Here is a 144,179-nt window from a genome sequence, read left to right on the forward strand (position 1 = left end):
GATGAAACTGCTGGGTTTCATGAGGCATCGAGGAAATATAAAGTTGAGTATCATCAGCATAACAGTGAAAGCTAATTCCGTGTCGCTTTATTATATCTCCTAGAGGTAGCATGTATAATGCGAAGAGCAGGGGTCCCAAGACTGAGCCCTGTGGTACACCGTACTGGACTTGTGATTTGCGGGACACCTCATTGTTTATTGCTACAAATTGAAAACGGTCGGATAAATAAGACTTAAACCATTTCAATGCTATTCCGTTAATGCCGACGTAATTTTCGAGTCTATGTAGAAGTATGCTGTGGTCAATGGTGTCAAATGCAGCACTGAGGTCTAGCAGCACCAATAACGAAATACAGCCACGGTCAGACGCTAAAAGCAGATCATTTGTAACTCTGATCAAAGCAGTCTCTGTACTGTGACATGCTCGAAATCCAGACTGGAATTCATCATTAATGTCATTCCTTTGGAGGAAGGAGCATAATTGAGTTGAAACTACTTTTTCCAGAACTTTAGATATAAAAGGTAAATTCGATATAGGCCTGTAATTCCCTAGTTCTTTGGGGTCGAGTTTGGTTTTTTTTAAAAGAGGCCTTATAACAGCCACCTTAAATGCTTTAGGCACATGTCCTAATGTCAGAGATGAGTTAATAATACTAAGAAGAGGATCTATAATTTCGGGGAGCATTTCTTTCAGTAGTTTTGTAGGTATAGGGTCTAGCATGCATGTTGATGATTTAGATGATTTAATGATTTTAGACAGTTCATCGTGATCTACTGTAGAAAATAATTGCAATTTCTCCTTAGGGGTGCTGTAGTTAGTTTGTTCAGCGGATTTCACTACAGGTTGCATTGTTATAATTTTTTCTCTTATATCTTGGATTTTACTTGTGAAGTAGTTCATAAATTCATCACTGTTATGCTGATAATCAGAATCTGACGTCGATGACGACTTATTTTTTGTTAATTTAGCCACGGTGTTAAATAAGAACCTAGGGTTGTGATGGTTTTCCTCTATTAGTGTTGAAAAGTAGGCGGATCTAGACGTTTTTATTGCATTCCTGTAATTTCGAGTACTATCCTTCCATGCTATACGAAATACCTCTAAATTCGTTTTCTTAAAGTTGCGCTCCATTTTACGGGATGCTTTTTTTAGAGTCTGAGTGTGTTCATTATACCACGGTGTTGGGCTGCTATTTTTAATTTTCTTTAAACGCAGAGGAGCAACTGTGTCTAATATTTCCGAGAAAGTAGAGTTAAAATTTTCAATAGTAGTGTCAAAATCGTCAACGTTATTACTCATGCTGGATATTTTAGACAATTCAGGCAGATTATCGAGAAACGCATCTTTGGTAGTTGAAGTAATCGTTCTACCATATTTGTAACAAGGAGTTTGATTTGCAGCCGTAGGCCATTGAAGCAAACATAATATCAGATAATGATCCGAAATATCTTCACTCTGCTGAACGATTTTAACATCGTCCACATTTATACCATAAGAAAGTATTAAATCTAAAGTATGATTACGAAGGTGAGTGGGTCCTGACACATGTTGACTAACGCCCATGGAGTTAAGAGTGTCTTTGAAAGCCAGTCCCAAGGCATCTGTATCATTGTCTACATGGATATTAAAGTCACCGACGACAAGGACTCTATCTGCGGCCAGTACTAGTTCTGATAAGAACCCACCAAAATCTTTAATAAAATCTGTGTGGTGCCCTGGAGGCCTATATACAATAGCTAGAATAAATTTTAAAAATGTTTTGTCCTTAGTATTAGGTGTCGATACGTGAAGTACCATGACTTCGAAAGAACTGTACTTAAAATTAGACTTCTGAGAGGTAATAAAAGAATTCTTGTAAAGTGCAGCGACACCTCCCCCTCTACCTTTTAGACGAGGCTCGTGTTTATAGTAATAATCATGGGGAACGGATTCATTTAGAGTAATAAAATCATCTGGCTTTAGCCATGTTTCTGTCAAACAAAGCATGTCTATTTTATGATCGGTTATCAAATCGTTAACAAAAAGTGCTTTATTTGAGAGAGATCTAATATTAAGCAATCCGAGTCGTAACAGCTGATTATCTGTATTTTGTTCATGTTTGATTTGTTTAACGTTTATTAAATTACTTTCAAGAGGTTTACGCAATATCTTATGTTTGCTAATCCGGGGGACAGACACAGTCTCTATTTTATGTTGTTTGTAAGAAGGGATTATTACATGTTGTATATTTTGTGTATTCTGTAACGCGAGACGGCAAGCAGACAGTTGGTTAAGCCATTCTGTCTCCTTCCTGACCTGGGCCCTAGGTAGTCAGACTTTAGCATTATTAAGACTGTGTGCCAAATTTCTAGAGAGGAGGGAAACCCCATCCCAGGAGGGATGGAGACCATCTCGTTTCAACAGGTCAGGTCTGCCCTCAAAACTCTTCCAGTTATTTATAAAATCTATATTATTCTGCAGGCACCACTCAGACAACCAGCCATTTAGTGATGATAATCTGCTATAAATCTCATCACCACGGTAAGCAGTAAGGGGGCCAGAGAATATTACAGTGTCTGACATCGTTTTTGCGAGCTCACACACCTCTTTAATATTATCTTTAGTGATCTCCGATTGACGGAGTCTAACATCATTTGTGCCGACATGAATAACAATCTTACTGTATTTACGATTAGCCTTAGCCAGCACATTTAAGTTTGACTTGATGTCAGGCGCTCTGGCTCCCGGTAAACATTTGACTATTGTGGCTGGTGTCTCTATGTTAACGTTCCGGACAATAGAATCACCGATCACTAGGGCACTTTCAGCAGGTTTCTCAGTCGGTGCGTCACTGAGCGGGGCAAACCTGTTCGAGACTTTAATCGGAACGGTTGAGTGATGTTTTGTCCTGCGACTATGCCGTCTCACCGTCACAAAGTTTCCCAGCTGCAGGGGATTTTCAACCGGAACCGAGCTGTGTGCGCTAACATTGCTCGCATCCGAAGTGTTTTCTACGGTTCTTACACTCTTACTATCCTCAAATAAAGATTGGATGCGAGACTCTAATTCTAAAATCTTCTCCGTCAGCCTAACTACTTCCCTGCATTTATCACATGTAAAACCCTCGCCGCTGACAGAGAAGGCTAAACTAAACATATGACATGAGGTGCAAGTAACAACAATAGGAATAGAAGCCATAACTCACCGGGTATGAAGTGCAATCCTAACTTACCAAGGTTGCTTGATGAGTCTTAGTATATACGCTTAAAAAGAGAAACAGTTAGCACACAAGACAAATAGGGGGAGATGATATTCCACAATGTAAACAGAAGGCAAGCTAACACGCTAATATGCTAGCGGCGTTACGTTTCAATGAATATAGGTTTAAAATATAAAGTTATAAATAATTCGGCAACGACAGTGATATGTAACGATAGTAAAATACACTAATAATAAGACCAAGAACAAATGTGAGGTGAAGCAAGTGTCAGAGGATACAAACTAGCCGCCGGCAGCGATGCAATCAGGAACCGGAAACCGTCTATATAAAGTTATATTAGAACAGCTCTAATAATCATCCATCCATCCATTTTGTACCGCTTATCCGGGGCAGGGTCGCGGGGGCAGCAGTCTAAGCAGGGATGCCCAGACTTCACTCTTCCTAGACAATTCCTCCAGCTTTTCCGGGGGGACACCGAGGTGTTCCCAGGCCAGCCGGAAGACATAGTCCCTCCACCTTCCCGGGAAGATGTCCAGGGGGCATCCGAAAAAGATGCCCGAGCCACCTCAGCTGACCCCTCTCGATGTGGAGGAGCAGCGGATCTTCTCTGAGCTCCTCCCGAGTTCTCACCCTATCTCTAAGGGATCGCCCAGCCACCCTGCGGAGAAAGCTCATTTCGGCCGCCTGTATCCGGGATCTTGTCCTTTCGGTCATGACCCACAGCTCATGATCATAGGTGAGAGTAGGAACGTAGATTGACCAGTAAATCGAGAGCTTCGCCTTGCGGCTCAGCTCCTTCTTCACCACGACAGACCGGTTACAGCGACCGCATTACTGCAGAAGCTGCACCGATCCGTCTGTCAATCTCCCGTTCCATCCTTCCCTCACTCATGAACAAGACCCCCAGATACTTGAACTCCTCCACTTGAGGCAGGGACTCTCCACCCACCTGAAGTGGGCAAGCCACCCTTTTCCGACTGAGAACCCGCTTCACACTCGGCTGCAAACCGTCCGAGTGCATGCTGAAGGTCCTGGTCTGATGGGGCCAGCACGACGACATCATCCGCAAAGGGCAGAGATGAAATCGTGTGGTCCCCAAACCCGACGCCCTCCGGCCCCTGGCTGCGCCTAGAAATTCTGTCCATAAAAATTATGAACAGAACCGTTGACAAAGGGCAGCCCTGCCGGAGTCCAACATGCACCGGGAACAAGTCTGGCTTACTGCCGGCAATGCGAACCAAGCTCCTGCTCCGGTCGTACAGGGACCGGTTAGCCCTGAGCAAAGGGTCCCGAATCCCATACTCCCAGAGCACCCTCCACAAGATGCCATGAGGGACACAGTCGAATGCCTTCACCAAATCCACAAAACACATGTGGATTGGTTGGGCAAACTCCCATGCACCCTCCAGCACCCTGGAGAGGGTATAGAACTGGTCCAGTGTTCCACGACCGGGATGAAAACCACACTGTTCCTCCTGAATCCGAGGTTCTACCATCGGCCGGATTCTCCTCTCCAGTACCCTGGCATAGACTTTCCCGGTGGTGGTCCCTCTTTTCAAGGGGGACCGGAGGGTGTGCTCAAACTATCGGGATCACACTTCTAAGCCTCCCCGGGAATGTCTAATAGTCATCCGTTTTAAAAATGTATTATTTGCTAAGAGATTTTAAAAAGTTTATCTGCAGTAACTGCAGACTATCAGACATCCCACTTTTTAAAAAAAAACATATTTTTCCTGAAATCTTTGTTGACATTCTTTATGTCTGCTGCTTTTGATGGAAAGGAATACAAGTAGTTTCTCTAAAGCAAGACTTCTGTTCCTGAGACTGTGAGCTGAGGGAAGAGTCTGATCCTCAACAGGGCTCATAAATGTTTCACTCATATTCACAATGTTCCTGGCTCGTGTAAGGAAGGCAATATCTGAAAAAATCTGAACCTTATGCATCTGAAATAATTCACTTTAGTTACTCAGGAACATGGTACTCCAAGGTCTTTTATTAGAATTTAAGGTAATAACAATTTTTTTTACTTTAATTCTAAATATAAGTAACATTAGTTATTATTGATTTAATAGTTTAACGAGGATTACATTTTCAGTAACTTTTGGTATTTTTATACTGATGAGTAAAGAATTTGAACCTATTAACAAATAATTTTTTAACATGTGCACATCATAGTATCCATTGTGAATCTTTGTCAAGTTGATGTTTTGCGAACCGACAAATACAAATTTTACAGAAACCTACCTATACACTAGGTATACTGCACTAAGCTATTTGTAGGCTGATAGATGTAAAAGGCTTTTGTCAATTTCAAAACATTTAAACACAGATTTTTTGCAATTACTCTTGGTGATGTTAATGGTGCAGAAATGACATAGCTGTTGTTCTCAACCCTAAACCCTTCAAACATAAAGCTGCCTTTTGTAGCATCACTATCAATGTAATGGAATAGCTTATGAACTTTCTCATAATCACATTGGCCAGAAACTGATTGGGACACGAGTGCACAACGCAGTCTGCACAGACGAAGACTTTCAATTATTTTTAGCGGCAGCTTTTTCCAAGCACTGCACAATATCGCAGTGACCTCAGAAGTAATTTTGCTGGAACTAACAAGCAGAAAGAACGAGGAGGACACTCCTTACTTCAGTTAAAACAGCTTTGATGAAGGACCACTGTCCAACAGCACTCATTGTCATTAACCTGACAACAGATAGAAGTGGTAAATGGAAAGATTGATTTACCACATTTTTGTCTAGAGCAAACTGTTAATTTCATGCAATCTAACCCCACTGCAACAATGGCAATTCTATTTATCTTTATCTTTATTTTGCAGAAATAACAATTTCAGCTGATGCTGGCTGGATTAGCTAACAATTGAGCATGCATTACCAGTGAAATCAAAATGAACGTCCAATGAACAATTAAAGCTTTGGAAGAGATACCGAATTTCTACAGCCAAATAAATAATTGAGCAAAGTTCTGTGTGTCTGTATAAACATAATGAGTTTGCACTTTGTAAAGTGGGCAATGAAAAAGAAAAGAGAGGGAGAAATGTGACAAAGTCTAGACAAGACTGGGCATTCACAGCCAAGGTTGTGACAAATAGGCTGGTTTCAGAAAGTTACTGCTCATTGGGTTTGTCGGGTTTGGGGACCACACGATTTCATCTCTGCTCTTTGCGGATGATGTCGTCGTGCTGGCCCAATCAGACCAGGACCTTCAGCATGCACTGGGACGGTTTGCAGCCGAGTGTGAAGCGGCTGGGATGAGAATTAGCAACTCCAAATGTTCTCCAAATGCCATGGTTCTCAGTTGGAAAAGGGTGGCTTGCTCACTTCAGGTGGGTGGAGAGTTCCTGCCTTAAGTGGAGGAGTTCAAGTATCTGGGGGTCTTGTTCACGAGTGAGGGAAGGATGGAACGGGAGATTGACAGACGGATCGGTACCGGTCTGTCGTGGTGAAGAAGGAGCTAAGCCGCAAGGCGAAGCTCTCGATTTACCGGTCAATCTACGTTCCTACTCTTACCTATGGTCATGAGCTGTGGGTCATGACCGAAAGGACAAGATCCCGGATACAGGAGGCTGGAATGAGCTTTCTCCGCAGAGTGGATGGGCGATCCCTTAGAGATAGGGTGAGAAGATCGGTCATTCGGAGAGACCAGAGTAGATCCGCTGCTCCTCCACATCGAGAGGGGCCAGCTGAGGTGGCTCGGGCATCTTTTCCGGATGCCCCCTGGACGCCTTCCCGGGAAGGTGTTCCGGGCATGTCCCACCGGGTGGAGACCCCGGGGAAGACCTAGGACACATGTCTCCCGGCTGGCCTGGAAAAAAACGCCTCGGTGTCCTCCCGGAAGAGCTGGAGATAGTGTCTAGGGAGAGGGAAGTCTGGGCATCCAAAGAAAATGGATGGATGGATTGATGGATGGATATTGCTTATTGGTGATGGGAAGTCCAATTCATTTTCAGTGAAACAAGACTGTTCAATTCAATGAACGATTCAAAAAACCTATTTCGTCTGTTACTATATGCATTTCTTTTCATACAACTCAAGTGACATGGTTGAACGGTTTATATACAGTTATTATCTAAATAAACATATTGGTAATTATTGCCTTTTCATTGTGTTTGAGATCATTTTCATTGCTGACATGACAGCCTCCAGCCTACAGACACAGGACACAGCCTACACAGAATTTGTATTCTGAGCCCCAGCACCACACATCATATCTTATTTCCACATAAGTTAAATATAACAATGTTGTAGATATGAAAAGTTTATTAAATTAAATGAAAGTATGGATTTATAACTGTGTACAAATAATGATATACTGTACACACAATAAATATTGTTATTCAGTGAGTGAATAACAAGTTCCACACACCAGCACCTTCAGTAAAAGAAATGTGGAAACGGGTTAAAAAAATTGTCAAGATCATTAATCAGTGATCAGCTCCAGAACCAAATCAGTTCTATTTGTTAATGAATCATACAGACTGGTTTTATCGACAACATTGCCCAGTTCACTGAAATGAACTAAATTAAAAAAATCAGGATCAGGGCAACAATTGAAAGGGTAACAAACAATGCAACAGTTCCATCTAGTGTTTGGTTTCAAAACCATCAAGAACAGAAAGACAGAAACAAACATGCATAATGAGTACCACCATATTTAGCTTGAAACGTATCTTACAGTAGATCTTATAGTCAATCAAAATCATACTTTTACTTATAATCTTATCATTTTGCTATTGCAATTTATTGTAGGTGTAATTGGAAATCACACATTTATTAGACATGTAAGTTGTTATATAGCCTACCATAAAGTCGGCTACTAAGTATGAAAGAATTAGGAATTTAGAAGGCAATGGTGGTGCTTGGCACCATTACGTTTTTAATGCCTTTGCTTATGTTCAGGTTAACAACATTCAAGTAGCACACATTCAAGAGCTTTTAAACCCTTAATATTAATTGCACATTTGCCATGTCTTGTTTCTAGGTGACAGGCTAGTGTGGACTACACAACTCGAGGCAATTGGAAGTCAGAGGCCCTGTGGCATTTGCCCAATTGGCCTGTGGCCTTAACTCTGACAAATGTTTAAATGTAAATGATATAGTGTCAGACTATAATTTTTATTTTATTATCTTAGAAGTGTTCCTGCTATAAGAGTTTCTCTATAACATAAACTGAAAAAGTCAGACTAAATTTTGAGAACATTCTTTGTCTTTCTAAAAGTTGCTAAAAGCAGAAACAGCCAATGTAGATTATATTTAGATTTAATTATATCTATAATGAATTTAATGATAATATATTTATAAGTTAATAGTTACATCTGATTAATTTGGTTTGTATTAAATTATTTTAAGAATTAAGAATTTATTTTAAAGTGGCAATGCATCTGAATTTCTGAGGTACTTTGGGCTAAATCAACGTGTGTAGTCCTTGAATTCTGGGGATGTTGAAATGTAGAGTATTAAATATATTAAACAAATATTTTTTATTAATTTTACTTCGATGGAATTTGTGTAAAAGTAAAATAAGATACAATTTTTTTTATTTTTTAACCTTGTATTTTAGTATTTTTAATGCTTTTATCCGTGTTGATAGTGACGACGTATTATTATTTCTTTGGAGTCTTTTGTTTTGACGGCGACGTGACCAGGAAGTGCTTCACTTACACTGCCAACACCACACTCGAGCTGTTAGCAATCGGTGTTGTTGCTTTTTTATACTGCGGTGAAGGTATCAAACTATATGAGTTTACCACGTGAACAATTTAGAGATAATGTGCTATTTAGCACAGACTTAGTTCAGAGAAAAGGATTATGACCAACTTTACCAGATGTGTTGATTTGCGTGTTTATTCGGGTGCTGATCGTGATGGTTTTAGCAGTTGCTTAGCGTGACGTGTTGTGTGATTGAAGTTAAGCAACATCATTCAGATTATCGATCAGGTCAATGTTCCAAAAGGCCGAAACCTCTTTCATATAAGATATTTGGTGGAACTCCGATTTTGCGCTTATGAAGGGGATAGATACAAATGTACTGCGCTCTAGCTAACAGTTAACTGGCTAATACGTTACAACCCACGTAAGAAGGAACTGTTGACATAAAATATTGACGGGGTTTGTTGCTAAACGTTTTGAAGTGGCCCAAAGCTGTAGGATCTGTAGTGGTTTAGCAGCTCTGACTGGTGATCGGGTGAAATGGATGACTTCAGCTCCATCAGTCTTCTGTCTCTGGCCATGCTGGTTGGCTGTTATGTGGCTGGAACCATTCCCCTTGCTGTCAACTTCTCTGAGGTAAGCTGGTCTCTGGAATGATGAGTTTATTAAGAAGATTTGGGGGGAAAACTTCTGCTTATTGACATTTATTGGGGGGGTTAGATATAGATGGTTTGGGGGGTTGATTATGTTTGGAACTTAACCTTACAGAAACCTAGATCACTAAGTGCAGAATTGAGCACTGTGGGCTGAAGTTGAACAAAAGTCTTAATGTTGAATGTAATGACAAACATTACAGTTTTTACCGTAGACATACGCTGTTTAATTATGCTACCATGCACAATAGTCTAGTTTCAGATGATGCATATACATGAAAGAATGTAAAGCCAATTTCTTTTTATTTTATTTTTAGGAGAAGCTCAAGTTGGTGACTGTTTTGGGAGCAGGACTATTATGTGGCACTGCATTAGCTGTCATTATTCCAGAAGGAGTTCATGCACTGTATGAGGAAATGCTTGAAGGTGAGCTTTAGCATGACACTCCAATTCACTCATGTGTTTTACTCTTGAAATCATAGTCCAAAACACATTGACTGCTGGGGTTGCTACCCATAATCGCCAGTCTATGCGTGGACATTCTAAATGTGTTGTGTGACTGCAGTGTTGTGATGTGTTTCATGTAAGGTTTGAATGGATTAAAAAGCTGTGCTCTTTTTGTTATGATGTAGGTGGGCACCATCATGGCCCCGGTAAGGTGGAGGCGGAGGTGTCTGATCCAAAGGTTGCGGAAGGAGTCGTAGGACCCAGTGGTGAACATGGCCATGGTCACGATCAGCTACACGCATATATTGGCGTCTCTCTTGTGCTGGGCTTTGTCTTTATGTTGTTGGTGGATCAGATTGGCAGTTCGCATATGCACAGCAGTAGCGGTGATGGTAGGTTTGCTTGTCCTTTAGCTCGCTGTAACATACTGTATGTTATACTACTTGCTAGTTAGCTCACTTACCCATAATTGTGCTTAAATCTATTCTCTGTTAGATCCAGAGGCAGCAAGGGCTGCTAGCTCTAAGGTCACGACCACGCTTGGTTTGGTCGTCCATGCTGCAGGTAAAAATGAACCTTCAGTTGCATTGATAACATGTTTTACTTGTGTAATGTTGCATTCATGTGGAATGATGGCAGGACAGGGCGTCAGATTGTTTTAAATTAAATTTGTCATGTTAAATATCCTGTGTTACATTAGAGAAGAGATAAACATATCTGATTCCTTCTCTGGCTATAGCCGATGGCGTTGCACTTGGAGCTGCTGCATCCACGTCTCAGACAAGCGTTCAGCTCATTGTGTTTGTGGCCATTATGTTACATAAGGTACAGTAATTCTAAATCAGTTTTGCCCCAAATATCCTGTTAAATTATTGTTTAAGCAAGTGTTTATTTTGAAAAACATTTCTGATGCTGCATCAGCTAACAGATTATTTATTTTGTATTTGTGTCTAAATACCAGTTAAGTTATAAACATTCTTTTTTTTGCATTTGTGTGTTTTTTTTTAAGGCCCCTGCTGCATTTGGACTCGTCTCTTTCCTCATGCATGCAGGCTTAGAAAGGAACCGAATCCGGAAGCATCTGTTAGTTTTTGCTCTGGCAGCTCCTGTGTTGGCTATGCTTACATATGTAGGACTCAGTCAGGTATGGTATTTTTTTAAATCATGGTATGAATATTTAGACCATCAGTCTAATTAAGTTTTTTTTTTTATTTGGGCATTTGTAAAGTTTTACCTTTGATTTAATACAGTGGTTCTCAAGCCCTGTGCCATAGCTCTGTGCATTTTAATGTTTACCCCTTTTTGACATATCTATTTCAAATCATGAGCTCATTAGCAGAGATATTTGAACTGAATGAGTAAGGAAAGGGAGACAAAATCTTTAGTGCTGTGGGTCCCCAGGACCAGATTTCGGTAATAGTATTTTAAAGCCATAAAGCAATCACTAAATATTCAGATTTAGATTATAAAAAAGATATAAGTTTTAAGGGTTAATTTTTTAATATTAATACAATTTACCCAAAGGGTTATTTTGTTCCACTTTTCCTGAATAATATATGTTTTTTTAGAATATACAGTATATATATTTTCACATCTAATCCAAATCCCTTATTTTTCATACATTTTCCAAATACGTTAAAGCTATTGCGCTTTTTAGAAAGAAAAAAAACGCTTGCAGCGTTGTGGTTACAAATACCAGCTGGCAATGTTCAAAGATAGCATTTGTGCACAAAGGTAGCTCAGAGAGACATGCTTCATAGGCAGCGTAACGGAGGCTATTTGTATTATAAACAGAGAGCATCTTTGCAAGAAAACAATCACATATTTAAAAACGACAATATTAAAGGGGTCAAATGACATGGCTAAAACGATCATTATAGTTTGTTTGAGATGTAATGTAATGTGTATACACGTTTTAAGGTTAGAAAATGCTGTATTTTACACATATCGTGCTTGTTTGTATCTCCTCTTTGCCCTACCTCTCTAAAAGGTGCAATTTTTTTACAAAGCTCATCACTCTGAAAAGCGAGGTGTGCTATTATTGGCCAGTTGGTTAGTGCGTAGTGATTGGTCGAATACAGAGTTTGTGTGAGATAGAAACAAGCTCGCATTACAGAAGGGAATGGTAATATAATAAATAACGCAAGTGCGTTGGCCCTTCTTGATCAACCAGTGTTACACCACATCTCATCACAACTTCGCAAAGAAAATAAATCCCATTTTAAACACGACATTTGTTACCTCTAGTTGGAACATTATTACAGATTATTAAGACTTATGTTGTCTTTCTTCACGTTGCCCGCGTTAGTCTGTAGCAAAGTCTTGTACAATTTTCACAACGAAACACACAGCGTCTCCAACGACCTGGTTTATATGCTCATTAGGCTAGTGAGGTTTTAAGTTTGAGTTTGACTTTTAATTTCTAATTGTTTTTTTAGACACCCTGGCATTTACTGAGACTTAGTAATGGAATGCGTTAATATTTAAAGTCCTAGTGCTTTGTGCTAGATTTATCCATGATCTAATGCTTTACTTTTTTTCTTCCTCCTTACAGAGCAGTAAAGAGGCACTGTCAGATGTGAACGCTACTGGTGTGGCCATGCTGTTCTCTGCCGGCACCTTCCTGTACGTGGCTACGGTGCACGTCCTCCCGGAGGTGGGAGGAATGGGCGGCCACAGCCACTCGCCTGGAGGAAATGGTGGGAAAGGACTGAACAAAGTGGAGGTCGTTGCTCTAGTTCTAGGCTGTCTGATACCTCTAGTGCTCTCCATTGGCCACCAGCACTAGTGTTCTTAAAGCAGCTTCGAAGTTAAAAACATACCTGAAAGAGTGGGATTGAACAGCATTGGCCAAACATGAACCTCATAAACCGGTTTGAATTATGTCTCTGTCAGTGTGTTCGAGTTGACAACTGAATTGAATATTAAGCATTTGAGTCAGGGGCAGGAGTTGGGATGCATCTATTGACTCCCAGAACTGGTTGCACTGGTCCCCTCGCAAAGCACTGTGTGCTGACCTCTTCAAATAAATCATGAATTGTGTGTCCAACTCTATTTTTTCTCTTTAGTGGTGCTGGTCTTAGAAATGTAAAGGATATGTATAGGGTTGTCATCTAGGCATTATATTTGATGTTCTTTCATTTTTATTTGGAAAATGTACATTCATCTTTTAATACAAGAACTAATACCTGAGTTGCCATTTGCAGTAATGAAAAGGTCAACGTTTTATACTTTCCAAATATGGTAATGACATTTGCCCTGCAAGACTGTAAATAACTGCTCCACCTGTACATTTATTGCACATATCTTCTGTGTTGATTTGTCTTATTAAAACAATGATCAAATTACAAGCTGTTAAACACCACACAACTATTGTTAATCTTACAAAGAGATTATTTTCTTTTTTCAATATTTTCTTTGCCTGTTCTATGATTTTTTTCAAATGAGACATTGACAGAATAACATTTTCTTGCTACGAAATATGCTTTTATATTGCTGGTCTTAAATGTGGACACTGAATGATTGTTTTTCCACAACTTTTTACTACCATAATTGTTAATGGGTTACTCATGGAGGTGTATTGATAAATATTGGACAAACGTGACATCTATTTTTGGTGGAAGAAACTTTGATATTGAAATCTTTGAAAGGACTTTTATTTTGTTGTCATTTCTTCTGAGGGACCACTGAAGGATCAACTTTTCCAGGAGTTTAAACGGTTGCTTTTGACTGTCCTTTTTCAAAACTTAAAATGTTATTGTCCAAAGTCTGATCTGGGTTGAGAGTTAAGTGCATGCACAGTATTTTATTTGACTTATGCCATTACTGAAACCTGATTGGTTGAGTTATCTTTGAAAACGATCTCATTGGTCTGTCAGATGTTTTGTACTGTGATGCCTGCTCACATCAGAGCCTGTGTACTGTAAATATGTATTCTCTGTATAAATGAAAAACAAATTCTTAAGACAAAAATGAAAGCTCCTCAACAATCTTGACATCTTGTTTGAAGTTCTGTAGTAGTTTTTAGTCTCACTTTAGTTTATATCTAACTTACTCCATAAACTAATGACGTTGTTTCCATTTTATTGGTTAATTACTTTTTCTTTGTTGTCTTAACTGATCTTAAGTCAAGGATGAGAAGATAACATTGTGGATCTGGTCTTATAGATAGTTTTACATTGGTTATCATGAGCTTGATGTTCATGGAGTTGATGCGTCCTTTATTAAAGGTTAAAAACACAAAATAAAGTGTTATGAGGCTTTTGAGGCAAACCTAGACACCAGTAATGCTCATGGGGCTGTATAAGTGGTGGGTGGTGAAGATGTAAATACTTTGTTTTATAGAGCCCTAATATTTCTGGACAGTGTCAACCTCAAACATGTAATATTAAAGATACACTGATGACGAGAGACTTTATGCTGACTTAAAATCAATAAGTGAATTGTCTCTTTGGAATCAAATGATGTCACTGACATATACTGTACATAACAGTTCGGTGAAATTTCGGTGCCATATTGTTTAAAACAGGAAGATTTTAACGATGATGGAATAAGAGACTAAATGTGTGGGTCATTCTACATAAACAAACACACACACACACACAATCTATAAATTACTGTTTGGTTTCATTTTAACAGGTGTGTCTGTAAGAGAACAGCACTACACCATTCTTTTATTATGATGCTACGGAAGCAGGGAGAAGAAAGTAGATGTGAAAACGCTACACACACAAGTACAGAACAACAGATAGCTTCGAATTTCACAGTGCTTTTTCTAAACAAAATTGAGCAGTCCCTGCTCTCTTCATAGGGCAGAGTTCTTGAAATAAACTCTAGGAAGGATGTATTAGGGCATGTGTTTGGAACCATCTTTGTGAATGGATTCAGACCACAAGTCCACCAGTCACTTGTTGCAAAAAAAAAAAAAAAAACATTGTTCAAAGTTGTCTGATTGTGTCCCATTTCAAAGGTATTCATCTTCTAATTGTTTGGTTAAATTTATCATTTCACATCATTCAAACTACATTATATATATATACATTATATACATTTTTGTTCTGCGGGAAAAAAGTGACATGGGTTTGAAATGGCAAGGGGGTGAGTAAATTATGACATAATTGTTATTTTGGGTGTACTATCGCTTCAAGACAGGTTCTCAACAGGGGGGCTGTGGCAGTAACAGTTTTTTTCAAACACATTTCTTGAAATTGTGGCTCCTTTTCTATGAACTCTAAACACAAATCCCTAACTTCTCATCCAATTCCCTCTATAATCCTATTTTTTCATATCGTAAAGTGTGTACTGTAAGTATACTGTATGTTTATAGTAAGTACTGTAGTATAAACCCATGTAATTCTAGCATGCACAATTACCAGTGCTCCTATAGATCCTGATTGGTGTGTTATCAGTTTTGCCACTGAATGTTTACTGATGGATAAATGTGTGCTATTTGATTTACATCTTGACACTTCAGTTTACTATATTATGCGTTTGTGTTTTCTGAATGAGAACATGGTTAAAACTTTGCAAAATGAGGACTTATTTGTGTGGGGTTTGTAAGTTGGTGTATTCTTCTGAGAATGAGTTTATAGTTGAGAAAATGGTCATGAATTGTGTGTTAGAAGTAGAAAATTTTGAGTGTTTGTTAAAAATGGTTAAATACAATACGCGGGCCTTGGCATCAAAACGTTTGAGAACTTCTGGTTTAAGAGGATCCAGCAGACTTGTATGCCTTACAACGTTATAATTGACTTCCAATAAAATAGTTTGTCATTAGAAACCCCAACATGTAGTACTAATATTAACCTAAAGAGGCCCCCATTTTCTTTTTAGATGACTAACTGCTGTAGACACAGGTCAACCGAACTGAAATATGAAAATAATACAGAAACACTAGCCTATTTCGCTTGTAGATTGGTGATTCTCACAAAATCCTGGTTTCAAGATGTCAAACATTATTTTCTTAAAAACATATTTATTTTCAACGCTAATCTCATTACCATAAGATTTAAAAACTGTAAATCCAAAAGTATGTTTTGCCAAAAAAGAGATGCCAAGTTTTTATTAATCTTACATCATTAGACAGTAATGAATTATATTTGAATAGGAAGTTATACATGTAACAATTTTAGAATGTAGAAAACTAGACTACCCGCATTGGTAATGAGAATCGAAAAGTTGTGTACAGAGCGTGACAAGAAAATATGATGTTTTTAGAGAAATATAAAGTAATCTGTCAACCTGGTAGCCATTTGAAAGGTACTGGTAAATGTCTTAATTCAAATAATATCAAGCTGTAACCGGAGTTAGGAAACAAAGGAATCTAATGGCGAGTACCTTGGAGCATCCTAAGTGTTGGATGCCTTGTTCAGGGCACATTAAGGAAAGATTACATTTAAAATAAAATACAAAATCAGAAAACAAGGTAAAATCGAAAAGCACAACAACAAATCTGAAAACTAAAGTCAGATCACACAACAAATCTAAAACCTATTTTGTTTATGCTGTTATTTAGCACATTTTGAGATGTGCATATCCCCTGAGGTACATTGTTAGATGAAGCATAATACATAGATAAGCAATGTATTTTGAATTTATTTAAATGAAGTTAATATTTACAAGTTACCTGAAATTATGTGACAACATTTTACATAGTTAGTTAGCCAACAGCTAACAATAAGACGAAATGATCTAGTTTAATGCAAGTCTCCAAACCATCACCACGGCAGACCCAGCAAATAAAAGCAAAGAGGAAAGAGAGAGAGAGTAATCGGACACGAGTCCGAACACATATCAATATCTGATGGACTTACACTCTGTGGTGCGAGCTGCATGACGCAACGGGTAGCAAAACTGATCGATACCTAAGCCTTCCTGCTACTGTATTTGAAAGTCTTATATGTATTTTCTTTTTACTGTCCTGTACTTTTGAGCTTATTAGTTATTAGGCTGTGCTCAGGTTGTTTATTGGCGCACTAGTCCCGCTACTTGTTCACAATTCATAACCGTAAGGTATACTAGAGATGATGTGATGTTGATCGTGCCTCGTCACAAATTGTGTACAATGCTTGTAAACCACAATAAATATTTTATGGTCAAAAGTTGCTGATTCCTTAGTTCATGCACGTAGACTAATATTATCGGTATCTATAGTAACTATACTATGTAGCTAGCTAACAACCAGCTGCTACCTCAGAATCTAGTTTGATCTATTAGTATAGCCCAGTAGTATACCCCACGTAAGCCAAAAGAGGGTTTTAGTACGTACACTGTTTATGAAGTGACATGATACAACAGCGGTTTCTGCTCAGTCAACAAATTCACGTGTATTGGATTGCCCACGGTGAAGCTTCTACAGCTACAGTATTTATGACACTGATAACAGACAATTGCCCTTTCAACCACATGAGGGATCCATTAGCAAAATTTATCTTGTGTTGCTTTAGAAAAATACTGAAGTTTTACTTTAGTGCAAATTACATAAAAAAATACATAAAAGTGCTCTCTTTTTATGTAAAGACGAGGTCTAGATTCACATATCCAGAAAGATTAGACGTCATGAGCAATGTGATTTAAATAAATGAATAGCTTTTAAAATATTGCATTGAAATCTTTCAGATAAAAAAAAGAAACACTATTACATAGCCTCTTAACCCTCTCCAATCCCTCCCTCCCTTTCTGATTTTATTTCCACATTGCTGGATACCAGCTGATGCCTCTATTGGCAGATGCATCATTCCACATCGTTGAACTACTGGAGGATACGCTCACATGCTTTGTTTGATAGCATCGATGTATCTGGGGGATTACTGGAGCGTTTATATGCTCTTATTTTAACTTTATTGACATTTCACCACATCTCTTCGTCCCCCATTTCCTGTCAGAGTGTCTGCTATGTTTTCCTCGTCCAAACCCTCGCTACTCTCATCCCGGACCTCCATGGAGCAAGCTGACTCAGACGCTCTGGACATCAGCACTAAAGTGCAACTGCATGGGGTTCTGTGGAAGAGACCTTTCGGGAGGCCCTCAGCAAAGTGGGCCCGCAGGTAATTTTGTGCCTGAATATTGTACAGTACAATTAAACAGTAGGAATTATTGGAATATTGTTTTTTGGGGGATAAATTAGTTATAGCATTTAGTATGGATTTAAAACCAGATCTTTTTTTTAAACATAAACATTCAACATATATTTTAGTATGGTTTTCGAAAATAGTGTTAAAAGTCTTTGTTACCAAAACTGATGACAGAAAGTTTGGTTGCATGAGTGAATGCTGATAGTGATTTGTGATGTCAAATTGTCAAACAAATGTATGGACTGATATCACATTTTCATTAAAAAAGTCATTGTCAAATTAGGAAAATAATTTCAGAATTATATAAAAACGTTTTGCATTTCACTGTACCTAATGTTTGTATATTGACAACATAGAGCAAGTAAGTATTAAGTCTTAAAGAACATTACATTTTATGATTTTATTGCTGTTTCTGCTACACAGGGAAATGTATGTGTTAAATTTAGAACAGTATATTTTGTGTGTTGCTTTATGTTGTAATGCACTTTAAAAGCTTTTATAGCTTTGGCAATATCCAGGAACCCATCATTATATACAGCTTACCGAACAGAGATGCATTAAAGGTGCCTGTAAGAATAAGTTAGATCAGAGTTAGTTAGATCTATGAGAATGTTCTGTACTGTTGGTGAGTTTAGGACACGCAAGATCAATTTATAGATGGCACACAGTTAAATCAGTTTTATCAAATCAGTACTGTGCTATTATAGGAACATTTACTTTTATTTAGATTATTTAGAAAGAGGATCACAAATTATCAGTAATGGGTTTAAGATAAACTTTGTGATCGCAGTATACTTGTTATCTGTTGTGGTTGGTTTTGGCTTTGTGCAATATTATAAATAGGTTTCTGTGTCTGTAACAGATTTTTCATCATCAAGGATAGCTTTCTGCTATATTATGCAGAAAATGAGAAAAAAAACTTTGAGACAAATCATTGCATCAACATTCACCCCAAGGTACATACACACTCACGCACGCACACTCACTTGCACACCCACACACACACACACACAAACACACACACACACACACACCATTTACATTGTTTACATTGCACAAGAACAAATTGATTTTGTATTTCTATTGCCTATGTACACAATTCTGTTAAGTGCATATGGAACTAAGTAAATTGGCTCAATACAACATCATGTATAAATCATTTATGTATAAATATTTCATTACATTTTTTTAAAAATGTTTAACTCAAAAAGTAAATTGTGAATGAACAAACAAATGTCAAATGGCAATTCTGTATCATTACTGAAATTGTCTTGCAATATGGTATGTCCTCAACCATTTTTGACTGTTTTCTGAATATGAATGTTTGCCAGATAATTTTATTTATTTACGTTAAAATTGAAAATGTTACATTTGTTGTTGAATTGATTTTGTATTATATTTATATTTTATATTTATATTAATTTAAAATGTTTTTAAAATGTTTACATTATTACTTTGTTAAAATAAACCAGGGTATCCATATAGTCTACCATAGATAGACAGGGAACGTTTAATATACATACAATTTACATATCTACATAGAAATATGTTAATAATTTTACGTTTAAATCTCCTGATAAGGGCGTTATCCCATTAGCTGGATGTGTCGTTGAGCCAAAAGAAGATCAAGGCATGCCGTTTGCCCTGGTTATCAACCATGAGGACTTTACTGTAAGATATTATTTTTCTATATTATTTGATGTAATTGCACTGTTATAGCAATACGCACCCTTTTTGTATCATCTGAATCTTCATAAGGAATTATACTTCAATGTTGACAAACAAACTCAAAGATTTCTTTCTGCTTATACTGTTCAGGGAAACATTGTTTTGGCTTCTGAATCGGAGTCAGAACAGAGTCAGTGGGTGGAGATGCTGCAGGAGTCCGGAAAAGTGTGAGTGATGCCACCCTGTCTCCAACTATACCATTGTGTATGTTTAATACACATTAAAGACATATTTGAGGCTATTAATGTGTGTCACGAACTGCTCCGAGACTCGAGGGTTGAAGATCCAAATACAGCTTTAATCCACAAAACAGTACAGGCAATGGTCAGGAAAGGAAGAAAACAGGCATAAACGATATAACAGGCAGTGGTCGGGGCAGGCAGCAGAGGTTCAGAAACGATAATCAAATCCAATGACAAACACAATAACCAAACAAGGAATGTGACATAAACATGACTTCTCAATGATTGAAAGAACAGACTATGTAGACATGAGCAACAAGGTGAGTGTGATCAAAATAATGAGTCCAGCCCAAGGGTTATGGGATATGTAATATGCAGTGCAGTCCGAGTGATGAGAGGAGTGCCCTCTAGTGGATTTGATAGGGCACTACAGCTGGTGACTGTGACAATGTGAGATTGTGGCCTAGGATTAGTATCGCACCATTCTTATTGTGGTGTGGTTTGCTTATTGAATCCTCCTAAGCACTTGGAAGAATGCTCAGCTTGGGGAGGCTATGATCGAGAGTCTGGAAGCTCAGGGCCTACAACTGGCCAAGGAAAAGCAAGAATACTTGGGTAAACATGACAGCACAATACTGATTCATATAAATGCAACTTTTTAATAATGCTAATATTATCTATATTATTTATTTGTTCGTTTTCGCTAGATAAACTCATGGAGGAGACTGAGGAACTATGCTTGGAGAGAGAACAGAAGGCGGTTAGTTATTTTATTTATGCTAAACTTGCTCCCAAAAATGTTTATGGGTTCAGTTTGGTGGAATAATAATAACAATACATATTTTAATAGCACCAGTGTAGCTGTGTAAATTCAAGCTGTGTAAAATGTACTGTGTAAATTCATGTTCTGTGTCTGAAAGCACATGGCCATTGTTTTCTATGTGCAATCCATTTTGTGAATGTGTGTCTATAGGAGCTTGAAAGACTGAATCAGCTGCTGGAGGACGAAAAGCAGAAGTTTGAGGAAGTTATTCAAGAACTGAGATCAGAACAAGAACAGATTAAAGTGTAAACGCTCTCATTCAATTAATAATTTTTATTTGTTTGTTTCCTTTGTTTTTTGTAATACATTACAGCATAATAGATGTATTTAATAAAGTGTATTTGAATGCAAAATTGTATTAGCTAGGTCTATAATCTATGTATTCATATAGGCTGCATCTGAACTTTGCTATTGCTCTGTTGGTAGGGATCTGGATGGTACAGCTCAGTGTCTAAAGGGAGTAGAATCTGAGAAAGAGGAGCTTAATAGCCTCACCACACTTCTGCAAAAATCTTTAGAGGTATTAAGGATAATTCAAACAATTAATATTCTAATATCTAGTCGTATTTAGACTAGTTTTAGATCTATGTAGTATGTTTTAAATTAGATAGATCAATTAATAATTATATAAGGTAAAATAAAGCCCAAACAGGAAAATCAGTCTACAAAGTGGTCTTGGATCATCCCGTAGGGATTTATTTTGCAATGACTAGCAGACTCTATATTAACCCGCTTATTGCATGGGTGCTTACCAAGTAAACAAACAAACAAATAAAAAATGGACATGAAATATTGATTTGAGTTTAAATTATTTTATTCGCTCACTTGTAGTGGCTGCTGCAATAAACAGTACATATATATATATATATATACACAAGCAAGGATAATGTACTTCGGAAATATTGATTTCCTGAATGAGGTTTCAATGATACAGTTTAATAATAATATTTATAATAAGTTTTATTTATTAATAATATTTATAATAAATTTATAGAGTTTTGATTTCTATAAAATTAAACAGACACTGGACTTCAATTGCCACTATATCTCTTGAAATTCTGATTGGCCTGAGTCAGACTGTCTTTTCAGGAGCTGTCCCAAGAGAAAGCGCGGACTCTTGAGCTGTTGAGGGAAAGGGAGCAGGATGGGAAAAAAGCGGGAACTGATCATCAGACCTCCTTAGACTCCCAGTATCCAGACGTACAGCTTCAGGTGAACCTGCAGCATATCGAGGAGCAGATGAGGAACCTGCTTAAAGAAAAGGTACAGGCAGAAGAAAGGTGAGAATTTTTTTTTTACTAATGATGTTTTCTATATTTAGAAGATCTTTTTTCTATCAGAGCATTTGTTTTGCACACAGAACTGGTCATTTGTAAAGGCATTGTCTGGCCTGAGAGATGAGTTAATGGAGTGTTGAGACCACGGCAATGGAAATGTACATTGATCCCTGAATAAGCCAGTCTATTGATCAGAAACAGTCGTGACACAAAAGACAAAGATTGGATGACCATTGGATATAAATGACCTCAAATGTAGAAAATGCGTAAATGGTTGCTATGCTGTAAGGACCATTACACAAGAGTCAAATGAAGTCGCAATTAATTCATAAATAAACAGTTTCATAAGATGACACATATTTTTATCCCAGTTTTATGTTGTTCACAGTATAAAAAAAAGTTGCACTGTTTATAAAATGTATTGAATATTTGAAGGATTTATGGCCCAGATCCACCAAGGAGCTTTTACGCATGCAGCTAAGAAAGCCAAGCCTAAGAAAAAAAATTATGTCAGCATTATACAGTATATAGCATTATAAACATTTATCACTGCATTTCGTGTACAAACATTGTGTAGACCTCTTCGGATGACCTATACAACGCTGATTCAACTCTGGTCCTGTTTCATTTACAAAAATGTTTAAACAAAATGCAGCCAACAGTGTATTTTAAGGGATTTAAAATATTATACAAATATGTTTAAGATTTAATAATAAGAATTAAAAATGGAAATAACAGTGCGTCCGGACCAGTGTTTACATCTCGCAATAGTCTATAATAGTATAAAAATATATTGGATATTGTTAAATAATTTTCCAAACATTTCTCAAACTTTTATGAAAAAACAATTAAATGAGCCTCTGGACAGCATCTCTGCCATAGTTTACACAAAAATGAAATTTCTTTGATCATTACATTGTCTTGATCGTTACCCAAGTCGTAACCACATGCCATTCAATATGTACAGTATATATTTTCCTTTCTTCAGCTGAACACAAAGGTTCTTTATATTTACTCATTTCAAAATCACTTTATGTGCATAAAATGTCAAAGCTCCAGCATAAAAAAACAGTGGGTGTGCGGAATAAAAAGATTAATATGTCAAGCTCATATTAAATAGAAATCGAGCAAATCTGAGCACTGTTAAATACATAAATATTGGTTTTCTTGATTTGTTATTAGTTTGACATAATTTTCGTTTTGGAGTAAACTGTTCCTTTAAAGCGGCAGTCCGTAGGATTGGCCTCTTTGTCGCCATCTCAGTTTGTAATTGAACGTAAGTGACAAATCGCCTGTCACTCGTAGCATCCACGCGCTGGCTAGCAGCCCGATCCCCCTTCGTTCTGTGTATGAATGTGACGAAATGATGTACAGACGAAAGACACCAAATTAGGATCTCCGGGAAAGACGACCCGATGGCAAATTACAAACCGTTATTTCAAGCTTTTCGTGGCGAATCACGCATGGATAGTGACTTAGTTTTAAACACTGTTCTTTCATGTACTTGCTCAATAATTGATTTTAGCATTTTTTTACTCAAAACAACTTACAGACTGCCGCTTTAATGTCCTGCTAGTGTTAATGAGATGTCTCTGTCGCCCTCTGCAGGCTGAAAGAGAAGGAGCGGAGAGCCAATGTTTTGCAGCAGGAAACAGAATTTTATTCTTCTCAAGCTCACACACTCCAGCAATCCCTCATACAGCTCACAGCAGACAAACAGCACACTGAGGAGGAGCTGAAGGTGAGAACTAATGTGCCTTGAAATGGAAGGACACTATAGACAATAAAAAGCCAGAGTAAATACAGTTAGACACAAGCTGCTTGATTTGCTGTGCAGAGGCACTGGCTGTAAATTCAGTCGGGGAACATTGTTCAGTGAGTATGAAGAGCAAAAAATAACACTATAGAGTTTAAAGATGTCAATTTACTGTTTTTTGTAAGTGTTTCACCTTTTTCAGTAGATTGTCTGAGGAAGAAGTTATAACCAAAATGACATTCGCGTCCATAAATAAAGGAAGAGATTTTGAGTAATATTCATAGTCTTTTTATGTTTTTTACACCAGTCCGTAGTATCCATGGTTGTTAATTATGCGTTTTTATGTGGACAGAGAAGAAACTCTGTGTCTCAGAGCAGCCGTTCAATGGATACCTTTCATCATTATGTTGCCTTTCGGTGATAATAAACAATTGAATTGAAATTCTTTAACTGATTATTTGTCGCTCTCCTGATTTAGAATGAATCTCTTCCACGTCAGAACTTCATCATAATCTACATGATATGTTGTTAGTCTAAATGTGTCCTTTTTGTGTTTGTCAGGCTGAAATGGAATCTCGCGTGGAACTGGAGTGTAGGCTGAAATTGGCAGAGGAGGCCCTGCGAGATCTAGAACACGGTCTAAACGCAGTAGAACGCACCAGTGAGAGAGATGAAAGAATGAGAGGGGATGTCAGCCATCTCCGCAGTGAGTTTAATCAACATGTACACCAAATTCTCCACATATGTAAAATGACCTGTTTCAATATTGACACAGTATTAGTTAAAGAGTCAAATGTTCTGAATTTGAAAAGGAAATGATTGTAATAGTTTTGTACAGAGACATATACGCAAGCTTAAACTACTGTAGGGGCTTGACTGAACTGGTTTGTGAAAAGAAATCAGCTAAAAAAGACTTTTCTTGCAAAGAAACCCATTAATAATGTAAACAAGCATCGCAGAATACTTCTTATTAAATTGATTTGAAGAGAATGCTTATACATTGTTCGAATCTTTGTGCTGTAAAATGGCTACTTCAAAGTGTTTTTAACATATTTTAGTCCCTACAGAATTTGCATATTTTCATTTGTGTTATTTCACATTTTAATGACTAATCTTTTATTAATGATCTATTTATTGTTCATTATTATAATTAATGATCTATTATTATTAATTACTGTATCACCTGGCCTCTTATATTCCAATCTTAATGTATAATACAGGTGGGTTACAAATGACCCACCAATTGTTAGGGGTTGAGCTAAAATGTTTTGCTTTGTGCTCCCAGAGTTCTTTGAGGAATGCATCTGTGCTGCAGAGATCGAGGCCAAGTTACCAGCTATCATGAAGAATGCAGTGTATTTGCACAAAGCGGCTGCTCGCCGCATCAAAAGCTGCCGCATACAGAAACGGGCTTCCAGGCAGCACTGGTGTAAGTGTTTTATGGACGTGCACACGTCCACACATTATATTGTAACAGCACTATTGGGAATCTAGTTAATATAACTTTCACATTGAGTTGACACATGCAACGGTTGAAAGGTATTCTAGGAAACCATTACCTGCCGCAACAATCCACTTTGCTCTATATTCAAAGTCAAATTCAATTTCTTAAGCTAAATGAACTCACTTCACCGCCATTCTTTATATGCTCTTTTTTTCCCTGTGTGCAGTGAGGCACTCTCAATCATTTGCCTCCTCTCATGGTGAGGTTCATGGTCTTGAGGAGCTGGGAGAAACCACTCAACGTCTGACTTCAGACAGCTGTTTGAGACAGCGGGCCAATAAGATCATCACCCGACAGAAGACCGTTCAGGCTGATGACTAAGAATAAGAAAAAAAACATGAGGAAGGATTTTCTCATCCTGCCCTATTTAGTTTGATATGAAAATGTCACCTTTGGGACTATTGTACTTTTAAATTGATAAAACTGTAATTTGATATAACTAGACAGAAATAATATATTAAAATTATTAAAATAATATTCTGAAATATTTCACCAAAGTGTGCTATTAACAAGAGCATGAGTCAATAAAATGTATAACACACAGGTCCTGTGAAGTAAAATAAGGCTTAAATAGAATCTTACATTTATACAAATAAGGTGTTGAAAGTGAAGTCTATTTACAAATAAATTACAGTGTTATTTCTCAATGTGATTTATTCCGCCATCTTCAAATTTCACCCTTGCAAGGCCTTTTTACCAAGTTGCTTTTTGCTATCAGAAAACATTTGAATGGTGATGATAATAAACCAAACTAAAATACATAAACCATAATATAAAATCTTTGATAAAACTTTTACACTCCAACTTAGAATGCTACATCATCATGGCATGGCTGGCAGAGTTTACAGCTAAAATCATTGTGCAGACATTTTGCATAAGGCTGTAGAGCATACAGGTGATCTTAATCTTCTATCCCTTGATCAATCATTGTATTATAAACCTGTAGTTTAATATTTCTTAGTCATTGGTAAATGTAAAAAGTTTTGTAAATGTTATGATTCATGCATGAACCTTATAAGGTTCCACTACAACCTTGAGATAATGAGTAATAAAATCTTCACAAATAGGGAGGACTTGTTGAGCATCACTGTTTCATTCTCATTTTTAAAAAGCCCGCAAATTTATTCAGTGATACAGAAATGTACATGGCATGACTTATTTGGGCCTTTAATGCTCTCAAAAAGGGCATTGATATGTTTATTTGGATATGCTGGAGGTAAAATTGCTTCAGTGTTATTAACACCATTACGTCATGCGTAGCTGTGTCATTGCCACAAGGAAATAAGGGCCTGTGATCAAAGTGAAATGTCATTTGCAGTCTATGAGGGGTTATTTAACTGAATCGGCCCTCAGATGTCAACACCACCTTCGTCACTGCCAAACCTGCATTATAAGAAACAAACAAAAAGAATCAGATACAAGTTAATTATTTAATAGAACATCAAATAAAAACGATTAAACAGGCTTATTTGGTAATACATGATAACGGTAAAATTACACCATAACTTAGTTTCATAATAATCAGACAAAGAGAGGATTTTATATAAAAATATTTCTATAGTTTATATATTATATTATGTATTTTTCTTAATCTATTACAGGTAATTGCTGATCTCTTTTCACAACAGAAATGTTGTAAAGTAATAATGGCAAAAATTGCTATTAATGAAATATAGTTTTGTTAGGGTCTGAACTGCTGTATGGAAAAATCCGCGTGGCAGATGGCAGGCCTGACAGGCATCACTGTGGCCTAAACTCTCATAGGAATTATCTGGGAGGTGTGTCCGAAACTGCCTGCATTGCTTTTCTCACAGATCTCGATGTGTGCTCTCCTCCAATACTGTTCTCTAGATATGTACCAGGATGATATTGCTCTTTTAGCTACATGGGAACTTGCTTATATCCACTTTCAATCACACTAGGTATTGGGTGCATTCACACTTGGCTTTAAATGGAGTTTATTTAACTAAATTCAGGAGTAGCATGATAGCATGGCCGCCCCTCACCTCTGCACCATGACAGTCTAGCAGCATACCTCCTCCACCCCATCACCTCACTCTCTACTTGTATCTATCCCAGTTTGAAGAGGGTATTACGCTGGCTTCGGGCCAAAATTTGGAGCTCGGCGCCTTCCCCTCGCACAGCACGCAAAATATGCTTTATCTGACCTGATTACATGTTAATGCGAACTAGTGAATGTTTAATCTAACAAAGTCCATTTTTTACATTTTAAAATATAAAATAACTACATATATTTTCAAGATGATGACTCAATGCCAACAACTTGATAAGGTTATGTGACAAGAAGGTAGCATACTAAGGTTTAAAATGTTGTCACATAGTGCCTTACTTGCTTAGTACGTGTTTTACTCATATACGGTGTATACTGTGCAATATTCAGTGTGTAGTAAGCAACATTCCACTCCTATCATATTCATATATTTATGTGCAATTCTCAAAATAAAGTTGTTATGAGAAAATTGTAAAGTAAAAAGCAAATGAACACACCTGAAGGAATGCAGGGGATGTCAGTGTGATTTTTCGTGAACTGATGGTTCTGATGCTGATCAAAGACTCCTGTGCTTTATCAGCTGTACTGACATCATTTGTTGACATGTCCTTATTCTAGGGTGTAACGCTTGTTCAGCATTTTACTAGAGTCTGGCTTAGACACTTGTCAAGTCAGGGCTCACCCTACTGCAGCCTACAATAAAAAAGAAGATTCAGGAGAACAGGAGTCTCCCACAAACAATTTATTCTTATTAAAGAACCCTGTCCCCTCTGCTTCTTCTTCACTGCCACTATAGAGAGCTTTTACTGTTGCCATAGTGCCAAGCTTGCTTGTAAACAATGAACTCTTTATATTCTCTACAGTTCTCAATGCAACACACTTGCCAAGTTACGAAAACAATCATGCCCAACATAAGACCATTCACACATAAGCAGAAAGGTCTTCATATAACATTTAAATGATAAATATACAAACATTTAAATGAGATGATGAAAATGATCCAGCATCAGGATTAAAGGAATAAATATATGAATCTCTGTACAACACATGAGGGCATGACCATCTTGTAATAGTCTAGGGATGAGGCAAGCAGGTAGGCTCAAGCACAGCTTATTTCTAAACATTTGTGCACGAAAAGAGTGAAAGTTGCACTGCTAAAGTTCTCACTTCTCAATTAAGTTTGCGTTTAACTGTGCCTCCAGGGCCATCTTGTCAAAGGTGCGCATATTTGTCTCTTCGCGAACGCGATCCCGCACGTGGAAAGAGGCGCGTGCCACCGACCGGGCACTTTCCAACACCGCTCGCTTCTCTCTGAAAATCTGTTCGCTTTTTTCCAGTTTGCGCTCGATAGACTGCAGCAATTCGAGACGCCTCTGTTTTTCCTCCTCCTCTACACGCAGACGGTTAACCCTTTGAAGTCGTTCCTTCTCTTGCCTGCTCTGCACTGCGCGTTGGGCCTTCTCCCGTGCCCGCTCTTCGGCTATTTGTGCAGCTTGTTGTGCTCGTTTTTCAGCTTCTTTCGCTTTCGCCTCTGTCTGCTCCTTCTGCTGCTGTTCACGTGACTCGGCGGCCCGCCTTGCTTTCTGGATCTGCTTCTCTTCTCGCTTAGCTTTCTCCTTTAACTCTTGCCCACGCCGTTCCTGTATCTGTTCATAGTTCTCCTGGGACCTGTTCAGCTTCTTTTCCGCAATTCTCCTTGCTTCCTCTCGCTCGTCTGCTTCACGTCGTGCAATCTCTTGAATGAGAGCTGCGTGTCGTCTCTTTTCAGCGCGGTTGAGTCCGAGACGCTCCTCTTGGATTTGGTGCTCTCGCTCCTGACGCTTCAGCTCAGCAATGGTCAGTTTCTCCTTCAGGAGAAGTTTCTCCTGCTCTACCGTAGCAGATCTCTCCTCCTCCAGAGCTTTGAGGTTCTGCTCCTGCAGTGCCTTCTTGTGTTTTTCCTCACGAGCGCCCTGTTGCAGCTTCTGCAACCTGCTACGCTCTTGTTGCTCGGCCAGCTCTCGCCAACGTTCCTCACTTTCCGCCACTTGACGAAGTTTTGCCTCCGTGGCCTCTCGCTCCTGCTGGTTGAGCCAGCGCTGCCGGGTAGAGACTTGCGACTGCCATGCTCTTTGACACTGCTGAACAGCTCTCTGTTTCTCCCGGTCTTCACGTTCTCGTCGTAGCTCCTCTAGTCGCCGCTCGCTGTCCCATTGCAGATGTGCTACATAGCGCGTCTGGCTCATTATGTCCTCCTCTTGGTACTTGGCTAGCATTAATGCAGCAATCTTTCGGTCACGTTCGGGAACAGCTTTGAGTCCCCTGCGTTTGACCTCCTTTACAATGCGTTCCACTTTTTGAGTTGTCTGTAAAGAGTGACTAAGGTCTCCTAAGCTCAGACTGCGACCCATCAGGGAGTTAAAGGTGGCTAAAGTGCGGGCACGAGGGCTTGATGTCTTAGCCAGGTGATCTCTTGTCCCATCCCAGCTATAGGATGAGGAAGCAGATTCTGAAGAGGTACATGTGGTAGTTGTGGTGTTAGTTGTTGAAGCAGTAGAGGAGCAACACTTTTCTCGTCTCCTTTGCAAAGACTCTAGAGAGTGGCTCCTGCATCTAACCCTTGATTTGGAAAGAATGTGTCCGTTGTGCTGTGCAAATGGACTGGTGATGCCATTGGCAAGACTTTGGATAGCAGATTTTGACACTACTGGAGCAAGTGAAGTCGCTGTTCTTGGAAAAGAGGAGGGTTTAGATATTGATCTGGGGAAAGTATTTGCAGATTTTGTAGGAGTACTGGAGAGTCTCTTGGGGCCCTTACCTGCTGGACCAGACTGAACTGACCTGTGGATTACGGAAGCCTTTGCTCCTTGAGGTTTTTTATCAGATTCAGTTTCGAGGGACTTGGATTTTTTCGCAGAGGTTACTTTAGCAATATTAGCAATGTTTACTGTACTGGGTTTTGAGACAGGAGGACAGCTGGATGTGGACACTTTTGTTAACTGTCCTGGTTCTTGTGTTGTGCTTTTAGATATAACGGTTTTCTTTTTGGGTACACCAGTGCAAGCAGATGGCTTTTGGGGGGCTGGGTTAGAAGTTGTTAAACTGTTATTGTTCTGCTCAGACAATCCAGCATTTACAGTTTCCTTTGACTTCTCTGAACCCAGTGGACTACTATTATTATTGTTGATAGCAGCCTGCAGAATTCGTCTCTTCTCGTCTCTGATAATCCTCTCTCTCTCTTCCCTGCACTGTCGAAGTTTAGCGTGTCTATCTCTCTCGTATATCTCAAACATTCCTGTGGCGACACGCATGCTGCGGCCTGGTGCCTCTCGGGCAAAATCCGACAGTGGACGTGGCAGAAGTTCCACAGGTTTCACTCCACAACGTGCGCATGCCTCAAGTGAGCGAGGGCTTGTTAGTACATACCGACTGCCTTCTGCTGCTGGAGTATCAAAATTATAAAGATCCAGATGCAGTTTTTGCTCTTCTGGTTGAGTGTGTTGTTGCGGACATAGGTCCTGAGAGCTTGGTACAGGCTCAGTATTGACCTCTGTCTGTGGGCAGGGATCCAGACAAACATCTTTCTCGCTGTCATCACCTGTATCAGGTAGTGGAGGGGCTTCAGAGGCTGTAGCAGGGGTTTCAAACCCGGGTCCTCTGAATTTACTCTTGTCATCAGGTTCCAGTGGGTCCACCATGGTTTGCTGTATACAGAAGAGAGAGAGAATGAATACTGCAGTGCTTCAATGACACTGCTGGATGACCCTCGAACAGAGTTTCAAAACTGGAACACAGAGATTATTGTGTTCTGTTTAGAGATCAAAGATTAAGAGTGCAATATGAGGTATTATGCTACAAAGCTTGCACAAGCATGCATATTTTTACGCTCTGCTTTAATATGTGATGATGTTTCCGTGCTTCAGGCTAGTATACATATGATTACACATCTCATGTGCACGCTGGACATCAGTAAATCTATCTATCTATCTATCTATCTATCTATCTATCTATCTATCTATCTATCTATCTATCCCTGTCTGAAAATGCAGTTAACAGAAGGTCTTTCATAATGTCATTTATATTTTTACCGTGTTAAATCCAGCCTGTATTACACTGTATAATGCTGCATGTAAACATAAGCTGTACATTACTCTACATAAAATACAAATAGATCTCAAACTAAATGTATTTATTCATTTTAAATATATATACTAAATAATTATAGGCTTACACAAATGAGTTGATTATTGCAAGGACTGTAAACCGACATAACATGTATACATTTCTAGGCCCCAAAAAGACATATGTTGTTCTTACGTTATAGAAACGTCACACACAGGTATAACTCACCCAAACAGCACAAGCACAAGTCACGTCCACAGAAGATGCTTTGATTTAAGGTAAAGTATGCGTTATACTAACACACCCTGTGCAATAATATCTGATTACACGAATGCGCTATAAATCAGCTAGCCCCTGCAACGCAGTGCAAGATGATGTTTGCCAAAGATCTTACGTCTACAGAAAAGATGCTCACCACTATCGAGTCACGTGCATTCAGAACCGACCAGGTCACCGATAATTCATTTTTTTCCTCATCAAATGTGTTGTAGATTTTGTGCTCGGTTCGCTTTCTGTCAGTTTCCACCTGCTGTCTGACACTCGCATCCGTGGCCGTCAAGCATCCACGCTCCGCCTCCGTGTGACAAGCTGCTCTCTAAGAATATCGCACATATTCATCCCTTTGTCCCCTTGTTATGACTCTTGTCTACAGCCTATTATTTCACATTTCATATCTAAATATATTTCATGTTTGCATTTCTCTTTTCCTCTTTCCACTCGCTTTTTAGTGTGTTTAAATCGCGAAAACAATTATAGGCTTTGAATTATTTGAAGATGTGTGCATTATGGCAGATCTGAACCGAAAAACCGGGAAAAAGTATGAATAATAATAACAGAAACAACAAGAAAAATGTAAATTATTTTATATTTTCAAGTGGAGTGAATATTTTGACAGCGTCAATCTGTTTACTATCGTAGTAAATACAAGCATACACTAGGGGGCGCCAAATGCATACAGATGGGACTAAGCAGAATGATGCAGCCTAGTGTCCTGAAAGAAACACTTAAATCAAGAATTACTTAAATCAAACATCGATGTAAAGCATAAATCCTTACTCTTATGTTCTTATGTTCACGCAAGTGATATAAATATCTTATATTAAAAATCTTCCTCTGAGTATTAATTTTACTCTGTGTATAAGTATCATGAAGTCTGATTCTTTTCTTTATTTATATAAGCTAATGCAAAAAAAAGATTCAAATGATTAGATATTATATTATAAACAATTAATAACTGACACCCTGCCTGCGCAAACCCAGCTTAATATTTTTTAGATGTCAAGTTTGATATAAAAACATTCTGTAAAAATAAGATCTTGATATCTTTTATTTTGATGGACTAGAGGCGTGTCAAACATTTAAATAATTCTGAAATGAATGCTTGAAATCAAACTTGCTTGTTATCTCATAATAAGATTTTGAGACTTTATAGCCTGGTTTTCACAGGTATGGTCATAATTAAGAATAATTAATGTCAAATTGCTTTAATTTGTCTACAGAAAATATGCATTATTATAAATAAAAAAGAAAGGGACATCAGGTCTCACATACCTTGTTACAAGCAGATACAGTACATATAAACTCTAATAGAAACCTATACATGTGTGTATTTTATACAGTTAATTACCTTATATCCCCCCCTCAGAGCAGCGCTTAGGGGCATTTATTATATTTTTAGTCTTTATATTTCTGTTCTGTCTAATCAAACATCCATTATATAAAATAAAGCATTTTCAGACACTTAGCATTGTAAATGCAAAATATGCCAAAAAAAGGTCATTTGCCAGGCAGTTGTTGCATTGCAACCATACATACTCCAAACATAGGCCTAAACATATTCCTGTGGCATCAAGGCAGCCAGACAAGTCTTCTGAGAAAATGGGATAAGATAACTGGATGAATCAGATGGTGGTGGTTGTGGTGGCGGCGGCGATAGTGACCCAGTAAACTTTTGAGCCAGTGCAATAACAGTGTGAGTAATTAACCCCGTTCATGGATTCTATCAAAAGCCTGTGACATCAAGTAGTGAAGTGACTCTGTTGTCATTGGAGGGCATGGGGTTCAAAATTGGGGTGTATGGGAGTGGGAGATGTAGTCACAGCACAGTTCATCAGTGCAGTGGGATGCCCCAAAAATTCTTAGGGTGGGGGTCAAGAGAGTTTTCTTGGTGATGTTATGGAACACTGAAGCTGGTTGGAGTTTGTTGATTAGGACAACACATATGGAAAAGTTTCCATGCCCTAATCAAGACACAAGAGTTCTTTTTTAAAGTTAGATTTTAATTGTCATCTGGATTCCATTTCAGTTGTGAAAACTATTAATGGATTGAATGACATCTTCATTAACCATGATATCCAGGTTCCTGCTAAATGACAGTGGGATGCAAAAACCTGATATAGTATAAATGGCACGTATTTGTAAAATCCTTGAGGTTACTTGATTCACAATGGCGCAGTAATCAACAAGTAATGAATTGTAAGTTTACATTTGAAATTTTAGAAGTGGTATCAAGTGTTGACAAGCACACTTAATATCCAAGTCTGCAGCTTTCTATCTGGGAACCCTCATTTAAGAATAATCTTGCTCTGACATTTTACTGTATATATCAGATGTTTCTTCCTTTGATTTGATAGCATATTGATTAGATTAATTATACTCCAGCAAATTAATTTCTACACAAGAATACAATCTGGATTGAAGGCCCAGACATCTTGACAATAAAATCTATTTTAATTGTATTTTTGAGTGTTTCATTTTTTATACTGATTTCTTACATTTATTTTACAGTATAAGGTAGGCGGCGGCCTATACTGTATTTTCACTTAAATGGATAGTTCACCCATTATTTACTCATCCTCTAGTTGTTCAAAATATGTATACATTTCTTTGTTCTGATGAACACAGATAAATATATTTGGAAGAATGTTTGTAACCAAGCAGTTCGTGGACCCCATTGACTACCATAGTAGGAAAAATGACTTTGAAAAGGGTATTTTGAAAAATGTAGGATATTTCTGGGTCACTTTTGACTACCATTATCATTTTTCTTAATATGGTAGTCAATGGGGTCGAAAAACTGTTTGGTTACCAGCATTCGTCCAAATATTTTTCTTTGTGTTCAGCCAAACAAAGTAATTGATACAGGTTTAGAACAACTAGAGAGTGAGTAATTCATGACAGAATTTTCATTTTTTTTAAGCCAACATAGGGACCTGCTCCATTCAATTCCATTCCATTTTCTACCGCTTATCCAAACTACCTCGGGTCACGGGGAGCCTGCGCCTATCTCAGGAGTCATCGGGCATCAAGGCAGGATACACCCTGGATGGAGTGCCAACCCATCGCAGGGAGGGACCTGCTCATCAGAAGGAATTTTTTAATAGAGAACAAAATAGGTGGATGTAATCCAAAAATAAAGAATGTTTATGTAATAATAAGAAATATAAAAATATGAAAATAAGAGATATAAGCTAAATTAAATTTTGCTAAGAAGGAAAAAGAAAATGTTATTCTCCACTCTCCCGGGATAAATAAAAAAAATATTCTCAATTTTAAACATTTATTCCTTACACTACTTAAAAAAAGTCAATGAAAAGTGGTAGAATGATCATAATAATGTTATAAATGCATAACTGTCATAAAATATGTCTAAATTTCCCTTTTTAACATTGAATCTTATTTGATGTTGAAATGTACAAATGTGACCTGGCCACGAAATTCGTCCCTTGACATATTTCTTGAGACACTGTGTGAAAAGGACAGACTCCAGCCGGCTTTAGGACCAAGCATTTGCAGGGCAGGCCTGTCCTTCCAAAGACCGGGACCTCTGAATGCCCCCAGTTCACATTTCTAGCTTGGTTTCGCCAACAGAAAGGGACACGCTTTGCTGACATTTTGACAACTTTGCGCTCTCGACCCCTTGCTCTTCCCCCCTCCATCAGGCTGGCACTGAGGGAATGAATCCCCCCTTACCGTTGGGATGAAGTTCCCTGGGACCAAGCTGTTAATTCAATCAGTAGGGTGGTATGCTCAATTAGGCACTCATAAGGACCCAGTAAGGGTCTGAGGCCACAGCAGAGGGCAGGCAGCCCTGCCCCTGAGACCCATTAATTGTTGATGACAGTGTGTAAACACTTGGGTGAATAGGCAGTGCAGGTGTTGGACACACCATGTTTTGGACACTGTCTCAATAGTTTTTTCACACCCCACTTTCTTTGGAATTTTCTTTTTTTTTTCTATTTTTGACAAGTGGATTGAATGATATGTCTGAGTGAATGATAGGTTCATCTGTTAATGTTGTATGTGTAAAAAATGCATCTTTCAGGAAACACCCGTAAGAATGTGTAAAAGCTGAAACAGGCCAATAACTGGACCATCGGAGTCATCCAGATACGGGAGCTTGTGAAAACTGCTGCCAGTACATGTATAAGACACGGAATTCAACAAATGAAATCCAGATGAGGGACTTTAAAGCAAAAGGGCTTTCCATCTGACCTTGCATTTCTTGTTTGAAGTCCCCTCTCCGTCCATATTCCTTCTGTCTTTTCCTTATTCTTCTCCGATAAGGTCAAAAGGGTGCCTTTAAGAAATATGGACGAAGACAACAGACACTGTTCACATCTGTAATGTATAATTTATGAATCCACAAACACAGCCCGTTTTAAACTAATAAGGCAGTAAAGAACGCTCTAAAATATGCGGAGTTATTTTCAACCCATGGTTGGGTCAAAAAACGACGAACCCAACCATGAGGTTAAAATAACCCCGGAAATTTTCATATTTGACCCCACAATGGATTGAAACAGCCCAGCAGTTTGGGTTTAAACAACCCAACATAGGCTCATGGGTTGAAAATAACCCAGCATTTTTAGACTGAATCATAAGAATAGACACAGACACTCGAATAGCAAAGTAAATAAATATTTAAGAAAAGATTACATATTTTTCTCTCCAAAACATTTATAAGATTAGTTGCAGACATATTTTTTTTTGCATCATGCCATCTCCTTAAACAAACCCTTGTTATCTGTCTCCAAACAGGTTTTAGAAAAGAGCTCAACAATGCTTCAAACTGACAACAAAATCTGGAAGAAGTTTATTTTGGAACAGAATAAATTGTATACTGTAGCTCTCACTCAACTAACTTTAGGTCATTTTTTTACTAGACAACAATGGAGACTTGCATGAAACATAAATAAAATTCAACAGACTCTGAGCAACAGGGTTTGTCTCTGGCCAGACATTATCTGGAAATACACTTACACATTTACTCTGAAGAGAATGTTACACACTTTATTACACACATTTCACATATTAATTAAACGTCTGGTTAGAAAATGTGCAGAAGATGGCAATTTCTGTCGAGGCCAAGTAAAGAACCGGCCTTGGGACATTAATCTCAGTACTGAAGTTGAACATTCCACTTTTCTAAAAGCTGTTGAAACCACAATAAAGCTCAGTCCAGATGTCTAATTACAAAACCTGTAAATGGGTTTAACAGCAGTAAGAGCCACACAATTTAAAGTACAAAGGTATTAAGGACACTTAACATGAAGTGGGCCTGTCATGGTTATCTAAGACATCATAATAATACATGGGTGGGGGAGTAGACCTCTCTTCTGTACTGATGTGTTGATTAACGCCATGAAATGTGCAAAGCCTGGCAATAATTGTGTTTTGAGTCGGCAGGGTGTCCGTTGGTCTGGGCTGGTTTGTCTTGTCTACAGACACCTGCTAATTTTCTGTTGGCTTTGCTTGCTATAAACAGACAATGAAACGCTATTGAGGATCTGTCGAAGGGTCGGTGTGATAATTGGGCAGCACAACCCTTTTCAGCTTGTTTGCCCCCTATCTCTCTGGCCCTTGTCAAACATTTGTTTCAAGTCCAGCCAAATGACAACAGCCATCTATGTTGGTCACATTTCTCCAACAACAAATTTTCACACACCAGAAACAGTCTTTGTTTTGGGCACGGTTAAAGGAGAGGGCAGGAGGAAAGTGGACACAAAGTGAACTCGTTAACATTCCATTAGACACTCCTTTGCCTGTCCCCTCCCCCAGAAAAACTTAACACAGTCCCGACCGGGCAAGGACCAGCTGGCACAGCTGGGCCCCCGGGGATAGATCCAACAAAAAATCTGACTACCGATTTAGACACATCCCACATAGCCATATCTGATAGCATTGGAGGCAGTAGAGTCAAAACGGAGTCTTTTAATCTTATACAGAAGAATACAATGACCTGCTTCCTTGAGGTTGTTATTGCTTCACATTTTTTCCTTAAAATTGGATTGTATTGAGTTGGTGAGAGTAAAGTTCCAACCATACTTATACACAGCTGCCTGATCTTAGATTTTGTTGGCCCTCGTTCAGTTCCTGCAGATAAATCTAAATATACCCATTATGAGCCTCATCTCTTAAACATACATCATGAAAAAAATGAGCGATGACGTGCAGCTAATACACATTTCAAATGAATAGAATACAATCACTTTATTGTCACTTAACCATACACAAGTGTGGGCTTTTTTGGGCAGCAGTCATGACAATGATGAGACAAATATCAGTTTATAATAGACACTCATATACAAAACAATATATATGCAATGCTTTTGTATTTTTCTATATCTAGCTATACAAATGCAAAGTGTTTAATATAAATGTATGGTAGACTTACTCTTAAAGTCAACTTTTCCTGAAAATCCACCATGAAGATAGTTCACCCAAAAATTTAAATTATGTCATCAGCCTCTTGTCGTTTCAAACCTTTATTATGACTTTCGTTATGCAGAACACAAATGATGATATTTTGAAGAAATTAGTAACCGAACAGCGCTGCACCCATTCACTTCTATTGTATGGACACATAACAGATAAACATATCTTTTTTGTGTGTTCTGTGGAAGAAAGAAAGTCAAACAGGTTGTAAATGACAAAAGGGTGAGTAAATGATGACAGAATTACAATTTTTGGGAGAACTGTTCCTTTAAAGTCTTAACTACAAATAAACGCTACATAGCTGTATTGTAAAACATCATCAGCTGTTAACTGGGTTACAATAATAAAACTATGGATTTGGCCAAAACGAAATAATCAAGTACACAAATACACATACAAGTCTGTTTTCATACAAAACTGACATACTCCAATAAATACAAAAAGGGAAGCAGGTAATAAAACTGCATAAGAGAGCCTCAAACTAATCCAGAGGGCTCGTAGAGCTTTGTGCGTCATTAGATTTGCCGGTAACCAAACCGATGATCTATCCGCGGACTTTTGCACCCCCACCCCGTTAAATTGTCATTGGACTGTTGAAATGTCAATCTCACCGAATAATCCCGCCTCCTATGGTTTTAAACGCTTCCCAACGTGTACGCCACTATTCAACCTGTAGCTGAAAAAGGACCGTACGTCCCTCGCTGTGGAAAGAGTGTATCACTATCTTGAATGAGTCCTCCTAGGCACTATGAAAACGAAAACTTTTTTACACATGTAAAGGAAACCCCACTAAGGACGAATACATTTGAGAACAAACTTTTGGAATTTCTTGCAAACTTGGGACCCTGCCTGTCATAAAGTTTTATTATACTGTTCTTAAATTTCACGAACAGACAGAATGTACTCCCAAAATCTGGTCCTTTTTGTGCTGTCATATTCCCTCACCTTGCTGCTGATGATGATGTGCGTCTCGCCAGCCTCAGCGCAGAAGTCGAATGGTCCGAGGGTAAGTCCGCGCGTAACTCCGCTCTACACCGCATGACCAGCTGCGCACATTTGCGCATTTTGAAAGCGCACTTTGATAGTTTAGCTGCGTTATTTAAAGTTGTCCGTTCTTATCTTGGTATTAAAACCTTGAAACCATGTTCCTAGTATTGCTAAACCAGGCATCAATTTTGACGTTGTGCAATATCAATGATGCCAACAGTGTTATCAGGTGAAGATCACTGTTTCCATACAATGTCGTAAAATTAAATGAAACTCCGGTAAATTACTTTTCTATCGTTAATATCTTTCCGTGATTGTCATGTTTTGTTTATCCCTCTGTACTAAATTTTTTATATGTTTGTATAGAATGCATCTTTAAGGTGCCATATAGGGTACAGAACAGTGAGGTGCAATCAAAGTTACCACAGTTTATTGCATTGCATCCTAAATATTATTGCAATCCAAGTAATTTTACTCAATAAATTATGAAAAATAAGATAAACATTGAAAGCATAATAACCCACTGGCAATTTCACAGCATCTTTTAGTGATTCAGCTGAATAGTTGGGTTTTGCTTGCTGAGGCACATTGTGCTGCAGGATTGTCAGCGAGACTTGAGTACACCCATTGACCTTTTGTCATAAAGGTCCTTTGCTTCCTGTGCACCCCTCTGAGCCCAGAGAAAAGAAGACCATTGCCTCTCCAATGCAGCATTTCATACGATTTCAACAAAGAGCGTGTGGAGTATTTCTTTCTGCAGCTGAATAAGTTTGCAGACAATGTTGAATAGTACTGCTTTAAGATGTGTTTTAAATTGATCACTCACACAAAAACGTAAGCCTTTGTTTTAGCATCTGTAAGTGTGATGATTTGTGAAAGGGTGATGAGCTGTTCCCTTTTTTTAATTTCACGTGGGCCTTATCAGATTAGTAAGATTAATGACAAATAAATGAGCTCGTACAAACAGCCAAACACTTGCCAAGATGTAAGAAAACCTTTCCCAGAAAAGCTTTCTTTTCTGCCCTCAGGTATTTGAGCAATTCTGATGGTTGTCAAGATAGCAACAATAGAATAAAATGTCCATTCAAAGCATCACTCAGACCGTTGAGATTCACTAAAGATATGGGATTTGGGAAAAAATGAGAGAGATAGTAACTGAGAAATTTGTGAATGCTTTGTCATAGTTGTGTTCGGCTGGTGAGTAAGGTTAATAATCAGTTATCTGTGTGATTCTGTGATCTCGAATACAATATCTCAGAAACACGCGATCTGAAGAATACAATATCAACCTTTAAGGAGTTTAAAAATGTTTCCAGTTATGGAGAAGAAATATCTCTCTTTATAATTTTCAAGTATGAAGTAGTTCATTTATTAACTTGATTAATTTGATGGTTACTTGACACCGGCTGCTAAGAAATACGGGAAAGCAATGAGTTTGGTCCTATTCCAGCTTTTTATCTCATTTTCTTTTACTTGTATTCTTTTACTTTCTCTTACCATTTCAAGCTTTAATCTCTTGTGATATAATCTATTTACCTGTGTTCTATTGGCAAGGGTTATGCTGCGTGAAATGTAATAGTATCCACTGGACCATTTTTTATCACCTCCATCTAATAATTACAGGAGGTTAGAAAGGTTGTGTTAAAAAAGCTATTAAAAATCTCAAGTTAAATACTTCAATGGAGTTATACACCCTATAGTGGGTCATTTGTAAAAGCTTATCTCTGTACGTAGTCAGCTCCAAGAACCAAATGCTTCATGAGGATTATGGATGCTGAAAGATATTCTTTTGCCAATAATGAGAATCAAGGTCTTTTTTGAAAGCCAACTGGGTGACTGCATTTATTAAAAGTATAAAGAATTCAAAGGAAAGAAAATCTGAAAGGAAAAATAGAAGTGTCTCTTGACTCCAGAGATATTTCACATTTCTCTTTCCACATTTAACACAAATTTAGCACACTGTTCCATGGACAGAAATTTAAAGCTGTTCTACCAGGCCAGTTCTGATATCCCACAGATTTGGAAGATAATATTTGTTTAGGATTCAATCCAATTCAATGTACCAACTTGTCAGCAAGCATTGTTTGTGTGTTCTTTAAAAGAACTGGATAAAACTGGAAAGAGAAAGGAACTTTCTCTGTTAATAGTCTAATAAACAAGATTGTAGTGTTACTATGACATCATCTTAGCTTTAAAGCTTTACTCTGATATGTGTCATTACTTCTATGGCTTGAACAGGTGACTATTTTTAGAGCTTAGTATACAATAATGTAAAAATGTGATCTACTTTGAGTCAATCTTAGAAGCTTTTTTGTATTTTAAATAAGAAATACTATCAAACATCTATGTTAACACTAATTCATATTCCTGAATCATTAAACAAGCAATAACCGTGGTAGTCTGACAAGGTCCTTAGGACAGATAATGAGCAAATTAAAAGCATGTCAACACATTTTTCATCATATTTTGCTTTTGCTCTGTATTAAATTAGAGGCTCTAAATGAATAGCATAATACAGACGTACACTATTTCAAATGGCAGAGTAAGACACATCTGAAAAACCTATCATTCAAAAAAGAAATGCTTCAGATGATTGTTTTTGGCCCTAGAGCTAAGAAATTTGACCCTGCAGCAAATGTTCTTTTTAATTGCTTAATAAGATTGCAATTGTTGTACAATGATGAGAATCTGTATAAATCCATACATTGATATTATTTCAACGTACTGTACTATACTTAACATCTGATATTACAGTGTTTTACTGTATCTCTATTACTGTTTAACCCTGCTCTCTGGATATTTATTGTGTGTGGCATTAAAAACATATTTGTTAACTACAGTTATATACCAGAAAGTAACACCATCAGTTTCTTATTGAGGTGCATTAAAGCGTAAACTTGCTCACCCACTCATGACTGCAAATGTTCACATTGCTTGATAACCATGCAGTCTATAGGCTAATGAACTATTATTTAGTTTTGCTCATTGAATTCTTCGTAGTAAATTATTAATTCCTCTTTTATTCAAACAATTTGTTTTTTTTTCTTCATTTTGCTACGATATTATACTGGTGAATAGGAACAGCCACGACTGGTTGTCGTTATTTCTTTAATATAGGCTGACTGTTTCATACGTGGCAGATTTGTGAGCTATTTGCACGTGGAAAAACTTTAACCTCTGACAAGAGTTCTTATATTTTACAGCTTTTTCTCCATTATTTGGGTCCTCTATCATGATCCACACAAGCCCTGCTTAGAACACTTCATTATGTCTTTTCCTTTGAAGTTTGGACTTAATAAAGTGTGAACTTTTTTCAACATGACAAAGCCAAATCTGTTTTCATTCAGTAGCAGAATTAAAAGAGATGATTAGGAATTCCCCAAACATTTACTCATCAGAAATAGCTGTCGTAATGAGCGAATGCTTTCAAGACTGATTCAGTGCTAGCCCAGGTCTGTCAAGTGTTTCATTACACTATTAATAATTCATGTATTGGTCATTTACATATTTGAATCTGACCTTCCACTCTAAATGTTGTGGTTCTGTTCTACGGTCAAGCTGTCTGGCAAATGTAAAACCAATGCAGTGTGAGTGACCGAGAAATTCACTGGGTACTTGAATGGTGGGCAAGGGATGTGAGCCATAAAACATACCTAGTTGAAGGCATCACCACAACCTCATAAAGCTGTGTAAAGAACACAGTGAGATGATTCCATGCCAAGTATGCATTCTCCCAACTCTGCAGATGGGAGCCAAGCTCCCTGCACCCCTCCTCTCTGCTTTTTTTTATTAGAGCAGCGGCCCACATCACACCCAAAACTGCAGGTGTCAGTGAGCTGTGTTTTAATGGCTGAAGGTGATAGATAGAGTGAATTTATGTGCGGGTCACAAATGAAAGTCTTTATGTCTTTATATTTAGTATGAGATCGCAGAGAAATTCAGATCATTGGTCTGAAAAGCCGTTAAGACAGACAAGCACAGAGTATGTGAGCGGTTTAGAATCAGTGTTGTGCAGGATGCAGAGTAGTCTGTAGGAGAAAGTTTTCAGTGCTTCCTCAAGGATCATTCCAGGTTTCTCTCGCTAGTTACCTGAAATCAGAAAATGGAAAACCCAGAGTGGATCTCAATGCAGATTAATCGTTGTTGCTTCACTCCGCTCACATACGCAATTCTACTAGTCCTTAGTTGCTTGGTTAAAGGAAAGCTTAATGCTGTACCCTATTTTTATTGGCAGGCAAGAAATATGAGCTAATTGGCCAATCTTGAGGTGTGAATTACTTGCTCAATGATGTCTATCATTAGCTGCTGCCAAACTACAACTGTGGTGACATGTGATATTGCTTAAATTAATGTGGCTGTTACAAGTCATTAGGAACAAATTGACACAAGCCCGGTGTGTCAAATAGTGAGCAGAACTAATTGGCTTCTGCAGCTTCTAGTCCATGTGTGTATGTCTCAACTAGACTAGTACTTGTTCTGCAACATTCAGTTATCATAAGCAATGTTTAATTTATTTGCAGTAGCATTGTTTTGATTATTTTTCTAAAATAATACAAAGGTGTGTCTTGTTTAGAGGCCATCAACATCTAAAACTTGTGGAAAACTCAGGATGTGGTGCTTTCTCACCATCTCCCATTGCTCACACTCATGAGTTATATTTGGGGAAGACCAAGAGCCGCTTCTCCAGAAATTCGGCCCGTATTAAAATGTGCCCATCTTTGTGCCCTCTGTGCTTGCTTGTGTATCCAGTGTCCAAGCTCAAAATGTGTAAACCAATGAACAAGTGACATTTTTAGTCATAAGACTAAACGTTTTTTAAGTGTTTTAAGTGTAAACAGCCAAGTGACCCTACCCAAATGACCGTTTGGAAACCACTTACTGGGAGAGCTGAGTCGAAAATGTAGTACCAATGGATGTACCGCCCACCATATATGACAAATGTTCCCAACGAGTATTGTTTTTGTCATCTCTGATCCCACCATTTTTCAAAACAAAGTTACGCCACTGCAAGGCAGACACCAGACCTGGCTACGAGCTGGAGGTGACACTGAATAAGAAAGATGGTGAGTGTGAGACAGAGATGGATAGTGAAATAAAGAGCGAAATTTGTGGGTGAGAGAGATAGAAGGAGAAGTAGACAGAACAAGTTGGAAGACAGACTCGGGGCTGTTCTCCTTGTGTGGGCCAATACAGTCAGGCACAGCTGGGATTTGGATAAGGAAGGTTTTCTGATGGGGGAATGTGTTCGGGGTCAGTGCTGAGGCATCTCACTGTGGAGAGATAGCAGCGGCTCTCAGCGTTTAATGATATGGGTTACTCTTAGAAAATACAGCAGATGACCAGCCTTCCAGAGGCTTCAATTACATCCCGATAAAAGTAGTGTCTCTTTATCCTCACCGGACAGCCGGGATTCATCAGCTGAAAATCATGCTATATTGACTATTGAATGGGGATGTTCTCTTCTCTGAATGTTTTGTTGACTACAGAACTTATTGCGCTACTACACTGGACTAACAACATTGCCATTTATTTAGTCTGTGCATGGTTTTGTTTGTTACTACAAGCTCAGGAGAAAATAATCAAAAGCATTTGTTCAACAAGCTGAAGTTAATGGACATCATTGTATAGGTGGACCACATAGAACAAAGTTTACTTTAATGTTCAGTTTAAAAAAACACAGACCTATTGTTTGTAGGTTTGTCTTTAAGATAGTTTATCATTTTTTAATAAACCAGGGATTTGTTGGTGCAGACTACTGTATATAATTAAGTGTTAAAATGGTTAATGGTTAACAATAAAAATGATAGCTAAACAAGAATTTTCCATGATGGTGATTTTAGATGTACTCAGTGTTCAAGGCCTCCTAAGACCTTCTATAGACCAATACCAGACACATTGATACCTAAACCAATACCAATCCCACATGGGAAGCTGGAAATAGTGTACATTTGGAAGATGTTGTCTGTATTATGATGCCAATAGTGGCCTTTTATGACCACCTAAGTTGTGGTTTCCTTTTAGATTTTTTTTGTGGGTGGTCAAACAATCACTGAAGTTCACAGAAAAAGTATTTATTGTTCCGCAGCCAAGTTGTATCTTTAGAAGGACAAAGCAGATGTGCAATTAATCTGCATTTAATTACTTAGTTATGATTTCATTAATGTGACAGGTGTTACTGTATCATTTGTTTCAGAAATCTATATGAAGCATGAACAACAATGTTCTCATATTCTGTGTAATGAAAATTCCATACTTTGATCTACTGTAAAACACTGTTTTAAGACTGAATTTTTTAGCTAAAAAGTACCATTGTGTAATATTTGAGGAAGTATTTAAGAAACTTAAAGATAACTTGCATAATGCTATATAACTACTGTAGTGGGGCATATATATATATATATCGATAGAGGTCATGCCTCCAATCCTAAACCTAACGCCACTGTCGCAAGAACAAATCATATTAAAAATGTACAGTAATATGAATTATGAATTCCTATGAGATTGTGTAGATTGCGGAAATGTATTTGTTACTGGTTTGTTTAGTAGTAGATACGGGGATTTGGAACTCTGGAAATTATTAATGCAAATATGACACAGCTGAAAATCTATTTTATGCACATTTTTAGGTTCACCGGCCTTATAAGATGAAAATCTGCAAATTTCTGTTTGAAACTGAGTTCTAATTTGAAACAGAATTCTCACTTACTTGTCAAACCTTTTTGAGAGGTGCCAGATGTACTCGGCTAGCTAATTGCATAGCAGCCTATCAGAAGTCAGCTTTTGCCCGTTATTTTTTGTTAGTGTTCCTCCTAAAGGTAATGAGTGCTTCACACGTTACAGAGAATAGTTCTGGCATTGCCTGTGAATACCACACACATACGCACACGTGTTACGTCTGCCAAGAACACAAATCCATCTGCGCAAAGAGATTTCTCTTATATCTTTAGCTCTTCCAGAAATGTTCTATTGTGAAGAAGGCTAAACTTAAGAGTAAGAGTATACTCATTCTCCAAATAGAAAGCTAAGAAGAAACATTTGTAGAAAACCTCAAATTGAAAATGGAGAAACATTTCTGGGGTCACTTTTGATCAGAACAATATGCTTGACATATCGTTTAATCAAGTAGGACCATTTCAAATCATTTACACAGAGAGTTTAGAAAACTTTTGTAAGAGAACTGGTGGTTTTTGAGGATTGTTGACTAAATTAATTTCGGGAAGATTTGGCTTGTGTGCTGGTAGAGAAACGTAATAATATTCAATTATCTATAGTGTTTAAGAATAGGACAGACTGTATAACAGTTACTATACACACATATACTAACTCACATCAGTATAAAATACATTTAGTGTAAGGTGATGTATTGGTCCATGTCAGTGAGGTGTGGCGCTAACCTTTTAAAATCTTGTTTGTTACATCTACTACATTATCACTGAGAGATGTTTGTGCCTGTGAGATAACCCAGAGATAGAGGAGTAATAGAGATTAGTGTGTTAGTGGCTTTCTGTGATTCCCAATTTTTTCTCAGATACCATTATCTCCTAGAGCCACAGGAGGGAGATCGTAATAGGGTTGTCATGTCATTGAAAAGTCCTCCTATGTACTGCAAAAGCTCAAATGGTATAAGTGAGATTGTAAGGATAAGTGTTGGCTCAACAGTTCACTAAAAAAAAAACAAACAAACACATTATGTGTCATCATAATTCACCCTGATGTAGTTTCAAACTTGTATTTTGTCCTCACCGAACTAAAGGTTTGAGATTGCATAAACGACCTGGCTGCTCTTTTTCACGAACATCATTATACATGAAAACCAGTTGTGGTCATTAATACACCATCATGTGATAAAGTATATGTACTATGTTTATGCTGAATTTAATGCCATTTTTGGACGATACCATTCAAAAGCCGCTGTGACAAGCTGTTGCGTGGAAGAAATAATTTTTTTAGAAATACACAGATACTGTATATAGGTCAATAATCAGTATAGGTCAATAAATGCAATAAGAGCAGCCAATAGTTTAAAAACAGCCGTCAGGAACGATATATCCTGTCAATCAAAAGAGTACAAATAAATGCCATTAATTTGTGCTTTTCAGAGAAAATTGTAAGAAACATCATCAGTTTGATGTTCAATATTAATAGTCAATATATAAATTAGTAACATTCAGAAAGTTAAGAAATATTGATTTAAATTTCAGAATCTGCATCGGCAAATATCACTCTAAATAATCGGCTATCGGTGGAGGAATTTTCAAATAATATGACAGATTGTTTATATGCACTAACTCTTGATGAAGGTTATATGTCCTTCATCTTATATTAAAGAAATTTAAAGCAAATTTCAGTATAACATAATCAGTTAAGATTTCTTGTAAACAAAATGAATTATAATACTCCTGAGAGGTTCTCACCTTGCTTGTCTGTGGAAGCTGGCCCCTTGCTGCTGCATTCCTTTTCAATATACTGTAAATGTTTATCATCTGACACTAAATGTGCCTAATGTATACTGTATGTATATATGAATAATTATAAATATACTACCTACCTGTACAAGTATATACCCTTTTTAAGCTAAACCATGTGTGAACCTGTTTAAAAGAAAATGTCAGTACAGTTTTAACACAGGTAAAGGTTAAAATCAACAAGTTTGCTGCACGTAGGACATCTTCAGTGTGATCTATTGCTACATTGTCAAATATTAAGCATGGAATGATCATGCCCTTTATTGACAAGAGAACCTGACCACAGTTGTTAAACACACAGTCAAACCTATAAATGCATTACACAATGCTACACAGAAGTCAGTCACATTCTATACTGAAGAAATGAAGAAACAGAAACTAATATTGTCCAAAAGTTTTAGGATTTATGTACTTTTAAAATGACACAGCTTTTCATCAGACAATAACAAAGCATCAGGTCACGTCTGAAGTAACATTTGGTCCCATTTGACTAATAGCCTAACAACTGAGCTTAAGAGACTTAATTCTAAAGTTTGTCATGTGTGTTTAATGAGAAATGTTCAGTTTGTTCAGATGGGTCACATTAAAATGGAAAATGTACCCCGTGTTCCTGCTGTGCTATGAGCTGCACTGCGTGATAGGCCAGCAGCTATCTGCATGTTTATTCTGACATCATGCACCATCATTTCTGGGTCCAAATGCTCTATCAGAAGTCAAAAGCAACCAGCAAGCGATAATTATACTTATGGTGTGAGGGAAAACTATACCAAAAAAACTAGATTGTAACCATTATCCCCAAAAGGAAATCCCAGATAGGCCAATATAGAGTGACCCCTCAACAATCCTGAACTGGTTTCTCTTTTCGTTCTTGTACCACTCATGCTGGCCTTGTGTATGTCAAGGTTTGAGAAAATTGAATGTGAATACTGTTAATACAGTGGTTTAAAGGGAATTGGATATCAGACAAGTATATGATGTGGCGTGGAAACAAAATATTTAGTTGTCTGCTGGGTGATTTTGAATCTTTCAAAAAATATTCTTAAAGATGTACTGTATATCCATTTTGGTTATAAAATGTAAATTTGCGCCAAATTTTATGTAAATGGCTGCAAAAAGTGTTTCATATTGTCTTTTTGGATCAATATTAAATATGTATTTCCACATATCTCTGGCTTGAATAGATCCTTCTCTTTTCTCGCATTTATTCTGTCTTTTTATGTCATTTTAAATATATCTTCTCTAAGGCTGTATTGGATTTGACCTAATTCTCGCAGGCACGTAATTCATTGGAATAGCATGTGCTATTTGGAATAGCATGTGCTCTTTAGATGTTTAATTTAACACCAGCGCATCTTGATTTTTCCTACTATCAAACCTGTGAAACTCATTGGGTTACTCTTTAGATGTTTAATTTATGACACTGTCATTATGGTATAAGTCAGGCTATTCTGTCAAGTGCTTCATGGCTTATTATGTTGACGTGCCTACCTTGCTCATTCAAAATCTACTTTGTATGCACGTGTTTGCAGTGGCTTATAGGGGACAGGGAGAGCCACTGTGCCACTGTCTGCTCCAAGACCCACGGCAAACCTGTGTGTGGTTCAGACGGACGCAGTTATGATACCAGCTGTGACCTGCAGAGGGCGAAATGCAAGGACCGCACTCTTAGCCTTGCCCACAGGGGGAGATGCAAAGGTTAGTAAAACTCAGCCATGTTTGATTGGTTTTAATAACAGGCATCAATTTATATGAGAAAATGTCAAATGAATACTATGAAACGGATAGTTCTGATCATGGATCTTGATTGGTCTTATACAGTTTAACTAAATTGTTGAGAGAAACCCAGAGTAAAAATTAAATATTATTAAGGAAAATCAAGCTTTTTTATGTTATACCTGCTTATGTGGGTAATTCATTGTTAAGTATTAGCATAATGGCACTGGTAAAATGAGATATAGCTACAATTAAAAAATGTGTTGATTTGTATAATTGTCGTCTTGTTATTGTTATAACTTCAGGTAAAAACTCTGTCAGAATAGATCAACCTCCCATCCTCCCCGCACCTACACTTGCTTCAGAGGGCAAAGGGGTGGAATTGAAAGGTATGGTCTACTCTACAGTATACGTTTGTAGAGAGTAAAAACACATACAGAATTCACAAAACACAAAAGCAGGGAACTTTGCACACGTGTGTTCATTTCTGTTCCATGTAAAACTAAATTGCACAAAATACCAAGATAAAATTTTAGAACTGGACTTTTCTTTATGTTTAATTGTTTTGATTGCGAAAAGATTAATTGTGTGGTTGAATGGGAATTGGTTGTTCTTTCAGAGGCATAGCAAGTTTTGATAAGCCATTTCAAGATTTCACTGTAAATGAATTGATGAAGCATGCAAGAAAAATCACCAAAAAGGGTATTAAAGTGATTAAAATAAAAATGCTGTCGTCATTTACTCTATTGTCATTTCATACCAGGAAGACATCTTCCACAGAACACAAAAGAACATACAGTACATTGAAAAATGTTGTTAACATGGACCCCATTCACTTACATTGGTTTTGTGTCTATGCAATAGAAGTGAATAGGGTCCAGTTCTGTTCGCTTACCAACTCTCTTCAAAATATCTTCTTTATGTTCTGCGGAAGAAAGAAACTCATAATAGTTTGAAATGACAAGAGGCTGATGACAGAATTTTTTTTTTTTATAGAACTTTTACTTTCAATAAAGCACATGACAGCTTCTACCTCACACTGTGCACCATTTTTAAGTTAAAAAAGAACCATCACACACATTTCCAATTCCGTTGCTCAAGGGGTTCTGGGCAGTAACTGAAAAAGCATGTAAAGAGCACCAGATTTAGTAAACAATCCAGTCACCTTTATATACAATAAGTATAAGAACAATACTAGTTAGAACACAAAATGATTTGAAACACAAAAATGTGCATATTTTGAACAGGCTGTATTAGTTGGTATTGTAAAGGTGGCTAAACCCAAATCAGTTCAGCAGAACACAATGTGTGTGTGTGTTGGTCTAGAAGAATACAATCCCCAGAGAGAACATCTAAGGAAACACATAATGCCCACTGGTATGCATGTAAGTTTTTGCAGACCATGTTCAAACACTGCTTGAGATGCCAAACCCTCAACCAAAAGACAGATTGACTGGCCTGAAGTCAAGGTCAGTCCGCTTCAGTTTCTCAAAGCGTCGGTTAAAGGTGCCAGGTGATGTTGTTGTCATCTTTGTTTTTAGGAAAAACAGTAATTAGGATCTACTAACAAACTTTCCCTATATTTAAACTTGCTTAGCACTTAATAGAAACCTCTGGCAAATGACTGTGATTTACCAAGAATGACGTTAATATTTATAAAAGGCCAGCTAACCAAATAAGTAAAACAAGGTGTAATGGAAAGTTAGGCTTCTGTGTTTTGACTTGGAAAAAAGGAAAAGGTCAGATTAAGATTTAAAGGGATAGTTCACACACAAACGCATTGCCAGAAATTTCTTCTGCTGGAGACAAAAGAAGATATTTTTAAAGCATGTCTATACTGATGTTTTATCAATTGACCCTTCGCAAAACCCCGCCCCACTTCGTTCCTGTTACTGTGCCAGACAAGCTTTCGGTAACACAATTTGTGCACTGCTTGGATGGGGAAATAGGGAAGAATTTCTGGAAAATGACACATTGATTTCAGACAGAAAGGTCTGCAATTTGCATTCGAGGGATACATTCAGGGTTTGAGATAACTGTAACATTAACTATACCTATATTTGCGTCCACAACAGCAGATGATAATGTTACGTTAATTCTTTATTCTCACAATGCAGTAGGCTGCTAACGTTGCTGTCACACAAATAGATGTATAACTAACATAAATGTGGTGTATTAATCGTTTAAGTATAAGTCCAGTGTAGAAAAGAAAAACGGTCCATCAGTGTATTAATCTTAATCGTGTTTTAAATACAACAAACACAGTACAGCTGTTGATTTACGACTTCTTTGCTGAAAACGTATTTCCTTTAAAATGTCACTGCAAATGCTGCTCTCTGAAGGCTGAAGGTGCGCTCATCATATCATAGGGATGTAAAGCACATCTTGCCGGCTTGCTCACACGTGTAATATGAAAGCAATATATCAATAAGTATTATATCAGTCTAAAACACAACTTCCCGAACGCTTCCAACTGTAATTTGTACATTAATGATTCGAACAATATCGTGTCTCGAATATGTATTGGTACAACTGTAGAATCATTTTTAAAAGTTATAACTTTGTTATCGTTTTAGTGTGAATGTCCATTTAGACGTGGTATCTCTCTGTTTATTATTACAATAATTTAAAAGCTTATTTTTCATATTAATCCCCAAATCTCTACTAGTACGCCAGCGTGTCAGACCGTTTTTTTTGTCGGACAAAATGCCGGTCAGTTACGGGGGTACATAATACGGCGATATGATTCGTCAGATCACCTGTCAATCAAACTGCTTGCGAAGGGTGAATTGGGGTCATTTTTACCACAATCCTTTCTTAGAAAAAAGTGTTTTTGCAGACCTTACAAGAAAGAACTTTTGAATTTGAAATGGATATGTGAATGAATAATGACAGACGTGTGTGGGGAGCGCTTAACCCCTTAAATTAAAGTTTTAGTTTTGATTATTTCATAAATATCTTGCACTGCACTGGTGGACTAACTATAGCCCCGTTTTATTGGGTCCAGATCAGTCACGGTCTTTACAAGCATAGTGGGTGTTTGTAATTTCTGCATTGGCTCAGAGCCATTCTTATGTGTCTGAATGCTGATATTAATATATTTTAAAGTCGGAATGCAAGTCATTCTATAATTATTTTGTGAATTCAATTTAAAAGTGCTGATGTTGCACGCCAGTCAAACCCCGAAGTCCAACTTAGTGTTGTGTATTTGCCTAGAATGACTAAATACTCTTTGTTTATTTATCTACAATGATTTGCTTACATGTTGGAACATGACATCTTCCTAGCCAGCAATGCAATTTGAAAACATAGTTTTGATCTAAACAAGCTGTTTCTAGAAGTTTTCACAATACGACAATTCATCTGGCATGTCTCCCTCACCTATATTTCTTAAAGACCTCTACATTGCCTTGAATGTGAATATTGTTGATGTATTTTCCACTGATACAGGTCATATAGGTCCAGAACAAGGCAAAATAGTATGAGAGCACAATTTAAAAAAACTTCAGATGCGAGGGGAAATTTCTGTGAGTGATTTACTAACATGGCGCACATAAAAAACACAGGTGCAATATCTCATTCCCATAATTACCAACACAATCTAGTATGAACACCGCCAATTACCACGGATTTAAGACCGCTGCAAATACCAATAAAATGACAAGAGCAACTTTAGTAAATCGTGTTGCGTGATTTAATTTAAATACTCTTATCCAATAAAGTTTGTGTATGAAGAGGATACTCCTACATAAGCGATAAGGTCAGTCTCAAAAACAGCTGTGTCCACGCATTTTCAGCGCTAATTTACACTGTGTGTCTTTAGTTAATACCGGCAATCTGGTTTTTTTTACGTCAAAATAGCCATTTGAACTGCAGAAAGCTTTTATTAATTCAGACCCAGAGTGGCCATTCTTCTTTTTACAAAAGCCGATAACCAAATAATACATTTTCCAAATACAGATTTTTATACTATATGTATATATATATATATAATTATTATTTCGGGAGGACTTTAACATTTATTTATCTTATTACTACACACTCTTTTTTGGTTGTGCATGCCAAATAACTGTATTTACCATATTATGCTTTAGAATTATACAATATGAGCAATTGTACTGATGTAGTAGAATATCCAGGTAACTGAAAAAAGACTGATAATAAAAGGTTGGAACTTATTGTGTTAAGATCCCATGGAAGTTCCCAGTAATGATTACAATTACATTTGCTGTATGTTTTAATCCAAAGCAAAAAATTAAACATATGACATTAGCAGTAATGTATCTAATGGATAGTCCATCTATGTACAAAACTAAACATCTTCTCAAACTGAAATGATGTGCATACTTCAAATATGTATGAGTTGTTTTTTATGTCCAACAGAAACAGGCCAATCCAAATGTCGACTGGAAAGGAGCCAGGCTTTGGAGCAGGCTAAGAGGCCACAGGAATCTATTTTTATTCCACAATGCAATGATGATGGAACGTTTGCACAGGTTAGAGTCAGAGTGGGACCACTGAGTTTTATACGTTGAAGCACTATTCACATTACTTACATTAGTGAATCCTACATAGCATTGCTTGGTGGACAAATTACCTATCCAAAATCTTCCCCAGACCTGAATCCAAAAAGCATTACATGCCTGTGTTTCTCATCAGTATGGTCACAGGGAATTTGAATGGAAAGTGTACATTTGTAGACTACAGCCTTTCATTTCACCTGGTTGCTACAGTGGACATCCAGTCAAGGTTTTTGAAGAGGATTAGATTACCCATAAATTGTATTTCTATCATAATTAATTCACACTCATGTCGGTTTAAATTTATGTGACTTTCTTACTTCCATGAGCGCAAGCATTTTAAATACGTATTCTGGTCACTGTTTGTCATGCAATTACAATGAATGGATACTAAATCAAAAAGTTCAAAATGAGCAAACAATCAAAATGCAAACATTTATATAAAGTTTCGTAAAGTGTTATAATGTCTAGTTAAGTTAACTCATGTTTCTGGTTGCAATGTAGCACAATGTAAACAGAATATAGAACACAGTCATGGACTGTTTGATTTTGTCGCTTCTATGAAAGCCTGAGGCCCTATTTATTGCAATTCAACAGAAAACACTGACCAGCACAGTCTTCATAACATAACCGTTTGGAAAAATATAGGTGGTGAGTAAATAATGACACTCACATTCATCCTTTAATGCTTCATCATTTACGAGAGCCATTTTTCACTCCGGATAACTGTAGTCCCTCAGCACAACTGCTGGGGCGTTTCGTGAGGGTCATCCAGGAGATACGAGAACAGTTACAGGAATTTCCTCTCACCTCTATCCGTCTGTATCTCCTCCAGGTCCAATGTCACACACTCACAGGGTACTGCTGGTGCGTGACAACAGATGGCAAGCCAGTCAGCGGTTCTTCTGTCCAGAACAAAACGCCAGTGTGTTCAGGTACTGTATGTTTGCTGATAACATCTGTAGACTGTTTGCTTGGATTATTGCTTTGTGTTTAGGTTGTGCTGAAAAGCAGAACCCCCAAACCTTCAGGCTGTACTCAGGTGCCTTGCTCAAGAAGTTGTGTCTGTAGTTCATCACTTTCAAAGCTATTAGACTTTGTTTGATTCACATTGTGCTCTTTGTTTTGATGGAGTCAACGTGATGTTAAACTCTATCCACTGCTCTGTTTAGTTTACTTCTACTGTGTTTGTGCATGGAGCCGAAAGGTGATGGATTGTGTCCTGAAGGACTTACTCCGACTCTGAAAGTTCATCCATTTTTCTCTACTCTTTGTCTGCTTTACTCTCTTCCTGTCTTTTTCCAGATTCACACTCAATCAATCTTTTATCTTCATCCGTTGGAGTCTCTATGGCTTTTCCCTCTTCTCCATTATTGCTTTTGCTCTTCTCTCTCTTTCTCGTATCACAGTGGTTTTCAGTGGAAGGTTGGAACGAGGGAGCTGTTCTCTCCATGAATGAATGGGAACACTTTGCACTAATAGCCCTGGTTATTCTGTTGGAGATAACAAGACAGTCTCCTGCCAGATTTGGATTACATTTTGATTGGAGCACCTGGTTCTAGTCTTCTAGATTTTTTTCATGTGTCTTGACATTTTATGATTACATGGCATCACTTGCTTACTTAACCTTGATGCTAAATTTCTACAATCTTTCAGTTTATCTGTAGCAAATTGCAGAGACTCCCGTGGAACTTTTGTTTTTGCCTGTTTCAGTATAAATCACTGTCATTTTATTTCTTCATGAATATAAACTATGCATATTTTAGCCTAAAGCTGCTGTAGAATCAATAAGCTGCTACAGATGGAACTTCGAAAGTAATTCCACTGGCAATTTCCACAAACTTTTTGCAAACACACCCTCATCTCCCTTTGTTAAGCAGACAGTCCCACCCCTAACTCACACCAGTGGTTGAACAACTGTCTAAGGCCGCTCAAATAAACAGAGCAATGTTTTATAGCACCACATGTGAAAGAGCTAGCCATACTACTGTTACATCTGTATTCACAGTATGCATTTGGGTATTTTTTGACATTTTTACAAATGTAAAGTACACATTAAGTCACACTAAATGCAATGCACTCGACATGACCTTCGTTTTCAGCATGTCGAATGAAGCTGCAATAACTATTACTTAATATTTCTAACATCTTTTTATGAACTCATACATCAACATCTCCTCTTTACACTGGCTGGGTTCAGCCTATATTTTTGTCCCAAGCTCCATGAATTCTAGCGGAGGCATAATTTGAACATATTTTTCCATTTAAAGTCAATAAACTGTATTTGCGGCTCTGTGTGCTATTTCTCTATTCTGTCAGCAAATAAGGCTGGGATAGGAGAGATGTGTTTTTACATCAATATAAATATTACACCCATTACCTTATAAGCATAGGTTGACTACTGTGTAACACTGCCTGTATACTGCTCTTTTTCTCTCTTGTTGTCTTGATTCCATCATTTCATTATTTTTTCTTGCATAAGTAAAAGAATCACATTGAAGTGCCCACAATGATGTTCAATGTTATAACATCGTTTATACACCAGACAAGTGTGTGACATTTAAAAACCATCCCATATAATACGTTTCATGCGTATTCACATGACGGGCCAGTCCTGTCCCAGAAGTGAATGCCATGAATCACCACATCACAAATGTCTCACACACGTTTGCAGGAAACTTCCGTGAATTTATGGGAACTCAAGCTGGGACGAGTGGATTATCAGGTAGTACATTCCATTTCAAATAGACTTTTTGTTCACAGTTCTGCCCCTCTCCAGCATTTTAATTGGTAACTTTATAATCTTGCATTTATGCATGCCTTTAATCCAGAATATTTGCACGTACTTGAAACAATGTGATTGTGAATTATTTGTGTATGACTACTTTAGCAACCCTCATATCAATATTCAGTGTCTGTTTTGTGTCCGTGTGCAAGGATACTTGATATTGGAGATCTTTTATGCAGAGTTTAGAAAATTTATCGAGCAGTCTGCATAGGGAAAACAGTCATGCACTGGCCATTAGGACCAAACCCCCCCAAATTGAATCACGACAGACAAAGGGGACCCCCCAAAACAAATGCTCTTGTGAAGTTGTCTGGGGCCCTAAAAATTAAGTTAAAGAACAAATGACTGTTATGTTGGTCCTATTGTATCTTATAATCCTCTGAAGCTCCCACTCTGCAGGCCAATACTTCTATGGAGAAGAGAGCATGGGTTTGGTCACCAACAAACAGAACGTGCTGAGGGATTTGATTAATTTTTGTTATGATAAAACAATGTTACTCTAAACTCTACAGAAAGACAGATCTCCAGTAGAAGGGCTGAACATCAATATAAACAAATGCACGAAGCACATCAAATTGACATAATGAACTTATTTTGGGGGGATTAAAGCATTTTTTCATCATTGATTTCAGGGTGCTCTGTTGGTTTTGGTTTGGTATAAACACTGGGGACAATATTAATTTATTTTTATGCAAATGAGGATTTTAGAGTTACTGCATTTTTTTCCGGTGTATGTGATTTTCCAAACTGCATGCTTTGTTTTACAAGGACCATATTTGTACAGATTTCAACCTGCTCTACAGAAGTACTGCACTGTGAAGCAGTTTCTGTACTGTGCAGTAGAAGTTGTGTAAACATTTTGTTCTCTCTTTTTAAAGGGTCAGTAACCGATAAGCCACCAGGACCTCCTAGTTCTGGCAGAAAAGGTGAGTTGGGTTTCATGGAAATGTGTGTGTGTGTGTGAGAGAGAGATTTTCTAGATATACTGAAATACACAGTTTAGAGATGCTAAACCCCCAAACTTTTTTGCAATTATATTTTTGTCAGATAAAATGGGTTTTAGCAGAACGTCAACTTGTACCTTGACATATTCATTGGTCTGACCCAACTCAGTGTCAAGTTTTTACTTTAAACTTAGCACCGTACAGAATGAAAACCTAGTCTAGATGTGTGGTTTTATAGCCAGCGATAATTTCAAAGACTGATCTCTACCAATGCCGCACTGGTCTCTATTACAGCAGTGAAATCTCAAACAGCTAATATAGATGTTAACCGTAGTAATGGCAGGTAGCTACTTTTAAAGCCTCTAGCTCAGGAAAGCCAGATTGTCATTTACAAGTCTCAAGGGTGGTGTATTGGTAAAGGTTGCAGTGGGAAGGCGTAACTGGGAATGTGGGTTGATATTTTAGGGTCCTCAGTATGGAGAGTGCATGTGGTTTGGCTTTGGTTCTGTTTTTTCCAGATCTTGTTTCAGTTCTGCTGCACTGGGCTGCACTCAAGACACACACAACAGATGTTTGTATGACCAGCAGGTGGATGGTGCTCATATGTTACTGTATGCTTGCTCTCAGAACTATATAGCCTAACATCATAGGGTTCAATAAGTAAAAGTGCCATTCATGTATCCTCACGGTAATATTTATAATAGGCAAAAACACATAAACCTCTCAAGACAGATGTTTATGCGTGTCAATCATGCTCAAATAGTAACGGCAGACCTCAAGGGAGTGCATACTCCCAAGCACCAGAAAGAGGGAAAATGTGACGCAGCCAGTGTTTTGCACGTGTTTTTACACGCGACATGTAAACAGCCTGAACATTTATATGATAAAAAGTTGTCAAACATTAAACATTTAGCTACTTACATTGTGCTGGCTCTTTCACAGTTAAAGCGGACCTTAACCTCGGCTTCTGTCCACAGCAATTCCCTCCATCCTTCTGTTTGGCCAATTAGATTGATATTGATGACCTCATTCAGATTCCATATAAATGAAACTTAATTCCGTTTCTGCACAGCAAGGTAAACAAAGTAATGTTGTACATTTTAATAATAATAATGTAAATTATTATGGCCCGGTTTCACAGACAAGGCTAAAAGTTAGTCCCAGACTAAAATGAATGTGTGACATGTCTTAACTGAATATAACTTGCCCATAAATATATTCAAATATTTCAGTGCCATTGTTTTGTCTTAAGATGCACACCAGTAATGTTTTCTTCTAAGGCATTTTTATAAAAGGGCATTAATATCTTAATTCAACTAAGGGATAGTCCTGGCTTAAGCTAAACCTGACAACTAATTGGGACAATAAAGACCTCTCTACTACCCTTAACCTCACCATACACTTTTTTATAAACACCTGTTAGCCATTTTCAAATATTGCATCATTTTGTTGCAAATAAATGCCTGTATGATCTAATATGTGATTTGGATGTAGTTCGGGAAAAAGTGGATTAATTTACATTTATGCATTTGACCGATGCTTTTATCCAAAGCGACTTAAATTGTATTATACTATACATTTGTTTCTAAGTATGTAAAATCCATAGGATCGAACCCATCACCAACGCCATGCTCTCTCAACTGAGAAACAGGAAAGCTTTTAAACCTACATTAATTTGTACCGTCAGATCTACTTGTCACGCGTCTTACTCATTATGCCACATAAGCTGTTGTGTTTACACTCTACATTTTTTACGGAGAACGACCCACTCACGTTTGACCATGGGTAGATGCGCAAAAGATGAAAAAGGTAAACGGCCCCTAAGTGATTCATACACGTTAAAGCAATAAAACATTCGGGGCTTTCAGTAGTGGACAGTTAAAGATTACAAAGATGACAATTGAGATCATATCTGAGCTCAGATACATAATTCCATTCCTTGACCTGGCTTCCACTGATAGTAGTATTATAGCTTCCCCCCTCCACTGCTAGGGCTACAGTTACCCGATGAGGGCCACAAAGAAATCAGCCAGAATGCAATAGATCATAAGAAGGTAAGTAAAGTAGGAAGCTTGAGATTTCTCGATAATCGTGACATTCTTTAATTGACTTTAATACATGTAAAATTAAATGCATCTTTATCTAAACACCAGAATTAAATACAGCATTAAACCTTATTTACAGTATAGTATGTGTGTTTGTTTTGTGTTTGTGTTTATTTTATCTGAATGAGTGAACACTGTCAATTATCTCTGTGTTTTTCAAAACTGTGCTTTCTCTCTTGTAGCCCTCTATTGTCAGCCACTTTATTTTCTGTGCTATTGGCCGGGCCATGTGCAAATCCCAAAAATTCAACAGTTGTGGAGAGTAGATTGTATTAACCTCAATAATGGTAGTCTCTTTCCGTTTCTTTCTCACCCTCAATCCAGACGATGGCTCCAAGCCCACTCCCACTATGGAGACACATGTTGTGCCAGAAGGTGAGGGTAAGTCTGCACCTTTTGCAAAAAAGCAACACCACAGTATTAAACATATTATGGCTCTCGACTGTGACAAAGGTAAAATTACAATGTTATATTGTGTTTTGATCACAGAGATTACAGCCCCCACATTATGGATAAAGCAACTGGTTTATAAAGAACCCAGGCAAAACAGTACCAACAGTAAAAAACCAGGTGAGGATCAATCTGGCTGTCTATAAGATTCTGGTCATGTTTCTTTTTCATCTATCAATGTAACTATGCCAAGCAAATTGCTTAAACACCGCTTTGATATTTTTCAAATTTTTGTAAAAAAATACACGATTGCCAAAATACACATAAACACATACATTTAGATGCTTTTTATGTGTTGACACATGGAAGTGTTTAGGGTAATATACACATTTGTACAGAATATTTAAGAGCATCGCAGCGTCCAGGTTTTTGCATTCCAGTGCCACTCGATTGTGCAACAGTTCTGCTCCAGTTTTAGACTTAATATTCAGCACGTCCAAGAAGAGAAACCTTAAACCGATAGAGTTATGGCGCCCCTCTTTCTTTATTCTCCTCCGTGTAATTTGTTTAGCTTTTTGTGTCTCCTTTACAATTTCCTTGAAATGAGTCGAGTACCCTCTGAGCATGATCAGTCAGCTCTGCATAGCTCTGTGTCCCGGTGTGTACTTATTGCCAGTGTGGCTTATAATTTATTGGAATTACAATTCATTAAAAATAAATTACAACTTGAACAAAGGAGGGGTTATAAAGTATACTGCGAGTCTTATTGTAACAGTACAGAGCTACCATATGCTTTGTCCCATTATCATCTGCTGTGCATCAACAATGTGCTCCATACATTCGCAGTGAAAAACAAGGGGACTGGAGTGGGTTTTTTGTTTTTTTGAAGAAATCAGCACCCCCAAATCCGAGGCCAGCGTTCTCAGTTGGAAAAGGGTGGCTTGCCCACTACAGGAGATTGACAGATGGATTGGTGCAGCTTCTGCAGTATTACGGTCGCTGTACCGATCTGTCGTGGTGAAGAAGACCGGCCAGCTGAGGTGGCTTGGGCATCTTTTCCGGATGCCCCCTCGACGCCTTCCCGGGAAGGTGTTCCGGGCATGTTCCAACGGGAGGAGACCCCGGGGAAGACCTAGGACACGCTGGAGGGACTATGTCTCCCGGCTGGCATGGGAACGCCTCTGTGTCCCCCCGGAAGAGCTGGAATAAGTCTTTAGGGAGATGGAAGTCTGGGCATCCCTGCCTAGACTGCTGCCCCCGCGACCCGGCCCAGGATGAAGCGGAAGAAGATGGAGGGATGAAGAAGAGTGTCGGCACTAGGCTACTTTTTCTAGACCTTATTCAGCCTTCTGCGATGTTGATTTCAAAACTAGGCTGGGAGAGATAGAACTCCAGAGTGCTGCATTACACCGCATTGATCTGTACCGGGATGCCGGCTGTTCAGCATAATTTCACTAATAATAACAGAGAAATAAGTAAAACGTGGACTATTTAAATAAGAAGGGTCTTGTCACCTGGTTTTGAGATAGGAGTAGTACATTTTGTATATAAAATCCGATTTGGGCTGACTTTCGATGGTTTAACTTGTATCACATGTATTTAAAACACTAATCTAGTGTTACGACAGGCTATTTTTGCTCTCCAGCAAGTTTTTTCAAGAGGAGTAATTCCTAAATAAAAGCACTTTGTACATGACTTTGAGGTTTCAACCGGGTTCGATTTTTTAACTCTGTACATACACAACACAAGCTATCGCATTCATAGCTCGTTATCAGCATACCTTACAACACTCCCGGTTCTCCCGTCGTTTCTCCCAGTAAACTCCCGGAACGTGGGTGCGAACAGGCAGACGCTCTTCGGAGCTCTCCCCTTGGACACAGAGAAATAGAGAACAGATGGTGACTCCCCTAAATGCGATTGCACAGACAGAGACTCCCGGGAATGCGAGCGTGAAGTCTATCGGATTCTGGTACCCAAATGTTGACAGGTATGAAAAGGTAATGAGAAACGTTTTCAGGAACACTCTTGTATTCTTTGCAATCTATGCAAATTGGAGCCTACTTAGGCGATTTCATAAAGTACTGTAGGAAGATAATCATGTTATAACAATAGAATGTAATGCAGCGCACCAGCCTTCCATCCCTCTCAGCCGCGTTTTGAAATCAACATGGAGGCAGGCTGAATAAGGTCTATACTGCCCATGCGCTCATTTGTGTGGCCAATAGGTTAAATCTTGAAGAAAGCCAAATTTATATCCTTTCAGTGCCAGTAGCGAACTGTGACATTTGAGCCTTGGCCCTCTGCGCACGCGAAACCAAATCCCCCCCCACACACTTACCACAGTACAGTTAGGTATTTTACCTTACTGTTCTCTCCTATAGAAGTGCGCATACATCATTATACCATTATATTACACTTACCAAATGATATATTTACAATGCTACTCCGGACTTGGAATGCAACAAGCCGAACAGCACAGCAAGAGAGTTATCGGCAAAATAACATGCAATACAAATCATTATTACACATGCTGGAAGCATTATGCTCGGCGTGCACTTCATCAGAATAATGAAGCTGGTTGCACACTCACAAAAAACAAAGTATGATTATAATAAATCTCAAAATTAAACTGGTACAGTGAACAAAACGTATGTAACTGACCGTAGTAGAATAAAAAAAGTCTGGTAAAATGTCACTGTTTTGCACACTAACAGTAAATATGCAAAATATGTTAAATTTAAGATTTAAGACTAAAAATCACTTTTCTCAAATAAAGCTAAGCAACATAATCAAATGTGCACATCAGCAACCAGAATGAATTGAGGCACGGCATTCTAATAAAACATAAATAACAATTTAATGATCAAGTTACTTGATAACAAATCTTGCGTCTGTTGTTTTTACTGAACAACGTTTATCATTTTCTCTTTTTTCCGAGACTTGATAATAAAGTTCATCCACATGCTGTTTTGAATGACGTTTTCTGCATTTCTTCTGCTTCTGTTTTATGGCATTTGGCATACCAACTTCTGGTGCTTCTTCCGCTTTACAAGACTGCTGGTGACCAACCCCCTGATGTTGGAAAGTTAGCAAAAAACAAAGCGTGCCTGTTAAGAAAGATGATATAATTGGTCAGTTTAACTGTCACTCAAAATTAATCTCTCTCAATGATTTATTATTGTACTGCCAGCAGTAGCCTCATTGAAGGCCCCCAACGTAAGCATGCGTTCAACTGCTCCGTGATCTTGAATTAGTTTGTGAGACATGGAATCTTTTTTATATTTTTAAGATAGTTTAGGTCATCACAGAGATCCTAGAGGGCACTGAGGGTCCGCTAATGCTCAGTGCATTGTGTGGTGGGCTACGCATCAGTAAGACGTTTCAAACATGAAACCAGCTGGCACAGTTCTTGTATAAACCTTGAATATGCTCATGTGAGTGTAAATGATGTGTGACTATGGTAATAGGGCAAATGCAAAAACCTTCCGCTAAAATCTCTGCCAGCTCTGTTGATGGGGTTTCACTTCAGGATGCACATAGGATTAAGATCAGCAACGTGATTCTAATTATTCAAACATTTCTACAATTCTAATTATTCAAACACTAAACACATTGTTACTACTGATTTTAGCAGAAGTACGTCACCGTCCTGTGTGCATATACCCTATTTTGGTAATTCGTTTAATGTATTCTTAATGAGACTGAACAACCACAATTAGAAAGCAACATTTTAGTTTCCCCTTTATATTTACATGGGGTGGTAGCAGTGTTAAGTATTTGGACCAGATATGGTCGGCTATTTAGTAATCCTAATAAAAGCTGCTAAAATTTCAGGGATTTTTTATAATAATCATAAAAAGAGATCTCACAGTGTTACATGTTAGAAGCCTAACCAATACGTTTAATCGTAAAGAAAAGCTAGGGGTAAAGGGTTTTCTACAATATAAAAGTAGTCAGTGGTATCCCCAGAATGTCTCTGTAAAGTGTCAGCTCAAAATACACCACATATCTTTCGTTACAATATGTTGAACATGGCCATATGTGGCTGCAATGGAAAACGCGCTGTTTTTGTGTGTGTCTCTTTAAATGCAAATGACCTTCGGCTCCCCTCCCCATATGCAAAATATGAAATAGATTGCTCAAACATGCAAGCGATCAATACAAGCAATATAGCGGAAAGCGCAATAACGTTTGTTAAGCCTTCCCCAAGCAAAACCATACACTAACTGCAATAAAAATCACCTTAATGCCTTGCTCATGAATACGAATGAAATGTAAAAGACGAAAACATAGCTAGAACAACATATGCTGACCATTTGCTGTATGAAATGTTGATCGTTAATGATTAATCATGTGCATACATAATACTAACAGACATAAACACGGATATAGGCATAAACATGCATTCAGAGTACTTGTATATGACAGACATGTATGTAAAGATCAGCAACCAGGTGTTATTTCTTTGTGTGTAGTAATTTCTGCGTAAACTCATTGTATTACAAATGCGTACTCTGTTTCTATAGGTATTATTGCACTTAGGACATACAAGAAAACACTAAACTCTCCAAGAACGTCACTGCTATAACTTTCTTTCGTTGTAATGAATAAGCTTTAAAGAAATTATGTCGGTCACAAGTCTTCTGAAACGCGATGCGTTTTACCACTAACGTTATGACACAATACCTGTCTTTGGACCATGTCTCAGGTTTAGCCTCGACTGTGTAAACAACAGCCGGTAACATGTTAAACACATTACATTTACATTTAGTCATTTGGCAGACGCTTTTATCCAAAGCGACTTACAGTGCACATATTACAGGGACAATCCCCCTGGAGCAACATGGAGTAAAGTGTCTTGCTCAAGGACACACTGGTGGTGGCTGCTGGGATCGAACCATAAACCTTTGATTTACCAGTTCAGTGGTTTAACCCACTAGACCACCATCTTCACAATACCTAAACACATACATAAAAAAACTTTTAAAAATCGATGTGTAAAACTTACTTATTCCAGAGATGAACCTTGATTGTGAACAGCTTGTACTGATCCACTCATATTTTTTAAAGCTCCCGACCTAGGGGTCGCATCGACTGGCGGATAGCGTCATTCGAATGCATCGGCGTAAACCTTTCCAACGAGTCCCGTCTCGTTTCTCTAGGTCTTTTCGGACCGGAAGTACAGACTGGTGAATGTGGGTTTGTCGATCCGAAAAAGGTAAATTCTTCCCGAACGCGAAGTCATCTTCGTCCTGCCTGGGACTTTCGATCGTTTATAACAGCGGCCCGCGAGGTTGCAGCCGGACGAACCCTCACTTGTCAGAAAGGTCTCCTTCTGGCCTCCTTTTATGTTACATTTTACATCCAACAACAGCACACATTTGTTGTTTCTTAGACATTTTTGTCACTGGCTAGTGGCTACATCTGCTCTTGACTGAAAATGGCTGACAGCATGTCTCTGTTGGAAGGAGGACCAAAGTGCTCATAAGGTGGAGTCTGTGAGCGTTTATGGGCAGGCATAAATCAATGTGACATCAGATTGTTAGGGGATACCCAACAGCCTGTTTTGTTTCACTGTTGTGGTTTAAAGGAGATTGGAAAATGAAGAATAGATGGATTTGTATAAATACAGAGTGTTTCTGCACACACGCTGGCGACTCAATTTCTGAAGATATCGATTTTCTAGATAAACATTTAAAATTGCATTTTTGGGGATTGCGGCCCTTTAAAAAAACCAATCAGAAATAAATTTACAGTTTATTTTAAATTTAATCTTCCAACCAGGATTAGGTGTGTATGTTTCGTATGTATATGTTGTCATGAGGACATCTACCACTTGGCAAAATCAGGTCTAGCTTGTAATTTAGCTTTAGGAGAACACATTTCTCCTTAAATCGCACCCTTCTCTTCTGGCTCATCATGTAGACTACTCATCTATTATTTTATGTACACAAAATGCATAGATCTAGGACAGAATTGATTATCCAACAGCTGAAAACAATTAGTAGGATAGCAAAAGAAGACAGACCAAAAGATAGAAAGAGAGAGTGAGAGAGAGAGGAAAAGAAAGAAATAGTAAGTGAACGATAGAGCAGAATGCTGTGTTTACAGGAGGCTGATAAGTCTGAGCACTTCAGAGTTTCAAGCTATTTTGTTTGGCCAGATCTTGGCGCAATGAGAAGCATGACGCTCTGATTTAAACCCAGATAGCAAGGAAATCAGCACAGTTTACCTAGATCATACCACGCATAAACTAATCAATACCAGCCTGTAAACACTGAGAGGCAGGCCACTGCAAAGCATTCTGGGTAACAAAAGAGCTCTCACCTCAGCTGTACTCTTAATTATGTCTGTTTGTTTAAACACCACTTGTGCAACTCACTCGTCCTTGGAACTAAATAGAGAGAACGCATCAAATTGACTCAACAGAGAGAGAGGAGCCTAGGATTACAATTTATGATCTTTCAAAATGAATGCATAAAAAAGGATTAGGATTAAAGGCAATGTGTCACCGTCCATCCTTTTCATTTCTATTTTATAGTGTTAGGGAGAAAGAGAGACACAAAAAAAGATTTTCTTTTGAGAATCCCGGCTGCTTGGCGCCAGAGTACCCTCACTACAATAAACACTGTTAAATAATTTAGATATGAAGCAACCTTGACGGGAAGCGCGGGAGTCATGGACTGTGCCATGAATACTTGCGAGTGGATCGTGAGCTTGTGGAAAAGAAGACATATTAATGCTTCTATAGCCTGTAACTCCCCCCACTCGTGCTGTCTTTGCAGTCAGGTCCCACTTAAAACACTCCGGGCCTTGTTCCCGATCACGCCAACGCTGTCAGTCCCCTTACCAGAACTGTTTGTAATAGAGACAAAGCAAAAACAGCCGGATTTGGTTACACTGAGCAAGGTTATAGCTCATGCTTTTCATTTGGAGTTTCAGACAAACTCTTTGACTGGGCAGAGCTGTTCTCTCTCGCCACTGTCTCACACCCCACAACATCTCCTGTCTCAATAACCCACCTCCTTTGGCTGAATTTTTTTTTGTTAGAAATTATTTTGGAAACTGATTTGGAAACTGTTAGATATATTTTTTTTATCTAGCAAAAGTAGGGAACAGGCTGGAATAGTGGCCTTGTGATTGGCACAAATGCACAGGCCCATTAAGCTGTGGGCGCATGCAGGCATCGGAAATTCAAAACAAGGATACCTTTTTATTATGTTATTTATAACAACATTGCTAAAAGAGTTTGAGCGAGGCATTAATAATCTTTTATCAATTGACAATTCTAACAATATATGAAGTAGGCTGCTTATGGATCTGTGTAGTCTATTCTTTAGGTTTTGGCAATGCGGTTATTAAAGTTGTATATTTAAAAAGGTTACAGGATAAAGCTTCACCTGTTGATGCAGCATGATGTTCAGCAAGCTGATTAAAAAAGGGCATGAATCAGGAGTGCTAAAGAGCTATTCAGCACCCTGCTAGCTGGATTAGCCTCAACATGTGGTGCTGTTATACTTGGCCTGACTCACTACAAGTGAGCAATGTGCTAAATGGATTTCAACATAAATAGAGATTTATGAGACAAGGCGTTAAAACATTTAAAAGACCATTGCTCAAATGTCCAAGTGTTAATACATACAAGAAGGCTGAAATCATAGGATGGGAGACCCTTCAGTGAAGGGGAGAAGACACCTTTCGAAAGTATGTCTGTACTTTTAATGGGTTTAAATATACACTTACACTTTTTTTGTGATATAGTTTGGCAGCTTATTGGGCTTTTGAGAAGCAGGTTTAGCTCAGTCTTATTACTGTAAATAATGGCCATTTACAAAACACTTAAGCCCGGTTTCACAGTCAAGGCTTGAGGCTATAGTGCTAGATTAAAACGAATGCTTCTAGCTGTCTAAACTGAAAGTAATTTACCTTGACATATCTTCAAAATGTCAGAGTCATTGTTTTGTCTCAAGATGCACACCAGTAATATTTTATTCTACTAAGAATGTTTTTAAAAAGTGACTTAAATATCCTAATTTAACTAAGGCATTGTCCGGGCTTAAATTTAGCATTGTCTGTGAAACCCTTAGCTTTCTTGTACTTAGTTGGGAATTCAGACACTAGCAATGCTAATATCACTAGCATTTGAATTCCCAGGAATGCACATAAACTCATCAAAAATATGTCAAGTTTAACACTAAAGAATGCTGGGTTATTTTTAACCCAGCGTTTGGTCAAAGTGCCGAACCCAACCATTGGGTTAAACTAACCCCAAAATGTCTGCATTTGACCCAGCAATAGATTAAAACAACCCAGCATTTTGGTTACTCAGAAGAGGTTAATGTATATCCCAATGATTGGGTTTGTCCCTTTTTGACCCAATGCCGGGTTGAAAATAACCCAGCATTTTCTTGAGTGCACACTAACTGAAAAGTATTCATAAATAATGAAGTCTTTGGGCCAAAGCATTGTACAGGAATAAACATTAAACTATCACCTAAGTGCTGTTTACTTGGAGCAAAATCAAAGCAGAGGAATTACAGCTGTAATGAATAACTAAAAATGTATCCACTTCAGCTTAAATTACAAAATCAAAGTAAAGTAAGTATTTCAACAAATATTTTAAGTTGAGCATCTCCATAATAAACTGTGCCATGTCTTTGAAATATTTCTGATTGTGTTTCTTGTGGCTTTAGAGAAGATACCTTCTTGCGACCAGGAGAGGCAGAGTGCTCTGGACGATGTTCGGCAGAACCCACGGGAGGCCATCTTTATCCCTGACTGTGGCCTGCAAGGCCTCTACAAACCTGTCCAGTGCCACCAGTCCACTGGTTACTGCTGGTGTGTGCTGGTAGACACAGGACGACCCATTCCTGGAACCTCTGCAAGGTTAGCCTGAGAAAAGGGTTTTCTTATCATCAATTTGATATTTCTATCAGTAGCAATGCTTATAATTCCTGAGTGAGAGCATTTATTAAATGTGCTGTACCTGGATTATATTCACAACATATTTATGGACGAAATGGCATGCCCTAAACATCTCTAAATGTTAAAATATGGAAATGATTAGAAATACAATCCATTGTGACTGATTCGTTTAGTTGTGGAATGTGTTATGACAATCAGCTTTCTCTCCAAACCTCGACGTCTCTATTTTTCCATGAGCAAGGCTGTCAGAGCCGAGTTTTGTTTAAAAAGGACTTTAAACTGAAAGCGTGACATGTCTTGATACATTCTTTCCCGTATGAGCTCTGATTTATTTTCCACTTCAAGAGATGTGCTGTGTATGTGTAAATCACTGTCCTTTGCCAGTTTTGCCCTGGAAATGTTGAGACGACTTAGGCAACTAGTTCCTGCCATGTTCTTGCTGCAAGAAGTCTGCAATTTGAATTCAGGCACTGAGCCAATCTGTCTCTCCTCAATGCTGGGGATGACCATATGTTGTCATTGTCCTAGTGTGAGTCTACTTTTACAAATGTGAAGTGCTTATCTTATGTGATATTTGCCATGAAAACCTGATGAAACATTAAAGCATTTCTCTAACTTCAAAGTGCAGAAACTCTGCAGAAGTGGTTTGCAGGTTTTAATTGACAGCTAGGACAAATCAAAATTGGCAAACTTCTTTAAGAGAAGTTTGTTTATTGTCTGACTTGGTTTTCTTATCTGACTGCTCATTTGTGATAAGATTAAAAAAATCTTGTTTATAAAGCAATATTCTTGTAAACTGAAACAGGAGGTTTTTGTGGAAAATGTGATGTTGATGAAAATGATATGTTGGTTGTTCCATCTCTGTTCTTCAGATATAAGAAACCAGAATGTGACAGTGCAGCTCGTTCTCGAGTCTCAGAGATTGAGGATCCTTTCAGAGACAGAGATCTGACAGGTAAGCACGATGGTTATCTACTGTAAGACTAGCGCTCTCTCTTGATCACAATGTCACTCATACACTAAAGATGTGCTTATAAACATCTGTGTTTATATATACACAATAAAAAAATCATCCTGATACGGTGTGCACTGTTAGAATACATAATACTGTCTTAAAGGCCTACCAACATTTGTATTTCAAACGCTAAAGTCCTCAAAACCCTTGTACCTTAATAAATAAATAAAATGTGCACCATATGAAATATCTGTAATTTTTGATCAACATGGACAGTATGTTTCCTTGAACAAAATATTTTGTTACGTTTCACATGTCTTGATTATACTTACAAAAACAACATCATGGATTTTCTATGCTTTTGTACTCGATAACAATGTTTGACAAATAGTTACAAGAACAAGAACATGAATATACAGTGCCACATGTAATCATTTAAAGATGGTTTTCCCTAGAAATATTAGGCTTTCGCAAGGTTTACAGACCCTTTGGCTGCTTTCTGTTTCTTGATTCTTTCCTCTGCGTTCAGAATTACATTGTAACTCCTTTTTAATTTCCCATCTGGCAAGTTTACAGAGTAAAACATGGCTTCTTACTGTGCAACAGATGTGTGGGCTAGTTTACAACGGCGTGGACCACTGGGGAGGACAGCAGTGGGGGGGGAGAGAGGTGCTGTCAATGTCCGGGGGGAGTTTAGTGAAGTTATTTTTATGTACTCTACATGAGTGCGATCTGGCACCAAAACAAACGATCTCGGCATGATTCTTAAAACATGAGAAGGGCTAAAACATGGAACTTTTGGAAGGATGCAACTCCACAGGCCAAATTACACTAAACACCTGCAACATTACCATGCTAGTACTAACAAACTAACTCAAAATTGATTCACGAGAACTTTCCAAATACTATAGTTTTTGGAACTATAGTAGATGTGTACTCGGCACATCTGCTGAGTACAGTAAGGGAAGATTGAGGCTATATCTTAAACCATATGTTCTAATTTAACACGGGCTAAAAAGCACTGAGCCGGCATGTCATCACACTTGTCCAGACCTTACAGATAGCTACTAATTAGAGTCACCTGGTGAGCTATAACAGCTAACCTCCCAAACAGTCCTGTATGGGATTCAATGAGGAGCCGTATTTTTTGAACACTATTCTTAACCAAATTTGTAAGAATAATCATGAGCTTTGATCACAATTATAAGTCATATATTCTCCACCACCCTTTTTTAAACAAATATCAAACAAAAATTGGTTACATTTAATTGATTATGATCAATTATAAAAATTATAATTAAACTTTTGGAAAAATCTCTTAGCATTACGAGCAGGTAGCAAGAATCTGCATGTTTTGGGACTCCGGATTATGAACTACAAACAACGCCACGTGTAAAGCCTGAACAAAACATCAGTTTCTAACTCTTAAAGCACCTTTGTTTAAAGGATTTATGATACTCTCTGCATCCAATAATACGATTAAGTATGATACTTGCATGTCTTGCCCATCAAAAGAAAAAAAGTGTCCCGATGCAGTTTGTTGAGGCTCCAGTTGATCTTGGCTGGAAGTGATCAGAGAGAACCAGTTTAATGCAGAGGATCTGTATCTGGAAAGACGAGCCGCAGTCTGGCACAAATTAAGGGGTCTAGGTGAAGCCTTCTTCTAGTCCATCCTTTAGAGATAGTTCTTCCCTTGTAGAGGTGGCAAGCACAGAACCCGAACAAAAAGAAAAACAAAACGCAAGAAGAGAGAGGAGAGAAAGAACCAACGCAATAATGGAAGAGACTGTGGTCTTAGTTTTGATAAAAATAATATGAAAAGAGTTACCTAAACAAACATTAACATCAGGGAAATCACAAATGCGCCTCATAGACACCAAACATGATCTAGCCTGCATATCATCTTGGTTAAACGAGTTACTACAAATCGAATAATTCTAGTAGTTTACACACATTCATTCAAACTACTTTGGATTAATGTTTAAGACGGAAAAAAAAAAGAACATATATACATCGAAAGGTTATAAATGAATACATGTAAATTTCTATATAGATGTATTTAGGATTGTATGACTGTACCCAAAGTGAGTAAAGAGAGTTCATCTCCATACATTCCATTCAGTCGTAACATACTCTTATCTTGATGGTTTGTGTCACGGTTCTGCCTATCTTGTCTGGCTAATTCTTGGTCTTGAGGCAGAACCAAAACAGAATTCCCTGTTTCATGTGGGGAGAGAGATTTTGGACCTTTTGGGCTTCCATACTCTCCCCGAGTCTCGTCTGTGTTTCCCGCCATTTCGTGTCATTAGCTTCCCCTTAGTGTTTCATCGGTTTCACCTGTCCCCTATTAATTATCCTGTCATTGTCTCCCTTTAAGAGTCCTCTTGTTTCATTGTCTTGTGCGGTTCATTGCTTGTACTTGTGCTCTGTTCCTGTATACCGTGATCTTACCTTGTTCCTGTTTCCCGTGTCAAAGTGAGTGTTAGTTTAGTGTTCTGTTCCTAGTGCTTGTCTTCTTAGTTTTAGTTTAGTAAGTCAGCGTCCTTGTTTTTTGTCAAAGTATATTTATCCCTGTATTGTTTTCCCCCATCGTGGGTTTTGTTTTGCTTGTTTGTTTAGTTTAGTGTTTATTGTTAATAAATATATTTGTCAAGTCTTCATCCGCCTTGCCTCTGCCTGCACTTGGGTTCTCTGCCATGCCTATCGAGAAGATTCATGACAGAATGAACCGCCCCAACAGAACCCAGCAGGCAACCGCGGACGATTCCTTGCGGTCCCACCAGGCCCGACTCCTGTTGGGTTTTAAGCAGGGGGATCGCGGGATCAGGCAGTTCGCTCGGGAGTTCCTGGCTGCAGCTAGGGAGACTGAGTTCGGTGAGGCAGAGCTCAAGGTTATTTTTAACTGCTGCCTCACCGAGCCTCTCCGGCGGTCTGAGATGAGGATGTTGAGCTCCCTGTGGATGGGCGACATGATCAGGTATGTGGTCAACCGGGATGATCCCTGGCCATTAGTGCCAGACTGGGTGTCCACCCCCGTGGCTACCGTCCCGGAGGACCGCGCCCTGGCCGCCCTTACCCTGGGGAGCTCGGCACCCTCATCCGCAGCACCTCCTGCGGTCACTCTACCGTCGGCCAGTCCCACTGGCCGGCGGAGGAGAAAGAAGCTACCCAGTCCGGAGCTACCCAGTCCGGAGCTACCCAGTCCGGAGCTACCCAGTCCGGAGCTACCCAGTCCGGAGCTACCCAGTCCGGAGCTACCCAGTCCGGAGCTACCCAGTCCGGAGCTACCCAGTCCGGAGCTACCCAGTCCGGAGCTACCCAGTCCGGAGCTACCCAGTCCGGAGCTACCCAGTCCGGAGCTACCCAGTCCGGAGCTACCCAGTCCGGAGCTACCCAGTCCGGAGCTACCCAGTCCGGAGCTACCCAGTCCGGAGCTACCCAGTCCGGAGCTACCCAGTCCGGAGCTACCCAGTCCGGAGCTACCCAGTCCGGAGCTACCCAGTCCGGAGCTACCCAGTCCGGAGCTACCCAGTCCGGAGCTACCCAGTCCGGAGCTACCCAGTCCGGAGCTACCCAGTCCGGAGCTACCCAGTCCGGAGCTACCCAGTCCGGAGCTACCCAGTCCGGAGCTACCCAGTCCGGAGCTACCCAGTCCGGAGCTACCCAGTCCGGAGCTACCCAGTCCGGAGCTACCCAGTCCGGAGCTACCCAGTCCGGAGCTACCCAGTCCGGAGCTACCCAGTCCGGAGCTACCCAGTCCGGAGCTACCCAGTCCGGCGCTACCCAGTCCGGAGCTACCCAGTCCGGCGCTACCCAGTCCGGAGCTACCCAGTCCGGAGCTACCCAGTCCGGAGCTACCCAGTCCGTGCCTGGGTGCTACCCAGTCCGGTGCTACCCAGTCCGGTGCTACCCAGTCCGGTGCTACCCAGTCCGGTGCTACCCAGTCCGGTGCTACCCAGTCCGGTGCTACCCAGTCCGGTGCTACCCAGTCCGGTGCTACCCAGTCCGGTGCTACCCAGTCCGGTGCTACCCAGTCCGGTGCTACCCAGTCCGGTGCTACCCAGTCCGGTGCTACCCAGTCCGGTGCTACCCAGTCCGGTGCTACCCAGTCCGGTGCTACCCAGTCCGGTGCTACCCAGTCCGGTGCTACCCAGTCCGGTGCTACCCAGTCCGGTGCTACCCAGTCCGGTGCTACCCAGTCCCAAATATTTTTTGGGGGGGCGCCGTGGGGAGGCGACTGTCCGAGCGGCCGTTCCGGCCGCGGATCCGTTCCAGGAGCCGGAACCAGGCCCGTTCCAGGAGCCGGGACCAGGCCCGTTCCAGGAGCCGGGACCAGGCCCGTTCCAGGAGCCGGAACCAAGCCCGTTCCAGGAGCCGGAACCAAGCCCGTTCCAGGAGCCGGAACCAAGCCCGTTCCAGGAGCCGGAACCAAGCCCGTTCCAGGAGCCGGAACTAAGCCCGTTCCAGGAGCCGGAACTAAGCCCGTTCCAGGAGCCGGAACTAAGCCCGTTCCAGGAGCCGGAACCTAGCCCGTTCCAGGAGCCGGAACCAAGCCCGCCGTCAGGTCCGGCCGCCCAGCCGCCGTCAAGTCCGGCCGCCCAGCCGCCGTCAAGTCCGGCCGCCCAGCCGCCGTCAAGTCCGGCCGCCCAGCCGCCGTCAAGTCCGGCCGCCCAGCCGCCGTCAAGTCCGGCCGCCCAGCCGCCGTCAAGTCCGGCCGCCCAGCCGCCGTCAAGTCCGGCCGCCCAGCCGCCGTCAAGTCCGGCCGCCCAGCCGCCGTCAAGTCCGGCCGCCCAGCCGCCGTCAAGTCCGGCCGCCCAGCCGCCGTCAAGTCCGGCCGCCCAGCCGCCGTCAAGTCCGGCCGCCCAGCCGCCGTCAAGTCCGGCTGCCCAGCCGCCGTCAAGTCCGGCTGCCCAGCCGCCGTCAAGTCCGGCTGCCCAGCCGCCGTCAAGTCCGGCTGCCCAGCCGCCGTCAAGTCCGGCTGCCCAGCCGCCGTCAAGTCCGGCTGCCCAGCCGCCGTCAAGTCCGGCTGCCCAGCCGCCGTCAAGTCCGGCTGCCCAGCCGCCGTCAAGTCCGGCTGCCCAGCCGCCGTCAAGTCCGGCTGCCCAGCCGCCGTCAAGTCCGGCTGCCCAGCCGCCGTCAAGTCCGGCTGCCCAGCCGCCGTCAAGTCCGGCTGCCCAGCCGCCGTCAAGTCCGGCTGCCCAGCCGCCGTCAAGTCCGGCTGCCCAGCCGCCGTCAAGTCCGGCTGCCCAGCCGCCGTCAAGTCCGGCTGCCCAGCCGCCGTCAAGTCCGGCTGCCCAGCCGCCGTCAAGTCCGGATGCCCAGCCGCCGTCAAGTCCGGCTGCCCAGCCGCCGTCAAGTCCGGCTGCCCAGCCGCCGTCAAGTCCGGCTGCCCAGCCGCCGTCAAGTCCGGCTGCCCAGCCGCCGTCAAGTCCGGCTGCCCAGCCGCCGTCAAGTCCGGCTGCCCAGCCGCCGTCAAGTCCGGCTGCCCAGCCGCCGTCAAGTCCGGCTGCCCAGCCGCCGTCAAGTCCGGCTGCCCAGCCGCCGTCAAGTCCGGCTGCCCAGCCGCCGTCAAGTCCGGCTGCCCAGCCGCCGTCAAGTCCGGCTGCCCAGCCGCCGTCAAGTCCGGCTGCCCAGCCGCCGTCAAGTCCGGCTGCCCAGCCGCCGTCAAGTCCGGCTGCCCAGCCGCCGTCAAGTCCGGCTGCCCAGCCGCCGTCCAACCCTGTCAGGCTGATCTTCAGACCCTGTCAGACTCCAGTCCTGCAGGGGACTAGGACGGTTCCCACCAGGACTACCCCTGTCAAGCCTCCTGGGGCTCCGCGCCCTGGCGCGTCCCCAAGGGCTGGAACTTTCCCACCCAGCCCTCCCCCTTTTGGACTTCCCATGTCTTCTTGTTTGCCCCCACCCCCCCTCCCCTGTTTGTTATTTTTATTAAGTCACCCTAATCCCCTATTGATTCTTGCCTGTCTGCCACTGATTTTGTTTTCCATGTTTTGTTTAGTCTTGTCTATGTCTCAGTCTGTCTTGTCCTGTGAGTCTCCTTGAGGAGCGTCAGGATGTCGCTCCTTAAGGCGGGGGTTCTGTCACGGTTCTGCCTATCTTGTCTGGCTAATTCTTGGTCTTGAGGCAGAACCAAAACAGAATTCCCTGTTTCATGTGGGGAGAGAGATTTTGGACCTTTTGGGCTTCCATACTCTCCCCGAGTCTCGTCTGTGTTTCCCGCCATTTCGTGTCATTAGCTTCCCCTTAGTGTTTCATCTGTTTCACCTGTCCCCTATTAATTATCCTGTCATTGTCTCCCTTTAAGAGTCCTCTTGTTTCATTGTCTTGTGCGGTTCATTGCTTGTACTTGTGCTCTGTTCCTGTATACCGTGATCTTACCTTGTTCCTGTTTCCCGTGTCAAAGTGAGTGTTAGTTTAGTGTTCTGTTCCTAGTGCTTGTCTTCTTAGTTTTAGTTTAGTAAGTCAGCGTCCTTGTTTTTTGTCAACGTATATTTATCCCTGTATTGTTTTCCCCCATCGTGGGTTTTGTTTTGCTTGTTTGTTTAGTTTAGTGTTTATTGTTAATAAATATATTTGTCAAGTCTTCATCCGCCTTGCCTCTGCCTGCACTTGGGTTCTCTGCCATGCCTATCGAGAAGATTCATGACAGGTTTGTGTGGGTTGCTATGGTCACCAGAGATCTGGGGCCTCATGTATCAACGCTGCGTACGCACAAAAACGTTGCGTACGGCAGCTTTCATGCTAACTGTCGGATGTACTAACAGTGAAATTAACGTGAGAATGTTCATTTACAGTTTTGTCCGTACAAAATGTTGTAGTATGAATTCAACGCAAGTCTTTGTACATGAGACCCCTGGTCCTTCGCCTAGGTGTTGGTTGCCGATTGGGGGTAGACCCCTGGTGACTAGCTTGCTGGTTGTGTGAGGGGTGTTGTCGTTATATTTAAGAAATATAACTAGTTATTGTGTGTCTGATTGGTCTCAGGCACTAGAGCTCTTAGCCACCCAAATAAGCGTGACAGAGACAAAAAAGAGGGGGCTTGGGAGCCCGGTTATAGAGAACCAAACTAAACGCAAGTGAAAAGTAAACTCAGATTACTTTATTACATTCTCCTGTTTAAAGTTGGCCTTAAAGAGACACAATTAAGGCAGGAACACTTGCTTAAGTTGAGCGTGCCATTACAGCCACGCATCTGGGACAGTTCAAACACTGCTACCCAAGGTGTTCCTCAATGTGTCATAAAAGTTAATAGGGCTACGGTGGTCTGCAAAAGCGCCTCATCACCTAACAACTCGAAACTTTTGGCTACCAAACATTTACAGGTACACAAAAGCATAGATTGAGCTGGTGAAGTTTTAAAATGTATGACAATTCACCTCTCTACTCTCTTCTTCTATGATATGAAAACTGAGCTCAGATTAACAAATAAAATGAATCATGAGAAAACAGAAGTTAGCGCTTCTTAATGCTCCAATTGATAGGCATACAAACGTGCAACAGTAGACTGTGTTGTGTTTGGTCTTTAAAATATGACAATAGTGAACCCAGTCCAAACTCAAGCAGAAAACAATAAACAAAAAATAAGCTCAAATTGCATGTGGCCATACCTATTTTATCAGCTGATAGAACATTAGAATACTGTACAAATTGGTACTTCTAGGTTGCTGTGAGTAGCGGTCAAATATAGATCCAACCTTTGATAACAAGATTTTTAAGTATTTTATAATGTTTGGATTAATGAAAGACTAATATGACTGGAGCAAAATATATTTTATCGTTTTTTTTGGTAAAAGATTAAGGCCAATATGAAATGTTTTGACCCCTTAAAGAGATAGTTCACCCAAAAACGAAAATGCTGTCATCATTTGCCTGCCCACTTGTTATTTCAAACCTGTATGACTTTCTTTCTTCTGCAGAACACAATAGATGATATTTTGACGAATGTTGATTACCATACAATGGCGGTACCTATTCACTTATTGTACGGACACAACACCAATGCAAGTGAATGGATACCGGTGTTTTTTGGCTTCCAACAGTCTTTAAAATATAGGAATGTTTTCTGTGGTTATGTAGAAATGTGTTTAAATGTTTCAGGGTGTCCAGAGGGAAAGAAAGTGGAATTCATAACCAGTTTGTTGGATGCCCTTACTACTGACATGGTACATGCTATCAACTCACCAGCCCCCTCTGGTGGTGGGAGGTAAGAGTCTTAAAAAATTCACAAATGTTTCATTCAGTTAGACGAGATAAAATGTAAACTGCAAGTCTTGAAAATACACCAGCACTGATAACAAGCGAGAAAGCCATGACAACCTTTGGATTTCATTGATTACACAATTTTATTAAATTTGACAATATAGTGATTTTTATTTTAGTCATTATTTATTTTAACAAAATTGAATTAGCTAAAGCAAGTCTAGCTCAGTATCTCTAAACAAGAAGGAATGTATCTCCTGCAGGATGGTTGAGCCTAACCCTAGCCACACACTGGAGGAACGGGTGGTTCATTGGTATTTTGCCCAGCTGGATAACAATCGCAGTCACGACATCAACAAGAAGGAGATGAAACCCTTTAAACGCTATGTGAAGAAAAAAGCCAAACCCAAACGATGTGCCCGCAAGTTTACAGACTACTGCGACCTCAACAAGGACAAGACTATCTCTCTTCAAGAACTCAAAGGCTGCCTAGGAGTCAATAAAGAGGGTGTGCAATTTTGCTGAATATTTTATTATGTAATGACAGAGATGAGCGATTAGATTTGATACTGAGAGTAGGAACTAGAGAGGCTTTTTTGTTCTGAGGTTGTAGAATTTAGCCAACTATGACATTGTAAGGGAAGTTACTTCATTTCCCTTGGCGCTTCCTGACTTAGTGAATGCACAATATACACAGTGTTCCTATAAACTTCCTACCAGTTTGATATGGTGAAAAAGGGTTGATATCAAGCAATTGTTTTCCAATCATAAGATCTTTACAAAAAACAAAAACGTTTTGAACAAAAAGTATTTGTAAGCATAGAAATTATCCAAACCAAGAACAATGAAAAGCAGTTTTTTGCACGTTCCTGTAAAGAAAAACAAATTCAGCAATGCAGTTTAAAAGAAGCTGAAAAGCACACAAACAGAAATCATAAATCTTCATGACCTGCTAAAATTGACCACATTTTTATGTTTGAAGTCCCAGAACAAAAAATGCTACGATACACAGTATAACTCAAATGTAACTAATACATTTTAATGTTGCTTTTAATTAAAAGTAGACAAAACCAGTAGACACAATTATCAAAGCTCCATAGCTCAATCTTTGATCTTCTGTACGACAGTGTCAACATGCACTTTAACAAAATCAATATGTGTTTTCTCTGGTTTTACACAAAAGCAATCTGTCTGAGGTCAGTCTGATCCTAAACTAAAAAAGAGGAGGAGTAATTAAGTATTAACCTGATATCTATATGGCAGTTTACACTATCAAATCATGTTTTATGACTTTGACCCTAAATAAAACATGACACACCCAAAAAAAAGTGATTGAATGCAGTTAATCCAGATTGTACTTGATGGTAAAGAAATCTGATGGAAAACAACTGGAAAGATACTTTTAGGTCCCTTTTTGGCTTCTGAGAAGTGACTGTATAACATGAGTCAAAAATTGGACCAGTGACATCTTTGTTAGAGTTGATAGTGCCTTAGTGCTGGAAAACATCAGCGGTTGAACCATTGACAGGAGAGGAACTTGTCTGGAAAAACATGTTAGTCAGATGCCTCCCTCAGTGTGTGTTCCATTGTTAATCTATGTCTCTCGTGTGTGTTTTTTCTGCAGGTAGTACTACAAGCAGCAGCAGTCAGGGTGCAAGGCAAGGGACCAATTTGTTCAGTAAGGCCTGACTAATTGCTTTCGCACTAACATTTGCCTCAGCAGCTGCAGAGATCAGTTATATAATATATTAACAATACGAATATAGTGCAAGCGGTGTAATGTAGTCCCTTTCACAATGGAGATGACGCCAACCACAGCACGGTTGCTACATCTTGAAGGCCACCCACGGCGTGTGCATGCATGTATTCATTGTGAGCTAGATTCAATAGATGATTACTTTAATCATAGGTTTTCACGGCCGACGTGGTGCTCTGTGTAACTGAGTCAGAGGTGAGCTATTCTCAGACAATAATCAGGCAAAAAATAAAGACATTGGATAAACAGAAAGTGACATCATGATGGAAAGGATTTCTGAGAAACATACTCTAGGGCCTGTCAAACTATCGTAAACTTCATCAGGCCTGCTAAATTCATCTGGAGCGAAGAACATCTGTTGGTATTCCTATTCACATTAATTTCAGTTGAGTACACTGGGAGTAGATGTATCACAATTCGTCTATCTTTGCTTGTGGGTACTCACATCCACATGCAATTTTTTAAGCCAACCTCCTAATACGTAAATGTATTTACTATTAGGGGCTAACTGGATTATGCTAACCAGCCAAACGTTGACCCCTTGATTGTGAATCATTTTGTCCACAAATGACCCGGCTTGCAGCCCACGTTTCACTTGATCCTATAGTTAAAATACCACTGCATCCTACCATAATATGCTCATATAATTCTGCCACTCCATCACAGACTGAAAGACTTTGTTACTTACTTATTACAAGAAGACATCCCGTCTAATAGCTTATGTTGGACAAAACTTCCAGGTTAAAAGTTATTCACTTCTCCTTGCACACATCATTTGTTCTGGTTTATAGATAAGCAATGACAAGTGCATTAGTGAGTCTGTAAAATGTTTCCAACCCCATAAATCTAGTAGAAGAATATACGGTTTCCAAAATATCCACCAGAAGTCACAACCCTTTCTCTTTTCCATTTTATTGCGAATATAATGGCAAAAATATAGTCTTGTCATAAGATCATTGTATATTACAGGGTTATGAGTAGGAAAGTGTGGTTTTTATATTAATCCTGATGTGTTTCTGCGTGTTACTGGTTTGTGGCGCTCTAAAGTGGAATTTGGGGGAAGAAATTATTTATCTGAATGCTGTAATTCAGTGTGTCCAGACCCACCTGTTTCTCTTTGCTAAATTACAGTGTGAGGCTTAATTCATCGGGCTCCTGTGTGTAGACGTGCACAAGTCATGCGCAGCTTTATAATTGAGTTGAATAAGACTTTGTGGCACAATTTACCTCACATTTGATTAGTGGTAGTCTTTAGCGATATTTTCTTTAGCTCCACAGAACAAAAATGCACTTATTTAGAACTATGACTGTTTATTTAAAATGATGATGGCAACCGTAATAGCACTGAGACCGAGACTGTCTCACTTGTGTTTTTTTAACCGTCTGAGAGACAGAGACACAGAGCAGAAAGCAAGGACGCTCTGTCTCATACCATGATGACAACTCATTCCTTTGCTCCTCTGCGCTCGCCCTCTGACTTTAGTCTGTTTTTCCCAGCCATAATGTTTTGCTCGTAGTTAGGTGTTTAGCGTTTGATGACAGGCTTGCTAGCCTAGCGCTCTCCTTTGTTTCTCGCCAGCTAGCTCTCCTACCAGTGGGAATCCCTTGTTATTAGTCGCATAGCTGCTGTTTACCCTGGCTTGTGGGCTCTGGTAGCCTAGCAGAGACGCACCGAGGGCCCGTCGAGGGCTGAGCTCATGTGTTTACCCTGGCTCTGCCCACTTCAACCTAAAAACAGTGGCCGGGAGTGGGCAAAACGGCAGGCCCAGTGGATCGTGACTAGTACTGCCAAGATAAACAACTGGTTCGTTTGGAGAGCTGAGGGGGCTTCTCCTGCCCAGAGCCAACGAGTTTGCTTTTCGACACCCCCTCCTGTATACACACTTGAGGGTTGATGGATTGCTCCAAGCTTCTCCTAAAAGACAGTTTTATGTCTTGTCGTGCTGTGTGTCAGGATTTGGGACTACAGACTGCCAAAATATCTAAGATGAGGGCCAGTGGATATTTTCTTGATTTGGCTATAGTTTGTAAAATATGAATGTATGACCAATGGATTCACATGTATGCATTAATAAAGAGATTTGGCTGCATCACACTGGATCCGTACTCCTTATATGCAGTAACTAATGCAGTACATTTATTTATGTGCACATTAAAGTACATTATCTTTTTATTAGTTACAATACCCCAAAAAATCATGGAATTTGTTTTGAATCATATTTCAAATAGTAATGCCTGTGCTTTGGGTGGAAGAGTTTAAACTCATTTTGCTCAACGATGCCATGGCATATAAAATGCCCTTGGCCATGGGTTTCTAGTACATTTCAACATTTGCTGTTAATCTGTTTAGAGTAAAAAATGTTCAGAGTCATAGAAAGACATTCCTACATTAGTTTTCGAAACATTGTACTTGTCTGTCGATAATATGCTGTGCAATCTTCCTAAATATGCTTATATTAACCTTGAAATGTGCACTTTTCGTAAGAAATGCATTGCTGCTGGGTGAAGTTGCATTCGCAACATGTTAAGCAGATTAGTAGCAAGTAAGTGACAAGTAGAACACTAAGTAGTAGACACACACATTGAGGGCATGTGAAGCTCTATATTTTGTTATTGCACTTCAGAAACGTTGCATTGGTCAATCCCAGGTGCACAAACTGTGAAGTATTGTGAAAAAATTTGTCATTCCACATGACTAATGAAACCCCCGGTTAAATAGGCATTCTTTTCATTGTATGTAAGACAATCTGAACCGAATTCACCAATTATGAGCCTTTAATGCTTAGCTTTTATGTCTTTGTTGAAAATTAAAAGAGCTCTTAAAACAGAGGTCGACCATTCTTCTAGGCTAATTGTTTAAGAGCTAATATCACTATATGGGCCCCACCTGCTTTGCACATTTTAAAGGATTCTGCTGGTGGTTCGTAATATTTAATATGGTACATTCTCTCATTAATTCAGCATTATTTGAGCTAGTTTAAATTAAACCAGCAAACTTATTTTACTGCTAAAAGTTAAAAATTAACAGACAAACAAAGAAATAAGGACGCTGGAGAAGATTAAGTTAGGTGAAAACATATTTTTCAGTTTGCTTACATGAATGCTGACAACAGATTTTGTCTCGCTTTCAACTCTTGTTACATGTGTAAGAAAGAGGCTTTGTGTGTAATTAGCCTTGCGGAAAAAAACAGCTTTTAAATGTTTGGCTGGGAAAATGTTGCAGACACACTGATTTGTTGCATCTTGGTCATTTGAGATAATTACAGATGACATCATGGTGATGTTTTCTATGGAGTATGTAAAAATGGAAGCAAGATTCTTGATGTCTTGGTTGGGAAATTTGGCACTGCCTAGGAGAAAATTGCTCTCTCTTTTCTGAAGCCCTTTATATTCAAGCAGAAGTCTGTAGGTGAATTCACATAATACTATATAGCATTCACATGTAATTTCCCGTTTTATAAGTTTCTACATTTTTGTAAGAAGTTTTTCTGGATAGTTGTATCTGTAGTGCCATATACAGTACTAATAGATAACATAACACTTTTTTTAAAATATCACTTATGATTGCTTATAAAGTATATTTTGTTTTAAGCCATTGGTTCTCAGGTGGTGGGTTTTATTCTCAGTTATTTCCAATAGGGTCATTCGCTGCTTGTGAATGATAAAATGAATGCAATACATATATACATGAACTATATGGTTGCAGATAAACAGTCTAATAAACATTAAATGCAATTTAAATGCTTCCCATATTGTTTGTTTTCTTGGTAGAAGCTTGATTGTGTAAAATGCCCCTTATTTTCCAATGTTAAATTATGCATCGTAAACAAACATTTCAGGCAAACTGCTAAGAGGATAAATAAAATAGCCTCAGTACACAGTTTTTGCCCACTGTGGTACTATTATTGTGCTGATATTATAAAAATGTCTATGAGCCATATCTGCCAAACATTATTAGAAACCCTCTTTGTAAGTGGTATACAGAAGAAGCCATGCTGAATCTAATGTAAATTTGTTGAATCAGCATCAATGATACCTCATTGCACACCTTTTCTGCAACCGGGCACTAGCTTACCATTTCAGGTCTCCGGTCTACCACCTAATCAGAGATCTGCAGTCAGGTAAGCCTGCTCTCAGACAAACTGGATCTGGTTTCCTCTGCCTTTATCAGATGAGGGGGACAGGGGTGAGCAGGGAGATGCATAATGTTCTAAATGGCACAGTCATTTTATCGCTTTACCCCTCTGAAAGAGTAGAGGCCAAAGTGGACCCTTTTTCTGGTGCCTGTTAATTACCGAAGGGAATTGAGCTTTTTAGGAGAATGGGTGCTCAGACACTGAGAGCTAAAAGAACTTGTCCCGTGAGGGGACAAACAAGGCAAACTCTCAAATTCGCTCCAAAACTTTCTCTGCACGACTGAGAATGACCACATGACTATATGGCTCTGTCTTATAACAGAGCCTGTTTCAACAAATTTATAATGTGTCTGTTTCTACAATGTGTCCAGTTAAGCCAACTGGAAATGATGTACTACAATTAAGTAGTTAGCGAAGCTACAAGTTTCTAATAGAAAGTAACTTACCACAATAAAACCAATGGGGTATATGCAAACGGGGTGATGATGTACTTCCTCCAAAATCTCAGCCAGTTTTGTCACATCTGGTGCATGGAGTGTTTCACACAGTCGCTTCAAGATGCACCTACAATTACGGTCAACGACTTGAGTCTAATATCCAAACATTATGTCATACATCAACAAGAAAAAAGAAGAAGGGTTTCACACTATACAGTACGGTTCAAGCTACATCCAGAAATCTGAAAATAAACAAATTATGCTTTGTAATTACTAAGCTTGATTACAGAGAAATTTGAAAGTTTTTTAAGTTTTTTGGATGATGCTTGTATGATGTATTAACACCTGGAGATCAATCACGACATATCCAACTTCAGGGTCAAATTCTTATTCTACGTTTGTTTGCAAGAACACAACAACTAACAATTAATGGTAGCAGTGCAATCTACATGCATGAGGAATAACATACATAAGTAAAAGTTTTCTTAGTAAACATATCGTTATCATTTGATGAAAAATAACCTCAGCGCTATAGAGAGCGAAAACGGCTTTATTGGCTGAGATTTAAGCTGAAGTATATCATTGCCCCATGTGCATATACCCCATTAAGAGAGTGTGTGACCAAACTATTTTACAAGGTGACTAATTCGTAAGAACCATACAAAAACACTAAATTATTAAAATAAACAATGCCAAATCCCCTCCCCTAACCCCACCTCTAAGCCTAATATCCCTAGCATGAAAGCAAACGGTACTTAAATGTTTGAATTAGATGGTACGAATTCATAAAAATTAGCCACCTCGTAAATTGTTACGAATTTGTGTGAGACTGCGTTGTTGTGACAACATATAACTCATAATATAACAAAAATTCTAAATTAAGTTGCAAAAGCAGCACCATTTACAGCTGAAACTATTGCATTTATGGTAGTCGGAGAAGTAGCTTCTTCCCAACACTGGTTTCAAGCTTGTATGAGTAGTAAAATCAGCTTGTCTAATAAAACAAGACCTTTGGACTGAACATCCACCTGCATCCCCACCCCCGACATGCCTGCTATTGACCTCACACAGATACACACACATATGATGGACTCTCCAGGGCCTAAACCCCTTCTGTCTGTCAGGCCCTTCCCCCATTGGGTAGAAGAAGGGTTCTTCACTGGAACTCTCCTACTCCCTTCCACAGCAGCCATCTGCAAGCAATCTGTCTGCTTTACCCATCTCCCCAGTTCCTCAGCTTCTCCCTGATTGATTGCCCCAAAAGGAGTCTTACAGCTCAACCTGTAGACACTGGATGTGCCTGTACCCCTCCCATCATGTTTCAATTACATGGCACATCAGTCAGTCACAGCTTATTATACATGTCATAAACTAAAATGTCTTATGCACAATGATAGTAATGTTATGAAAGCAAGCATCATTCTGCACAGGAGCAATTTGCATAAAGCAGCAATGATTTGTGGGATAACGTCAAACGTCCCAACCTCAAAGGGAAAATGGATCAAAAGTATGAATAGAGGTTGAACAATACAGAAAAGAATTACACATCATCCGTAGGGGATGGATCTGCTTTCCACATGAATTTCAAAAGAGAGACCAAACACGCTCTCTCAACCGCAAAATTTACATTTACATACTCGCACAGGCAACATATTTTAAATGAATCCACTGCATCTTGGGAGCTGACATTAAACATATAATACTGAATGTGCTTTGTGTTTTGTACATCTGGAGGAGCTTTGCTTTCAGACGAAGCCTATTATCCCACACATCCACCACGTAAATTTCGCTTTGACCAACACGCTGTTTGTCCCCTATATCTCTTCCTATTATCTCATGTGTGTGATTTACTCTGAGACAAGATCTACGAAGCATGTACGTTTGCATATTTGTACGTGTGCATGCATGTTGCAGATATCCGCAATAATGCTGCAGTCTTGTCACGCTATTGCTGTGTGTATTGGTACATCTGTTGGCCAGCTAACTTTGCGAAGATACCTTGCCAAGCATCTCACCAATCCTGTCTGTTCTCCAGTAGGTCGTCTGGTTTGAAGACAGAAAGTTCCAGAAGATGAGGAAGTTGTGCAATGTACTGTGGGAAGGCATCTGTTCACTGCTGGAGGAGTACCACAAAGGATTCGGCTAAATAATTGCGAGGTTCCTGAAGAAAAGGCAAACAATGATAAATGATAACAAGGAGCCAAAATATTTGCACTTTCTCTTCCCATTGTTAGACATTTTACTATGTCCTTGTTTGTGTTTCATTAAATGTTTTATTAATATGACAAAAATGTATGACAGAGCACAGACTAAGTGTGAATGATTCACTGCTACCATCCACATCATGCTCACCGCCAACTCAGTCAGTATTATATAGTTGTGTTTAATGAGACTTTTTAAATGAGAAATTAAAAAAATCCAAGCTTAAAAAACGAATTTCAAATCAATCAAACACTCCTTCAGTTGATATTTGGTTGTCCAGAAATGCGGTTTTGCAGTTGTTTTTGTAAATGTCCACTCAACCAGTTTGTTTACCCTTCTGTTAACCTCGGCAACGGAACTAATGGAGCATTGATTGTGAACAAGAATTGGAGCGAAATCGTTTCTGTCAACAAACATTAGCTACGGTCTCCCAGACCTGCACCTCAGGACACTAGTAATATTTACCGAACCATCGCCTTAGAATGAGCAGTGAGTTCCACATGATTCATTCAGAAGTCAGAGGTCAAAAACACTATCACCAAAAAGTAGTTTTGTAAATGTTACACAACACTTCGCTAAGCTAAGCTTCACTTCATGAAATGAATTATTCAGTGGGTACATCTTGCGTGAGCAATTACTGCTTTTTACAATCCTTTAATGAAATCCTATTATTTCCTAAGAGATTAATTTATGATCAATATCTCTCTTCTGCATAAAAAGTTTATAGCATTCAAGTCATGTAGCTATCTCATTTACTGTATGCTAATCAGAAAGTGTCATAGTTCAATCGTAATACAGCACAGTACTTCTTAACGGTGTGATGAACTTGGCTTGTTTATTGTTTTATACTGTAGGAGGTCGACTTATGATGTTCGCGTGGTTTTTAAACTCAAAAATCGAATTTATTCAAAATCAATAAGTAATAGTCTATTTTCTACCCGGGTTTTGAGGCCGGATTGACAAACGATTGGTGTGAATGGGCGTTCCGCCATGAAGACTTGGAAGTAAACGCCCACTGTTATAATTGGATAGCAGTTTGCGTTGTAAACTTAGTTGGAGCCTTCTGTGAATTTGTTTAGAGACGTAATGTTAGGTTACACATTTGCCCTATTCGCATGGGATTAGTATTATCTTGGGACCTTGTGTGATTTAAATTACCTTCCCACATCTGTATTTCATGTGGCGTATTCGCACAGGATAAATGAAGCCTGTGATTTTACTAAAATTTACTGACTTATTTCCTGGATGTGATGGCAAGGCTTTGCGTGTAGTTCGTATAGCTTATAATTGTATGGTGTTTAACGATTCACACAGGATTAAGATCATAGACAACCTCTGCAAGTATTATAAATGACTAAAAATCCACAGGTAACTCTCATCCCGTGCGAATAGGGCCCAGGGCATATCCAGCGATCTCTAACAAAGCATTATTGACGCAATCTTAATGTACTCAGATGAATGTACAAGATTCCTTTGTCATTCCTATCTAATCCAATATTGATGGCACTGCTTTTTAATTTTAGTCTCTCTGCAAATCCCTCGTCGACCTATGCCTTGTTCACAAAGGAATCTGCGGTAATGTTTTACCCACGTGAGGTGGAACCTCTTTAAAAACAAACTTCAACCATGCATTACTAATGTCGGAATCCGAAGGGAGGTTATGCAGCGACTGTGTTCTTCCATAACCAGGCACTGACTCCACAATATTATGCTTGCTCGCTCTTTCTGGTTCCACGCACTTGTGTTACTAAAGGAACTTTCATGCCCGAACCAGAGGGCGGGCTAGAGATGTTGTGGTTGATATTGTTCTGTGGAGGGGTGTTCTACCCATCAATGACATCATAGATAGGTGCATTCCAGGACCTGGCGTTTGTTGAGCCTGGTGTCAATAACAATTATCATATCAGTAACAAGGACGTTTTCAGTTCTGACACTTACAGGATGTTTGATGGATACGATTCCCTCTTATATAACAAAAGCTCGGGTTAAAATTGATGTCTTAATTAATCGCCCCTTTAAAGAACCTGGTATACCAATACCATGGGATATACCTGTAAATATTGAAATAATTTGGACCACCTTACATGGAAAATACTGTGGTATTGCAATACATCTGATAGGATCACTAGCATCACAGTAGCTTGTGTGAGGGTAGGCCTTCATTTTGAGGCTCAGGTCCTGAAACAAACATACTTGCTAACAGCTTTTTTATATTTCTTAAGGTATGTTGCATACCTTTACACTTCACTTGGTTTTTCGTCTCATTTGAAAATCTTAGCTGGAATATCTGATTTTTTTTCACTGATATTTATGCTGGAAGAGCAAAATAAAAAAAGACATGAAACAACATTGAATGTTAAGACAGTGACCCATTCAGTGAGTTATGGAAAGAATTTTCACTCATCCAATATTAAATATAGATACATATATTTACTCTGAATGTTAACGACATTATCTTTCTGCTTTAGGAAGGATGTGGTTTGTTTGTCTTCATTTGTGGTCATTTGTTTGTTTGTCATCATGTTTGTGAATGTGTGCGTACATTTTTTTTTTGCTTATGGACATACTTTGAAGTCATTATTTTGGCTCAAAAAGTAAAGTGTCAAGTTGTAAATATTTATCATCATACTGTGTGTGCTTTTGGGCTGTTCACAAAGTCTTAAACTCTTTTAGCGTCAACATCAATTAGAATATATTTTAGAGTAAAGTTTCTAAGTAGCCTGTTTTATCATAAAATTGCTGTTTGTGAAGTCTGTTAATCACAATGTAAAAATTACAACCATTGACCCATACACATATAAAAAGATCTTAACTGTGTCATCTTGATTTTATAAGACATTCATTAAATGTGAAATTCTGTTTAGTGGACAACAGAGGGTGTTTATTTCTTTGTCTTTTTTAATGTCATGTGCATTCTTTGCTTGGAGAAACAAGTGATTACAGTAAAATTTCACCTGGAGTACAGACAATGTCATTTACAAACAATTGCACCAGATTGCATTTTACAGCTATAAAGGATGTGTTGTTTTATGATAATTTTTTTGCATACTTTGCTGTAGCATACATTTATGACACAATGATCAACTACAACAAATTTTAAATCACACACATGCCTCCAAGATCTGAACCACCATTAAATATTTGAATGGACTGAATGCTCTAATAAAAAGTCCTTTGTGATGACTTGGTACATTTTAACCATTAAGTTATTTGTGGTCAAAGGTCATGAGAAAACATCTGACGCTTGAAATAACCCTTTTATCTTTTTTATCTTCAGGATTTTCGCTCTCAATTCCCACTATATCTGATATGTAATACCATAAAAAGTAAATGTAGCAAATGAAATTGAATGGTTTACATCTAGCAATAATTCAAACATGGTATGTAAGCAATTGTTTTGAGACATGAGAAGTAAACACACACTTGTTCACAGCTGCCGCCTATTTTCTCTTTACACCCACCTGAAGCTCAGGTCTGTGTGCCCCCTGAAGTGCTTCCAGACCTTTACTGGGACCTCATCATGTTTTAAACGGTTCAAATTGTTTGGCCAAGCTGAAATGGCGGTAATCACAGCCAATCAAATGAGAGAACCAATCTGGATTTAGGCACAGATTACAGTTAATATCACAGATAGACAGAAGGTGCCTCAAAAGAGAAGCGATTAAGCCTTGAATTGACCGAAACTAATTCCATTCAAACATGGCCTTTCCGGCAGCAGTAAAGTCAGTGCCACATGTTCGGAATGTACAGAACGACAATGAAAGCGAGAATTTATATAAAAGAGGCAACTTCCTTTTACCAGGTGCACAGCTAATCAGATGTCTAGCGATACATATCGACCAAGGAAAACAGCCTTTATCCAAAGGGAACGTGTGACCATTTTTGAAATCCAACAGAGCATTAAGGTATCAAAGTGTTATCTGCATGGAGATAAGTTCTAAGGTGTCTGAGGTGGGGTCAAGGATTTTGGCGGGGCTGGCGAGATGAAATAAGGGTTTTCAGGCAGCTGCAATACATGTGTCTAACACTGACACATGTGGCATTTGACTTCCAGTGTGAAGTTCAAAAGAATTTAATAATGACGCAGCTGCTTAGAGATGTGTACATAAGAGAGTGTGCTTGTGCTCTTGAGAAGAAGATAATGGATTTTCATTGTCCCATTAAAGCTGGACTCTACATTAAATTAAATGCTGGATTTACGTAAAAATGTCATGTCAAGTGTCCACGCAATTGTATTAATAAGCATTCAGTGGACGTTAATATATACTGTGCCTGCACTATATTTTTTTCTATACATTTCAAAACATGAGTTGAAGATATTATGTAAGGTAGCTAACATGCGTTTGGATTCGAATGAAAGGGTTCTTTTTGATTTGGAAAGATTGTTCCATGGCCATTGGTTGGACAGTATAGGTTGTAATGTGATGGTAAGACATTTTTTTTTTTTTAATTCAAATAGCTACATATAAATTTTCAGCACAAATAATATTTAATGCAAATGGAATAAAGCTTTGATGCATAAGTCAAAATAGATAAAATTGTCTGCAAATATGGGTAAATGTACTGTAAAGGGGTGGACTTTCTCTGTCATTTCTCTGTGTTGGTAGAGAAATGAATTGGTAAAGCACTACGTTAACAATGCAAAGGTCATGGTTTCAATCACAGGGAACACATACAAAATGTATATATCTAAATGACTTCAAAACAACAGTTTAACATTAAAGTCTTAAATTGTTTTTCAAATTACCCAATCTGAGAAAAATCACAAAGATTTGATAAAAAGGAAAAGAACAGGTTGCAGGTTGTATTTATCGTATGCATACTTTTGTGCAATTCAATCCAAATGGTATGATTCACTAGTTTTAGTCTTAGTGTGAAACAATGATCTTACAAAAGCAACTCTGCACATGTGAAAACTCTGTTATCTGTTATAAAGCACATTGAAGTTTATGGAAGGCAGTCATTTTTTTAACGATAATGCACTTAATAGTTCAAGCAAAATACCATGTGAAATTGGAAAGGGCCATGTTAAGTCCTTAAATGTGAGCCATTTGTGTCTGACACCCTCCAATCTGTCTTTAGCAGCACCTGCCCAACAGGCCATGCTCTTAAGGCCAGGGGTCATCTAACAGGAGGCCTAGGTTACGGTCAGAGGTCACGTCTCAGACAAGCATGTGTGATTGAGAACACAGCTGGGCTAACAGTGCAGGTGTCTGTCCGTATTTTACTCCTCATCTTGGGATATTCACAATGGAATAAAGCATACCTTGTACTGTGTATATGTGTTCTCTCATACCGTTAATGTAAAACATGTTTTAACAGTAGTGGTTTTAAATTTTTAATCCACTTTCATGTTAAAACGTCTTAAGAAGAATGGCAATTCTATTCAATCTGTAGTCCATGCATACAGAATATAATGACTTCATAGATGGTATAAGTGGTATAAACTTATTTTTGGTTAAGTGGTAAAAGTTATTATTGTTTTTTTTGGGGGGGGGGTAATATTGAGTTATGTAGATACATTATGACTGTATAGAATTATCCGTTTTTGCAATATTTGACGTCAGGGACCTCAAACTTATCTGGAATTATCTTTAAAACATCTGTAATGTATTATATTTCGGATTGCTTATTCTGATTGATGTTAAACTCACGTTTGCTGTCTTGCATCAACAGTTTCGCTTTTTGCCACTTTTGAAAGTAAAAAAAGTTTCATAATAAAGAGTCTCTTATTACTAATTCGATCATAAAAATATATAAGGGGTTAGGTCAGGAGTTTAAATTTACGATTCTCTCTTTTAAAATCATCAACCTTTCACCAGCCTTATTATAAATACAAGAGTTCTAGAAATTCAAGATTACAGAGAGAAAATATATGGCTGGAGGTCTATGTTGAATTTTTATTGCAAAAAAGAAAAGAAAATTAATGTTTTGAAATTGTATGGTCTATTAAAATATCATAATAACAGCTTCCCTGTAGTTCTGTGGCAAGTCATTCTGTGTGAATGTGGGCCCCCTGTTGGGGGGAAATAAAAAGGAAATGTTAACTGTAAGTGAAAGTGTTGAAAGTTTCTCTTTCTCAAAAGATTTTTCATGAAATAGATTAGACATTAACTTAAACTTAATAAATTAAAGTAACACAATGATAGATACTGCAACAGGACACATATTATGTTATTTCACATGTTATTGTAACAGCAGCCTCTGTGATGTGGGCTCTGGATGCAAGAGGTAGTTTAACTGGAACTCAGCATCCTTTAGGGCAATCGTCACCAACCCTGCTCCTTGAGATCGACCGTCCTGAAGATTTCAGCTCTAACCCCAATCAAACAAACCTGAACTATCTAATTAAGGTGTTCAGGTTTGCTTGATAATTACAGACAGGTGTGCTAAAGCAGGGATGGAGCTACAGTCTGCAGTACGGTCGATCTCCAGGAGGAGGGTTGGTGACCACTGCTTTAAGGCATATAGAGGACATTTTAATTCTGTATTGTTTTTAGCCACCTTTTTTTAACAATGTTACTGCTGTCCTTTTTTTCATTGCCTGGATTGGCTGTAAATATGAAGTACCCTGAAAATTCACCTAATTGGCTTAATTTCCTGTGTCCATTTAAAGCAGACAGTAAATCATGTTTTGAAATCATAACAAATTAAACAAACAAAGTCTGTTTATCTAATGTTTAATCATATGGCCTATTGTTTAATATTTCAGACATAATTTAAGAATGAAGCCTAAGTAAAGTGTTATAGTCCCTAAATTCTTATAGCACATGCAGGTGTCTGTTTTTTGTCCAATAACAAAGAAAATCAAATGTAAGCTTATACGTTTGAAATATACTTATGTGATTCCTTATTTTAATTTCAGCTTCACATCATAACAGGGACCATCTGTGTCTAGAATTATAGGGCTTTTATTTTCCTGGTCAATCATTTTGAACTCAAAATTGCTTTGATTGATTTACTTAAATTGCCTGGCCTAGTGGTGGCTGAAATCTGATTACTTAAAGCCCCAGTGAAATCAATATCATTTTTTTCCCTTTTATTAAAAATAAATTAGACTTAAGGATGTCAATAATCTGTTATGCTCCTACACGCTGACAACATTCCCATTTAGAAGATATACAGTATACATTCAAAACTTAAAGTCTGCCACAAAAAATCTAGAAATTCCATGACATCACACTACACTTTAGCCTCTAGTCAAAGACCTTCTCCATTCAAAACCGCTATAGAATCCAAAGAGTCCAGCCCACTTCCCTATGAGAGCTGCGAAAGCGGCTCCTCAAATCAGCCGTGCACTTGTTCTAAATGTATAATGTCCTACATGGTGAATGATGCATAATCCATTACATATGAGATAGGGGAGGATTCAGACAGTGTAAACATTGGCAATAAAATCCTAATTTCACTTTAGTGTCATGTGAACGGTTCCACTTAAGTGTCCTCCGGCTCAGAGACATGATAGCACAGAGCGGATCATATCCGTTGATCAAAAAATAAACACAAAGGATAACATAAACTCTCCAATTACTGATATACAGGTTTTAAATAGTGCAAACAGTGGTCAATGACAGGCAGATAACATCCACGTGTAAGTATAAGATACACAAGTATGTATAACCTCCACAGGGTAAGTATATCCTCCACAGGGTAAGTATAACCTCCACAGGGTAAGTATAACCTCCACAGGGTAAGAATAACCTCCATAGGGCAAGAATAACCTCCACAGGGCAAGAATAACCTCCACAGGGCAAGAATAACCTTCACAGGGCAAGAATAACCTCCACAGGGTAAGAATAACCTCCACAGGGCAAGAATAACCTCCACAGGGTAAGAACTAAAGACCATAACAGACAACTAGACCTGACACATAAAATGACACAACTCAGGGTATAAATTGAGTACAAGGCAATGAGTTTCAGGTGCAAGTGCAATCCGGTGGTGTCTGGTGCAAGGAATCATTGAGTGTAGTTCAAGGGTTAATAGTCGGTTGAATGCGAATTGGAGTAGAGGAGAGAGAGCACTGATGTGTAACCCCCTCCATGGTCCACTCCTGCGTCCCAGATAGTTCTGGTGCGAGCTGTGGAAGTCTCTCAATAGAGTAGGACCCAGTATGTTGTCTCGAGCGACCCAGGATTGTTTCTCTGGTCTGTACCTCACCCAGTATACAAGATGTTCCAACTGGCCGCCTCGTCGTCTTGAGTCAAGGTTCAACTCCACACGATACATTTGCTGAGTGACGTCGAGGGGTGGAGGAGGGGTGATACTCAATCCCGGCATGAGGGTTATGGTAGGGTTTGAGCAGAGACACATGAAATGATAGGGGAATTCTGTAGTGTGTTGGGAGTTTAGTAGGTCGGCGACGGGGTTGATCTAGTGCAGGATGGTAAAGGGGACGATTTTTGCAGGGCTGCCTCAGGCTGAGTTCCCGGGTGGATAGCCACACCCTCTGTCCAGCTTGGTATTGGGGAGTGGGCGAGGGTCGGGTATTGGCATGGAGCTTTTGACTGCTGCAGATGTTGGTTTGCTGAGTCCCATATCCTCTCGCTCTCCTGGAACCAGGTGTCCACAGCTGGCACTGTTGAAGGTTCCCCTGACCAGGGAAACATGGGGGGTTGGTTGCCGAGTATGCATTTGAAGGGGGTTAGCCCAGTGGAGGACTGGCGGAAGGAGTTCTGCGCATACTCGGCCAAGGCGAGAAAACGGTGCCAGCTTTGTTGATGGTCGTGGCAGTATGATCTCAAGTACCTCCCGATGTCCTGAATCTTACGCTTAGCCTGTCCATTTGCCTGGGGATGGTAACCAAGTAAGACTGACTGTGACATTGAGATGCTGAATAAAGTGAAGGCCCCTGTCTGACACGATGTCTTCTGGAATTAAGGAAAACATGGTTGAGTAAAGATTCAGCAGTTACGAAAGCAGTAAGGAGTCGAGGTAGTGGTATCAGTTTGCAGGCTTCAGAGAATCGATCTACGACCACAAGTATGCAGCTGCATGTATTGGACAGGGGCAAGTCGTGAGTCGTGAGAACCGCTGAGACAACACTGCACCTACTCTGGTGGTCGAGGCATCGACTTCGTCGGTAAAGGGAAGTTCTGGGTCATGGAGGCAGAGCTTGGGTGCAGAGCAGAAGGCATTCTTGAGGTACTGAAAGGCTCGGAGGGCTTCTGGGCACCAGGACAGAGATTTGGACCGTTTATTGATCATGGAGGTAAGTGGAGATTGAGCTGAAGTTTGCGATGAATCCTCGGTAGAAATTGGCGAACCCCAGAAAGCATTGCAGTTAACGGATGGTGGTGGGTTGTGGCCATTTTTTGACTGCGTCCACCTTCCCTTGGTGCATCTTGACTGAATTATTGCTGATATGGAAGCCTAGAAAGTGGATGGAGCCGGAGTGGAATTCACAGTTTTCAAGATTGAGGTAAAGTTGGTGCTGAGTTTCAACCAGGACCATTTTGGTGAAGGTGGTTGCATTTCTGAGTTTTTCCAGGGCTACAGAGACCAGAGGAAGGAGATAGCAGAACTTCTTTTTGTGAGAATTTAAGATCCGGTCGATGAATGGTCTCAAATCTCTGTCCTTTTTGCCCACGAATAAGAAGCCGGAAGCGGCAGGAGAAGTAGATGGTCTGATGAAGTTCTGCGCCAACGTCTCACCTATATAGTCATTCATGGCCCTCTGGATGGACTGGGCAGGTTGCTATCCTATGTCCCAATTCCCCACAATACAGCCACAGACGTTGGCTGATCTGCCAAGCTCGTTCCTCACGGGATAAGCGAGAGTTGTCCACTTGCATTAAGGGTTTGAGGGTGCTCTGATGGCGTTTCGCGGAGGAGATGCAGCGGGTTTTATGGGGGGGGGGTGCAGGTGGTGGGTGAAGAGAGTTGTCTGCGGAGGAGGCTGACCAGTTTGTTGACGGGGTCCAGAGGGTGGACTGGACTTCGCATTTGGTAGGTCAGGTCTTCTGTCACACTTTAGGACCACAAGGGACAACGTAAACACTCCACTTACTGATCAAGAGGTTATAATGGTGGAAACAGGGGTAATTGACATCCACGGGTAAGTATAAAATTCATTGGTAAGTATAGCATCCATTGGTAAGTATAGCATCCACGGGTAAGTATAGCATTCATAGGAGAGAGATCACAAAGTTGTCTGAGTTAGCGACATTAACGGACAACTAGACCTGATACAGAACATGGCACAACACAGGGTTTAAATGGAGTCCAAGGGATTGAGTTTCAGGTGCAAGCACAATCATTGGGGTCTCTGTTGCAAGGTATCAGTGGGAGTGTAGTCCGAAGGTTGATAGTCGGCTTAATGGAAATGGGAATAGCTGGGAGAAAACGCTGATGTGGGGGCGTGGCTAGCACCGGTGCAGCGCTCGTCACATAATACAGTATCTAAATCAAAGATTCAGCCATAGACTGTAAAAAAAGATGTATTATGTGATCTCTTTCACTTCCATTGTAGAAAAATGTCTGAGTTATGGCCTTTGACATACTGTCCCGATGACGTCATTTGAAGCCCGATTCCTGGCATATTATCTTATAACTAACTAAAACCAAACTTAGTGGAACTATTTTTTAAAACTATTAATTTAATACACATCAGATTGATAAAAAATAACTAAAATTACAGTAACCATCTCTGGCCAAATTTATTTGAAGTGTAATTGGATTTTTTAGTTTGCCGTGATGCCCATTCATTTACATTGAGTGGTCGGGGTCTCTGACCTATACTGCAGCCAGCCACCAGGAGGCAATCAAAGACTCCGCAGCTTCACTTTTCAGGATGCGTGAGGCACACCCGGACTCAACCAATAGCCCCTAGGGTTCATTTATGATAGCATGAGCTTCTTCTTGTGTTTATCAGTGGTTGGCAAATCAGCTTTTAGTCCCACCTATTTTGAATCAGTGTTGCATAAAGACCAAGGTTTGAAATTAACTTTTCCATCACTAGCCCACTTGGCTTATAAATTTACCAGCCATTCACAATTTATACTAAATAAGATTAAATAAGGTCACAGATTTCATATAAATGTATATATAAACATAAAAATCTGGACTTCCTATTATTGGCACATTTAGTTCCTTTCTCTTTCATCCATTTAAAAAAAATTGATATAACCATCTTTAATGTACTCCTTCAGACCCTAAAGGTTGCAAGAAAAAATTATCCTTGTGTCCTGAATGACATGAATTTACCCAGCAAAGAGTATAATAAACATAAATAACTTTGTAAATTGTAAATTGGTAAAATTAATTAACCAAAGAATTACACATTCTAGCATACTGATTTGCTAAATCACTTCCATACATTGCATACAGTGTTGGGTGTAACTAGTTTCTAAGTAATTGGTTACTGTAATAGTAGTAGTAAAGTAATGGATTACTCTTATTTTTTCTGTAATTTAATTAATTAATAAGTAAGTGTGATATAAACAATAGTGGAATTGACATTAGAATTAAAAGTCTAACTTTAAAATGCATGCATTAATGTATCTTTCTCACATTTGTTATACTTTAGTCACTTAAAAAGAGTACTTTATGTAGTTTAATATTATTTATTTGAATGAAAATAAATGTTGCATTCGATTTGATTTTCATTCGATGAGTTCATGTCAATCCTTGAATCACTTAACTGATCAAGGTTAATTTAGGATATAACAAGTAATGAGTAGTAAGTTATTTCTACAGTTATCTAATTACACCATTAAATGTGTAATTTGTAACTATTAATTAATTATTTTTTCAGGGTAACTTTCCCAACACTGATTGTATACAGTAGTTCAAACCCTCGCACATACTGAATCACGCAGAGACGCGTTTTAGAAATTTACGTCACTGTTCTTTTGGTTGTCAATTAAATCCAAAAGGTTGCGAAGTGTTGCATGTCCATGTGAATTGCATGAGACCAAGATACTCTCTTAGTCACGTGCTGACATGTAATATATGTAAGCATACACTACAAATCTTTTGTCGGGGTGTATTGCAATGGTTATGCAGTAGCATGTTAGAAAAGGCCAGATTCTCTTTGGATTAACCAATATAGACATTTCTGTAGGATGGTTAACCTATAGCTATCGGTTACATTACAGGTTTCAATGTAAATAATGCTAATTTTCTTGCACCGACACATTGTTTTGTGTACATTTGCCTTCTTATACCTTAAAGGTCAGGATAAAACTTATTTTCTTATACTCAACAATCAAAGAAGTTTTAAAATAGTATTTTAAACCTTTAGTTTAAAATAGTATTTTTGATTTGTTAAGTATACTAAAAGTTGTGCTCTTCGGGAAAATGTCCACTGCAAATGCACTGGTGAGAGCCCAGTCTGAGCTCTGAGGGCCCATCGCTGCCATTCCATCAGATCCAGCTCAAATTCACCAGGACCGTGTGACTTCATCACAGCTTTCAGGACTCCCAGAGACATTGGTGTGATTCCTTGTAGGTGCAGGGGTTTGAGGGACGGCCCAATGTGGGTGGAAGGGAGAGGAAATAGACAATCTGTGGGAATGGGTGGGGTGCAGCAAGTACCCGGGGTAGATGGATGCCATTCGATGGAGGACCTGTCTTCAATGGTGCTAGTGAACAGTGAGGTGCAATTTCATGGATGAAGTCAAGACATACACAAGAGGTGCCAGGTAACAGTGAGGACATTTTTGAAACACTGTCAGCCATTTCTGAGGAGAGGTGCTGGCGGCATAATTCCTCCTTGCCTGTCAGACACAGGTAAGGGATTTGTTGTATTTTTTTCGGAAAGATATTTATCGAGAACCTGTCCTTACATTAACAAATATATAGAAAACTGAATTTAACCCTAGAGTCTAGTGTATTTTAATCATAATATCACCCTGCATGTGACTTTATAACGGGGTATAAGCAGTTATGCTTAGGATGCCCTTGTTTCAAATTGATAAAGCTTTATGTTTCAGCAAACTGACCAATCACATCCCAATGGCTGAGAATCATCTTAGGCCAATGGCTAAAAAGGAGGTAAGTATATATCTGTCTCTCCATTTGTCATTTGTGAAACTGCCACTTTATTACAATATCTAAAAAAAGAAAAGCATGCTTAGATAGATTCAACTTGGCTCTGTACACTCTAATTGGCTTTGTGAGACATGCTTTATTGCTCTTATGCTTTTTATTGTCCTAATGTTTGACCCAATTGCTTCCATTGTTTACCCAACTTGTAAGTCGCTTTGGATAAAAGCGTCTGCTAAATGACTAAATGTAAATGTAATTTACAAGCCAGGGTAATCCATTCCTATATAAAAATGAAGGTGTACAGCGTACAGTACTTACAGCCTTGTCAGGTTAGATGCCAAATGCATTTATTATTTATTTTAAATAAAAATAACTGGAAGGGATAGACATATAGGTGTTGATAATTTAGCTCATTTAAAAGAAATAAAATCCTTCCAAACAATTAAATGGAATGCTTTATATGTCACAGGCAATGCACCAATTTTCCCTTTTTTGCACTGTAAAGTTGATTTACAACAACCCATATTTACATTCAGAATCAGCTGACTGTTACGTTGTTGATCTCCATCATGGCAGCGGTGCTCGGCTCCCTCCAGATAGGATACCACACAGGCAACATCAATGCCCCAGCCCGAGTAAGTTGACGTTGGGGTCCAGCCTCTGCTTAGCATGGTTTCTCAGTTTACATACAAACTTCTCAGAGCGCTCATAAAACACTGAATAAACTTTACCAACTCGTAGAATATTTCTGTTCAGCAAGTCTTGGAATTGGAACGCTCCATATTTGCACACAGGTACCTATGATGTCTGGTTTGTGTTGATTTATCGCCTGTGTGTGGATATTCTGCAGTTCCCTCTGGTCGGACTCTCGTTGCGAAAACATTGGGACTGTTCTCAAAATATTAGTCATGTCTTTCAACCAAGTGAAATACACTTTCTGAGTAAAGTATTAAAATGACAGGTTTTATCAAACGCTTTGTCCTCAAATATCCACATGTTTATGAATGAGTTTTTGTTAAGTTAGTTAGAAAAATACGAGACTTTGTAACTGTGCAGGATATCTATCATCATTCAAAGAGCATGATGAAAGTATGAAAGTGTTATAAGTATCTTGGAAAGGCCTGACATGTTTCTTTGTAAATCTTTATTGAGGTAATTGAGGAGTTTTTCAACACAACATGGATATCCAGGCACAATCAGTCAATGCCAGAGCAGAGTCTTACTTTCCTGTGGTCCCTCTCTGTTAGCATTAAGGACTTTGGTGCGCTACTTGGTTCACTGGGGGTCAAAGGTCTTGCTGACACTTTCGGGAGGTGAGAAAATTTGGTTTTATAAGTGCCCGGCCGGATTTTAGAGGTAATGTCATTTGTGCTAGAGCATGTCTTGATTTTCAGGACTATTACTGTTAAAACTTCAAGACAGCATCTTTTTTCAGTAGTGTGCCTTACTTTCAAGTAATTCCAGGATTTTATCTGACATAGAAGTCGTTTTGCCCAATGTTCAGATTAGGGGTCAATAAATGTAGGTAGATTTAGTTGCAGATTTTTGGAACTTTTTAAGATTCATTCAAATTGTGTTGATGCATACAAATATGTGGGAGTTAAACCTAATAAATCACATCATAACAGGATTAAACATAAAGTCATAGGAATATACAAACTGTCTGCACTTTTTATAAAGTCTATGATCTTTTAATTACAGTAAAATCATTTAGCAAATTTTATAAATAGCAGATATTTAATTGATTTATAAATTACACAATTGCCCACTAACAGGAGATTTATATATTAAAGCGGCCCCAACACACACGGTTTCTGCCAATCTCAAATTAATCTTGAGTACCTATAAAGTAGTATTGCGATTTTGTCCGAAATCATACGCTGCGTGGGGGGGGGGGGTAGGCTGAACTGAAGCACATGCAGAGCAGCGCACCCATTGCCATCAAAACACAGACATCAGTTTCACTCACCGCATGCGGTTCATGTTCGGCATCTTTTAGCTCTGGGACGTCTCCATATATCAGTTTCAAATGATCTCCAAATCCAGAGTTATATCCACAGTTTATATAACATTCATCACCCAAATACAGTGAACAAACAAACACCTTAACTTTGCGAACGTACTCTCTCTCTCTCTCCTGCTTACAAGTGAAAGTGACGTCTGCGCATGCTCCTTCTCCTGCTCTCCTTGCTGCCACGTGGGTGTGCCACGTGCTTTTCTGGTAGAATTGTCCGATAAGGAACTAAGAAAAATGTTTACAAAACAGTTTTATATTTTCGAAAAAAACTTTCCGAAACCTGAACAATCACTGGGGGAGTGTATCGAGCACAGAAATAATATGTAATATGCCCAACTAGTTTTTTGACAAGTTGACCTTGTTAAGCATGAGAAGACATTGTTTAACATTGTAAATAAGTCAGAATGCATGAAACACAGTTGCAAGGCCACTTTAAATAATTCTAACAATCCATTTAATTTTGTCCCACAGGCGTAATGCCATTCTCACAGTGAATGCCTTATCTGTGGTGGGTGCCTTTCTGATGTCTATGAGCAAAGCTACAGGATCATTTGAAATGCTTATTGTGGGTAGGCTGATCTTTGGTTTGTTCTGTGGCCTGGTGATGAGCTTGAACCCACTGTATATCCAGGGAGTCTCCCCCACAAACCTCCGTGGTGCTTTTGCCACTTTGAATCAGGTCTCTTTCGCCTCAGGCATTCTGCTGGGCATGGTGAGACCACACCAGCTCATAATAACATTTAAATGTAAGCCAAAAATGTGTTATAAATATTGGTTTTGTGTATGCGTCAGGTCGTGGGATTGGAAACAGTATTGGGAACAGAGGAAAACTGGTCCCTCATGCTTTCCCTGTCCCTCATACCTGCAGCACTCCAGTATGTGAGCCTTCCTTTCTGTCCTGAGAGTCCCCGCTACCTCTTTATTAACAAGGGAAAAGAAAAGGAAGCAGAGGCCGGTGAGTTATCTTGGTGACCTTAAAGAAGTAGCAGCTGTTGATGTTACTTATGTTGAGTATTCACAAAGCAATCTCTCGTTGAATGCTGTTTTACTATCGTTCTTTTGTCAGCCCTGAAAAGACTTCGGGGAAATCCAGAGATGGTGATGAAAGAAATGGAGGAGATGAGAGAGGAAGCTGCTCATAGTGAAACAGGAGTGACTGTCAGAGAATTCCTCAGGAAGCGACGCTACAGGCAGCCAATAATACTTGTGCTTATCATAAACCTGTGCAGCCAGTTATCTGGGTTTAATGCGGTTGGTGTTACAAAGCATTTGTTCAACATAAGCTTTTAGATCCTAGCACAATATTTTTTTTAATAGTTTAGCCACGGGACAAAGCTTGCCCCACACTACCTAAATTCTTTCGATATAGATTAAATATAATAAATTTGTATCTTATTCTTTACACCTTTAAAACATAATATTTGTATACATTTTACATTACACTTTTTATTTATATTATTTTGGTATATCATTGCACAGTGTTAGCACACACAGTATGAGTGATAGCAATGGAAAATGTTTTTCCTTTGCGGCCTGTTTTGTCCCATGTCCCAGTGAGGATACATTACATACAGCAATTAATATCAAAGCCAGTTCATCTAGAGTTCTTTTCATCAGGAATCTGGTCTCAAATAAGAACAAGATGAATGTGGTTTGTCTTGGATATATGATTGCATTATGACCTGTTTAATATTCTTATGTAAGTATCCTGATACATTTTCTTTGTTTCATATTACTTTCCAGATCATAAATTATTCAACTAAAATGTTTGCCCAGTCCAATTTTGATGAAGCCAAATATTTGACGCTAGGAGTAGGGGCAGTTAATGTGGCATTTACCGTAGTAGCAGTAAGTATTCTTTTTTGTATTGTAACCATTTTTATTTGGTCTTATGTCTTATTGGTAATGATTATAAATCATCCAACGGATGCTTTTAATTGGGACTCTCATTTCAAATTAATGTAAAGATAAGAGATTTGACTTCATAAGACACACCTGTTCAATTTTTGACACACCAGAGTTTCTGATCTTCTTGAAAAATATATATTATATATTTTCATTTTCTTGTAAAGTTTTTCCTGGTGGAAAGAGCTGGCCGCAGAAAGTTGTTGCTTGCTGGATTTCTGTCATTAGCCATCTGCAACCTGCTTATGACCATCACATACTCCCTTTTGGTGAGGTTGAAGTTTCATCAAAACTTCCTTGCGTTAAAGAAGATAAAAAAATCTCCTCTACTTATTTCAATATGTCTATCCTCAGAACATATTTCCAGACATCCGAAATATTCAGGTACTGGTGGTTTTCTTCCTGATCTCAGCTTATGAGGTGGGACCTGGACCAATTTCATGGTTTATTGCTGCTGAGCTTTTTGACCAGTCGGCCCGTCCTATTGCAATGGCCTTCACCAGCATGCTGAACTGGGGAGGGAAGTTTCTTTTAGCACTGCTCTTTCCACCTCTGCTGGTAGGTGCGAGAACATACACATCTAATATACATTTTGTGGATAAATAAATAAAATAAATGATGAATAAATTGATTTTGCTACGGCAAGCATTTAGATATTTATGTATAATATGTTTTGCATCCTCCCATTTTCTGTAACATGTTGATCATAATTTTCTTGATCATTCAAATGTATTGTCTGTCTGCTGTCTAAAAGTGATTTAGTAATGTTATTCTTCATGTTTAAAACGGTGTACCCAATTATAATATTAACACCATTCATGTTTGCAGAATATGTGTGGGGCCTATGTTTATCTTCTCTTTATGTGTATGGCCCTGTTCGCCTTCACCTTCAACATGTTTCGTCTTCCTGAAACCAAGGGACGCACTTTCGATGACATTGCGGCTGAGTTTCGTGGAGCAGAGGGTATTCCACTACATAACAAGATGACCTTTAACACATTCACCTGATCACACAAGTTCCCCTGACGTCACCTCTTACACGGACTCTTATGTAGTGTACAGACTATTTCAATGAGCACAAATATTTCATAGAGATCAAATATCTAGCTAGGAAATAGTGACCTTTGACCCATATCCCAAACAGGAGAAATGTACTTGTAGAAGTTCATCTGTTAGTATGACTCCCTGGAGCTTGGCTCACCTCACGCAGAAAACCTTTATGACCTTGGTAGGTTTTTATCACGCCGTGAAATCTATCAACTCTCATGCTTGTATACTTCTGCCAGACATCTATGGTAGAGGCTGCAAGCCAAAGATAACAAACCAAGCAACCCAACTACTTGGCTCTGGGCATATTAACAAATGTACTGAAAGTAAAATATGAATACGTTTGATCCAGACTCATCTTAAAGTGATTATTTGATAATCTTTTTCATTATTTGTCATCCTTGATTTGAGTTTAGTTAAGCTGTTAACATTCCATTCTGTTTGACACTGATAGCTGTTTCCATTGTAAACTAAATTCCATGTCAGGTTTAGAATGTGCTTCACACTGATACATAGTTTCTTTGACATGAACAAATGAACATATTAAAATAAATGATTACAAGTGTTTCTTTTCAACCTGATGACAACAATGTAATACATGTAATTTGTCTGGAAGCTGGAAATATGTAAGCAACATCATGTAAAGTCATAAACAATGACAAGGTGAACAGTTACTAAACATTCACTGTGGTAAAAGACTATGTTAGAGACATGACATTGTGGACATCTTTTGAACTCTGGAATTTATTTTTCTATACCACGCTAACGTGATTATGGGATTACAAAAACACAGGAAAGATCTTGTGAACCCATTCAAAAACTAAGTTTAGAACAAATACGGTTATCACTGTGGAACAATGAAAAGCACTCTTAAGCAGCAGTGGTTATATTTCTGCATTTCTTAACAGACCAATAATGAGAACCATTTGAAACTGTCAACTTTTGTGAAGAGATTGATGTAATTACTTGATAACTTTATAATAAAGTTGTATTTGTTAACATTAGTAAATGCATTAACTAACCTGAACTAAAAAGGAGCAAAAGTTTTTCAGCATGTGTTAATTCTTGTTATTACATGGCTCATTGGAATGATTCTGATTAGCCAGTTGCAACATTTGCTGGTTTGTTATTATTATTATATAAGAACCTCACAAAACTAATAATATACGTTGACCCAGATGAAGCAAATCATTTTAACAGTTTTCTTTACAAATACAATATAAATCCTCATAACATATATGACAGAGCCTAATATTAAAAAATTATTAAACCAAATTGCCTGTTCTCGACATTTGAATGTCGTTTCTTACCTCAAAACCGAGAGTAAATGGCTTTTCCTCGTCGAAGGTCTGCATTTGGTTAAAATGAGCTAATAAAAATATTACAAATTCACATTTCATTTATATTTTTTCTGATGTGGCAAGTAGCCATGTAATAAGCGGAATACTGTACAAGCAACCGGCTGTTATCACGTCATACTTAACATTAGTTCATTTCAAACAATTGTTCATGGTGCAGCATTAACTAATGTTAACAAGTTACAACTTTTGATTTAAAAAATGTATTAGTAAATGCTAAAGTTGTTTGAACTAAGATGAACAAGTTAGTTTGTGTTAGCTTATGCATTTAATAATGTACAACAATTGCAACTTTTTCAAGTGTTACAGTTTACTCTATAAAAAGAAAACGATCAATTAAGTGATATTTTGGTCAAAAGAGAAAATTAGATGTGTCATTGAGAAACCAGACTTAATACTTTTCCTTAATTTCCTATTCCAAATTTCTAGTCATTTGGGGTATTACATGCCTACACAATAGAAAAATGCCTACATTCAATTAAGTTAAAAATTGTAATATTAAATGACACCGATTGGGGGAGCTCATAGTCTATTTTATTTACTTTTCATGAAGCAGCTTTTTGTGTTTTAATCTTGGTATTAAACACAATATATTGTCGGTGTACATGTAAATATTTAGCAGTGTTTCCCTGATGAGCAAAAATCAACATTGTAACATCATCTCCATCTTTTGTTTTGTTTTCAGTAGTGATGTTCAACAAAACTCAACTCAACTCAACTCAACTTTATTTATATAGCGCTTTTTACAATTTTCATTGTTACAAAGCAGCAGTACATGAGACACATTTAATACAAGTATGAATTCTTAAGCAGCCCCCCCGGCCAGGCAGATAGTGCAAAACAATATGCAAACGGTGGTGAGGAACCCAAAACTCCCATCGAGAAAAAAAACCTCAGGGGAACCCAGGCCCAACCAGGGGATTCCAGTTCCCCTCTGGCAAAAGCTGCTGCCTCTGCACAAGCTCAACAGTGCTTGCACATCAAGGCTTAGTAAAAATATAAAAATTAAGGATTAAAGATTATCATTAACAATCTAATAGCATTTGAAATGTTGTAGGAAAAACAAAGTTGTCGCGTCCTTTATCCAGCTCTATCCTCTTAGCACTTGTCAGGTCACCGCTTCCCATTCTCAGCTCTGCCATCAGGTCTGGGCATGAACTGCATCCTGCGGTAAACTGGGAACAAAGAGACAAGACTGGCTGAGAGTAGAGTACTGTTCTGCACTCTTTGATGCAACAAGTACATCATTTGTTGTTGGATGTGTTCCTGGTTCCGGTTGATCTAAACAATGCAGCCTAAATTCTCTGAGGATTAATATTATGGAGGTGTAGTGTATGCAAGATTAAAAAGATGAGTCTTTAGTCTAGATTTAAACTGACAGAGTGTGTCTGCCTCCCGGACCGTGCAGGGAAGAATATTCCAAAGTTTAGGCGCTAGATAAGAAAAGGATCTACCACCTGCACTTCATTTTGAAATTCTAGGTATTACCAACTGACAGGACCCCTTAGAGCGTAATGTACGTGGAGGTCTGTAATACAATAGAAGTTCATTCAAATACTGCGGCGCTAGACCATGTAGGGCTTTATAGGTAATAAGCAAGATCTTAAAGTTAATGCGATGCTTTATAGGTAACCAGTGCAAGGTTGACAGAACCGGGGTTATATGCTCATACTTTTTTGTACGTGTAAGAACTCGAGCTGCCGCGTTTTGAACCAGTTGCAGTTTTTGTAATAGGCCCGCAGGGCAACCACCTAGAAGTACTCAAAACTGAGATCTTTTCGAATTTAAATTCTTTGCAGATGTAATGATTCCAGATGACTAAATTGCAATGTTATACTATGCCACACGACCTGGAATTCCTGGTGTATGGTTCAAAGCTGAAAGCATAAATGTATTTGGTTTGACAAATTTCATCTCTTGTTCATCTGCACATGTGCCCTGGGTTTGACTTTATGCCAACTTTTAATACATCTGAACCTCAATAACTGTAAGTGCGGATACAGCAATAGAAGCTGAATTAAGTTACTGTGAGCGGAAATAATCTCTAATAAATCAATTACATATGAAAGAAAGACAATAATGTCATTGTGATGTCATTTTCTGTGCTCCACAGTCTATGAAAGCGTACGATTTTCTTCTGTATATATTTATTGTTTTCATAGGCTGAAGAATCAATATGTTTACACTGCTCATTAAACTAATACTTCTGCCAAGTGCTTCATGTATAGAGTCACAGGGTTTTAAATTTTATCCAAAATTCTGTTTGATTTTTAACATTCCTTTGCAGCAACCAGTGATGTTACACAGGAGCCAAACATACTGTCAGTTCCACAGGGGGAATCTGCAAATATGAACTGCAGTCATACTAAGGATACAACTTATTTCTATATGTCCTCGTTCCGACAACAGCAGGGAGAACCAATGAAACTCATTGCATTCACAATGCCCAACCAAGAGCCAGACTTTGGTGAATTTAAGGGGCAATATAAGGAGAATATTTCTGTGCAGTGAGCAAGCACAGTGAGACAGACTTAACTCAACTCAACTCAACTTTATTTATATAGCGCTTTTTACAATTTTCATTGTTACAAAGCAGCTGTACATGAGACACATTTAATACAAGTATGAATTCTAAAGCAGCCCCCCCGGCCAGGCAGATAGTGCAAAACAATATGCAAACGGTGGTGAGGAACCCAAAACTCCCATCGAGAAAAAAAACCTCAGGGGAACCCAGGCCCAACCAGGGGATTCCAGTTCCCCTCTGGCAAAAGCTGCTGCCTCTGCACAAGCTCATCAGTGCTTGCACAACAAGGCTTAATAAAAATATAAAAATTAAAGATTATCATTAACAATCTAATAGCATTTGAAATGTTGTAGAAAAAAACAAAGTTGTCGCGTCCTTTATCCAGCTCTATCCTCTTAGCACTTGTCAGGTCACCGCTTCCCATTCTCAGCTCTGCCATCAGGTCTGGGCATGAACTGCATCCTGCGGTAACCTTGGAACAAAGAGACAAGACTGGCTGAGAGTAGAGTACTGTTCTGCACTCTTTGATGCAACAAGTACATCATTTGTTGTTGGATGTGTTCCTGGTTCCGGTTGATCTAAATAATGCAGCCTAAATCCTTTGAGGATTAATATTATGGAGGTGTAGTGTATGCAAGCTTAAAAAGATGAGTCTTTAGTCTAGATTTAAACTGACAGAGTGTGTCTGCCTCCCGGACCGTGCAGGGAAGAATATTCCAAAGTTTAGGCGCTAGATAAGAAAAGGATCTACCACCTGCACTTGATTTTGAAATTCTAGGTATTACCAACTGACAGGACCCCTTAGAGCGTAATGTACGTGGTGGTCTGTAATACAATAGAAGTTCATTCAAATACTGCGGCGCTAGACCATGTAGGGCTTTATAGGTAATAAGCAAGATCTTAAAGTTAATGCGATGCTTTATAGGTAACCAGTGCAAGGTTGACAGAACCGGGGTTATATGCTCATACTTTTTTGTACGTGTAAGAACTCGAGCTGCCGCGTTTTGAACCAGTTGCAGTTTTTGTAATAGGCCCGCAGGGCAACCACCTAGAAGTGCATTACAGTAATCTAGTCTTGATGTCATGAATGCATGAATTAATTTCTCTGCATCTGACAGTGACAGCATATGACGTAATTTAGATATATTCTTAAGATGGAAAAATGCAATTTTACAGGTGTTTGCGACATGGCTTTCAAATGAGAGAGTACTGTCAAATACAACGCCAAGATTCTTAGCTGATGACGAGGATTTTATGGAGCAACCGTCAATCGTTAAGCAGTATTCTTGGTTGTTACGCATAGCAGTTTTCGGTCCAGTAAGTAACACTTCTGTTTTGTCCGAGTTTAGTAGTAAAAAATTGTTACTCATCCACATTTTTAAGTCAACTATGCAATCCTTTATTCGATGAAACTGCTGGGTTTCATGAGGCATCGAGGAAATATAAAGTTGAGTATCATCAGCATAACAGTGAAAGCTAATTCCGTGTCGCTTTATTATATCTCCTAGAGGTAGCATGTATAATGCGAAGAGCAGGGGTCCCAAGACTGAGCCCTGTGGTACACCGTACTGGACTTGTGATTTGCGGGACACCTCATTGTTTATTGCTACAAATTGAAAACGGTCGGATAAATAAGACTTAAACCATTTCAATGCTATTCCGTTAATGCCGACGTAATTTTCGAGTCTATGTAGAAGTATGCTGTGGTCAATGGTGTCAAATGCAGCACTGAGGTCTAGCAGCACCAATAACGAAATACAGCCACGGTCAGACGCTAAAAGCAGATCATTTGTAACTCTGATCAAAGCAGTCTCTGTACTGTGACATGCTCGAAATCCAGACTGGAATTCATCATTAATGTCATTCCTTTGGAGGAAGGAGCATAATTGAGTTGAAACTACTTTTTCCAGAACTTTAGATATAAAAGGTAAATTCGATATAGGCCTGTAATTCCCTAGTTCTTTAGGGTCGAGTTTGGTTTTTTTTAAAAGAGGCCTTATAACAGCCACCTTAAATGCTTTAGGCACATGTCCTAATGTCAGAGATGAGTTAATAATACTAAGAAGAGGATCTATAATTTCTGGGAGCATTTCTTTCAGTAGTTTTGTAGGTATAGGGTCTAGCATGCATGTTGATGATTTAGATGATCTAATGATTTTAGACAGTTCATCGTGATCTACTGTAGAAAATAATTGCAATTTCTCCTTAGGGGTGCTGTAGTTAGTTTGTTCAGCGGATTTCACTACAGGTTGCATTGTTATAATTTTTTCTCTTATATCTTGGATTTTACTCGTGAAGTAGTTCATAAATTCATCACTGTTATGCTGATAATCAGAATCTGACGTCGATGACGACTTATTTTTTGTTAATTTAGCCACGGTGTTAAATAAGAACCTAGGGTTGTGATGGTTTTCCTCTATTAGTGTTGAAAAGTAGGCGGATCTAGACGTTTTTATTGCATTCCTGTAATTTCGAGTACTATCCTTCCATGCTATACGAAATACCTCTAAATTCGTTTTCTTAAAGTTGCGCTCCATTTTACGGGATGCTTTTTTTAGAGTCTGAGTGTGTTCATTATACCACGGTGTTGGGCTGCTATTTTTAATTTTCTTTAAACGCAGAGGAGCAACTGTGTCTAATATTTCCGAGAAAGTAGAGTTAAAATGTTCAATAGTAGTGTCAAAATCGTCAACGTTATTACTCATGCTGGATATTTTAGACAATTCAGGCAGATTATCGAGAAACGCATCTTTGGTAGTTGAAGTAATCGTTCTACCATATTTGTAACAAGGAGTTTGATTTGCAGCCGTAGGCCATTGAAGCAAACATAATATCAGATAATGATCCGAAATATCTTCACTCTGCTGAACGATTTTAACATCGTCCACATTTATACCATAAGAAAGTATTAAATCTAAAGTATGATTACGAAGGTGAGTGGGTCCTGACACATGTTGACTAACGCCCATGGAGTTAAGAGTGTCTTTGAAAGCCAGTCCCAAGGCATCTGTATCATTGTCTACATGGATATTAAAGTCACCGACGACAAGGACTCTATCTGCGGCCAGTACTAGTTCTGATAAGAACCCACCAAAATCTTTAATAAAATCTGTGTGGTGCCCTGGAGGCCTATATACAATAGCTAGAATAAATTTTAAAAATGTTTTGTCCTTAGTATTAGGTGTCGATACGTGAAGTACCATGACTTCGAAAGAACTGTACTTAAAATTAGACTTCTGAGAGGTAATAAAAGAATTCTTGTAAAGTGCAGCGACACCTCCCCCTCTACCTTTTAGACGAGGCTCGTGTTTATAGTAATAATCATGGGGAACGGATTCATTTAGAGTAATAAAATCATCTGGCTTTAGCCATGTTTCTGTCAAACAAAGCATGTCTATTTTATGATCGATTATCAAATCGTTAACAAAAAGTGCTTTATTTGAGAGAGATCTAATATTAAGCAATCCGAGTCGTAACAGCTGATTATCTGTATTTTGTTCATGTTTGATTTGTTTAACGTTTATTAAATTACTTTCAAGAGGTTTACGCAATATCTTATGTTTGCTAATCCGGGGGACAGACACAGTCTCTATTTTATGTTGTTTGTAAGAAGGGATTATTACATGTTGTATATTTTGTGTATTCTGTAACGCGAGACGGCAAGCAGACAGTTGGTTAAGCCATTCTGTCTCCTTCCTGACCTGGGCCCTAGGTAGTCAGACTTTAGCAGTATTAAGACTGTGTGCCAAATTTCTAGAGAGGAGGGAAACCCCATCCCAGGAGGGATGGAGACCATCTCGTTTCAACAGGTCAGGTCTGCCCTCAAAACTCTTCCAGTTATTTATAAAATCTATATTATTCTGCAGGCACCACTCAGACAACCAGCCATTTAGTGATGATAATCTGCTATAAATCTCATCACCACGGTAAGCAGTAAGGGGGCCAGAGAATATTACGGTGTCTGACATCGTTTTTGCGAGCTCACACACCTCTTTAATATTATCTTTAGTGATCTCCGATTGACGGAGTCTAACATCATTTGTGCCGACATGAATAACAATCTTACTGTATTTACGATTAGCCTTAGCCAGCACATTTAAGTTTGACTTGATGTCAGGCGCTCTGGCTCCCGGTAAACATTTGACTATTGTGGCTGGTGTCTCTATGTTAACGTTCCGGACAATAGAATCACCGATCACTAGGGCACTTTCAGCAGGTTTCTCAGTCGGTGCGTCACTGAGCGGGGCAAACCTGTTCGAGACTTTAATCGGAACGGTTGAGTGATGTTTTGTCCTGCGACTATGCCGTCTCACCGTCACAAAGTTTCCCAGCTGCAGGGGATTTTCAACCGGAACCGAGCTGTGTGCGCTAACATTGCTCGCATCCGAAGTGTTTTCTACGGTTCTTACACTCTTACTATCCTCAAATAAAGATTGGATGCGAGACTCTAATTCTAAAATCTTCTCCGTCAGCCTAACTACTTCCCTGCATTTATCACATGTAAAACCCTCGCCGCTGACAGAGAAGGCTAAACTAAACATATGACATGAGGTGCAAGTAACAACAATAGGAATAGAAGCCATAACTCACCGGGTATGAAGTGCAATCCTAACTTACCAAGGTTGCTTGATGAGTCTTAGTATATACACTTAAAAAGAGAAACAGTTAGCACACAAGACAAATAGGGGGAGATGATATTCCACAATGTAAACAGAAGGCAAGCTAACACGCTAATATGCTAGCGGCGTTACGTTTCAATGAATATAGGTTTAAAATATAAAGTTATAAATAATTCGGCAACGACAGTGATATGTAACGATAGTAAAATACACTAATAATAAGACCAAGAACAAATGTGAGGTGAAGCAAGTGTCAGAGGATACAAACTAGCCGCCGGCAGCGATGCAATCAGGAACCGGAAAAAGGCAGAGTTAGGACAGTTCACTCAATGTACACTTAATACACTGCTGAACAAAAACCTGAAAAAATAAGATAACAAAAAGTTAAGAAATATTACTTTCCAAACCATTTTGATGCTGGACCATGTTCGGTATGTCTGTATTGTGCAAACAACAATTTATAAAAATCAAAAGCATTTAAAGGTAACTTATTTAAAATAACACCAACTCCCACTAAGAACTGAATGTTGTAAATTCATTCGAAATGACACATTTTCTCCACAACTCCATCACTTCTTTAGTGGTCTTATTAAACAATTTATACATATGTCTCTCCTCCACCCCCCCATTTAAACGTAAAAAATATTTAAATGCAATTCAAAATAAAACCGATTGGGGGAGCTCATGGTCTTGTTATGCACTTTGTCTACCAGCCTTTATTTTAAACATTTCATTGTATACCCTGTAGTGTATGTTATGTCATATCACAAACTAAAAGTTTTGAAATATTTTAGTGATTTGTACATGGTGCGATAATCAGATTTCATCTCAGAATTTTTTCAATCCTTCTTTCTGGAACAGTACAATGGTACTGAATATGTTTAGAACATGTTTCATTTCATTACAATCAAGAATTTAACTGGAAAAGCGACAACAAAGGGGATTTGTTAACTTTAGAAACAATTGACAATGCAATGCTTTTTACAGCCATACCTATAAACAAATATATATTTTTATTGACAAATATCACTTGTGTATTGTAACCTGACCTCTCTGACATATAAACAATTAAGTCTCAATATTGTTTTAAGCAATAATTGATATGGTTAACTCCTTAAGAAAACTGATTTGTTTTTTTAAAAATAAGAAATATTACAAAATCGTTCTGACACTAAATATTAAAACCCAATGATCTCAAAGTGATGTCACATCCTGTCTCTCACCCTTAAAACACTCCCGATTTCCCTCTATGGGTATTTGAGGCATTTCTCTTCTACCCAGACATTCATTATGATTATACTAAATATAATTAAACTCATAATTCTGCAATTCACTTTAACAAGTATTATTGGTTTATTTTTTAATGATTCTTTTGCAGGAGGTAGTGATGATGTCACACAGAATCCAAGCATACTGTGGGGTTGGCAGAAAGATTCTGCAGAAATGAACTGCAGTCATTCAAAGGGAGCAACCTATTTCTACATGTACTGGTTCCGGCAACAGCAGGGAAAACCTATGGAACTTATCGCATTCACTACGCTTAACCAAGAGCCAGACTTTGGTACATTCTCTAAAGAGAAATACTCAGCCACTAAAACTGTTGCTCAGGACGGATCTTTCACAGTGAAAAAGCTACAGCCAGATGATAGTGGTGTTTATTTCTGTGCAGTGAGTGAGCACAGTGAGTCATACTTAATACACTGCTGAACAAAAACCTGGAAAAAAGATAACGAAAACTTAAGTAATATTTCTTTCCAAATCATTTTGATACTGGACCATGTTCGGTATGTCTGTATTGTGCATACAATAATGTATTAAAAACATAAAAGCATTATGTAACGTATTTAAAATATCATCAACTCCTAAGAACTGTATGTTGTTAATTCTTTCGAAATTATACATTTTCTCCAGAACTCCATCACTTCTTTAGTGGTCTTACTAAACACTTTATACATGTGACTATAGTTACATGTATAAAGTGTAACTATAGTCCCACATTTCAAATGGTTAAACATAAAAAATATATAAATGCAATTCAAAATAAAACCGATTGGGGGAGCTAATGGTCTTTTTATGCATTTTGTCTACCAGCCTTTATTTTAAACATTTCATTGTATTGAAAATACGTATGTACAGTTGAAAGAAAAAGTATGTGAACACTTTGGGCTTACTTGGATTTCTTCATAAATTGGTCATAAAATGTGTTCTGATCTTCATCTAAGTCACAACAATAGAGAAACACAGTCTGCTTAAACTAATACTGCACAAACATTATACGTTTTCATTTTTTTATTGAACACAACATGTAAACATTCATAGTGCAGGGTGGAAAAAGTATGTGAACCTTTGGGTTAAATAACTGGTTGACCCTCCTTTGGCAGCAATAACCTCAACCAAACGTTTCCTATAGTTGCAGATCAGACAACTCCGGTCAGGAGAAATTTTGGACCATTCCTCTTTACAAAAGTGTTTCAGTTCAGCAATATTCTTGGGATGTCTGGTGTGAATCGCTCTCTTGAGGTCATGCCACAGCATCTCAATCGGGTTGAGGTCAGGACACTGACTGGGCCACTCCAGAAGGCGTATTTTCTTCTGTTGAAGATTTACTTCTATGCTTTGGGTCGTTGTCCTGTTGTATTGTCCATCCTCTGTTAAGCTTCAGTTGGCGGACAGATGGTCTTAAGTTTTCCTGTAAAATGTCTTGATAAACTTTGGAATTCATTTTTCAATCGATGACAGTAATCCGTCCAGGGCCCCCTCCACCATATTTCGCAGTTGGGATGAGGTTTTGATGTTGGTGTGCTGCGCCTTTTGTTCTCCACACATAGCGTTGTGTGTTCTTTCCAAACAACTCAATTTTGGTTTCATCTGTCCACAGAATGTTTTGCCAGTAGTGCTGTGGAACATCCAGGTGCTCTTTTGCAAACTTCAAACGTGCTGCAATGTTTTTTTTGGACAGCAGTGGCTTCCTCCGTGGTGTCCTCCCATGAAGTCCATTCTTGTTTATTGTTTTCCTTATTGTAGATTTGTCAACAAAAATGTTAGCATGTGCCAGAGATTTCTGTAAGTGTTTAGCTGACACTCTAGGATTCTTCTTCACCTCATTGAGCATTTTGCGCTGTGCTCTTGCGGTCATCTTTACAGGACGACCACACCTAGGGAGTGTAGCCACAGTGCTGAACTTTCTCCATTTGTAGACAATCTGTCTTACCGTGGACACATGGACATCAAGGCTTTTAGATATACTTTTGTAGCCCTTTCCAGCTTTATGTAAGTCAACAATTCTTGATCGTAGGTCTTCTGAGAGCTCTTTTGTGCGAGGCATGGTTCACATCAGACAACGCTTCTTCAGAACAGCAAACTCAAAACTGGTGTGTGTTTTTTATTGGACAGGCCAGCTTTAATCAACACATCCAATCTCATCACATTGATTGGACCCCAGGTTGGCTGACTCCTGGCACTAATTAGCTCTTGGAGAAGTCATTAGCCTAGGGTTTCACATACTTTTTCCACCCTGCACTATGAATGTTTACATGTTGTGTTCAATAAAAACATGAAAACGTATAATGTTTGTGCGGTATTAGTTTAAGCACACTGTGTTTCTCTATTGTTGTGACTTAGATGAAGATCAGAACACATTTTATGACCAATTTATGAAGAAATCCAAGTAAGCCCAAAGGGTTCACATACTTTTTCTTTCAACTGTACAAAAATGCATTGTACTGTATATTATGTCATATCACAAACTAAAAGTTTTGCAGTATTTAAGTGATTTGCACATGGTGCGATGATGAGATTTCATCTCAGAATTTTCTCAATCCCTTCTTTCTGGAACAGTACAATGGTACTGAATATGTTTAGAACATGTTTCATTTCATTACAATCAAAAATGTAACTGGAAAAGCGAACAAAAAGGGGATTTGTTAACTTTAGAAACAATTGACAATGCAATGCTTTTAACAGCCATACTTCTAAACAAATATATATTTTTATCGACAAATATCACTTGTTAATTTTAACCTGACCTCTCTGACATATAAACAATTAAATCTCAATATTGTTTTAAGCAATAATTGATATGGTTAACTCCTTTAGAACACTTTTTTGTTTTTAGAAAAATAAGAAATGTTAAAATCGTTCTGACACTAAATATTAAAACCTAATGATGTCAAAGTGATGTCACATCCTGTTTTTCACCATTAAAAACACTCCTGATTTCCCTCTATGGGCATTTGAAGCATATCTTATTTACCCAGACATTCAATATGATTATACAAAAAATTGTTAAACTCATAATTCTGCAATTCACTTTAACAATAATTATTAGTTTATTTTTTAATGATTATTTTGCAGGAGCTAGTGATGATGTAACACAGAATCCAAGCATACTGTGGGTTTGGCAGAAAGAATCTGCAGAAATGAACTGCAGTCATTCAAAGGGCGCTGGCTATTTTCAAATGTACTGGTTCCGGCAACAGCAGGGAAAAGCTATGGAACGTATCGCATTCACAACGCCTAACCAAGAGCCAGACTTTGGTACATTTTCCAAGGAGAAATACTCAGCCACCAAAACTGTTGCTCAGGACGGATCTTTCACAGTGAAAGAGGTGCAGATCTATGACAGTGGTGTGTATTTCTGTGCAGTGAGTGAGCACAGTGAGTCATACTTAGTACATTGCTGAACAAAAACCTAAAGAAATCTGTCAAATTAAAAAAAACTTATTTTCGTACTGCTTCCTTTAACACTGCACGTTCAGATTGCCTGTCCTGTGTGTCCAATAACATAAAAAGCAGAAAAAGAAAAAGAGAACAAAAGGCAGGTTTTGATTCTTAGATTTATCTAGACTGGATGGCCAATGTGTCCAAAATGGAGCCAAATTCAGACACAGCATGAATTCAGTAGATGGCACTAAAATACAAGCTAATAATAGAGTAAAGGGGTGGCTCACGGACCTCAAAAGCTTCCTATCCTCCCTAAAGAAAACAGATTCACATAATATTTGTCTAACCTTATGGAAACTAACTTTACATGCAACAAGTGCTGTCTGTTTCATTTGAGGTTTTCTTGAAATTCATGCAAAACCAGATATCATTTTGATTTTGAAATCCACTTGTGTCCTAACTTTGAGAAATTATTGTCGTGGAGTCATACATAATAAGCATTGTATTAACCAAGTTGTGGTTACTTGTAAGCATGTTCTTTAGATATCAACTGCCTAACATTAATGTATTTATGTAAAATATTGATGTCATTTACATATGCTGTAAAGCATGATGTAAATAGCATATCAGCTGTCATCATCTGTAAACGTTCTTCTGAGAAATGTACGTGTTGCTAGTTTGCAGACTTCCGTCAGATGTTTTTTAGCAAACAGTACAAGAGTGAGATTATGACCGACTTTGAACTGTTCCTGGTTGTAGAATATGGCTAGTGCAAGTTTGCCAGTTGCTTCCCCCTCTATCAGTATTATCTGACCATAATTAATATCTGAAATTGTTTGTATTATTGTTGTTGGTGCTGTAATAGTAGTAGTAATACTAGTACTAATAACAATAATTTCTTTTTTAAATTTTAAATTTTAATTTTTAAAAACAGAATTTTTATTGTCAGGTGAACTGTCCCTGTAATGTTCCCATTTTGTGCCTTCGCAGGTACAAATGATAAAATTGTGTACATTTTGGGTATATAATTGTATCTGTATATTGAGGGTATGATAGGGTATCTACAATCTTCTTACCAGCCCCACCTTTCTTAAACTATAGGCTGCACCATCCAACCCCTCTTCTAGGGGTGCATCATTCTTTGTAGTATATTTAAGCTTCAGGACTACTGATATGTTCATCTATTCAAGATGCATTTGCATTTGATATTCTTGTTTGGTGCTCTCCATTTGCCTGCTTCTTTATGTATGCTACAATTTGGATCGTACGCAACTTCACAATAAAACAACTAACTGTAAATGTACCTTAGACATTATGTCAATCTTTTTATCCCCTTCAGGTCTTCAAGTACGTCAAAATCCACAGGAGATTCTTATTCTACCAGATTCCCAGCTGAAAGTCACCTGCACCATTACAGGCACTGTTAACCCAAACCTGTACTGGTACCGTTGGACCCTAAAAGATGGGCTGAAGCTGATGTTTACTTCTGTGGGTGTAGGAATGACGGATCCACAAAACGTGGGGGACTTTACATCTAACAGACTAGAATATCTACAGATTGATCTGGAGTCCAAGCATGTGACCCAGATTGGTTCTGCTGTTTGGTACTGTGCAGCCAGTCCCCACAGTATGGCAGACTAGTCTGGATGCAATACAAAAACCCCCAAGGACCAAAAAATTAAGCCTGGTCATAACATTTTTCAAGCTTCCATAAATATTTGCCTTAAATTGGTAAAGCCCTTAAGTTTGGCTAAAATATAAATGATATGCTTTAAAGAAAAACAAAATGCATAGATGTATGCACATTTTTTTATGCACACTGCAACAATATAGCAATTGTTTTGGTCACATACAATGTATGACCTTTCTGATTGCCACATGTGACCAAAATGTTTTCTGTTTTTCTGCCATTTACCAGTAAAGCAGGGGCATCTATCTTGAACTTGGTGTTTTTTCATTGTTGGAGTGTGTGGGCTTTCTTGTGCATTTTTGTCTACATCTGTCTTTTTCAGCCTATGTTACACCTCTTGTTGCACTTTTTGTAAACGGTCTGTGAGGTTTCTTAATAAAAACGTAAGTAACAGCATTATTGCAAAACTTGTGCATTACATATCCATCATAGGGTTTTAATTGCTATTGCTAGATTAACTTCTGATGTAATAAATATGACTTCAACAAGACTAAGATGAAGCAGTTAATTTATGACGCATGTTGTTCCAGAAAAACAACACAGATGTGGGGGTGTGCGGTGCACTGTTGAAACGAAAACCTGCAAACATGCTCCACAAATGAATCAGCTCTGCACCAGTTTCCATAAAGCATCTCTTTTTTTCACTCTGTGTAACTTGTAAGCGATCGATGAGCTTTTGAGGCTTGTTTGCAAGCAGGTGTGTATGTGGTACAAGATCGAACATGAGCATATTGAACACACTCTTACCACATCCTTCACAACATTTCTGTGCTGAAACCACATCCTGCTTTCAGCTTACGCAGTTTTACATAAATCATTTAAACTAGAATCTGTTTTGGATTGTTTTCACAATTACGCATTAAAATGACAAGCAGGTTTTTTCTTGTCTTGTTTGTTTCTTCTTTCGTTTTAGAAAAGATGCTCCTTTTTCTTTTAAAACTTTTCTTTTATGTTGCGTCTGAAAAAGTAGACTTACAAAAATAATTGAATAAATTAAGATAAAAGTGCTTGAGTTCATAGATGTTAACTGTCAATACGTAGGTTATTTAGTTTTGTGTAAGTCAAATTTTTGCAATTTTTACTTTATGCCATATGTTTTGTTGCTGGAATTGAAAAACAACAGTTACATTAACGTTTAAGTGGAAAAAATCTTACATTACTGAGATAACACACCCACGTATTTCAGAATGTTTCTTGCAAAGTGGAAAACTCAATGGAAAGGTCATAACAGAAAAATCTATTCATTATGCCAGAAATAGAAAAAGGTCATTTAGTCATTTCCATGATTTTGGGACTTTATTTTTTGTAATATAGTCATTTTTTAACAATAAAAAAAATAACAATGGAATTTGAAGAAAGCATTGTTACAGATGTACAGTATAATTACAAGACAGAATAAAAAAATGTATCAAATGAAATTACACAAATCTCACAAGTCAGAAAAACCTAGCCTGTTAATGGCCATAAGAATAGAAAATATTAGTCCTCTGGTAATAGTTTCTTCTGTTTTGAAGACTGTCAGGGGAAAAACAACATTATCAATTATTGATTTAAATCTACGCAGCGACAGAAAATATTTAATCTCACATATAATGCAGAATTGACATGTCATTATGGGCTGATTTATTTACAATGTTGCTTCAATATAGTCTAATGTTTTACAATTGTGTGCCTGCATAAATTTAAGGGCCGGTGCATATGATTTAATGAAAAGCACATTTGATATCTGAGAGGATTATTGTACCTTGAGTTTCCAAACAAGACCAGCTACGATGAGAGCATACAGCACACTCTTGGCAAGAAACAGGATATAACCAAAGCCAATTGATTTAAGCATCTTTGGATTAACTAAAAACATGAAACCAAAACAGTGAATTGCAATGATTTTAATTTCTTGGACAATATTTGCTTTTCTCATGATTATCATTTAATTTGAATATATATAATTTAAATATAATAAAACTAGAAATATAATAACAGGAGAAAATTATGTCATGCTTACCTCGATCTGGAGGGAAAGAACAAAGAAAATAGGTCATTTAAATTAAATTAAAAAATGATGTCTAACGTATTTAGTTAAACGTACATTATAGCAATATAACCTTCCCTTTACAAACCTTTTTGTCCTCTTATGGTTTTTGTGATATTCTGATACGTCTCTCCATCAAAGAAGCGGACAATACAGGTAAAGCGATTTTCAGGGTTCTTCCAGTCAGTGCCCGTAACTTTTATTCTGCTGCTTATATGGTAAAGTAATGTGCTCTGGTCTTGTTGGGCTGTGGGGTCAGTGGACACCTTGTCCATTCTCTCCTCACCATTTACTTTCCAGTACACACTGACATGATCGGGATAAAAACCAGTGGCTAAACAAACCATAGTTTTATCTTTCTTTTCCTGGTCACAAATCTCTTTTGGAGAAGGTGGTAGGATGTTGACTCTGGGTGTAGTGAAGTTTTTAGCTTGAAGAAAAAAGCAGAATAAAGATATCTATATTTTTATACATTGTATTTGTAAAATTTTACCTTAATTTATACTTTAAATGTAATTTCAAGGTGTCATTTAAAATACTAAGTTATTATATTATAGTAGTTATTGTATATTTTTAGAAATAGAACTAAATATAACTTGCTAGGAGTCTTGTTTAGCAGTGTGTGCACCTTTTACAATACGACCCATCTTACTGCATTCCAGAGATGAAATAATTGCCTTTTCTCAAAGCTTGACGATTAGAAAATTTGATATTTTAAAAATGTAATTCCGACTTACCCATGACAGTCAGTTTGGTCCCTTCTCCAAATTCTAGTTTGGCGTAGCTAGTACACGATGATGTATCTCATTACCTAAACCTCAACTAACAGCTAATGGGCAATAATACTGTTTTTGGGGGCCCCTTGTCAGTTTGAGACCATAAAAGCCATAGTGGCCTCCCAGATGTTGAGAGGCCTCTTGTGAGTTGAAGAAATAGACGACTGAAATATGTCTTATGTGTTTTGTATAATTGTTTTTAATTAATATTCATTCTTAATTGTTATTTCTAATTATGTGCAACTAAGTATTACACTTAACCATTATTTGCAATTATTAGCATATTAGCAAGTGGCATCTGGAAACCAAGGATGCTAGTCATTTTCTTTGCCACTTTTGCAATTTATATATTTTTTGAGGATATATAAAGTGATTTCTACTTAAGTTCACAAAGGTGTTTTCGCAGAGTAACGACTCAATAGGAGCGTTTTATATAAACATTTGCATATTTTCTTAATATTTCCTTTAGAGAAACACATAGAAGAATGACAAATTTAGCATATTATCTGCACCTTCACTAGGGGGCACCCCAGAGAACCAATTTATTTATAGTCATATCTGCTCTACTGTGTGAGCAAGAACAGTTCACTTTTATTCTTAGCTTATCATTAGTTAGGTCAAAAAAGTTGTGTGTGTTTAATTATTGACATCACAGAAGAAACCTCATGGCACAAACCATTCTACACTGCATATTGATCTTGATTTGATCCCAAAAGAAGAATTAGCAATATATATTCTTACATGGAATATTGTTTATTTTATATTAAACCAGTTCAGTACAGTGAACTACAAATATTAAGAACAAAATGGAAAAGGTTATAGTACATTTTAAAAGGAGAAAAATAACAAAAAAAAATGTATTATGAGAAAGATTTGCCGCTATAGGATGCTAAATAATAATTAGCTTCACTGAGTTAAATCCTCAAAAAAAATGAAATTTGTTAGAAAACATGATACAGGAAGTCGAACAACTGTATCCGGATTATAGTTTCCGTGGTAACTTCTTCAGCTGGTTATTCACTTTATTGCTTTTTTGCCAGACCCTAAGTAAGAGAAAGCACATGTTTTCACAACCCGAAACACAAAAAGTTTCATACTAAAAAAAACTGTTCTTTACAACTTCTATTATATTTAGGCTAAGTTAAGCAGCCTTACCTGTCTCCATATAAAGAGAAAAATAAAAAGTCCATAAAGTCCACTTTTAGCAATGAACACACCATATGCAAGCTTTACTGTCTGTGTCTTTCTCACGTGTTCATCTGAAATGTAACATATTAATCATTATAAAACATGTTCTCACTCTGAATCTAAACCCTGGTAAACAAAATTATTTTGTCAAATAAACACACAATGATCAGAGTGATTCCTTACCTCGGTCAAATCCACCTGCATTTAAAAAAGAAAAAAGATGGTCTTAGGCAAATAAAGCTATAATCAAATGCTATAAATCATGCATAGTGTACATATTGCGTACATTATATACATTATATATATCACATTGTAAGCTATACATACCTACAACTCCATTTACTGTGGCTATTACCTCTGTGTTATTATGATTATAGAATGTTACTATGCAGGTAAATTTCTTTTTTGCATTGTTCCATTCTTTTTTTTTTACTTTGAGCCTGCTGGACATGTGGAACTTTTTATCGGAATTCTGGGTAGCATATTGGTCTGTTGCCACTCCTTTAACAACTTCTGTGTTGCCAATTCTCCACTTTATTGTCACATGGTCTGGATAAAAATCTTCGGCCAAACACACGAGAGTCACAGCTTTCCCACAGGCCTCCTTTTTTGAGGGTTTTAGAATTTTCACCTTTGGTTGAGTGATATTAATACCAGGATCTATGAAAAAAATATGTATAAAATACCATAAGTAACAATTTGTGCACACCATCTTTTCTATGACATTCAGACATCCTAGAATTAAACTGAAGCAATATGGAGGTCATTACAAATATTATTTTTAAACAGTTTTCTAAATGCCTTATTTTTCACTACATAGACCATTCTGGCAAATAGAAACATGTAAACACAGTGAAAATAATGTCTCGTTACATGCACCAGTTTGCGGTCAACAAAGAACAGCATGAAATCGTTAATCCCCAAAACAACAACATATTAACAACATTCACCCAGCAATAAAAGCAAGGTGAAGCAAAAAGTAACAATAGAATATTCTTACCAAGAACTGTTAGCTTGGTTCCTTCACCGAAATAGGCAGGATATGTGCCAGAGCACACTGAACAGTTACAGTTAAAAAACTGACCTAACTCAAATTCTTGCGTATACCTCTTCATTTAAAAGTCTGATTCATTTATGGAGTTATGTAAATAGCCAATGTTTTTGGGAAGTCTTACTATTTATTTGTCAATTATATCAATTGGATTTGATATAATACACTCTTTGATTTCAATGAAGTATTTGCGGTTACTGTTATAGAGTAACAGTGCATGCAGTCTAACAGATTATTTGGTTGCATTTCTGCAGTTTATGTGCTCAATTCATTTTTAAACAGGAAAACCACTTGACAGCACCACAAAACAATGTTATCTGTACCTGCCACCTTACAGTTACGCTATAAAAATATATTAAGCTTGTATAATCAAGATTTCTTAATATAAACAGTATCGCAGAATTATTAAAATCCATAGAGTGCAGAGAGAATTGTAGAAGGTATTATTGACCAATTACATGCTAAATTTAGCCATATAGTTCTGTACATAAATCAAAGACAATGTTTTTTACTACATGTCCTATAAATACAACCATTAGCATTTGTTCCCATGACCATGCAATGCAGTTCAAAAATTATAAATGAACCTGAAATAATAACAATGTATTCAGATCCTTACCCAAAACAGTGAGTTTTGTTCCCTGGCCAAAGTATGCAGGTCTGTTGTTCACACTATTCGACGGCTACCTTAAAACACTCTCTATCGCTTTTACATGATTCTTTGGTGACAACATAAATTATATTTAAATACCCATACGAAAAACTATACATAAACAGTCTTTAGTTGACAATAATTTAATTTAGCATTCTAATAAAAGATTCTTACCTTAAACTTTGAGTCTGCTACCTGAACCAAACTGAGCCATTGTTGCCATAGCAAGAATTGTATGCTTTTAAGAGGTTTAACTATAACATTTTCTACACTAAAAATGTCAAATAAATTATTTTAAATTACATAATTCTGTTATTTAAACAGGTATATTTGGATTAAGTACAACTGATGATGTGGTAACCAATGGTGAGCATTTACACATATATGTGCATAGAGCATTCTAACTCACAAACTGAGAAACAAACAAAAGACACGCAAACAAAGATTATATATTCTCACCTAACACAGTTAGTTTTGTTCCACTGCCGAAGTATGCAGGGTTGACGTTGTTCACACTGATTCTAAGCTACAGTCAAACCTTGTGCTATAGTAAGGTTCATATCATCATTTTCACGTATCCCACTGTACAGAATCTAACTTTTAGAAACAAGCACACTATTCTAATATCCCTGAATGTGTTAATAACACCTTAATCAAAAACAGCTTCCTAGTAATTTAATACCACATAGAACAGATCGTACTCACCTAGAACTGTAAGTTTAGTGCCATTGCCAAAGTATGCTGCATATCCAGAGTTCACACTGTTCCTATGCTACAGTTAAACCCCAGAAACAGTTGGGATTATACTAACCCCACTACATCCAATCTTACTTAAATAAATAAAACACATAACACCATCAAGGTTTCTGAGAACTCTACATACTACAAGTTTACAGCAAAATCAACTTAGTTAATCACCTCCATAGATATGTGGCATAGTTCTTTAATTCACAGATAACTAGAATAGCATGAACAATATGTTTCTTACCAACTACAGTTAACCTTGTTCCATTGCCAAAGTAAGCCTGTGCAACACCAGTGTCACAGCACATATATGCACTAACATATTTACTCTAGAAGCTTATAACTAAAGCCCTGTGTTACTTTAATGCTTATTTTGCATTTAGTTTAGAACCAAGAACAAAATTTTAGTTCTTAATATTACACTTTCCAGAAGATACCAATAAACAATAAAACATCTTTCATTTTACTCACCAAGAACTGTAAGTTTAGTACCACTTCCAAAGTATGCAGGATTGGCAGTGTTCACACTGACTCAATGCAACAGTTAAAACCTCAGCTATGGTCTGAATCATTCAGATCTTGCCATGTATATAATAGGACATTATCAGAAAGTATACATTTTTATGTTTCTTACCTAGAACGGTTAACTTTGTTCCAGAGCCGAAGTAAGCTTGAGAAGTACTTGTGGCACAGTGCACATGTGTACTAACAAATGTACTTTATGAAACGAAACTCTAAAGCCCTTACAGTCTTACTGGAATACTCTGATAATGTTGCTTAACTATGTCAAAGTAACTTGCTCAATTATAACGAGAACACAAAAAACTTACAATATAATTTTTCGGCTTTTTTGTAGTCTACAAATACCATACTTTAAACCAGTTATTATGGTAACCATCACAAAAAAATGAGTTAACTCACCTACAACTGTAAGTTTGGTACCACTGCCAAAGAATGCAGGATTGCCGTAGTTCACATTGACTCAATGCTACAGTTAAAACCTCAGCTACTGTATAGTCTGAATCATTCAGACCTTGTCATGTATACAATCAGACATGATTAAAATATTTTTTATATTTCTTACCTAAAACAGTTAACTTTGTTCCACTGCCGAAGTAAGCTTGAGAGGCACCAGAGTCACAGTGCACATGTGTACTAACAAATGTACTCAAGAAGCGAAATGCAAAAGCCGTAACAGTCTGGCTGGAATACTCCGAAAACTTTTTTTAAGTGCCTAATTTACCCTATTATAATTAGAACATATAACACTTACAATACTATTTTCTGCAATTTTGTAGTCAACAAATAACATGCTTTCAAAGCAGCTCTGATGGTAATAATTTTATTAAAATTGACTTTACTCACCTAGAACTGTAAGTTTAGTACCACTGCCAAAGTATGCAGGATTGCCCATGGTCACATTGATTATAGGCTACAGTTAAAACCTGAGCTATATCAAGATCATGCATGATGTTACTTATATTATTTCGTTTTTAAGATGAGATTTTTATAAGTTTGCTCTATTTTGTATGTCCAAGATATTCGGAATGCTAGTCAACGAACTGTAACAGCATTAGGAATTTAAAATTTTCTTACCTAGAACAGTTAACTTCGTTCCATGGCCAAAGTAAGCTTGATAACCACCAGTGTCACAGCGCATATGTCTACTATCAAATTTACTCAAGCAGCGGAATGCTACAATATGTTTTTACTTGAGCATCCAATGAAAACGAATTGACTGTCAACCAATTCTAGCAAAGAAACAGTGCTTTTGCCTAAACCCACCAACATATTGCCAATGTTCTTAAGTCTCACAGAATGCCCAAAATTACTCACCTAGAACCATAAGTTTAGTCCCACTGCCGAAGTATGCAGGATCGTATTGATCACATTGATTCTACGCTACAGGGAAAACCTCTACATCAGTCTAAACTATAGCATGTCTAGTAAGTACCATACACTTCTCATTATTGTTAAACAATTGGCAAATTACAGATTTCACAAGTTCTAATTATTCAGCTGACGATCTTTGTTGAACAACGTGACATATATTATGAAATATGGTTTATTAAGGTCTTACCAAGAACGGTTAACTTTGTTCCATCGCCGAAGTAAGCTTGACCACCTCCACCAGAGTCACAGCACTATTGTGCTCTAATAAAATTACTCAGACTTTGAGAACTCAGGCTTTGTTCTTAAGATTCTCATGATTGAAAAAACACTCATTCATTTTTATTTCTGTCAAATAAGATCATTTTTACCCAATCTTCTTTTATCTATCCTTATGTTCAACATTAGAGAAACATTTTCTAGGCAAAATTAAGTCTGATGATTTCTTACCTAGGACTGTGAGTTTGGTTCCACTGCCAAAATATGCTGGGTTGTAGTTGTTCACACTGATTCTACGCTACAGAGAAAACCTCCCCTACTCTCAATATAATCTATATCTTTACCCATTCCACAAAATTCAAAATCATCCACATGTATTTTTCACTGAGATACAGAACAAGATCATCTACCTCTAATTCAGATAAAAGTAATCAGGTTTTACCTCCAAAACAAGTTGTGACATAGATTTTGAATAGGCAATATGTTTTAAACAGTATCAAGTATGTTTCTTACCAAGAACTGTCAACTTTGTTCCTTCGCCGAAATAAGCCCGAGCAGTATTTGACACAGCACACATGTGCACTACTAAAAAAACCATCTAGTTTGTATATCAAGTCTAAACACTGACGAAAGCTGGAACTGAACGGCGTTACTTTAGTGCCAAATTGTATACACAAATCAAAACAACGTCTTACCTGTCACTGTAAGTTTAGTTCCCCTGCCAAAGTATGCAGCACTGAACTGATTACACTCCACTAAAATAATGTACGAGAACTACATCCAGACGACTGGAAATGTTTGTTTCAAGGATAAACTAACTAATGTTACAGGCTCTGTTACTTTAAAGCAAGATGTCATTTTTTCATCAGAGTATTTGTACACATTTAAGAATATTATGATCATTCTTTTTTCTTACCTAAAACAGTGAGTTTGGTGCCTTTTCCAAAATATGCTGGCGTGTTTGAGCACAGAGTATCAAAGCACTATCATAAACCTCTTTCTTACAGTACAAAAACTTGCATCACCTTAAAGAACTGTTATTCAAATGTAAAGTTTTACGCTGCAAAAGCAATTGTTTTATACTGATAAAAACTTACCTAGAACTGTTAACTTTGTGCCTCCACCAAAGTAAGCCTGACTGCTACCAAAAGCACAGCATACAGACTCACTGATAAAATTACGACTATGTGGTTGTTACATTTACTATTTGCCCTTTTTTAGGCTTTTCATGTTTTGGTTCTCTCCTCTCCAAAATAATATATTATAAATTACTTTTTATGTTACTTTAGACTGTCGATTCAAAATATACTTGTAAAACATTTCACAAATAACTGTACATGTTAAACTGAAGTATTACTTACCAAGAACTGTTAATTTAGTGCCGCCACCGAAATAAGCTTGATAATTGGCACAGCATTCAATTGTCATGTCAAAAAGGGTCTCAAGCCAAAAAAGACACTGTTCTAAACATGGTTCAGATGTTTGCTGTATAAAAGCTTAACACTATTTTGGCAATAGCCAGTGTATTTTAATCTAATCTTAATAAAATAATAGCTGAAAATCTGATTTTAGGTTGTTTTCCTTAACAGTCCTCCATTGTTGGCCTCCATTAACAAGTCATATATTTAAATAGGTATACACCTTTCTTACCTAGAACTGTTAATTTTGTTCCAGCTCCAAAGTATGCTTGATAAGCGTTGGCACAGTGAGACAGTATGCAGAAAATTGTTTCAAACAGTCAACATTCTATATTATTAATATTTTTTTTATTTTGTGTGATTGCCCAATGTTTCATTTCAGAACAGGTTGCATGCAAAGTTTTATGATTTACAGAACGATGATAATAATCAGCATGACACCAATATTCTATTGAATAGAAGTTATTGGTAGACCAAAAACACAAATTAAATAAACTTACCTAATACAGTAAGTTTGGTTCCATCTCCAAAGTATGCTTGCGAGCCAGTGGCACATTGTGAATAAGCGCTCCAAAATTTGCATTAGAAATCCTAATTTGTCCCCTATCATATACTCATATGAATAATTTCAGAACTGTTTTTATAGGGTCTTCAGTGTAAAAGTGCATAACTCATAATACAGAAAGCAAGTACAGTCTGTCCACAGGAAAATGGTTATATATATATATATATATATATATATATCTCTTAGTTGCACACATTAATTTACTCCCAACATAATGCTATTTTAATTAAATTAAATGTGTGAAATTACATACAATTGCATTAGTCCACCTGTCCAGAAGATCTGTTATATTTCATTGTTAAAAGTCCTGTAAATCTGTGGAGGTTTTGTATTCTATGTCAAATTCTGATGCACTTTACATGGAGGGAGGTTTTTGTACAGCGGTTCTATGGGAATGTATCACCGTGGCCCCCTGTCCCCACGGTGTTAAAACATTATACAAAAACAAATGCACTTTCTCTCTTTCCCCCTGCCTCCCCCCTCATCCGTCTTTATCTTTATTTTTCATCATGTTCACATGTTCTTTTTTAATGTCTTTCTGCATACAGCTCATGTTGCTATTTCTGTGATTACTAAGAATTTGGGCAGGTGCACATGGCTCCCAAAAATGTCTCAATGACAGTTTGTCAACCCCTCCCACATCCTCATCTACGGTACTGTAAAAAGCATCAAAGTAAGAAGATACAGTGGCTGTATCGGTTCATCTGGGTCTGGGACAAGTTTATGAAAATCATGAAATTCATGACATTTATGTGTTATCAGTGTACCAATATTCACATACACATGAGTGCAGTGCCCAAGAGTCATTAAAGAAACTATATTTTTGGTGAAAGTATGTAACTTTGAAGACAAATGAGAAATGCGCTGTTATAAAGGATTATTTTGGTAGCCAAGGAAGCAAGTTAAAATAGTCAAGAATAAAGTTTGTTATTAAAAAAATGCATTTTATACAAAAAAAATGTCACATGCTTAGACGGTGGTGACCTCAGGACATGAAACAACTTCACTGCTGTTTAACAGTATACTTCTTTAAATTTCTTTAGACTTTTCAAAGTGTAGCTCTTGTGATTTGTACAGTGGGATGTGGTGAGTCAGTCATTCGGCCAACAATGTAAATCAAACAAAAAAAAAAAATTTGTTTTATTAATTACGAACAATAACAATGTTCTTGATATCTTATTTTAATGTATTTTGGTGTTTGCACTTAAACTTTATTCTAATCATACAATGACAAGTAAAAAAATTAAAATACACTCTAATAAAAGAGAACACATCAGTATTTTATTCTCTATATTTGAATAATAAAATAAATTGTTAGGTCCTGCAAGAAATAAGTTTGGGAACCCATGTCTTTAAACATTGTCTTCATTTGGTCAATGCTTTTCATACAAACAGTATTCTTATGTTTATCTGTGTAATCTGGTACTGAAAAAAATGTATTGATGCTATATATGCATGTTGGTTACGGGATCTTTAAATAAAAGATTATTAACTTTTTTTTAGGAAAGAAAGTTCTTTTTATAGTGCTCTTTGCTTTCTAATTCATTTTAAACACATTACTTTAGTCATGTTACTCAAAATTATTACTGATTTTAAGGTTTTTAGATTACAGTAGGCAAACAAATTTAAATCAGATGATACAAGTATCAGATGATCATGCCCTCTGGTGATATAAAACATTATTCACATTACTCAAGTTACTCATATTATCCTGCAGAGGTCAGCATATGATCTTTAATTTAATGTTCATCAAACCATATCAAAGTGCTTTTCTGAGAGTGACAATGATCCAGACGTTTTGTTGAATTGATACTGTACTTTACCCAAAACGAAAATTTTAACGTGCAGTACTTTGTTAAATTTTTACTAACCCATATGATTTCTTTCTTCCACAAACTGGGCAGAACACTGTACACTCTCAAAAGGATGTGTTAATTATTAACACATTGTTTGTGTTGTGCATTTTAACACATAATGTGTCATTTTTTACATGTTATGTGTCATTTTGTGTAAATGGGACAAAACTGTGAAACCTCACTCACCATTCACTGTAAGTGTGTTATGTGGAAAAAGATGCTATCAAACTGAAGACTAACACCATGTTATGCAAAGTTTTCTCAAGTAATTGTTAGAATTTCTCATGTATTGCTCACTGATTATGTATTACAATATAGATAATATTAAGTAAAATGTTATGATTTAAGTATACAACTTGATTAAAGATATGATATCCAACTAGCTTTATTACTCTTTTCATGATCATCGTGGCTCTTGTTGAGGTTATTGTTGAGCTGCTTAACTGAGCTTTAGTACTGTGCAATGCTTGAAGCGCAGAAATACACACCCGAGTCCTCCTTTAGCAGACCCTCAATTTTCAATGAAGAGTCTTTAATCTCAGGACGTGTCATTTTGAATTTTGTTTTATTGAACGGGGCAAGCGTTTCCACTGTGTCTTTTCCCAAAGAAATAGCAAGGAGGGACATTTCCCCTGAGCTTCTCTGTCTGTACCAGTACATATAATAATAGCTGTCATCATCATGTTCACAATTCAAAGTTGCCTCTTTACCCTGAGTTACACCAAGTAAAGCAGGCTTCTGAGTGACGGTTACTCCTGTTAATGATTCTGGTGAGAGGAAAACAGTTCAATATTGAATTCTTTTTACAAGTATTCAAATAGTTATATCGCATTAAAAAATATATATTTATATATATACTGTAACATGTGGTCTGAAAAGACTTACTAGAAACTAAAAGCAAAATAAACCCCAAACACAACAGTTCCATAACAAAAAAATTGACTCCTTCCTGCATGCATCTGTACTACTTGGCTAGATTTTGAATGCTGTATTTGAGTGCTTTGTCTATGATGAAACACCACAGGAAATGACATCATGTAATACACTTGTAAGAAAAAGTAAAACATTGCTTATATTTGTTTTTCTATCTTTGTACCTTGTCTCTTTATGTAAATTGTAATAGAACTCATTATTAGATTAATTATTTGAAAAACGCAAATATTACAGTATAAACATGCTTAATTATAACATTATAACCATATTTGATTTATTGAATAACATAAATAATATTTAAACTTCAAGAGCTCTTTTATCATCACATAATCCAATATGTGTACCATAGACAGCACGTAAAAAAAGAATGTAGGCCACCATGGAGTTTTGTAAAACCATTGTTTTATTACATGATTATTATTTATCATTGTGATAAATATTCTGTAATGCTATCCCTATATATTTTTTTTTTTTTTTTTTTAGCACAGTGTTAATTTATTGGTTGTTGTCTAACACTGCAGCTGTTTATAATGCTGTGTGCTTGTGGCACAATAATAGAGAGCCGAGTCTTCAGCCTCAACACTTTTAATCAGCAATGTGGATCTCTTTACTTCAGGGCGGGTTGCGTTGTACTTTAAATCAGCAGTGTTGAATGATGCTTCAATGTCCACCATATGTTGGCCAGCAGAAAAAACAATTAATTTCAATCCGATGTTGTCCTTTGCTTGCTTGTACCAGTACAATCTGTAGTGATCAGAATTGTCATGTTCACATTTTAATGTCACAATCGAATCTTCAGTAGCAAACAATATTTTGGGCTCTTGAAGAATGGCTCCATTGGATGTATCTGCAAAACAAGGGTAGTTGTTAAATATATTTTTACATGCAGCCTATATATACATATACACACTTAATAAAAACTATTGAAATTAAATTATCTTACGGATAGTCAGCAGTAATATGAATGTGAGCCATATGAACTCCATTCTGTAAAAAACTCAAAAATTTCTGAAATGATGTTTGCTGTGACAGACTTCCTCCGTTTCCTTTTTACAGTAGCAAATAAAGTCAAGCAAAAATACCCGACCGCTCCTTACACATGCGCACATTTGCTTTTCTCTCAACTTGTAACTGTCACTGAACACAATATTTATGCAGATAGAAATCACAATCCGTACTTAAATGATTTTAAATTAAAAATGAAGCTAACTAAAATTACAATTTTAGTCATTTTAGACCAATTTCTTTTTCTACATAATGTATATTGTAATAAACTGGTCAAATATATATTCTGAGATATGCAGTTCTATACTTAATAATGAAATTTTAAAGTAAACATAAGTGTTCTTCTTGTGAAACAGAACATGTGGAAAGTTTATTGAGGGATTTTAATTGCATTTGGATGTTTGTATTCTGTGCCAATGATATCCAATCTTTTTTTTCAAATGTTTGTTTTGCATTTTCAGTAGGACATATGTATTCAACATCTTAATAAGACTGTTTGAGCTTTTTGCATGTTAAGTATGTTTAAAGAGCAGTGTACTATGACTTGGGTGTCTGCAAATGCATAGTTTTTTATGAAACAAAAGTAAACAAACCCAGTTGTTCTTTTACATCAATTGATGTGTCTATGTTATGCAGTGCAGACATTTTTTATCCCATAATACCATGGAAGTCAGTAGATCTGTGAGCTAAGCCGGTTCTTTTCTAGTAAAACATATTTAATTTAATAATAACACCTGACATAAATAATAGGCTTTATGTGTTTGGAGTTGTTGCATAGATAAAATAGCTTAACATGACAATTCTCCTGTGGTGTACAGTATATGTCACATGTCCAAGAATGGACCACATTTCTAAATTAATGTACATCATTAAAGATCAATAAGCACCGATCTTCTAAAAGTTGAAATTTATCTCTAAAGTATGTTAAAATAATTATTTAATACTTATTTAAATAGTATGACTATTATAATAATTTTAAAATAAATAATGGTGCCTTTTACTAATACTTTTAATTTCAGGTCAATTGTTTCTAAACAAAACTGTTGGAACCACACGAGCTTGCCAGCACTGATATCATTTAAACATTTCCATAGACCAGGTGTGAGTTTTGGCAGGTTTATTGTTAGACTATAAGCAGTTTTGGTTTCACTGTGCCTTGCAGCACAGTAATAAGTGGCACTGTCCTTCACAGACAGGTTAGAGACCAGCAGGCTGAACAAGTTGTCTTTCGTATTTAGAAACACTTCAAAGTTTTGCGTTGGTTCCCCATACTCTTTTATAATAAATTCTATAGGTTGTCCATAATGGGCTTGTCTGTACCACAGCATAGTGTAGCTACCCATGCTCTGTCCTTTACCGATGCTACAGTTCAGTGTCACATTATCTCTGGGTTGTACTGTCATGTATGGTGTAGACTGAAGCACAAAATTAGTTGATCCTTGACCTTTAGAAAAAAAACAAATTCATCATAAATTAATGTACATCGAAGAATAAAATTATGCTTTTCAACTGTACACTTTTTTTTGGAAGTAAATGTCCAAGCTTTAGATATGATACTCACATTGGACTACAAAAATGAGCCACTGGAGTACAAATATTGTGAGTTTTTTTCTCATCATAATGTCTCAATAGTTTCTCAACAAATGCTATAAAAAGTAGAACTGTAGGATAGCAAAAGAGTATAGACTCTCAGAGGAGGGGCTTTCTTAAAGGGGTTGATCAAAAAAAAAACTTCATGTTGTTCAAACATATAACTCTTTCTTCTGTGGAACAACAATATATTGAGAAATGTGATTTTAAATGGTTTTGTATGCATTAAATAAATGCCAATGGGGTCAGTCTTGTTTGGCTACCTGTATCTTTTACATATATTTTGTGTTCTGCAGAAAAAAAGCAAGGCATACAGGTTTAAAATGACACGATGGTAAGTAAATGATGAAATAATATTCAGTTTTGCTTGATCCCATCTCCTTTTAACTTATATAACGTATGGCAAGAAATATTTACAAAGTGTATATGATTCTTTAGAAAAAATTGTGTCTCAAAGCACACATTTTATTTCATAATGTAACTATTTGACTAATGAGCTTTTTCATTGCATGTGAACGTGTAAAAATTTGTCAAATTTATAAATATATGCATTAACATTTAGATAAGTGGCTGTGCATCAATTAATGCCTATTTCACTGGATTTACCAAATAATAAGCTACCAGCTATTAAACGAACAACAACATAGAATTTAACAAGTCTTCAGCTTGGTTTGCGATCTCAGTTTTTGTCTGAAAAACAGGCTAAAGATGAAAATTACTTGTAAGAGCAGAATTTAAAGTCCCCCCTTAAATCTATTTATAGCTATTGGTTAGTGTGACCCATTTCATATATGCCATTTTACAGACATCATAACATCAGAGATCATATAGTAAGCATGTTGTGAATTTTTGACTGCATTACTGACTTATCGGCTGAAAATATTTTGACAACATTTCTCCCAAATTCCACATAAAAAAAAAAATTGTAGAAAGAGAAAACTAACATATCTCTGTTTTTCAAAGTGCTGCTTGTCTGCACCCATCTTTCAAAGATTTACTGTATACATAGAACCGGTATTCAGAGCAGAATTCACAATTTGGCGAGAAATTCATTTTGGCCTTTAGGTATTTATTGTTTTTCTTATTGTGCTTTCACCAAAGCACCGTGTAGCCAGAAAGTTCATTTGCAACTGTCGGTTAGTCATAACTTGTTTAACACACCTGACAGTGGTTAGCTGTTAGATCCTAATCTTTTACACTAATATAAAATGTATCTTTGGGAGTAGAGGGTTTTTATGTTAATAAAAAGGATTTTACACCACTGTGTGCTGGCAGCGCAGTAATAAACAGCAGAGTCTGACAGATTGACGTTTGAGATGGTTAGATCACCCGTCACTGTGTCCTTTCTATATTGGGTGTAATGGTGTTTAAATTCTGGCTCGTAGTTTGGTGAAGATCCTGGTCCTGAACTATAGCCGATTAGATCTAGAGACATGCTCTCTGTTCTCTGTTGTCGATACCATAACATGACAAATAAGTTGCTGTCATCATGCTTGCAATTGATCTGTGCTGTTCCATACTGAGCAGCAATAAAAAATGGAGGCTGATCATCAAAACGTATACAATTTCCAGTGCCTGTCCGGAAAATATTTGCAAAGTTACAAAGCATTCTGAATAGTATCTATCAAAAAAGTATTAAAAAATACACTTATATTGTTTTAATTACATACTCAAATATACGATGATACAAATACTCAGCCCAGGAGCAATGCCACACATCTTCTCTGTACCTAAAGACAAAAAATATAAAAAAACGTATCTACAGAGGTGGCACTACCGCAGGGAGGAGCTTACCGGGGCTATAGCACTGTCAATAATTTGCAAATCTTGTCAAAGATTTCATGTCTGATTACACCTTTTTACATTCACTTCCATTGAATTAATACAAAATTGTAAAAATCTATAAATACAAACAAGGTTAAAATGTGTGTATGTCTTATTGTACACATTTACAGTTTTTTACAATTGCTATGACAATTCTTTCAATACTTTTAACTACTTTCCTAAACTCTTTACACAGCAACAAACCTAAAATACACAATTGGCAAAACTGTTAATTTCAAATACAAAATTACACATTTTAAACTTAACTCCAACACTAATTTTAAACATTCAATAATTCATTAACACAATACACTATGTCTAACAGAAAACTGCCAACAAGCCTCAAAATAAAGTATTTTTTACAAAACACTAACACGTTCTCTTTTAAAAGGGAAAAATTGTTGATTCTAACACAAAAGTCATCTTGGGAAGAATCTTTTGGCAGTGCTCAGCTATGATGTCTTGGCATGCAGCATCCATTGCATCCCGGAGGGACATTTAAACTGTGGACTATGGTCAAAAACCTTCCATCTCCAGGCTGATAAAAATTCTCCATGGGGTTGAGGAAGGGGAAGTAAGGGGCAAGGAAAACGGACGTCATCCACGAGTGGGCGTCCAACCAGGCTGTGACAGCACGGGAATGGTGGAATGCCACATTGTCTAATGTGGTCACATTTACACTTACTCTTGGTAAGTGGTCTTGTTTTTGTCTGTATTTGTCTGTACGCGTTAACCATCCTCCCTGTATGATTGCCCGTGGTTTATGCCATGTCTATGATAGTAGCTCTTATTTGAGTACAACCATGCATTCTAACCCCTCTACCATGTCTTCATCCTGTCATTCCGCTTCCTTGACTTGGTCCCTTCCTCTTCTCCCTCGTGCAGGAATTTTTTCTTCCTTTCCTTGTGCAGTTCTGTTGTTCCTTTACCAAACAAGATCAGCCCAAAGAGGTCCTTTTTACTGTATAGTTTAGTTTACCATATGGTCATGTGAAAGCATTTGTCAATTTGCCAGTAAAAACCCATTGTTTAGGCTTGGTTGTGCTTGTGTATGAAAGAAGTTAAAGCATTTACATTTGTGTAAAATGTATGCTTTTTATGTCAAAGCAACCAGAAATGTGTTAATTGTATAGTATATACAGCCAGATGTTGTGATAACTGTGTATAGAGTTTATGAAAGTTGTTAAAAGTATTGTAAAAATTGTCATTGTAATTTTAAAATACTGTAAAATGTATTAATTGTTATGGAGTAACCAACTTTCAACCAAACATGAGGATATGATTACTTTTCTTAACAAGAATACGTATTCATATAAACACTGCTTTTTTATGGCTTTTTTTTCCTTCTACTCAGCATGCGCTGCAATTAATGAGTTTTCCATTGTGTTTTCAACCAAAACAACCCTGTACGGTTGTTGTAATATGGTAACAAAGTCTTAAGAATGTAACTTATATACATCCATGAGAGACTAAAGCCAAGCTTTATTTAAACAACTTTATGGCTGAAATTGTGTGTTGATTATACAATTACACAATATAGTTGTTGTATGACACATTCTCTGAACCCTCTTTATCAGATTAGTAACAAACTGAGAAATGTTACAGAATGAAGAGGAACCAAAACAAATAGGGAAATTTGAAGAATGTAATATCCTGTGTTATAAGAGTTATTGACAGTCATTGCCAGTGTTATGATACCAGAGTTACGTCTCCCCCTGTTGGCCTTACACTTTTTCTTAAAGGTATCTATAAACCAGCCAGGAAAAGTTTTAATATTACTGAGCTTTCATGTAGCTCAGAGGTAAGAGCATTGGCCTAACAAGGCATGGCTGTGGGTTCGATCCCGGGGGATTGCAAATACCCATAAATGTATAGGATAATGCAATGTAAGTCACTTTGGATAAAAGCGTCTCCCAAATGCATAAATGTAAAATGTAAATTTATTTAACACAGTAAAACGATTTATTTCAAAAATTGATACTTTATTATGATATGTATGATACATTATGATACAATGTTACATTATTGATACAAAAAATAAAGTTTTTGAATATACAAATATGACATTTATTTTCCTTTCTATGCTGCTTTCTTTAAAATGTGAGCTAGATTCCTCAACACATACTGCAATTTTGAGGATACAAACATAATGATTTTCTTTGAAATGTGATTTTGGATCAGAAAATGACAATCATCCATCCACTTAAGATCCGACACAGAGAAGTAGGACGTCAGGACTGTATGCATTTAGATGAATTATTACATTTAGAGAGAGAGAGATAGAGAGATCACCTGCACTGTGTGAGAGTCCGGAAGGTCAAAAAACGTGATGTACTCCCTCATTGCTGAAGAATACATCATCAGATGATTTGAATTAAGCTGTCACCTTTGCGTTCAATTGCAGGGAATACTGATATGACCTCCTTAAATTTAAAACATAACCCTATTACATGGTGTGTCTGAACACTTCATTCTGAATACTCGAAAAGCATACCTTACCCCACAGCTACATTTTCCAGATACTTTATTTAAATAATTCATAGATTGGCAGCTTTATGTATGGTAGTACTATTTGATGTATAATGTACTTTAGTCACTAACTATTGACTCTATCATATCAAAGAGAACATTCAATTGTAATACTAGAAGAACATAGATAACGCATAAATGCACTGTTCCATTACACATTTGAAAAGACCGGTGTAGGATTACTCGTGGTTGAGGCAGGTGTGATTGCAGGTTTTATGTCAGATAATTAATAGATATCAGTCACTGTGTAAACTAGCAGCACACAGATACACAGCATCGCTTTCTTTCTTAACCTCTACCATCAGGGTCCATTTCTTTTTTTCTGAACCAGATACTGTAAAGCCAGTCTCAAAATCTTTTTCATAAGATGGAGTGGTAAGAACATAGCTTGCCATCAGCACTGGACCTTCACTATTTCTTTGCCTGTACCAGTATTTGTAGTCATAGTTTGTATCGTTCTGATAACAGTGCATTTCCATTGTAGAGCCTGGAAAACTGCTGATGTATTTTGGCCATTGGGTGATCAACACACCATCACTGAAATCTGAAATACAATAATAAATCAACAAAATCAGGTTAGGTTATCCACAATGTTTGTGTATCTCATCTCCTAAAAATAATAATCATTGTCAATTTCTAATTTCAGTTTAAGATTATTACCTGTAAGAAAAAGCAATGTGAATAGGATAAAATGTGCCATTAGTAGTAACCCTATTCTCTGTGAACTGTTCTCAAAAGTTTGGTTAATTATATTTGAACATAGTAGTAGACACACCCCTTTTGTTGCTCAATCATTGGTAGAAATGACTTTCACATGCATGCTACATGACTTCTGCCTTCATAAGCACCATACCAACTCAACATGGAATATTTTAAGTAGCCGCTTTATGTTGGCAACATAGAGATTGTTTTCATGCAATATTAATAAGTCTGGATAGGAAACTCACTAGTTTTAGGAAAAGAGGAAAATATTCTAAATGTTTGTTCTATTAACCATTAAGAGGAAGCTCAAGCCCCTATGCTAAATGTAGAAAGTATAATAACCCAGGTGTCATTTTAACAATGAACACCACAGATGGTGGGTTGCAATAACGTGTATTTCCTGTAAATTTTGTGCATTGGGTTTTAGTCATGCAGGTAATAAAAACTGGAGCACTGTGCATACTGACAGCACAGTAATATACAGCAGAGTCTGAACGATTGAGATTGGAAATGATCAGAGCTGCATTCAGAGTGTCCCGTCTCTTCAGCTGAAACCCCACTGTAAATCCTTTCTCATAGCTGGGGTCACTCGTTGCACCATAACTGAAGACGATTAGATCCATGACAATATTCTTCTGCCGATACCATAACATATTTGTCAAGCTACTGTCATTATGAGTACACTTTATCTCTGATTGGCTATTCTCATTAGCAAATAATTCCAATTTCTGCTGAACATAAACACATCTGATTTTCTCTGTGGAAAAAAAATAGATTTTGAAAGACAAATCAAAAAAATAACACAATGATCAAAGAAATGGTCAACTTGTCAAGTTACTGTTTAAAAGATCTTAATACCTAACAAAAAGAAAAATATGTACACTCGATATTCAGCTCTGAACATATTTCTAATTTAATGCTTGAAAGACAGTAGTCTGTCACACAGCCCAAAAACGTGGTGAGAGAGAAAGCTTAAGAGAAGTCTCTCTCTGAAATGGCACACGCATGGGGAACGCCCATGGTGTTTTTTTGAACTAACTGATGCATACTGCACACATAACTGGAAAGGACCCACCCAGTTTTTAAGATCAATAATATTGGACCGATTCACTTTCACCAACTTTTCAGAGCGCCCTCCGCTAAATCCATTTCATTTGAGTAATGCACTAATAAATTAAACTTATTTCTAGGCTTTAGCTACAGCCTTTATTTCCATGCTGCTGCTTCCTCATATCAATTCCACCTGACTAATTCAGAGTTCATACAAATTCAACTCCATTCCGTTTCGACAAAGCAAGTTAAACAGAGCATCGTAGCATATTTGCTTCTGAGCTGAGTCTTGAAGTGTGAATACTTATTGTCATTAAACAGGATTGTATTTAAGTGAATTTTCATTGTTGGCCTGTTGCATTGTTTACACTAAGTTTATTATTTAATTAACACAATGTAAAATTGCTGTATTTGCTTTGCTTTAAGTGTAAATAAGATGCGAGTGAAGAGCATGGTGGTCTAGTGGGTTAAACCACTGACTGGTAAATCAAAGGTTGCTGGTTCGATCCCAGCAGCCACCACCAGTGTGTCCTTGAGCAAGACACTTTACTCCATGTTGCTCCAGGGGGATTCTCCCTGTAATAAGTGCACTGTTAGTTGCTTTGGATAAAAGCATCTGCCAAATGACTAAATGTAAATGTAAATGAATGATACAAAGTCTTGTTGCTCATTATACATTATACAATAATAATGGAGTGTAATTATAATTTTTATTAAAATTATTAAATGGATGGCAACTAATTGGAACAATAAAGATCTCCCTACTACCCCTAACCTTACCATACACTTTATTATTAAACACCTGTTAGCCATTTTTAACTATGATTTCTTTATTTAGTTGAAAATAAATGCCTGTACGATCTGATATGTGATGTTAAATGTAGAAGAGCAAATTCGACAAAGGCAGATTCGAAATTCCATCAATGTAGCGTCACTAGTAGTGTACTAGTCACACATTTACATTTACATTTAGTCATTTGGCAGACGCTTTTATCCAAAGCGACTTACAGTGCACATATTACAGGGACAATCCCCCTGGAGCAACATGGAGTAAAGTGTCTTGCTCAAGGACACATTGGTGTTGGCTGCTGGGATCGAACCAGCAGTGGCTTTGATTTACCAGTTCAGTGGTTTAACCCACTAGACCACCATCTCCATCACATATTTCTAACTACACCACTAAATCTGCTAAAGTAGTGTCTTTTTTCGGACCCGCATTTTTTGTGCTTACAACGGCCGTGGGTTAAGGGCAGTTGTGAGAACCAGTGTTTTTTGACTAAAGTTATTGACTAATTCATAAAATCAGGTTATATTACCCATTAGAAATTGTTTGGTTAAAATCCCTGTGTAACAAATGTATTCATCAGAAGGTAGAAGACGAGGTCGACTGGAAACCTACTAGTTTTTATTAGAGATTACACGAATTTTAATAATCCAAACACAACTGAACACTCTCAAAACGCAGATTCGCTCACGCAAATGAATCATAGGCATCGTATAGCTTCCGTCCTGTATGGTCCATAGATTGCCAGTCAGCAGTCCGTCTCTCTCTCACTTCACCTTTGCCGGTCCTCTTATGCGACCTCTCCAGGTTACTTACTGGAACGAGACGCAGGTGTGTCATTTGCACTTGATCCACTTACTCACCACTCGTCTCCCAACTCTCTCTCCCACTGCAGACCTCACTGAACCATGCACTTAAAAGGCTGTAACGCTAGATACCAACAGGTGACCCGGGCATTGGTATTCTTCATGCAGTGGAGCCATTTAATGGTTTCAGTGCCTGACAAATGCTTCACTAGTCTGTGACTAGTATTTATGTATGGAAGTACTGTTTGATGTACACTCACCTAAAGGATTATTAGGAACACCTGTTCAATTTCTCATTAATGCAATTATGGTGGTGGTGTAATGGTGTGGGGGGTGTTTTCTTGGCACACTTTAGGCCCGTTATTGCCAATTGGGCATCGTTTAAATGCCACGGCCTACCTGAGCATTGTTTCTGACCATGTCCATCCCTTTATGACCACCATGTACCCATCCTCTGATGGCTACTTCCAGCAGGATAATGCACCATGTCACAAAGCTCGAATCATTTCAAATTGGTTTCTTGAACATGACAATGAGTTCACTGTACTAAAATGGCCCCCACAGTCACCAGATCTCAACCCAATAGAGCATCTTTGGGATGTGGTGGAACGGGAGCTTCGTGCGTCCCACAAATCTCCATCAACTACAAGATGCTATCCTATCAATATGGGCCAACATTTCTAAAGAATGCTTTCAGCACCTTGTTGAATCAATGCCACGTAGAATTAAGGCAGTTCTGAAGAAGAAAGGGTGTCAAACACAGTATGAGTATGGTGTTCCTAATAATCCTATAGGTGAGTGTATAATGTACTTTAGTCACAAACTATTGACTCTTTCATATCAAAGAGAACATTCAATTGTAATACTAAAAGAACATAGATAACGCATAAATGCACTGTACCATTACACATTTGAAAAGACCGGTGTAGGATTACTCGTGGTTGTGGCAGGTGTGATTGCAGGTTTTATGTCAGATAATTAATAGATATCAGTCACTGTGTAAACTAGCAGCACACAGATACACAGCATCACTTTCTTTCTTAACCTCTACCATCAGGGTCCATTTCTTTTTTTCTGAACCTGATGCTGTAAAGCCT

At 38.1% G+C, this 144,179-nt stretch overlaps 6 protein-coding genes across 21 annotated transcripts; 4 read left to right on the top strand and 2 right to left on the bottom strand.

The window, feature by feature from the left end:
• Positions 1-8,777: 8,777 nt before the first annotated feature.
• Positions 8,778-13,957, top strand: slc39a9 (solute carrier family 39 member 9). The gene is made up of 7 exons (XM_056768752.1): positions 8,778-9,502; positions 9,837-9,945; positions 10,152-10,358; positions 10,462-10,530; positions 10,706-10,791; positions 10,976-11,110; positions 12,521-13,957. Exons 1-7 carry the CDS (start codon positions 9,407-9,409, stop codon positions 12,752-12,754), a joined length of 936 nt encoding a protein of 311 aa, XP_056624730.1. The 5' UTR covers positions 8,778-9,406; the 3' UTR covers positions 12,755-13,957.
• A 3,902-nt stretch (positions 13,958-17,859) lies between these two features.
• Positions 17,860-25,725, top strand: plekhd1 (pleckstrin homology domain containing, family D (with coiled-coil domains) member 1). The gene is made up of 13 exons (XM_056768465.1): positions 17,860-18,011; positions 18,901-18,994; positions 19,620-19,709; positions 19,857-19,933; positions 20,472-20,563; positions 20,656-20,708; positions 20,922-21,016; positions 21,198-21,291; positions 21,861-22,051; positions 23,657-23,789; positions 24,366-24,510; positions 25,090-25,233; positions 25,475-25,725. Exons 1-13 carry the CDS (start codon positions 17,860-17,862, stop codon positions 25,627-25,629), a joined length of 1,515 nt encoding a protein of 504 aa, XP_056624443.1. The 3' UTR covers positions 25,630-25,725.
• A 171-nt stretch (positions 25,726-25,896) lies between these two features.
• Positions 25,897-35,934, bottom strand: ccdc177 (coiled-coil domain containing 177). 4 transcript variants are annotated; one of them, XM_056768772.1, is made up of 3 exons: positions 35,915-35,934; positions 27,817-31,002; positions 25,897-26,691 (listed from the first exon to the last, which is right to left on the bottom strand). In XM_056768772.1, exon 2 carries the CDS (start codon positions 30,994-30,996, stop codon positions 28,483-28,485), a length of 2,514 nt encoding a protein of 837 aa, XP_056624750.1. In that variant the 5' UTR covers positions 30,997-31,002; positions 35,915-35,934; the 3' UTR covers positions 25,897-26,691; positions 27,817-28,482. The 4 variants fall into 4 exon arrangements, with proteins under 4 accessions (XP_056624750.1, XP_056624747.1, XP_056624748.1 ...); XM_056768769.1 differs by lacking the exon at positions 35,915-35,934 and adding an exon at positions 31,836-31,969; XM_056768770.1 differs by lacking the exon at positions 35,915-35,934 and adding an exon at positions 31,649-31,768.
• Positions 35,935-38,785: 2,851 nt separating this feature from the next.
• On the top strand, positions 38,786-89,851 carry smoc1 (SPARC related modular calcium binding 1). 13 transcript variants are annotated; one of them, XM_056768471.1, is made up of 15 exons: positions 38,786-39,143; positions 49,119-49,284; positions 49,608-49,691; positions 53,686-53,798; positions 54,658-54,757; positions 56,497-56,547; positions 57,489-57,536; positions 59,951-60,034; positions 60,149-60,229; positions 68,743-68,935; positions 69,847-69,929; positions 78,027-78,132; positions 78,392-78,636; positions 79,753-79,806; positions 81,464-81,977. In XM_056768471.1, exons 1-15 carry the CDS (start codon positions 39,036-39,038, stop codon positions 81,505-81,507), a joined length of 1,560 nt encoding a protein of 519 aa, XP_056624449.1. In that variant the 5' UTR covers positions 38,786-39,035; the 3' UTR covers positions 81,508-81,977. The 13 variants fall into 13 exon arrangements, with proteins under 13 accessions (XP_056624449.1, XP_056624459.1, XP_056624452.1 ...); XM_056768474.1 differs by lacking the exon at positions 81,464-81,977 and adding an exon at positions 86,493-89,851 and having other exon boundaries at positions 38,787-39,143; positions 59,951-60,040; XM_056768476.1 differs by lacking the exon at positions 81,464-81,977 and adding an exon at positions 86,496-89,851 and having other exon boundaries at positions 38,787-39,143; positions 59,951-60,040.
• A 9,789-nt stretch (positions 89,852-99,640) lies between these two features.
• Positions 99,641-104,579, top strand: LOC130436960 (solute carrier family 2, facilitated glucose transporter member 1). Its single transcript, XM_056768017.1, has 10 exons — positions 99,641-99,655; positions 100,186-100,284; positions 100,802-100,962; positions 102,138-102,378; positions 102,459-102,621; positions 102,733-102,917; positions 103,410-103,514; positions 103,739-103,840; positions 103,926-104,129; positions 104,400-104,579. The coding sequence occupies exons 1-10, from the start codon at positions 99,641-99,643 to the stop codon at positions 104,577-104,579; spliced, it is 1,455 nt and encodes a 484-aa protein (XP_056623995.1).
• Positions 104,580-123,008: 18,429 nt separating this feature from the next.
• LOC130436974 (immunoglobulin lambda-1 light chain) lies at positions 123,009-135,462 on the bottom strand. The gene is made up of 7 exons (XM_056768042.1): positions 135,359-135,462; positions 134,953-135,241; positions 129,118-129,161; positions 123,792-124,124; positions 123,648-123,662; positions 123,432-123,535; positions 123,009-123,319 (listed from the first exon to the last, which is right to left on the bottom strand). Exons 1-7 carry the CDS (start codon positions 135,414-135,416, stop codon positions 123,299-123,301), a joined length of 864 nt encoding a protein of 287 aa, XP_056624020.1. The 5' UTR covers positions 135,417-135,462; the 3' UTR covers positions 123,009-123,298.
• Positions 135,463-144,179: the final 8,717 nt, after the last annotated feature.

The sequence above is a fragment of the Triplophysa dalaica genome, chromosome 15, assembly GCF_015846415.1.
Source record: "Triplophysa dalaica isolate WHDGS20190420 chromosome 15, ASM1584641v1, whole genome shotgun sequence".
Classification (NCBI taxonomy): domain Eukaryota; kingdom Metazoa; phylum Chordata; class Actinopteri; order Cypriniformes; family Nemacheilidae; genus Triplophysa; species Triplophysa dalaica.

Excerpts from the sequence above, each read along its gene's own strand:
- slc39a9 (XM_056768752.1), top strand. The coding sequence starts at position 9,407 with ATGGATGACTTCAGCTCCATCAGTCTTCTGTCTCTGGCCATGCTGGTT. Across the intron at positions 10,359-10,461 it reads GCACAGCAGTAGCGGTGATG|ATCCAGAGGCAGCAAGGGCT; the intron begins GTAGGTTTGCTT and ends ATTCTCTGTTAG. Across the intron at positions 10,531-10,705 it reads TTTGGTCGTCCATGCTGCAG|CCGATGGCGTTGCACTTGGA; the intron begins GTAAAAATGAAC and ends CTCTGGCTATAG.
- plekhd1 (XM_056768465.1), top strand. The coding sequence starts at position 17,860 with ATGTTTTCCTCGTCCAAACCCTCGCTACTCTCATCCCGGACCTCCATG. Across the intron at positions 20,564-20,655 it reads GGAAAAGCAAGAATACTTGG|ATAAACTCATGGAGGAGACT; the intron begins GTAAACATGACA and ends CGTTTTCGCTAG. Across the intron at positions 21,017-21,197 it reads GAACAAGAACAGATTAAAGT|GGATCTGGATGGTACAGCTC; the intron begins GTAAACGCTCTC and ends CTCTGTTGGTAG.
- ccdc177 (XM_056768772.1), bottom strand. The coding sequence starts at position 30,996 with ATGGTGGACCCACTGGAACCTGATGACAAGAGTAAATTCAGAGGACCC.
- smoc1 (XM_056768470.1), top strand. The coding sequence starts at position 39,036 with ATGTACTCCCAAAATCTGGTCCTTTTTGTGCTGTCATATTCCCTCACC. Across the intron at positions 49,692-53,685 it reads CAAAGGGGTGGAATTGAAAG|AAACAGGCCAATCCAAATGT; the intron begins GTATGGTCTACT and ends TATGTCCAACAG. Across the intron at positions 68,936-69,846 it reads ATTCCTGGAACCTCTGCAAG|ATATAAGAAACCAGAATGTG; the intron begins GTTAGCCTGAGA and ends TCTGTTCTTCAG.
- LOC130436960 (XM_056768017.1), top strand. Across the intron at positions 100,963-102,137 it reads CTTGCTGACACTTTCGGGAG|GCGTAATGCCATTCTCACAG; the intron begins GTGAGAAAATTT and ends TTTGTCCCACAG. Across the intron at positions 104,130-104,399 it reads TGCTCTTTCCACCTCTGCTG|AATATGTGTGGGGCCTATGT; the intron begins GTAGGTGCGAGA and ends TCATGTTTGCAG.
- LOC130436974 (XM_056768042.1), bottom strand. The coding sequence starts at position 135,416 with ATGATGAGAAAAAAACTCACAATATTTGTACTCCAGTGGCTCATTTTT. Across the intron at positions 129,162-134,952 it reads ACTTATTACTGTGCTGCAAG|CAGTCAGGCTTACTTTGGTG; the intron begins GCACAGTGAAAC and ends TGCTTTTGGTAG. Across the intron at positions 124,125-129,117 it reads CACAAAGTTAACAGTTCTAG|ATCCTGGTATTAATATCACT; the intron begins GTAAGTTTTTAT and ends TTTTTTTCATAG.